This window comes from Hibiscus syriacus, unplaced genomic scaffold (assembly GCF_006381635.1).
Source record: "Hibiscus syriacus cultivar Baekdansim isolate YM2019G1 unplaced genomic scaffold, ASM638163v2 tig00009009_pilon, whole genome shotgun sequence".
In the NCBI taxonomy this organism is placed as follows: domain Eukaryota; kingdom Viridiplantae; phylum Streptophyta; class Magnoliopsida; order Malvales; family Malvaceae; genus Hibiscus; species Hibiscus syriacus.
The window spans coordinates 1,732,656-1,854,551 of NW_024062181.1; the positions used below are offsets into that span (position 1 = coordinate 1,732,656).

Consider the following 121,896-nt stretch of genomic DNA (forward strand, 5'->3'; position numbering starts at 1 on the left):
AAGTTCAGAAAACCATTCATATATATATATATATATATATATTTATATATTAAAAGTAGAATTCAACAATATCTAGTAATAAAATAGGTTTCAGACTCAGATATAAAAACAAAATACAACCTACATGCCCCCTAATCACATGCACCGTACTCCGCAAGCAACGCATGTGGAACTCCTTTACTGATATCGATAGTTTCACTGGTTCGATATTTTTAACCTAAAATGGTGAATAAAAGAGTGAGCTTTGGGAAGCTCAGTAATACAGAACTACCAATTGATGCTGAATGACATGCAAAAAAATAGGAAAGCATAAAAATTCCTTATCGATTCAGACGTCTACAGGTTTTCAAGATGATATGTGGTTCCACTGATATTTCTTCGAGTAAAAGACATGAAGATTTCAGTTCAGAGGAAACATTCAAAGGACCAAGTTCAGGAGATCAGAATAGGATGTCTAGTGTGTTCCAACAAAAATAGAGTAAAATATATAGATCCTTTAAAAGCATTAGTAGTTTAAAACATATTTTAAAACCATAGTAATACCATCCAACCGAACACCTTTATGCAATTTTCCACATAACTACATCCATAAGGACTTACCCTAAGCACACAACAAAGAAGCCACCAAAAGGGAGTACCTTGGGGCCTGCGGGCCTACCCAAGGGTCTTCTTAGGTCGTAAGGAATTACCAGCTCGATCAGTTTGAATCTATATAAGGAATTACCAGTTTGACCGAATTGAACCTGCATACTCCAGCCTACCCATACAGTCCCCAGTAGAAATCATATTTAGCAGTACCCTATAATATCAAAATCATGATCCAATAGTATATTGTAAAAATGATCATGTAGTTATTTAAATCGCATGAATGCCCTCTACCCATACACCATATGCAGTCTCATGATTTACCCAAGGGAGTGCCTTGGGGCTTTAGAGCCTACCCAAGAAAATTTATCGGGGCCTCGGACCCTACCCAAGGGTCACCTTAGGTCCGTAAGGAATTAACATCTCGATCGGTCTGAACCTATATAAGGAATTACCAGTTTGACTGAGCTGAACCTCCATACTCCAGCCTACCTATATAATGTCCCAATAAAGCCATTCAAGTAGTAACCAGTAGATCCCATGATCCATAAATCAGAAACGATTATAATTTCCAGTGAAAATAAGTAATCAGAGAACACATATCATGTAGCCATAGTTTATTTAAAAGTAAATCAAGACATCAGTAAATCCGTAATTTTAGAAAATCACGCTTTAAAACAGGTAAAACATTTACATGTCACATAAGGAGCACACTAGAGGATCCAATTATTCTTCGGAGGTACCTGGTAATCAAGAAGGTATTCAGAATCTTTTGCATTAGAGTTACTTAAGATTTCAAGTATGACATGAGTGATTCAATTATTCAAACAAACATGGGTATTTCAGACATTTTGATTCTTGGAGAATTCTAAGTAATTTAACTCAATAAGGGTAGTGCGATGATTTGTGGTATTTAAGATTATATATTAAATTATCATGATTTTGAGTCCAATTGAACTACAGATCCCAACACTGCGATACTTGTCAATCATTCAGACTGTGATACTTCACTATTATTCACTTCTTAAATACTGAATGCACTAGTTGAACTGCTCAATATCAGGATCATCATTGATCAGTTCTTGAGGAGACGAATAAGTATTCCGTTGGTATTTATTCCATTTCTATATTGTAATAGTATCCAAAATGTCTGACGACTTGGGGTCGTGCTCCATAACCTCTAGGGACAGTACATCATTTAGGTTCATCGGTGTTCCCATAGTCTATCCGAAGATATTCACTTAATCCAAGTCATAAAGGTATTTAGGTAATCTCGGTATTCGAGGTTATTTTAGTCATTTTGGGGTCCAGACACATTAGTTATTTCAAAACTTGAGGATAATCCATCATTTAAATACTTCAGTGACGTGTCGCACTTCCAGTAATCCAGTCTTCAAATGATCATTCAAAAACAAGGAGATCGCCGTGTTAAGAATTCCAAATGTAGAAGTTTATTTTTGGGGTTTTTTAAATAGATCGGGAATTTAGTCGGTGATTCCAAGGTTCAAGTGGATAAAAATATGAGTTCTCAAGTCGTCTCTATTATTGTAGCCATCCATATTCCTTTTACACTTTAAAGGTATTATCGTCATACCATTTAATTATGTTAGTTGCAATACTTCTGATAAATTAGGCTTCAAGTGTTTATTCAAGAATCAGAATTTATAGGTCTTGTGCTTTTTCTGAGGTTAAAAACTGATTATAAGATATTTTCCAAAATAAATTAGGAATTAACAAGTACGTCATTAATTTTTTTTAGGTTAAAATACAAATTATTGGGGTGATTCCTCAATCAGGGTCAATACATACCATTTTTTACAACTTAAGGGTATTTTCGTAATTTTTTATGCATGTATATCCGACATTTAACCTTTAACGAAAATAATAAAAGTTTAAGGATCTTGAATTTAGTTGATTTACTGATTAATCATTGAACTTGAATTTATTTCTTATCTATCTTATAATTCCTAACCTGAGTCATTCGAGTCTTATACAATTTACTACCTTCTTATCGTAATCATATCGATTTACCTCAATCAACGGTATCCATATGATCAATCGAACTCATTCATTTATTTACCAACTGTAACATCCTCAATACCAGGTTAGTGACTAAATTGGAAAGTTTCAGATTTTTGTGATTAAAATAGAATTAATGAATAATATAAAGATTTACATGTAAATGATTGTGTAGGATTGAATTGAAAGGAAGAAGGAATGGAAGGGCAAAAGAGTCATTTGCAAGGAAAATTAATTAAAGAAAGGATAAGGATATATATGAGTACAAGTGGGTTGAAAAGGAGAGAACACCAAAGGCTTCCAGAGTTTTCTTCTTCTTCTTTCTTCTTTATGCGTGTGAAACAAAACAAAGGTAAGATTTCTGATTAGTTAGTTTCTTGTTAAATTTAAGATTTGGTTTTTGATTATTAGATGATAACTAAGCTTAAGGAAAGCTTAAGTTATCTTAACATCAAATGATAATGAAGTTATAAGAGATTAACGGAAATGAGTTTTTATATGAAATTATGGAAAAGAGTTGATAAGTTGAATTTGAAGTTAAATTTGACTTGTCATCATGTTAATTAAGATATACAAAGTGTTAAAAGTGGAATTAAAACATGTTGCAAAATTTATGTAATTCTTGAATTACATATGAAGAATACGATTTTGAGGTTTAAGATGAAATAAATGAGTATAGATTGGTTTAAGTATGTGTACTAGAGTTAAGAATGAAAAAGAGGACGAAACATGAAGGATTTAAGCCAAAATGGATGAGTTTTCGGGTTCAAAAAGAGAATTCTGGGCAGAGTGCATCGATGCACATTCAATGTGCATCGATGCATCAAGGTTAAAACCCAGAAATTGTTGAAGGTGTACCGATGCATAAGTAGTGCATCGATGCACTTCTTAATATTAGAAACATCGAATGTAATTAGTGCATCGATGCATAAGGCTTGCATCGATGCATCCCATTAATAATAAAACATTGAATGCATTTTATGCACCGATGCACAAGTAGTGCATCGATGCATACCTTCATTAAAAGATGAAATTGGCTTTTCTCTTAGTCTAAGGAGGGAACCGTTAGAATATATTAGTTATAATACTGATATAGATCCATGTGTGATTATGTAGATATTAAATGTAAGCTTGTTCCGGAATGATCAAAGGATTAGAATCGAATCAAAACAAGGCTAAGGTGAGTGCATTTTATAGTTAAAGTGTATAGAGATAAGACTTGTGATAAGTCTATCTCTGATAGTTGAATTCATGATTTTATACTCATGTACATACATACATATATTATTGTTATCGTGATTTCATGCATAATTTATTATGCTTTAATATGTTACTGAGTGACTGAATGTCATTACCAGAGAATCAATCAAGGTATGTGAATAATGGAAATGATTATATGTGTTACATGAAAAGTGATGAAAGAGATGAAATGAGAAATGTATTCATGTTTAAGCCCATGTTATATGATATGAGAGCTATAGGTGTAATCGGCATGCCAAGAGTCGAGGGTATTGTAGTCCTTCGGTACGTATCCAGTGGTCCTACGGGACGTATATAGTGGTCATTCGGGACATAATAGTCCTTCGGGATGAATACTGAACAAATGTTCGGTGCCCCATGAGGGAATTTATACGAGCTGTGGTGACAGCATTAGTGCACAACCTCAATGTACTCACGTACCTCCGTTCTCAATAATATACATGGGCAACTGAAAGATAAGTTAAAGTGAAAGTGAGACAAGAAGGTAAGTTTCATATATGCATGACATGATTACATATGAAATATATACATGCATATTGAAATGTCATGATCAAATGGTAAAAATGCATATTCATGAATCTATTGTTACATGTTCATTTATTACCTCACTAAGTCTATGACTTAGCGTGTAAGTGATTTACACGTAGGTACCAAGAAACAAGAAGAGCAGTAATAGAAGTGGCAACAACAACATCACTACTAAAAGATCAGATCAGAAGTAATCGACAAAGTAGGTATTTTGTTGTGTATAGAGTGTTGGCATGTAATAAGTCGTTAATTACAAGCACTCTGATCGAGTTTGTATTTTGTGGTCCCTTTTATGTAAATTAACGTACTTTGTTTTAAACAAAGTTTTAAATTTCCCTGTTTTTCATTAAGAGTCAAAATTTGAAAAGTTAAATGTGACACCTCTGACTTGTATTTGGGTCGTATACGGGTTGGGGTGTTATATTTAATGGTATCAGAGCTACGGTTTAGTCGATTCTCGGCATAAACCGGAGTCTAGAGTGTCTTATAAGGTATACATGCCAACAAAATAATGAAAACTTCTGATCTGATGGAATAGTAAGTATGCTGTTTTGCTAATAGAACTATATGGTTGTATTTTTATAGATGTCCGGACAAGGTAGTTCTAGGAATGAAGAGGGAGATGATAGACCCGCTGAAAGCAGTAATTCACCTGTCCTGGCCAGACAGAGTGAAGAACAGACACTCTCTAGAGTGCCTGTGAATGATCAAGATGTATTCTTTAGAACGTTAGACGCGATATTGACGCGTTTCCAACCTCCTGTTACTTCAACTCCGAAAATGAATGTTGCGAAAGAGTTGAAGGGATTAGGAGCTCCAGAGTTTAGAGGGGAAGCCGAGGAAGGTTCTGTTACTGCGGACCTTTGGCTCAATGACGTGAAAGTTATGCTTGAGGGACTTCATTGTTCCGATGTTGAGAAGCTAGATGGAGTGATTTCCTTGTTGAGAGGACAAGCAAGGATATGGTGGACCAACGTTACATTGAGGATGTCTAGCGATCAAGTAACTTGGTCATTGTTTTTAGAAGAATTCAAGTATAAGTACATAGGAGATCAATTTGTTCGACAGATGAAACAAGAGTTCATGAATCTGAAACAATGAAATCACACTGTATATGAGTACGAGTGTGAATTCAACAAGTTAAGCCGTTTTGCTGTCGAGATTATTTCTACAGAGAAGAATGCTTGTGAGTGGTTTGTAGAGGGATTACATCCTCAGTTGAAAGAAATGTTGATTGTATTAAATCTATCATCATTTCAAGAGGTGGTAAACCGTACTAAAGCTCTGGAAAGAGCTCAAAATGAGAGGTTTGGAGATCCCAGAGCTCAGACATCGAAAAGAACGGGTGCAACAACGAGTGCTACATCATCAAAAAGGGGCAGAGATGCTGGTTCTCGATCCCAAGTTAGATTAGAGTCAGTGGCATCCTCCGCTAGAGGATCAAATCAGATGAGAGGTAGACAAACTCAGTCAGTGGGGTCCAGAGCTGGGAGATTTAATTAGAGTCAAGTCAGACAATGCCCTCATTGTGGAAAGAATCATTCAGGGATATGCTGGATGATTTCTGGAGTCTGCTTTAGATGTGGGGAGACTGGACATTTTGTTTGGGATTGTACCAGGGTAGCCAGTGAATCTACATAGCCAGAGAGGTCTATCTCTGCAGGCCAGAGAGGAAGAGGTAGAGGCAGAGGAAGAAGCCAGTCAGAGTCATCTGCTCAACAAGAGATACGTTCCACTGCTCGAGTATATAATCTCAAGACCAATAAGGATCGTGATAACCCAGAGATTATAACAAGTACCTTTCTGTTGTTTGATAAACATGTTATGGTATTGATTGATCCGGGGTATACATATTCATACATTACTAGTACGTTAGTGAGAGAATTGAACATTCTTTTGGAAACTATTAGCAATGAAGTAATAGTGACGAATCCATTAGGACACAGTGCTCGAGTAAATATGGTGAGTCGAGGGTGTCCCATACGAATTCAGGGAATTGAATTCCCTGCTAATCTGATGGAATTACCTTTCGACGAATTCGAAGTGATACTAGGAATTGATTGGTTATATCGTTATTACATGAATGTCGATTGTAGACTGAAAAGAGTAACGTTGAGAAGTTTTGAAGGAGTAGAAGTCATTGTATTTAGTGAAAGATGGAATCCATTGGCGAATGTGATCTCAGTGATGACTGTAAAGAAGTTACTACTACAAGGATGTCAAAGGTTTATTGCTAATGTGCTGGATGTAAGAGCCAAAGACAAAGGGATTGAAGAAATTCCTATAGTGAGAGAGTTCTCTGATGTATTTCCTGCAGAGTTGCCAGGTTTACCTCCGGACAGAGAGGTAGAATTCTAGATTGAGATAATGCCGGTAACAGTGCCCATTGCAATGGCACCATACAGAATGGCTCCAAAAGAGTTGCAAGAATTAAAGATTCAATTACAAGAGTTACTGTACAAAGGGTTTATTAGACCAAGTGTATCACCTTGGGGAGCTCCAGTTTTATTTGTTAAGAAGAAAGATGGATCAATGCGTCTTTGTATCGACTACAAACAACTCAATAAAGTGACCATCAAGAACAAGTATCCCCTTCCCCGAATTGACGATTTATTTGATCAATTAAAGGGAGCTTCAGTGTTTTCAAAAAATGATCTACGTTCGGGTTATCATCAATTAAAGATTCAAGAGAAAGACATTTCGAAAATGGCATTTAGAACAAGATATGGTCACTATGAGTTTATTGTGATGCCGTTTGGAGTTACAAATGCACCAGCTGCTTTCATGGATCTAATGAACAGAATATTCTAACCTTATTTGGATCAGTTTGCAGTGGTGTTTATTGATGATATTTTAATATATTCAAAGTCATAAGAAGAGCATAGTTCAAACTTACAGATTGTTTTACAGATTTTACGAGACAAGAGGCTTTATGCTAAATTCTCTAAATGTGAATTCTGGTTGAATGAAGTGGCATTCCTTGGACATGTAATTTCTGCAGAAGGAGTTTGAGTGGATCCCCAAAAGATTAAAGCTATTCTGGAGTGGGAAGTTCCAAAGAATGTATCGGAAGTTAGAAGTTTTTTGGGGTTAGCTGGTTATTATCGAAGGTTCGTTAAAATCTTTTCAATAATAGCTTTACCTCTAACTAAATTATTGAGAAAGGAAGTAAAATTTTCTTGGACCTACGATTACCAAGAGAGTTTTGAAAAGTTAAAGAAGATTTTGACAGAAGCTCCAGTGTTGGTCCAACTCGAGTCTAACAATAACTTTATAATGTACAGTGATGCATCTCATAATGGCTTGGGATACGTGTTGATGCAAGAAGGCAAAGTGGTGGCCTATGCTTCGAGACAATTAAAGCCGCATGAGAAGAATTATCCTACACACGATCTGGAGATGGCTGCAGTAGTGTTCGCTCTTAAGATCTGGCGTCACTACTTGTATGGTGAAAAGTGCTATTTGTATACGGATCACAAGAGCTTAAAATACTTGACGACTCAGAAAAAGTTGAATTTGAGACAAATAAGATGGGTGGAATTTCTCAAGGATTATGATGTTGTGATTGATTTCCATCCCGGAAAGGCAAATGTGGAAGCTGATGCTTTGAGTCGAAAGACGTTTGCAGCTTTGCGAGCTCTTGATGCTAGATTATTGTTAAGTGGAGATGGTGCAATATGTGCAGAACTGACTATCAAGCCATCATGGCTAGATCGAATTAAAGTATTGCAAACTAAAGATGAAAAGTGTTCAAAGAAGTTGCAACAGATAAAGAATGGAGAGTGTATGGATTATGAGATCAAGTCTGATGAGAACTTGTATTATAGAGAGAGATTAGTAATTCCGGATGATGATGAATTAAAGAATGATTTGTTAACGGAAGCTCATTGTAGTCCATTGACAATGCATCCGGGAGGGAACAAAATGTATATGGATCTCAAGAGTCAATATTGGTGGCCGGGAATGAAGAAAGACATTAAGGAATTTGTATCAAAGTGTTTGACTTGTCAACAAGTTAAAGCTGATCATCAGGTTCCGTCGGGACTATTACAACCAATTTCAATTCCTCAGTGGAAATGGGAGAATGTAACGATGGATTTTGTGACGGGGTTGCCTTTAACTCTGAACAAAAGAGATTCAATATGGGTGATTGTAGATAGGTTGACTAAGTCAGCTCATTTTATTCCGATACGAGCTGATTTCTCTATGGATAAGTATGCTGAGTTGTATATCAAGGAGATTATACGGTTGCATAGTGTACCTATTTCCATAGTTTCTGATCGGGATCCTAGATTCACATCACGGTTTTGGAAGTCATTACATAGAGCATTGGGCACACGACTGAACTTTAGCACAGCGTTCCATCCTCAGACAGATGGTCAGTCTGAACGAACTATCCAAATCTTAGAGGATATGTTAAGAGCTTGTGTTATCGAATTCAAAGGATCGTGGGAAACATACCTGCCACTTGCTGAATTTGCATACAACAATAGTTATCAATCAAGCATCAAAATGGCTCCCTATGAAGCTTTATATGGGAGAAGATATCGTACACCCTTGAATTGGTATGAAATTAAGGATCGAGAAGTTATTGGTCCTGAGTTGATTCAGGATACGGAAGAGAAAGTTCAAGTAATTCAGAATAATCTGAAAGCTACAGCTGATAGACAGAAATGGTATGCTGATTTAAAAAGGAAAGAGATTGAATTTCAAGTTGGAGATAAAGTGTTCTTGAAAGTGTCTCCGTGGAAGAAAGTATTGAGGTTTGGACGTAAAGGAAAATTGAGTCCTCGGTTCATTGGACCCTATGAGATCGTTAAGAGAGTGGGACTAGTAGCATATCAGTTAGCTTTGCCACCTGAAATGGAGAAAATTCACAATGTCTTTCATGTCTTAATGCTTAGGAAGTATCGATCTGATCCATCCCATATTGTGACTACTGAAGAGATTGAGGTTCAACCATATTTGACTTATGAAGAAGAACTTGTTCAAATTTTAGCTCACGAGGTCAAGCAACTAAGGAACAAGACTATTCCATTGGTTAAAGTCTTGTGGAGAAATCACAAAGTAGAAGAAGCAACATGGGAACGTGAAGAGGACATGAGAATTAAGTACCCCTACCTCTTTGCATAATGAAAATTCGAGGATGAATTTTCTTAAGGGGGAGAGTTGTAACATCCACAATACCGGGTTAGTGACTAAATTGGAAAGTTTCAGATTTTTGTGATTAAATTAGAATGAATGAATAGTATAAAGATTTATATGTAAATGATTGTGTAGGATTGAATTGAAAGGAAGAAGGAATGGAAGGGCAAAAGAGTCATTTACAAGGAAAATTAATTAAAGAAAGGATAAGGATATATATGAGTACAAGTGGGTTGAAAAGGAGAGAACACCAAAGGCTTCCAGAGTTCTCTTCTTCTTCTTTCTTCCTTATGCGTGTGAACCAAAACAAAGGTAAGATTTCTGATTAGTTAGTTTCTTGTTAAATTTAAGATTTGGTTTTTGATTATTAGATGATAACTAAGCTTAAGGAAAGCTTAAGTTATCTTAACATCAAAGGATAATGAAGTTATAAGAGATTAAAGGAAATGAGTTTTTATATGAAATTATGGAAAAGAGTTGATAAGTTGAATTTGAAGTTAAATTTGACTTGTCATCATGTTAATTAAGATATACGAAGTGTTAAAAGTGGAATTAAAACATGTTGCAAAATTTATGTAATTCTTGAATTACATATGAAGAATACAATTTTGAGGTTTAAGATGAAATAAATGAGTATAGATTGGTTTAAGTATGTGTACTAGAGTTAAGAATGAAAAAGGGGACGAAACATGAAGGATTTAAGCCAAAATGGATGAGTTTTCGGGTTCAAAAAGAGAATTATGGGCAGAGTGCATCGATGCACATTGAACGTGCATCGATGCATCAAGGTTAAAACCCATAAATTATTGAAGGTGTATCGATGCATAAGTAGTGCATCGATGCAATTCTTAATATTAGAAACATCGAATGCAATTAGTGCATCGATGCATAAGGCATGCATCGATGCATCCCATTAATAATAAAACATCGAATGTATTTTATGCACCGATGCACAAGTAGTGCATCGATGCATACCTTCATTAAAAGATGAAATTGGCTTTTCTCTTAGTCTAAGGAGGGAACCATTAGAATATATTAGTTATAATACTGATATAGATCCATGTGTGATTATGTAGATATTAAACGTAGGCTTGTTCCGGAATGATCAAAGGATTAGAATCGAAACAAAACAAGGCTAAGGTGAGTGCATTTTATAGTTAAAGTGTATAGAGATAAGACTTGTGATAAGTCTATCTCTGATAGTTGAATTCATGATTTTATACTCATGTACATACATACATATATTATTGTTAACGTGATTTCATGCATAATTTATTATGATTTAATATGTTACTGAGTGACTGAATGTCATTACCAGAGAATCAATCAAGGTATGTGAATAATGGAAATGATTATATGTGTTACACGAAAAGTGATGAAAGAGATGAAATGAGAAATGTATTCATGTTTAAGCCCATGTTATATGATATGAGAGCTATAAGTGTAATTGGCATGCCAAGAGTCGAGGGTATTGTAGTCCTTCGGGACGTATCCAGTGGTCCTACGAGACGTATACAGTGGTCCTTCCGGACATAATAGTCCTTCGGGATGAATACTGAATAAATGTTCGGTGCCCCATGAGGGAATTTATACGAGCTGTGGTGACATCATTAGTGCACAACCTCAATGTACTCACGTACCTCTGTTCTCAATAATATACATGGGCAACTGAAAGATAAGTTAAAGTGAAAGTGAGACAAGAAGGTAAGTTTCATATATGTATGACATGATTACATATGAAATATAGACATGCATATTGAAATGTCATGATCAAATGGTAAAAATGCATATTCATGAATCTATTGTTACATGTTCATTTATTACCTCACTAAGTCTATGACTTAGCGTGTAAGTGATTTACACGTAAGTACCAAGAAACAAGAAGAACAGTAATAGAAGTGGCAACAACAACATCACTACTAAAAGATCAGATCAGAAGTAATCGACAAAGTAGGTATTTTGTTGTGTATAGAGTGTTGTCATGTAATAAGTCGTTAATTACGAGCACTCTGATCGAGTTTGTATTTTGTGGTCCCTTTTATGTAAATTACCGTACTTTGTTTTAAACAAAGTTTTAAATTTCCCTGTTTTTCTTTAAGAGTCAAAATTTGAAAAGTTAAATATGACACGTCTGACTCGTATTTGGGTCGTATACGGGTTGGGGTGTTACACCAACTATCAATGTGTACCATACATCATACGAAAGGTATTAGAGTATTACCTTGATTTACGAGCCATATTGATCGACCAATTAAAATCCATTTGATCATCCTTAAACTTTAATTCCACGTCCCATAATGTCTCAGATACATAGCAAACAAATTTACGTCAGAAGCAAAACTTAATCGAAAAACCAAATTGAATCCGAACATAAAACATTGAAAATGCCTTATCGAGTTCGAATTTGGCAAAACGTACTTCGGATTCGAACTCAGGACGTCAAAAAATATAAAATATAACTTTTCAAAAAATTTGACTTTTTGGTCAAAGTCAACAGTCAAGTCAACATGTCAAAGTCAACGGGTTGACTCATACGAGTTGACTCGGACGAGTTGATTTGGTTCGGGTTGACTCGGTTCGGGTAAAACAGACCCGTTTCAGATCAGGTTGAGTCGGTTCGGTCCACCTGTACCGTTTCTAGAAGAAACCAGAGCTGGGGGACGAGTCCCATGTACACTGCCGGTATGTGGCGGCGCGTGCAGTGACGACAAGGGTCAGGGGCGGTAGCTGAGCATTCCACAAGCAGCCAATCATCTCTGACAACACCAATCAACCCAAGAATCAATCACAAACCACAACAAATAACCAAATCCATAATATCAGGACTTACCCACGGCGGACGAACGAAGGAGCATCAACAGACGACCACCTTAGTTGGGTTTTGGTCAGAATGACCTTGAGAACTCGATGGGAAGGGCGATGAAGCAAATAGTCGACCAAATCAGTTGAAAATCATGAAAACAGGGATGTCGATGAGGATTCTGGTGAAACTTCAAACGGTTCTCCAATGTAACCTGCGGGGTCTCACGATGAGCTCTCAACAGGGTTTTGGTCGCGACAGTTAGGAGCTCTCAACAGGGTTTTGGTCGCGACGGCTAGGCGCTCCCAACGGTACAAGCGGTGATGGCCACGACCAACGGTGACTGGTGACCAAAGTTTGATTAACGATGAAAGCTTTAAAGGGTTTTGGTTTCTTTTATTTGAAGAACACCGGGGAGGAATTCATTCTAGCTAGATAACTTAATAGATATTTTTTTTAATAACTTAGGCACCACAGTGACCTAGCCTAGATGGTAGGTTGATGGCCTCATATATCTTAGGTCACTGGTTCAAGCCTCCTAAACTTTCTAGATATTCGAATTTAGCCAAAAAATTTAGAATTATCCAATTTGATCCCTTAGTTTCATTAAATTTGGGGTGTTACAGATCCCATAGAACAATTTCCATGAGACAACAAGATTCCATATAACCAGGATACTTCAAAGCAAGCTTCAATCTTCAAGTCGTGTCTCCCAGTGATTTGATGCTGCGCTCTGAGTCGATGTTACATTGATCCAAATGTTGAGCTATCTTTCACATCTGATGACGTTCTTTATCTTCTCTTGAATTCCTTGCTATGATTTTTGAATTAGAGTCTTCTTTCATGGTCTTCGTGTTTTCGTCAAGAGTTCTAACATTTAATTTATAGGATATCATCTCGATCTTGGTTATAACTAATATCGGTTTAAGATTTCCGCTAGAATCTTCATTTTCTTGTGTTAATATTGGCTTCTTGATTTTATGCATGTTGAAAATAAAAAACGACGACAACGGTGGACTTTCTGGTAAAACATGTTGAAAATTGTGCTTCTTTGACAAGGATAGATGATGTGTCAAAAATCTAGGCCATTGGATCTATGGCTCATCAATGGTCCACAATGGCTTCACAAGGATAAAAAAGATATCATCATAAAGTACCTAAAAAGTAACACCACAACTAATATGTTGTCTCATTTAAAAACCAAAGCAAAACAATTGCTCCCATTTCCCACAATAACCGGCAGCTGGATGTAGATATTTTTTTTTGAAAAATGGGTACTTTGTATTAATATGATACAAGGTACACCACCCCATGGAACTCATTAAAAAACCTCCCTAAACCTATGGGAGGAAAAAGAGTGAACCATAAGGTGGAAAGAACAGGACTAACACACATATAAACACATATGGAAGAGCAGCATACACATAGCCACAAGACTCCCCTGCAGAAAAAACACTAAAACAGAACTCAAGAATTGCAACTATATAATAGACCAACCTCGAACTTACAGCTAAATAGAGAACAACATGGGAACTACACTGGCCATAAAAGATCAACCAAATCTCCAATCTGTAATACCCGCAGCTCCAGAACTAACAACCAGCTCCAAGATCTTGGAATCAGGAGAACTAACACCAGCAAAACTCCATCCAAACAACCGTACCACAAAAAACTCCGAAAAACCAAAAAAATTCACCACAACATACCATATCAACTAAAGAAAAAACACAAACCAAAAAATCAACGAACATCATCATCTACCACCCAACAAGTCTCCACTATATAGCCCTAGACTCACTCCAGCTCAGACAAAAACTACACAAATTCACACTTAAACTACCTAAGACACTCCTCGAAGAAGACAACACTGTTGCACTCCTCGACACATTTCGAACTACCAAAGCTCCTATAGAACCCCAGTTTCGGGACTACCAAACATAATACCAAGTTGCTTATCTAAATACACTGCCTCCTGCGCTTCCACAAAAGCTTCAGCCCACCTTTGCTTTAATACAGAATTTGAAATAGAAGTACCTGATAATTCAGAGAACAATAGATCCGACTTATTCAAATTGAATTTCTTTAGTGCTCGATCTCTTCTTCTTCTCTCGGTTTTAGATAGGACTTTACCCTGAATATTTAACATAGATCCGAATTTCTTCATCTTCATATTAAAACTAAAGGACCGTTGCGGCACGACCGACGTCTCCTCAAAGTCACGCCCAGCATGCACAAAATTTGAATTCAGCTTATTAAATGAATTTCCTTTTGCACTAGCACATGCAAGAATTGGACCCACTTTTAATTCATCCTCCTCCCCCCCTGGACAAACATTATTATACTCAACTAAGGTATCAACCTTAGTGCCTATCCCACGTGGAAACCCACAATCTGGTGAACCATCACCATCCCCTACAACCATCCCACTAACCTTCTTCCTTGAAGCATCTACTAAAAAGGACTTAGCAATATTAAAACCATCACGCACTACACCATCAAACTCCACTCTCTGAAGCCCCACGTGATTCGATGAATTTGGAGTTTGAAAACTATCGTGCTCTCTACCAACTTCGAAACCACAACCTCTCATGGTCGGATCAACGACATGATCCTTGAAACAATCTCCAAGACTTTCTTTATTGCACGCTTCAGAAAGAATGCCACCACTCGAAATGGGAATCCCATTCTTGCCGACTGAGCTTCCCGACGCAGCAGATTCCACCGCCAGATCAACGGACCGATTAGCCGATGGAACACCCTCGTTAGCAGTCCCAAACTCTAGAACTTTAATAGAGACTACACGACCTTCCATGAAAATGGAGACATTCTCAGAAAAGGAACTTTCGGACTGAACTTCCACCAATACCTTGGCAACAGAAAGCTTTGAAGGAAACCTTGCTACACCGTCATCACCAACCCTAACATGAACACCTGCAGTAGAACTAAAATGAATCCCAGCCTGCTGACCAACAAACTTCTGAATTGGAAACCCACCTGCTACCGTCACACCTCCCTCCTCCTCTTTAAACGACCTAGCTTCCCTTAATACTGGCTTCCAAACCTTATTAAACCTTCTTACACCATCAACCTTCTTGCAAAGTCTTACAGGAGTATTGTCGTGGAAAACTCTGATTTTGAAACCATCCAAAACCCTACCATCAGCTCTTTTCACCGCCAAGCTCGCTTCATCTCTATTACTGAACCTAACGAACGCAAAAATAGAGTCCGCAAATTTTCTTTTCAAACTCTTATACGCAATGAACACATCCAAAACAACACCATAGACCTGGAACACTTCCTTGAGAGAAGAAACGTGAATCCTCTTACTAACATAATTAACAAAAATCGTGAAGCCCGAGTCTCTCAAGGTTTGGGAGCACATCACACTCACTCACCTAGAAATCTATATGCATATATTTGTAACCATGCGGGCAACTTTTGGACCTAGAAAAAAACTATGTAATTGACTTATCTAATGAAATGAATTATTTTATTTGGGTTTTTTTTATTAAAAAAATAAAATTGGGCTATTTATTCTAACATGCAAACTATATAGTATATACTAAAACTATGTATACTAATTATTTAATATCTAATATAATATGCAATACTATTTATAATATGCAATTATTTAATATGAAACTATATGATATGCAATGCAACTACTATTTAATATGTACTATCACATGCAAATTATTATTTAATATGCAATCACCTAACAAAAATTATATACTATATGCAGGGCCGACCCAATACATGTGCCAGATGGGCGACGGCCCATGGCAGCATGTAGGGGCGACGACCCAGGGCACATGTAGGGGCATCAGTTTTACTGTTAGGATGTGGGTGGAAAGTGTACTACCAGGGCCGACCTAATACCAGGGCAGTATTTTGAGAGGCATCAGTTTTAGGTTTCCTGATTTTTCATTTCGAATCCGTACGGTTCATATTGCCAGGGTTACCGCTGCAGTGGATCTTTTCGTTTTCTTTGTTGAATTTGTCGATTCCTAGGGTTTTCTTTTGTTTGGTTTAGATCAGAGTTCTTCGTTGTTTATTTTTTTCGCAAATATGTTTTGGCGTATGGCCGGATTGTCCACTGCATCTCCTGTGAGTTTTGCGTCTTCATTCGATTTTCTTTCTGATCTTCGATCTGTGCTAATGCCATTATTGATAATTTGAAGTATGGGGTTTCTTGCTGGTAAAATTTCTGTTTGGATGCTGGTAATTGGTAAATTGCAAGAAACATGATAAGTTCTTGAAATATTGTGTTCCAATGTCTGGAATTGGTTAAAAATATTTGTAGTCGTTACTCGTCATTATTAGAATAGAATAGTGGTCCAATATAAAGTATGGGTTTTCTTCTCGTGGGATTTTTCAACTTTGTTAATTGTTCTATTAAAATAAAGTTTTGTTTTATTTCGAACCAGCGGACGGTTTTTCAAATGTGAAATTCGACATTTGTTCTTGATCACCAATGTGTTCTTCTGACTGCGTCCGGTAGATGGAAATCTTGTGTTTTTGTTTCCTCTGGTTATTCATTAGTTTTCTTGAGATTTGCAAAGAGACAAAAATAGTTGGACCCTTTTTTTTTCTTTCAAGGTCTGATTCTGGGGACAAATTTTCTTAGGTTCGCATTGTCATGTTAGCTGCAACAGAAAATAATTTTAACTTTATGCTTTCTCTAGAAGCATATCTGCATATGATGACATTCATGCAATAATCATTTATCTGTTATGTTTTTGGCATTGCTGATATTTTCTCCCGGATGTGAAAGAAATGATATTTAAGGGTCAAGGCTATGGTTGCCGTTAGTTTTTAGTTTACAGTTGACTTGCGTCCACTATTTTCTGCCCATTTATTAGACGTTGTTTCTTTTCTCCTCTCTATCTCTCTCTTTCTCTCTCTCTCTCTCTTTTTAATTACAATTTTCATTTTTATGATCAATGCAGGTTGAGACAATTTTAGATAAGGAAAATTTTACACTGCAGGAGCTGCTTGATGAGGATGAAATCATTTAGGAATACAAAGCTCTTAAAGCGCGACTTATAAACTTGTACAACTTCTAGCCTCCCATTTTGCTTTCTTTCTTCTTTCATCTCAGAGCATGTTAAATTGCTTTGTACCATGCTGTTTCAATAAGACAATATATATGCTCTGGCGTGCTCATGTATTATTTTTTTACTTCAATCACCATGCAGGGTTTTGTTCTAAGCGAGAAATCGGATCAATGATTGATCATAGGTCATACATTTAAGTATTAAAAGCCATAGGCAAAGAATACATGTAGAAGCATAATGTACACTGTGGTTAATTTTGTAGAAAGCTGATGAAGCTAAACTGGAAAAGAATCTGTTAAAGATTGGTAGAGAACTTATATATACTCCTTGAAGTGGATGTTTCTTGGTTTCGATCATTGATACCCCTTGAAGGAGTATATATATATGCCACTTTTAGGTAGCCCAATAGAGGCTTTTGCTTCAAAAAATGCACAATCGTTTTAGGTGATATTTGTAGCCTTGTAAGTTTTAGTTTGTATTAGTATTGATATTGTTTGACTATAATTTCTATTACATTTTTGTTTTAAAAAAAATATTTATGTTTTGTCTATTATACGGTACAAGTATAGGGGCATAAAATTATTATCTCGCCCAGGGCATTAAAACTCATTGGACCGGCCCTGACTATATGATATATGATATGTGATTATCTAATATGCATACTATACTATATACATACTATATATTATACACATGCCCACTATATTATAATATATAATATGAAAAAAAACAACGTGTCACCATCCAAATAAAATAGGTGACGACAAATAGTGTTCTCTAAGGCGAAGTTGGAGATGGTAAGAAATATTAAGAGACTGTTCTCTGCGTTCTACGGGATTATAAAACCATTGAAATTAAAGGTTATTGTATTTATTTTTAATTTGTGATAATATGAATATTTTGTTTGTGCTAAGCAGGGCCGGCCCAATACATGTGCCAGATGGGCGACGACCCAGGGCAGCATGTAGGGGCGACGGCCCAGGGCACATGTAGGGGCATCAGTTTTACTGTTAGGATGTGGGTGGAAAGTGTACTACCAGGGCCGGCCTAATACCAGGGCAGCATTTTGAGGGGCATCAGTTTTAGGTTTCCTGATTTTTCATTTCGAATCCGTACGGTTCATATTGCCAGGGTTACCGCTGTAGTGGATCTTTTCGTTTTCTTTGTTGAATTCGTCGATTCCTAGGGTTTTCTTTTGTTTGGTTCAGATCAGAGTTCTTCGTTGTTTATTTTTTTCGCAAATATGTTTTGGCGTATGGCCGGATTATCCACTGCATCTCCTGTGAGTTTTGCGTCTTCATTCGATTTTCTTTCTGATCTTCGATCTGTGCTAATGCCATTATTGATAATTTGAAGTATGGGGTTTCTTGCTGGTAAAATTTCTGTTTGGATGCTGGTAATTGGTAAATTGCAAGAAACATGATAAGTTCTTGAAATATTGTGTTCCAATGTCTGGAATTGGTTAAAAATATTTGTAGTCGTTACTCGTCATTGTTAGAATAGAATAGTGGTCCAATATAAAGTATGGGTTTTCTTCTCGTGGGATTTTTCAACTTTGTTAATTGTTCTATTAAAATAAAGTTTTGTTTTATTTCGAACCAGTGGACGGTTTTTCAAATGTGAAATTCGGCATTTGTTCTTGATCACCAATGTGTTCTTCTGACTGCGTCCGGTAGATGGAAATCTTGTGTTTTTGTTTCCTCTGGTTATTCATTAGTTTTCTTGAGATTTGCAAAGAGACAAAAATAGTTGGACCCTTTTTTTTTCTTTCAAGGTCAGATTCTGGGGACAGATTTTCTTAGGTTCGCATTGTCATGTTAGCTGCAACAGAAAATAATTTTAACTTTATGCTTTCTCTAGAAGCATATCTGCATATGATGACATTCATGCAATAATCATTTATCTGTTATGTTTTTGGCATTGCTGATATTTTCTCCCGGATGTGAAAGAAATGATATTTAAGGGTCAAGGCTATGGTTGCCGTTAGTTTTTAGTTTACAGTTGACGTGCGTCCACTATTTTCTGCCCATTTATTAGACGTTGTTTCTTTTCTCCTCTCTCTCTCTCTCTTTCTCTCTCTCTCTCTCTCTCTCTCTTTTTAATTATAATTTTCATTTTTATGATCAATGCAGGTTGAGACAATTTTAGATAAGGAAACTTTTACACAGGAGCTGCTTGATGAGGATGAAATCATTTAGGAATACAAAGCTCTTAATGCGCGACTTATAAACTTGTACAGCTTCTAGCCTCCCATTTTGCTTTCTTTCTTCTTTCATCTCATAGCATGTTAAATTGCTTTGTACCATGCTGATTCAATAAGACAATATATATGCTCTGGCGTGCTCATGTATTATTTTTTTTTACTTCAATCACCATGCAGGGTTTTGTTCTAAGCGAGAAATCGGATCAATGATTGATCATAGGTCATACATTTAAGTATTAAAAGCCATAGGCAAAGAATACATGTAGAAGCATAATGTACACTGTGGTTAATTTTGTAGAAAGCTGATGAAGCTAAACTGGAAAAGAATCTGTTAAAGATTGGTAGAGAACTTATATATACTCCTTGAAGTGTATGTTTCTTGGTTTCGATCATTGATACCCCTTGAAGGAGTATATATATATGCCACTTTTAGGTAGCCCAATAGAGCCTTTTGCTTCAAAAAATGCACGATCGTTTTAGGTGATATTTGTAGCCTTGTAAGTTTTAGTTTGTATTAGTATTGATATTGTTTGACTATAATTTCTATTACATTTTTGTTTTAAAAAAAATTATGTTTTGTCTATTATACGGTACAAGTATAGGGGCATAAAATTATTATCTCGCCCAGGGCATTAAAACTCATTGGACCGGCCCTGGTGCTAAGTCTTCAGTGGTATCCTGCATTTCGATGAATAGACCCTTAAACCATCGTAGTGCTATTCTTCAACTTGAGACTCAAGTCTTTCATACCCTTCAAAAAAAAAAGGGGGGGGAGAAAAGGACTCAAGTCTTTCCTTTTGAGCTGTCTACTGTGGTTGGACCACAATAATTCTACACATTTCTCACTCAAATTATGGGTATGATTTTTTTTTTCAAATATACAATCTGTGAGTGGACTAGAAAACTTCACGACTTGTAAGGATTGTTTTGATATTATAAATGAAACAAATTAAATTAGTAAATTATTTTGAGTTAATCAATTAATGAATCAAATATTATTAATAAATGTTGAAAGTCAAACATGATTTTTGACTTTATGCGTTGGCAAAACATTTACCAAGAAATTAAGGAGCAATGGAAAACATAATAAAGTAATTATGTGTTGGCAACTTACAAATGCATGCTTCAGGCTTAAGGTGGTGTCATAACGTCTCTCCGGGGATCCGTTAGACTTAAAAATTTGTTTTCGGGGAAAGGTGATGAAATATAATTTTGAAAACACACCGATTTTGGAGTCGCTGTCAACCTTTAAGTTAGGTAGGTTGGAAACCTTAAATGACAAGAAATGGTATGCGTTTTACCGAAGATTCGTTTTTAAGAGTTCGGGAGTCGATTACGTGTGGGGAAGGGTGAGCACCCCCACAACGCCCAAATTTTGGTACCTAAACGATTATATGTTGTTTAAATATTGGGAATTACAAACTCGAAAATATATTTAAACTAAGATCCTTTTATTCATTTGACTTTATTCAAAAAATGTCAATTTTCGGATAATTAATGCCCTTTTGTGTGAACAATATTCGGGAAAGCACTTCCTTTACAATTAGGAGACTTTCCCATAGATTCCTCTCACAAAAGACATCATTTCACGTTTTTTTTCACAAAAATAAAATAAATTAAAATAAAAGAAAATAAAAGTGAAAAGAGGTGAACACTATTCGAAGTAAATAACGTAAGGCGAAGAAAAACTATCAAACACAAAAACTCTTGTACGAAAAATCTTCGAAAAGATACATTCCCTTGTAGTTGAGAGATGTCTTCGTAGATTTCCCTCACAATAACATTTTCCCATTTACATATTTTAGAAACAAAAATGGAATATAACAATAAGGTGGAAGCAATAATACAAATGTACACAAAAAATAAGGTACTAAAATAAAAACAGCTGAATATTACATACCAAAATATAATTACAAAAAAAAATAAAAAAAAAATAAATATTTGATAATTACAAGGACTAGAATGAGAATAACAGTAACTTTAAGGATCTAATAATAAAAAACAAACCAGAGTCAAGATTAAAAAATTAAACAATATAAGTACTATAAATGAAAATAACCCATAAATAATATTAAGGACTAAACAAAATAACCAGAAACCTAAAGGATCAAACAATAATTAAACCAACTGTCAAACAGTGACTAAAATAGAATATTTGCAAAGGCCATGACCAAATTCAAACATCCACAAAAATACACAATACACAAAATTAGTGACTAAAATGAAATAATTACGAATATTGCAACCAAAATCAAATATTAACAATAATAAAAATGTAACACCCTAACCCGTACCCGATCCGGATACGAGTTCGAGATGTCACATTGACATTTCAAAACCTTTATTTTCACAAAATAAAGAACATTTGGACTTATATTAAGAAAATACGATCATATAATGTGGAATTATGCTTTATTATAACAATTTGGAAAAAATACATTTTCATGAATAGTACTATACGGTATAAACAATACCGTGAACAATACCATGAACAGTACCATGAACAGTGAAAAATTTCGAATATAAATTTGTATCGATGCACTGCTACAGTAACTTTCGTAAAATGTATATAAAACTCGTAAAAATTTAAGCGTTCATTAATATACATTTACCATTTACATTTATACATTTAAAACATTATAAAAGTCGATCATAGCATATATACTAAATGACTTTATTTACATGCCAACACCTATATCATATAAACATACATACTGTGTAAGGTTCTTCTGATCTGATCTTTGAGCAGAGATATGTTGTTACTTTGAACTTAGCTTTGATCCTCCTGCTTCTCAGTACCTACGTGTAAATCACTTACACGCTAAGTCATAAACTTAGTGAGGCATAAACATAATAATAATGCATTTACTATAAATATGAACATATAATCAAATCATTCAATCATGTCACAAGTATTTCAGTGTAAACAATAATAATACACTTACCTTTAATAACCATTTATAAGCCCATGTACATTACTGAGAACTTAAGGTATGTGAGTACATTGAGGTTGTGCACTATTATGTTGTCACCACAGCTCGTATAAATGTCTCGTAGGACCTATCCAGAGGTCATAAAGAACCTCGGCAACTATCCAGAGGTCATAAAGAACCTCGACAACTATCCATAGGTCCCGAAGAACCTAGGTAAACTGTCCATATGTTCCTTAGAACATAGGTAAACCCTCAACTCTTGGCATGCCAACTATACCCCTAGCTCTCATATCACATAACATGGGCATTATTATTTATAACAGTTCACATATTCACATCACTTATTCATATCATTTCTCTTATAAACACATATATCTTCTTTTCTATCACGTATCACATGTACGTGTCATCACATAGATCGTATCATTCTCATGCAACTTGTATATCATTCTTGTCATATAACCCATATCACATAGGTTCATATCATATAACATGTATTATTTACCATGAGTTCATGTAAACACTTATGTCATATATTATTCACATATGTTTATGTATTCATATATTGCATATTCATGTAAGCATATAGATCATGTCACATATACTAACATATGTCCATTTTCATGTATTCATGCACACATAAGAATCACATCAATCATATAACATTTTAGGAGTCACTTCTTACCATAGTAACTCCATCATTGGCTCATCGCAAGCCAATGTTCGTTCAATAACATAAGTACAATTTAAATTGCACTCACCTTAGCCTTGCTTTGATTCAATCCTAATTCTTCGATTGTTCCGGAACGAGATTACGTTCTATATCTACATAAACATAATTTTTGAAACAATTATCAAAAGCCCAAACTTTATAACTTGATATTAATAACTCAGGCTAATTTAATAAACCAAATTTCAGCTTTTCATTTAGGAGTGTACCGATGCACTATGGGTGCATCGGTACCCAAAATAACTTTGAAATATTAATGCATCGATGCACCCCTTAATGCATCGATGCACCTTCAAAATTTGTCTTAGTGCATCGGTACATACTCATAGTGCATCGGTACATACTCATAGTGCATCGGTACATACTCATAGTGTATCGATGCACCTGCCCAGAATAGGATATTTTATCCAAAAATCATCAACACTTCACCCGAATTTTGATGTATAAAATCCTTATTATACTACTAAATTCATCTATAACAACCTTAACCAATTCCTATCATTCCAACACTGTATAATCTTCCATATTTCATCCAAATTCTTAAAACCAATAATCTTACTAAATTTTCCATGTTATCCAAACTTAATTCTAACACTTCTAACTTCTTATTCTCATAGATGACAAGTCAAATTTTGTTTCAAATTCAACTTATCAACTATTTTTCAGAAATTCATTTAAAAACCCATTTTCTTTGATCTCTTCTATACCTTTCATCTTGTTGTTTTAGAACAAATTAAGCTTTCCTTAAGCTTAATTATCATCTAATGATCATAACCCAACTTAAATTTCAGCTAATAATCAACCATTAAGAAATCTTACCTTTTCTCTTGAAGCTTTCACGTGAGGAAGAAGAAGAAGATGAAGATGAAGAAGAGAGATGAGATTTCTGGAGAAATCTCTCAAACTTATCCATATATATAATTATTTTATTCATTTTAACTCCAATGACCATTTTTCCCTTTATCTCCTTTAATAATTACTAATAACTTTCATGAAATATTTCCACATAAATCATTAAACTATTCAACTATTTTATTTTAATCACCAAATTCTGAAATTTTACAATTTAGTCACTAACCCGGTATTGAGGATGTTACAAAAAAATATGCATGAACGTGACTAAAGTACAATTAATAAAACGTAAGTGATCGAAATAAAAGAAACTAAAATTCATTAAATGGCTTAACAATGATATTACAAAATACAGGGGACCTAAACTGTAATTTGCCCCTAGAAGTATGAGAAACACGGGTAAGGTTAACAAAATACAGGGGACCTAAACTGCAATTTACCCCAAAATACTCACCCCTTCACCCTCTACCCAAACCTCAAGCTAGTTTAGCCTAAAAACGACCCAAACACCCTAGATCTAGGATGTACCTCACGGAAAAGACGAAACTCCGGCGACCTTTTGGACTTCCCGATGGTTTCTCCAATCAGGTAAGGGCTCCTCTCTCTCTATTGACTTAGGGGTTCTCGATTTCTTTTTCTTTTTGTTGTTTTCTTTTTTTTTCCTTTACATCCGAATCTTGTTTTTTTTCTCTCAACCCCCTGATATATCTTCTGTTTTTTTCTCTATGGAAAACTCTCTCTATTTTTTTCTCCCTTCACTTAATCAGTTCGCTCTTCTCTGAAACTTTCCTCTTTTATCCTTGCATGTGATTTTTTTTGACTGATGGATGGCTTTTGTTGACTTGTCGAGATTGCTACCGAGGAGATCTCATTCGGAAGATATGTTTGGATTTGTTTTTTATTTTTTATGGGGTTGCTTTTAATGTTGATGTAGATTACTGCCATTTGATGTGTTTGATGACTTGTTGTCATTGTGAATGATGGATTGGCTTGATCAGAAGTTCGGCGCTGGCTCAGTGCCTTGGCGGCGGCTCAGGCGCCGGTGGGAGCTGGAAAACCAAGAGGCGGCGACGGCTTGAAGTTTTCCTGAAACCTTAATGTGTTTAGGGTTGTTGATGAATCGGGTAAAGAAAAACGAAAGAACACAAGAATTTTAACGAGGTTCAGCAATGTGCTTACGTCCTCGGTGCCTAGGCGGCGCTAGAAGTTTATTCAATGTCTCATAGGTTTATGTTACATCTCTATTTATAATAAATAAACTCTGGTACATATTTACAAAAATAATCCCGTACCGTATATTTATGAGCCATACCTAACAAGGGTTTTAGGTCGGGTTTGATCCACTTTTGGGACAGATCGGGTTAGCTGATATGGTTGTATGGATTGGGCTCTGGGCCTTGGGTGTATTGGGCTTGCTTGGGTGAGGGCCTGATGTTGTAGTTGGATGGGGCTTCAAGGCTTGCATAAAATGTAATAGGTGTAATAATAATAATAATAATGATAATAATAATAATAATAATAATAATAATAATAATAATAATAATAATATTTTTTTAGATCCGGACAAAAACAAGTGTTTACATGTGGCATCAAAGAAATTTCTACAACAAAGAAGAGAAGTTTAAAACGACAAGGAAAATTGCATGGATGTGAAAATGTCTATTTGGAAATTGAAGACAATTTTACATCAAAGAATAACAGTAGCCAAGACGGTTTAATAAGGCTATATATATGTGTATGTGAGTAGTGAGATAAAGAAAAAAAACCGAGAGTTAGAAAGTGAAACTTAACAAAGCTTTGAATATCGGGATTGTGTTTGTAAACTAGCCGCAGCTAGTGTTCGTATCATATTTGTATTTTGGTTTGTATTAATAATAGCGTGCGAGTTAAAAAATTACCGAAAGCCCATTCACGCTTCCAACAATAAAAATATAAAATAAATATCATTTCAACTCAAATGGATTGTGTTTGTAAACTAGCCACAGCTAGTGTTCGTATCGTATTTGTATTTTGGTTCGTATTAATAATAGCGTGTGAGTTATAAAATTACCGAAAGCCCATTCACGCTTCCAACAATAAAAATATAAAATAAATATCATTTAAACTCAAATGTCTTGCAAGTCACACTCCAATGAATGAAAAATGAGAGATTTTTCAAATATTTCACAATTTTTACCTAGTTGAACCAGCGTCTCAAGAGGAAAATGAGAGGGAACTTATCAAGTGATCTCAGTGGTAAAAGGGAACGTTGCTCTACCAAAAGGTTTCGGGTTCAAATAGCTACCTCTGCAAGGAGTGTGTGCGATGTTAATAGATTAAGAAAATTTTAAACATATACTACCATGTAATCACTCTAGATTAAAAAAAAGAGAGAGGAAGACATATAGAAAGAGGGGCTTGAGATTTCTAACAAATTGCAAAGACCTTGGCTTGGACAATTCATCGTTTTATAGTCATGTCCTTTTTACACGACAAAAGATATTTAACTCAAAGTCTCAATTCGTGTTTTTATCAAAGAATATTCAGCCGCCGTGATCGTCGTTCTAACTCAAAATACTAGCATATTTGCCGTTTAAAATACAATACATGTTTGTTTTTATTTGGAACCGACATGCTTTTCAAGGCAACCTATTGGTAACAGACTGAGGTTGTCTTGTCCCTTCAGTGTTTACTCTTAATTTGGACTTCAATTGTTTCTTTACTTATTTGATCTTTAAAGAAAAATTACCATAAAAGTATTAGGTAAACTTTAAATTCATATTTGATTTGATTAATAAATATAATATATACAACACCAATTATATTATAATGTTTATCAAAAAGGAAAAAAACTAATGTCTAGTGACATATAAAGAAACTGATATCTAAGAAAAAAAAATACATAAACAATGTATTGTTTGTCTTTGGCCTTGGTCACTTGTTTCTTTGTCTGGGAGATTATGACAGTCTTTTACTTGTAAAAGGGTTGAAGTCTTCAGTTGTGACAAAGTATGAAATTACTTGTTGGAAAGGGTGGCCATTCGTTTGAATTAATCCCTTTCCAATGTCGCGTAATAGAAGGAATCGAGAGCAGCCGTGAAGAGTAAGTAATAGGCCTGTAAACGAACTGAACAGAGTATGCTCATGTTAGTTCATTTAACTTTAACCGAACAAATGAACGAACACGAACATAAACGAATAAATTTTTTTTGTTCGTGTTTGTTCGTTAAGGAATGTAGCTTGTTCGTGTTCGTTCATGTTTGTTCATTTAAATGATGAACGAACACAAATGAACGAACATAAACGAACGAATGTAAATGAACATAAATGAATACAAATGTAAATGAACACAATAAATGAATATAAACGAACGTAAACGAACATAAATGAACAAAACAAACGAACATAAACCACAACAATAATCACATAAAATTCATTAATATAAGTTGCAACTTCATAGTTAATTTGTATTTAATTGTTATGAGATTTTTTTATTTGTATTTATAATTAATTGAATTTTAAAATATTAATGGGTATCAGATTAAAATTTATTGGGCCTTAATACTTTAAATAGGTCTAGAGAGATTGAGCCAAACATAAATGAACAAACATAAACGAACGAAAGTAAACAAACATAAATGAACAAACATAAACGAACATATTATCGAACGTTCACGAACATAAATGAACGAATGAGCCATCTGTTCGTGTTCATTCATTTAATTAAAACACAAAATCTTGTTTATGTTCGTTCGTTTAATAAATAAACGAAGATAAACGAACTTTCCACCGAACAGTTCACAAACGGTTTGCTGAACGTTCGGTTCGTTTACAGGCCTAATAAGTAACAAATGATACTGATTGATGAATATGTCTAATTCCAAATGATACTGATTGATGAATATGTCTAATTCCAATCAAAATTAAATTCTCAATGGGATGTATGGACCGCTGATGTACTGGAGACCAAGTCTTCCATTTTTGGCCTTTTCTTTTCGTGTACAGGTAATTGTGCGTATTTCTTATTCAAATTGTGAGTCGAAGGATATCGTGTCTAATTATTTACAATCAAAGTATATAAAGAGCATCGACCTAACAATAGAGAAGCATTAAAACTCAGTTGTTTCTCTCTTCATGATTTGTATTTTACCCACGCCCAACCTTATGGCAAAAACTCCCTTCCTCATCCCTCTTATGTTTCTCCTGTTATTTGCAACCTTCAGGGCTACTCTGTCGGCCAACATCACCATTGATGAATTCGCCCTTTTAGCCTTAAAATCCCATATAACTCATGATCCGCACAACCTCCTAGCAACCAGCTGGTCCACTTCTGTATCTGTTTGCAATTGGATTGGTGTCACTTGTGGATCCAGACACCACAGAGTCATTGCTCTGAATTTGTCAAGTATGGATCTCACGGGCACCATTCCATCTCAATTGGCAAATTTATCTTTCCTTGGCTGGCTCGACATTCATAACAATAGTTTCCATGGCTCTTTACCTACCGAGTTAACTAATTTGCATCGGCTGAAATATTTGAACTTTGGTAACAACAGCTTCACTGGTGTTTTCCCATCTACTTTGGGCAATTTGTCAAAATTAGAAAGGCTGGTCTTGTATAGAAACGATTTCAAAGGGCAGATTCCTATAACAATTGGAAATCTATCAAACTTGGAATGGTTATATCTGGATTATAATTCTTTTTCAGGTTCCATTTCTTTCTCGATCTTGAATATATTTTCATTAGTTAAAAGATTTATATAACTAATAATTTCACTGCAGGCCATCTAGAGTCGGAAATATTTGATAACATGTCTAAATTGCAAGTATTAAGCTTGGCTGAGAATCAAATTTCTGGTAGCATTCCTAATAGTTTATTCAAGTGCAAAGAGTTGATGTTTTTATCTTTATGGAACAACTCTTTTGAAGGAAGTATACCTATAGAAATCGGAAATTTGACTATGCTCCAATCTTTGTATCTTGGTTACAATAACCTCAAAGGTAAACATTTCCTCATTCGTATTTCGTTCGCTTTTATTTCGTATTGTTCAGCTGTGTTCTCCTCAAGTTTGCTCATTAATAAATTTTGACGGAATTAATTATATGTTTCAGGTGATATTCCATCGACTGTTGGAAGTTTGACTTCTCTAGTATTCATAGATATTTCTTATAACAAATTAGCAGGTATAATATCACATTTTTAGTTTATTTTGTTGAAAATATAACATTGTTGCAAAAAAAAAACACCAGCATTGATTAAAAATAGTTTGAAAGAGATTAGAATTAAGTTCAATTGTGTTGTGACTTAAACTACAACCTTACAAGTAAATATTAATAAATTTTGACGGAATCAAATCATATGTTTCAGGTGAAATTCTATCTGTTATTGGAAACCTTACTTCTCTTAAGCATATTGACCTTTCTAATAAAACCTTAAAAAGGTATATTAAATTTTGACGAATTTAAGCATCATGTTCATGTGTAATCATGTTCATGTGGAATCAAAGAAGCGGGAATAGGCTCAAAAGTGGTTAACTAAGGGGAAAATGCATGGGTAGGCTATTTAGTGGGGGAACGAAATGGTTAATCCTAAGGTGCCCAAATCATTTTTAAGCATCATGTTCATGTGTAATCTCGATAGTATTTAACATGCAGGTTCTAGAATACCAATGCCAAATTTGACACTCTCAATCAAACAAAATGAGAGCGAAAATGATATGCTCGTAAAGGCTCAAATCTCACCAAATTGTTTCATGCATTGAGCTAATCACATTTCAACCAACGAAGTCATGGAATATCACAAAAACACTAACTTATCACAATTCATGCTATTCTCTATTAAGAACATCCTAACCTAAACAATTATGTGTTCCCAAACAAGCATAGCATTCCAAAAATTTTCAACAAGGCAAAGACAATCAATGAAATTTCCGAAAAATCCAACCAACACATACTAGCATCGAAACATAAAGATAAGCAAAGGGAAATTCAATCCTACACTCTACTCCCCCTCACTTAAAGCGTTTTACCTCAAAACGAAAAATTAAAGTGCAAGAGAAAGAATAGAGTACTCCCTGGATTTAATGTCGACCACGACCACGTCCTCGGTCGCGATGAGAGGCGCTAGGACATAGGTAGGATAGGATCTCTGTGATGTTCGTCTCGATGGAGTGGAGGCGATCGTGGACTGCACTATAAGTTCCGAATTTAGAACTGTTCAAATGGAAATTTTGCAATTCTTCGTCGTTTAAGTTTGAATAAAAATATTCAGTTCCTGGAAAATAAAAATATAAATTAAATTAAACATGCTTGACCGAATAAAAATAAAAATGAAAAAAGTAAAAATATAATGGAATTGAAAAATTCTCATAAAGATTTCTTCAGATTTTTCCCAAATTAAAAATCTTGTAAAAAAATGTCATTCAAAACATATTTTTTTTACCAAAAATTGATTTCTTCAAACGATTTCTCGATGATTTTGACATAATTTTTTGTGCTTGCAAAAGGGAAAGTAATTCTTTAGTTCTTAAGATCAAATCTGAATAAACAACTAAAATATTTTTCAACTCCCTGATGTCGTCTTTTTTATCATCCGATTTCCTATATAAATCATCAACAAAGTTGGATTCATCATCAAAAAGTTTAATAACGCCAGCAAAATTGATACTATGCACGTTATTCGGATATCTCATTGCTTTATAAACATTAAATTTTAAGATCTCACCGTTGATCTCCATAGTAAGAATACCGCTTCGAATGTCAATTTTTGCATTTGTCGTGCTCATAAAGGGACGACCGAGGAGGATTTCAGAACCAATGTTTCTACGATCATTTTCCATATCAATCACATAAAAATCAGCAGGGAAAATTAAATCTTCTACCTCTATTAGAACATTCTCTATGAGTCATTCATGATAAATAATTGATTTATCGGCTAGCTGAAGTGTAACTCTCGTTTCCTTCAAAGGCTTGGTGGAAATTAAATTATAGATGGAGAGAGGCATTACATTGATAGAGGCACCTAGATCGCACATAGCTCGCTTGATTTTAACCTCACCAATTTTACAAGGTATTGAAAACATACCTTGGTCTTTATACTTCGATGGAAGCGGTCGTTGGAAAACTGCTGAGACATTCACACCCAAATCCACCTTCTCGTTTCCGGTAAGTCGCCTTTTATTAGTGTAGAGATCCTTCAAGAACCGGGCATACTTTGGAACCTTCCGGATAACCTCAAGGAGAGGTATGTTAACTTCTACCTTCCGAAGTACGTCTAATATTTCCTTTTCCTCATCTTTTTTTATCATTTTTAACTAACCTCGATGGAAAATGCGGTGGCACGTCATAGGGGGATGGCGTCGGGTCGTCTATTTGCTCTTCATCATTCTCTTTCTGGGACCCTGCATCATCAGCTTCTTCTTCCCTCCGGGAGTTCGAATCTTCTTCTTTCTTCCGGGATCTTGCGCTTACCTCCTTTGGGTCTGGTTATTCAACAATTGTACCACTTCGGAGGGTGATTACGCTAACATTCTCTATTGGATTCGGTTCAGTTTCTGATGGTAGTCTCCTTTGTGACTCTAATCTCCCCACGGCTTGAGTCAATTGGCTTATCTGTTTGTTCATCTCTTGGAAGTGGGCTTCAGTTCGAGTTTGGAATTTTTCCTGGGATAGTGCTAACCTCTCGACAATCAACTATAGTGATGTCTTTGCAGCTGTTGTTATGGTGGAGGTGGTCTCGCTTGATAGCCTTGCTTTGGTCTTGAGTTCTGAGCATAGCTGAAATTCGGATGATCCATCCATCCTGGGTTGTATGTATTGTCGTAGGGATTATAAGCTCTTTAGGGAGGTCCCAGAAAGTTTCTGACTGCATTGGCTTGAGCTGATGTGTCATCTTGAATCAGTGGACAACCGTCTGTTGGATGATCAGGTAATGCACATATTCCACATAATCGGTTTTGTCCTGTCTTTCCTGCAATAAGAGAGTTTACGGCTTCAGTTAACTTGTATATTTTATTTTCCAAGGAAAATGAACTTATCTCATGAACCCTTCGAGAAGGTTCATTATTTGTGCAAAATTGTTGGGAATTTGCAGCCATTGTGGATATTAAGTCCCTAGCTTCGGTAGGAGTCATATTCACCAAGGCTCCACCGCTGGCAGCATCGATCATCTTCATTTCCAGGGGAGATAATCATTCATAAAAGTATTGAATGAGTGTTTGTTCGGTTAACCCATGTTGTTGACAACTAGAACATAACTTCTTAAACCGCTCCCAATAGTCGTAAAGTGACTCTCTATAAAGTTGTTGATTCCGAGTATTCTCCTTCGTAATTCACTTACTTTGACGCAGGGAAAAACCTGTCAAGAAAAAGACGAGTCATTTGAGCCCATGTAGTTACAGAATTAGGAGGAAGACAAAATAACCACTCTTTAGCCAAATCGGCTAAGGAAAAAGGAAAAGCTCGAAGTTTTATTTGGTCATCGGTTACTCCCTGTGGTCTCATGCTGGAGCAAACCATATGAAATTCCTTGAGATGTTTGTGTGGATCCTCGTTCGGCAATCCACGGAATGTAGGGAGGAGATGAATAAGGCCAGTTTTCAACTGGTACGGAGTTTCACCTTGGGGAAAATCAATGCTCAAAGGCACTTGCTCAGTAGGTGCCGCGGCTAACTCCCGGATAGTAGGATCGACCATCGGATTTATATTACTTGAATTTGATTCTTCTTCTGGATTTGTTTGTTGTCTTATTCTTTCCCGAAGCGTCTGTGCGTAGAGTCTCCTAGCTTTGGCTTCAATCTCCGGGTCGTACTCCACTAATGCTCCCGGATTAGACCTGGTCATAAATCAAAAGCAAACAAAAATTAGTAACTTTGGCAAAGTCCTCGGCAACGGCGCCAATTTGACAACTGTCGTTTCGATGTCAAAATAATTTCCTTCTTCTCGGATAATAAATAAGGGAAAATTCGTAGCGTAGAGAAGTAGGGTCAAATCCACAAGGACTTGGAAAATTCTTAATTTATGTCTGATTTATTTATGCCAAGCGCGAAATAGTAAGAATGGGGGGAATTTTGGTAAAAAGATAATAAAAGTGATTAGATAAATAAAAGTAAATAAAGGAAAAATAAGAAGATGAAGATTGTGAATAAATATGGTAAAAGTAGCCTCAAGCTTCGCTTTTACTCAATTTCCTTTAGATCGTCGAATAAGATTTTCTCTTCGGGATTAACGTCGGTTACTTTATCTAAAAGGGCTATCCCCGTGACTCTATCTTGTATACCGAATACCCAAGGCAATCTTTGATTCCGGCTTCGGTAATTGATTCTAACAACATCAATTGTCGTAGATCAATTACCGTTTAAGTTCGTAGCGACCGACTCAGATTGTGGCTTCAATAACCGTCAATTCCGATCTCAACTCCCTCTTGGCGAAGCCATCTCGCCAAGTGTGTTCCTAAGAAGTCGAATTGCTTTCTATAAGCCGAATCTTCCTCCCACACATTTAATCGCAACAACCTCTTGACCAAAGCCAATCTTTGATTTTGAAAATTGTTTTGATTTTGAAAAATAAGTGCCGAAATTGAGAGACATATTCCGAAGATATTAAGGGTCTGTTTCAATTCTCTCGTTGGAATTGATTCATCGCGACAGCTCTCGACTTATGAAAAGTTTAGCTAAGCATGACAAAAGTCATACTTAGCATTTTGAAAACAAAGCTTGAAAAATAAAAGAAAAGTGTAAAGAACTTGAAAAGTAAAAAGAAAAGCATTTATAAAAACTAGAGAGAAAAGAGAGTTGTAATCTGAATGATGAGTTTAGGCTTACCCTAAGTGGGTATTTATAGTCTCTCAAAGCTTAAAGGATAAACAAAGAAAATAAATAAAATAATCCTAAAAGATAATTGTTTTTAATTTAAATTCAAACTTAAACTAGTCTCCTAATGCAACTCTGCTCGTCAATCTTCCAGAAGGCGTGCGGATGAAGTCTTCTAGAAACCGCCGCTGACTGGACCTTCTAGAAACTGCCACGTCAGACCGCGTCGTGCCCAGAGTCGTGCCCATGTCTCCAACCGTGACCAAATAATAAAAAAAAGTGCATAATTCGCCCGTTTTATCACTAATTCTGGAAAGTAAGGACATGCACGAAAATAGGCATAACACAACCAAATCAGCAGCAATAACTCCACAAAATCGAAGAAATAACGAACAAAGATTAACGATTCTGAACACTCATCACGTGTTGTGTTTGTAAACTAGCTACAGCTAGTGTTCGTATCGTATTTGTTTGGTTCGTATTAATAATAGCATGTCAATTATAAAATTACCTAAAGTTCATTCACGCTTCCAACAATAAAAATATAAAATAAATATCATTTCAACTCAAATGTCTTGCAAGTCACACTCTAATGAATGAAAAAGGAGAGATTTTTCAAGTACTTCACAATGTTTACCTAGTTGAACCCATTGTCTCAAGAGGAAAATGAGAGAAAATTTATCAACTGACTTCAATGGTAAAAGGAAACGTTGCTCTACCTAAAGGTCTCGGGTTCAAATAGCTACCTCTACAAGGAGTGTATGCGATGTTAATAGTTTAAGAAAATTTTAAATAAATACTACCATGTAATTACTCTAAATTAAAAAAAAAAGAGGAAGACAGATAGAAAGAGGGGCTTGAGATTTCTAACAAATTGCAAAGACCTTGACTTGGACAATTCATCGTTTTATAGTAATGTCCATTTTTACACGACAAAAGATATTTAACTCAAAGTCTCAATTCGTGTTTTTGTCAAAGAATATTCAGCCGCCGTGATCGTCGTTCTAACTTAAAATACTAGCATATTTACCGTTTAAAATACAATACATGTTTGTTTTTATTTGGAACCGACATGCTTTTCAAGGCAACCTATTGGTAACAGACTGAGGTTGTCTTGTCCCTTCAGTGTTTACTCTTAATTTGGACTTCAATTGTTTCTTTACTTATTTGATCTTTAAAGAAAAATTACCATAAAAGTATTAGGTAAACTTTAAATTCATATTTGATTTGATTAATAAATATAATATATACAACACCAATTATATTATAATGTTTATAAAAAAGGAAACACTAATGTCATGTGACATATAAAGAAACTGATATATAAGAAAAAAGATACATAAACAATGTATTGTTTGTCTTTGGCCTTGGTCACATTTCTCTTTCTCTGGGAGATTATGACAGTCTTTTACTTGTAAAAGGGTTGAAGTCTTCAGTTGTGACAAAGTATGAAATTACTTGTTGGAAAGGGTGGCCATTCGTTTGAATTAATCCCTTTCCAATGTCGCGTAATAGAAGGAATCGAGAGCAGCCGTGAAGAGTAAGTAATAGGCCTGTAAACGAACTGAACAGAGTATGCTCATGTTCGTTCATTTAACTTTAACCGAACAAATGAACGAACACGAACATAAACGAACAAAATTTTTTTGTTCGTTAAGGAATGTAGCTTGTTCGTGTTCGTTCATGTTTGTTCATTTAAATGATGAACGAACACAAATGAACGAATATAAACGAACGGATGTAAACGAACATAAATGAACACAATAAATGAACACAAATGTAAATGAACACAATAAATGAACATAAACGAACGTAAACGAACATAAATGAACAAAACAAACGAACATAAACCACAACAACAATAATCACATAAAATTCATTAATATAAGTTGCAACTTCATAGTTAATTTGTATTTAATTGTTATGAGATTTTCTTATTTGTATTTATAATTAATTGAATTTTAAAATATTAATGGGTATCAGATTAAAATTTATTGGGCCTTAATACTTTAAATAGGTCTAGAGAGATTGAGCTAAATATAAATAAACAAACATAAACGAACATATTATCGAACGTTCACGAACATGAAATAACGAATGAGCTATCTGTTCGTGTTCATTCATTTAATTAAACGAACACAAAATCTTGTTCATGTTCGTTGGTTTAATAAATAAACGAACATAAACGAACTTTCCACCGAACGGTTCACAAACGGTTTGCTGAACGTTCGGTTTGTTTACAGGCCTAATAAGTAACAAATGATACTGATTGATGAATATGTCTAATTCCAAATGATACTGATTGATGAATATGTCTAATTCCAATCAAAATTAGATTCTCAATGGGATGTATGGACCGCTGATGTACTGGAGACCAAGTCTTCCATTTTTGGCCTTTTCTTTTCGTGTACAGGTAATTGTGCGTATTTCTTATTCAAATTGTGAGTCGAAGGATATCGTGTCTAATTATTTAGAATCAAAGTATATAAAGAGCATCGACCTAACAATAGAGAAGCATTAAAACTCAGTTGTTTCTCTCTTCATGATTTGCATTTTACCCACACCCAACCTTATGGCAAAAACTCCCTTCCTCATCCCTCTTATGTTTCTCCTGTTATTTGCAACCTTCAGGGCTACTCTGTCGGCCAACATCACCATTGATGAATTCGCCCTTTTAGCCTTAAAATCCCATATAACTCATGATCCGCACAACCTCCTAGCAACCAGCTGGTCCACTTCTGTATCTGTTTGCAATTGGATTGGTGTCACTTGTGGATCCAGACACCACAGAGTCATTGCTCTGAATTTGTCAAGTATGGATCTCACGGGCACCATTCCATCTCAATTGGCAAATTTATCTTTCCTTGGCTGGCTCGACATTCATAACAATAGTTTCCATGGCTCTTTACCTACCGAGTTAACTAATTTGCATCGGCTGAAATATTTGAACTTTGGTAGCAACAGCTTCACTGGTGTTATCCCATCTACTTTGGGCAATTTGTCAAAATTAGAAAGGCTGGTCTTGCATAGCAACGATTTCAAAGGGCAGATTCCTATAACAATTGGAAATCTATCAAACTTGGAACAGTTATATCTGGATTATAATTCTTTTTCAGGTTCCATTTCTTTCTCGATCTTGAATATATTTTCATTAGTTAAAAGTTGTTTTATAACTAACAATCTCACTGCAGGCTATCTAGAGTCGAAAATATTCGATAGCCTTTCTAATTTGCAAGAATTAAGGTTGGATGGTAATCAGATTTCTGGTAGCATTCCCAGCAGTTTATACAAGTGCAAAGAGTTGAGGTATATATCATTGTGGAACAACTCTATGGAAGGAAGTATACCTATAGAAATCGGAAATTTGACGATGCTCCAATCTTTGTATCTTGGTTACAACAACTTCAAAGGTAAACAATTGTTTTTAATATTAAAGCTCTATTATAGAAATTGAGGGTCTGCTAGAAAAATATTAATAAATTTTGACGGAATTTAATCATATGTTTCAGGTGAAATTCCATCTGTTATTGGAAACCTTACTTCTCTTAAGCATATTGGCCTTTCTCATAACAACTTCTCAGGTAAAGATATGCTTAAATTGTAATTTAAACTATTTAGAGCTTTTATAAATGGTAAAATTATGATTTTGACGAATTTATTATATATTTCAGGTGAAATTTCATCGAATATTAAGAATCTTATTTCTCTTGAGTATATTGACCTTTCTAATAACACCTTAACAGGTATAATATCACATTTCTATTTTTTTTCCTCTTATACAATTCATTATTTTGCTCAATATTAATAATTTTTTTTCCTTTCTAATAAGGAAATGGCTTCTCATTACAAATCTTTTGTACGTTTCAGGTGAAATTCCATCGATTGTTGGAAATCTTACTTCTCTCGAAAGGATTTACCTTTCTAAAAACAACTTAAAAGGTACCATATCGTATTTCTTCTCTTTTCTTGTACAAGTTCTATTATTAGTCATGTAAACATTTTTCAACAAATTGGGTTTAGATGATTTGAAATAATAGATTAAAGGTTGGATTGATACAATTTTTTATGTGGGAATTTTATCATAGTTTTAAGTGTTTTCTTTTCATTATGCTGGAAAATTGAAGTTTGGTTATTTATTCCGCAGGTTCTATTCCCTACTCAATCTTCAACATTTCCTCGTTGCAAGAGATTTCACTGGGATACAACAATCTCTTTGGTTATTTCTCTTCCGATATGTTTGATTATCTTCCTCGATTACATTATCTTAATTTGGAATATTGTCAACTTTCTGGAAGAGTTCCAATGAGTTTATTCAAAAACAAAGAGTTAAACTTTTTGTTTTTGGATAGTAATAATTTGGAGGGAATTGTGCCAGTAGAAATCTCAAATTTGACTTCACTCAAGTATGTCTCTATCGAAGATAACTACTTATCAGGTAAGCTAAATAACTCATCTTGCTTTAATGATGTACTTAAGACATAGATGAGTTACTAACCATTGAACATTTTTTAATAATAAATATTGTTGTAATTTGTTTTAACTTTTATATTTAGTTTCTTCACCATAATAATATTTTTAGTAACTTTATTTATATGTTCCAGGAAAAATTCCATCAGTTATTGGAAACTTGACTTTTCTCGAGGAATTTGAACTTTCTGATAATAACTTAACAGGTATAATATTATTTTCCATTTTTCTTTACTTAGTTACATGTTAGTGTAACCCCCTAGACCCGGCCTATGCGTTTCGACTAAGTCTAGTGGATCACATTATAATTATTAAAGACATTTTTCGCAACCGTTATTCCATCAATATAAAATCACATTATAAAAACATGAAATTATAAACAATTTATACTATCAAAATCCAACTTGTAAATATAGTACAAATAAATAATAATTTAATTTAAAACATGTCTTCAAATTCAAAATCACAATGAACCGAGCAGTAGTAGCAAAAGTGTTATCATTATAAAATCCGATATTTTAAAATAAGGTCCATGTCACCAAAATAAAGTAAACTTGCCAGATAAAAACATTACAATCTGATTTACTTCAAGAGATATGTTGATCCTCCAAGTGCTCGAACCAAGGTATCTACCCAACAGTATCTGAAAGGGAAAACATTTTCAAAAGGTGAGCTAGGCTCAGTGTGTCCCAACATTTCCATAAAATCACAATAGGTACAAATCATATTCCAGTAATCTCACAAATTCGTAAAAGAGTTTAACTTTTTGAAAATCATAGTTTAAACCCTTTTCTGGTACACCATCAGTAGTTCCCAAAATTATTTCCATATAGCTTAATTTATGCACATAGCAAAAAGAAAGCCGACTTAAGGATAGGCTCTGAAGCTTGTATCCTTAAGCTCAAGTCAATAAGTCCATATAGCTTACCCTAAGCACACAGCAAAGGAAAGCCGACCTAATGAAACATCTTGGGGCCCTCAAGAGTCACATTAGGCCCAGTTAGCTTGATCAGAGCTATTCCATCGTATTTCAATTCCAAAATTCAATTGCACCGTGACATAAACTCCATAAATCCAAAAAAACATGGTAATCATATACCATTTCAAAACAAAAATTAGATAGCAGCCATATTCCATAAATTGTCACATTAAATTGGTGCATCCATAAAACAATAGCCAATGAATTCGGTGTACCACGTATTAAAACCAATAAAACAGTTCAATAACAAGTAGGGAACACACCTCGACAATAGATTCAAATAACAAATCTACTGATTGCTGGTTTCACCACGCTCTGCTACAGTTTTCGAACGGGTAAATACTGGAACACGTGGTTTAACTGATCTAGAAGAGCTGGGTCGAGCTGTCGAACGATCCGGAGAGTCTCTTGTACCTTCAAACAATAATATTTATCAGTCTCAAATCCTATTTAATTGTTCAAAGCTAAACTTCTTAAGTATATACGCATTTTTAGGGTTTGACTATCAATTTGAGGTATTTCGAGTTTGAATTTGGCCAAACGGATTACGGAATCGGAATCAGGGCGTCGAAAAACATAAAGTATGACTTTTCGAAAATTCAAATTCTTGGTCAAAGTCAAAGTCAACCACTTTGACCGTAGATTTGGAGACCTTCGGATTCGAATTTGACAAAACGGACCACGGAAACGGATTCGGCACGTCGAAAACTATCAGGATAGGTATACTCAGAAAAGATTAACGGTCGTTTAATGCTCGGTCAAAGCCATTTTAAGTTTTGGTCAAAGAAAGTCAATGGTCAACGGTCAACGGTCAACGGTCAACGGTCGGGTCGGGTCGGGTCAACGGTCGGGTCGGGTCGGGTCAACGGTCGGGTCGGGTCGGGTCAACGGTCGAGTCGGGTCAGACCGGTCAAACCGATTCAGACCGGTCAAACCGGTTCGAACCGGTTGAAACCGGTCAAACCGGTCAGAACCGGTTGAAAACCGGTTAAACCGGTTTCCAGCAGCCACTCGCCCTGCGGCGGCGCGTGTGGCGCGTGAGGCGTCCTCCGGGGCCCTAAAAATCCCGGAAAAATTTCTAAAAATTATTTTGAGCGATTTCAAGATACTTACAACGATCGGTTCAAATTTTTGAACGGCGGAGAGCTCGATTTCAAATCGGCCGAATCTTTGACTGCACCACCTCCTCACGCGCCGCCGTCTACGGCGGACAAGGTTGACACCGGTGAACTCGGAACGGCACAAGGAACACGATGGTGCGGGAGGTGTCGTAAACGGAGCAACGATCAGCGGTGAATTTAAGATTTCCTCGGCGATAGAGCTAACAAAACCGTCGCTACTTTGACTGGAAATTCCGACGTTTGGCCGCGTTTCGCTTCAATTAATTTGAAGGGTTTGTTCCTCGCTCGATGATGAACACAACGGTGGTTTCAAAACAACGATCGGAATTCGGACGGCGTCGGAATCGGCTTTGAAGTAGAGTGCGGGAGGAGGAATTTAACAATTGTTTTCTGTTTTGAAAACAGAAAACCATTCATACGCTTAAATGAAATTTTCTGCCGACACTAAAAGGAGTAATGCAGGGCTTGGTCCCTGAATTTCCTTTAACTTCTAAAATGGCCTACAATTTTGAAAACTTTCGATTTAATCCTCAAATTTTGCCAAATTACTTAATTAAATTTTTTTTTCTCTAAATTTTATTCCGGGTTGTTACAATTCTCCCCCTCTACAAGAAATTTCGTCCTCGAAATTTACCTTATGAGAATAGTTGAGGAAACTGAGCCTCCATTGACTCCAATGTCTCCCAAGTAGCTTCTGAGGGGCCTCGATTACTCCACTGAACTTTGACCATTGGAATTCGCCTATTCCGAAGAACTCTTTCATCTCTTTCTAAAATCTGAATGGGCTCCTCCTCATATGACAAATCAGGTCTTAGCTCTACTTCTTCAACCTGAATAATGTGACCTGGATCTGGACGGTATCTCCTCAACATTGATACATGAAAAACATCATGAATACGACTTAACTCAGAAGGCAACTCAAGCTGATATGCTACAGGTCCTACCCTCTTCAAGATACGAAATGGTCCAATAAATCTTGGACTTAATTTACCCTTACGCCCGAATCTCAATACTTTCTTCCAGGGTGAAACTTTCAAAAAGACCCGATCTCCCACTTCAAACTGTATATCCTTCCTTCTTTGATCTGCATAAGATTTCTGCCTATCAAATGCCTCTTTCAGACGGTCACGGATTAATCTGACTGTGTCCTCCATCTCTCGCACTAACTCAGGTCCCAACGTTTTCCTATCACGCAACTCAGTCCAACAGATCGGAGTGCGACATTTACGCCCATAGAGTGCTTCATAGGGTGCCATACGAATACTGGTCTGATAACTGTTATTGTAAGCAAATTCAGCCAACGGCAAAAAGTTCTCCCAACTACCATGAAAATCGATTACGCAACCCCGCAACATATCCTCCAGAATCTGAATTACTCTCTCAGATTGACCATCAGTTTGTGGATGAAAGGATGTACTATAATCCAATCTTGTTCCCAAAGCCGTATGTAACGCCTTCCAAAATCTCGAAGTAAATCTCGGATCTCGATCAGAAATAATAGACAATGGAATACCATGCAATCTGACAATCTCTGAAATATACAATCTTGCCAGCTTATCCAAAGTATAATTTACTCGCACAGGAATGAAGTGAGCTGACTTTGTAAGTCTGTCAACAATCACCCAAACTGAATTTTTTTTCAAAGGAGTCATAGGCAAGCCAGTAACAAAATCCATAGTAATACGCTCCCATTTCCATTCAGGAATCTTGATAGGCTGTAACAAACCTGATGGATGTTGATGTTCTGCCTTAACTTGCTGACAAGTCAAACACCTAGCCACAAAGTCAGATATGTCTTTCTTCATACCAGTCCAATAATACCTCTCTCTCAAATTCCGGTACATCTTATCTCCTCCGGGGTGCATAGCATATGGACTACTGTGAGCCTCAGTAAGGATAGTCTGCCTCAATTCAGCGTCATCAGGCACACAATATCTACCTTTAAAGCATAAAACTTCATCCTGATCAATTGCGTAATCTGTGTTTGTCCCCTGCTCTACTTGCTCAAAGATGGAAAGCAAGGAGCTATCAAGGGGCTGCTTAGCTTTGATCTCATCAACCAAGGTCGGCTTAACTTGCAATTCTGCTAACAAAGTGCCATCGTCATATAAATTCATCTTGGCCATTAAAGACCTCAACTCCGATACCGTCTTTCGACTCAAAGCATCTGCTACAATGTTAGCTTTACCAGGGTGGTAATCAATCACGCAATCATAATCCTTTAGAAGCTCTAACCAGCGACGCTGTCTTAAATTAAGTTCCTTCTGGGTCAGAAGATACTTTAAGCTCTTATGATCTGTGAAAATGTAACACTTCTCTCCATAAAGATAGTGTCTCCATATCTTCAAGGCAAAAATTACTGCTGCCAACTCTAAATCGTGAGTAGGATAATTACACTCGTGCGGTCGCAGCTGACGGGATGCATAAGCCACCACCTTACTTTCCTGCATTAAAACACAACCAAGTCCTGAATGTGAAGCATCACTATACACTGTAAAATCCTTCCCGGACTGTGGTTGAATCAACACCGGTGCTTGAGTCAAAACCGCCTTTAATTTCTCAAAGCTCTCCTGTTGTGCCTCACCCCAGTCAAACGACACATTCTTCCTTAACAACTTTGTCAAAGGAGAAGCAATGATCGAAAAGCCCTCAACAAAACGTCGATAATAACCAGCCAAGCCCAAGAAACTGCGGATTTCAGATACGTTCTTAGGTCGTTTCCAATTCATAATAGCCTCTATCTTGCTGGGATCAACCTGAACACCTCGCGCAGAAATAATATGCCCCAGAAATGACACTTCTTGAAGCCAAAACTCACACTTGCTTAGTTTGGCATATAGACGATGCTCTCTCAAAGTCCGCAGAACGATCTTCAAATGCTCGTCATGCTCTGCCTCCGTATGAGAATAGATCAGAATATCGTCAATGAAGACCACCACAAATTGATCCAAATATGGTCGGAACACCCGATTCATCAAATCCATAAAAGCTGCAGGAGCGTTCGTCAAACCAAAAGGCATCACTAAAAATTCATAATGACCATATCTAGTGCGAATGGCCGTTTTTGCAACATCAGATCCTTTAACTTTCAATTGTTAATACCCCGAACGAAGATCAATCTTAGAGAATACAGTAGCTCCTCGCAATTGATCAAATAAGTCATCTATCCTGGGTAATGGGTATTTATTCTTGACCGTCATCTTGTTCAATTTCCGATAGTCAATACATAATCTTAGCGACCCATCCTTCTTTTTCACGAATAGAACTGGAGCTCCCCATGGTGAAGTACTATGTCGGATAAATCCTCGATCGAATAATTCTTGCAATTGGACTTTCAACTCCTTAAGTTCCTTTGGAGCCATACGATAAGGTGCCATAGAAATAGGTGAAGATCCTGGATAAGTCTCAATCTCGAACTCTACCTCTCTATCAGGAGGTAACCCAGGCAACTCCTCCGGAAAAACATCAGGAAACTCGCTAACTGTACGAATCTCCTCGATCGTGGACAATGCACCTTTGGTGTTCAAAATACAAGCAATGAAGGTCTCATATCCCTTTCGGATCATACGATCAATTTCCATCGCTGAAACTATATTGGAGAGATAGCCACGCCGTTCCCCAATTAACACAACAGTCCGACCATCTGAAGTCTTCAGAGTAGCCCGCTTGTATTCGCAATCCAGCTTTACCTTGTGTTTATTCAACCAATCCATTCCAAGAATTAGATCAAACTCCTCTAGAGGAAGCTCCATAAGATCAGCGAGAAAAATTTCTCCCTGAACCTCGAGAGGGCAACGCCGAAATACTTTATTCACTAATACTGCTTGTCCTACTGGACTCGTAACTGTAACAGTATTTTCAGTGTTCTCTATCGGAATCTGAAGGTTTCGAGATACTGAGCTCGATACATAGGAGTGAGTGGAGCCATTGTCCAGTAATGCAAAGTATGGGATAGAATAAATAGTAAATGTACCTGCAATAACCTCAGGCTCATCTCTGTCATCACGACGTCTAGTTGCATAAACCAAAGCTGGCTGTCTAGCCTCAGAAGCTGTTGGCCCTCTATTTTGCTGAGGTCGGGCTCTACTGTCTGTCCTGGACGCTGATCCTCGAGTCTTTCCTTGACTACGATCTCTAATTGGGGTCTGTACTGTAGTCTGCGAACGCACAGGAGTTTGGGTAGTGGTCTGCTCAAACGAAACTAACTGAGGACAATCCCTCCGATAATGACCACTAGATCCACACTGATAGCAAAGACCCATCTTCTTACGACACTCTCCTGAGTGTTGTTTACCACAATACTCACAAAGGGGCCCATTATAATACGACGAGGAACCGCCTTGACTGACAGCTAAAGGTGAGGATGCTGCAGGCCTGAAACGTGTATTGCTTCTCTGAGGAGCTGAAGTACGAGTCCTCTTTCCGGACTGTGCTGATGACTCCATCGGGCCTGAAAATTTCTTAGATCGATCTTGATCAACACGCTCTCTACCAGAAGCTAAAAACTCCACCTCTTCCGCATCTTTGGCTCTGCCCACCAGCATATCAAATATCTCATCCTGATGGGTTACAACTTGCCTACGCAGCTCGTATCTGAGTCCAAGGGCAAATTTACGACATCGATCTCTCTCCGTAGGTACCATACTGAATCCATACTTCAGCAATTTCAGGAACTCGATCTCATATTCAGAAACAGTCATGTCTCCCTGAACCAGGTCTTGAAACTGTTGTCGTCTCTGAGCTAAGTAGCGCTCTCCCAGAAAACGGCTCCGAAAGCGATCCTTAAAGAAATTCCAGGTCAAACGATCGGTAGGAACACTACTGGTCACTGACTCCCACCAAGTGTAGGCATTGCCATCTAACATCGCCACAGCACCCTGATATCTCTTAATTGAGTCCAAACCCAACTGATCCATGCGTCTCTCTGTATCCTGGAGCCAATCCTCAGCTTCAGTAGGAGCTCCACCTATCTGTCCCCCAAAAGTTCTAACTCCATTGGCAATCAAAGTCTGCGAAATAGGAACCTCAGATACAACACCAGTAGCTCTGACTGCTCCATGTATTAACTGCAGAAATTGTCTACCAAAATTCTCATCCAAAGTAACTCCGGTAGACTCTAACTCAATATCGGTCGCTCCTATTATCGATGTAGTCATGCCAATACCAGCGGCAGGAGGCAGATCCGTTGGGGTCGTAGGAGCATGATCACCTATCGGAGGTGGGGGATCTACCCGTATCTCATCGATCGGATCTGCGAATCTAGCCACTCGACCTCGTCCACGGCTAGTTCGACGACTACGTCTAGCACTCATTTTGATGGATCTCAAGTTTACTACAGAAGATAAAACTTAGGGTTAGATAAGCACTTGGAGTCTCAAACATAGTTAAAATCTTAATAACTTTGTGACATGGCCTTAGTAACTCGTTTTGTAAAATATTTCAAAACCGTATTTTCAATGTGGACTCATACACAGTCCGAGGGTTAAAAACCAAAAGCTCTGATACCAATAAATGTAACCCCCTAGACCCGGCCTATGCGTTTCGACTAAGTCTAGTGGATCACATTATAATTATTAAAGACATTTTTCGCAACCGTTATTCCATCAATATAAAATCACATTATAAAAACATGAAATTATAAACAATTTATACTATCAAAATCCAACTTGTAAATATAGTACAAATAAATAATAATTTAATTTAAAACATGTCTTCAAATTCAAAATCACAATGAACTGAGCAGTAGTAGCAAAAGTGTTATCATTATAAAATCCGATATTTTAAAATAAGGTCCATGTCACCAAAATAAAGTAAACTTGCCAGATAAAAACATTACAATCTGATTTACTTCAAGAGATATGTTGATCCTCCAAGTGCTCGAACCAAGGTATCTACCCAACAGTATCTGAAAGGGAAAACATTTTCAAAAGGTGAGCTAGGCTCAGTGTGTCCCAACATTTCCATAAAATCACAATAGGTACAAATCATATTCCAGTAATCTCACAAATTCGTAAAAGAGTTTAACTTTTTGAAAATCATAGTTTAAACCCTTTTCTGGTACACCATCAGTAGTTCCCAAAATTATTTCCATATAGCTTAATTTATGCACATAGCAAAAAGAAAGCCGACTTAAGGATAGGCTCTGAAGCTTGTATCCTTAAGCCCAAGTCAATAAGTCCATATAGCTTACCCTAAGCACACAGCAAAGGAAAGCCGACCTAATGAAACATCTTGGGGCCCTCAAGAGTCACATTAGGCCCAGTTAGCTTGATCAGAGCTATTCCATCGTATTTCAATTCCAAAATTCAATTGCACCGTGACATAAACTCCATAAATCCAAAAAAAACATGGTAATCATATACCATTTCAAAACAAAAATTAGATAGCAGCCATATTCCATAAATTGTCACATTAAATTGGTGCATCCATAAAACAATAGCCAATGAATTCGGTGTACCACGTATTAAAACCAATAAAACAGTTCAATAACAAGTAGGGAACACACCTCGACAATAGATTCAAATAACAAATCTACTGATTTCTGGTTTCACCACGCTCTGCTACAGTTTTCGAACGGGTAAATACTGGAACACGTGGTTTAACTGATCTAGAATAGCTGGGTCGAGCTGTCGAACGATCCGGAGAGTCTCTTGTACCTTCAAACAATAATATTTATCAGTCTCAAATCCTATTTAATTGTTCAAAGCTAAACTTCTTAAGTATATACGCATTTTTAGGGTTTGACTATCAATTTGAGGTATTTCGAGTCTGAATTTGGCCAAACGGATTACGGAATCGGAATCAGGGCGTCGAAAAACATAAAGTATGACTTTTCGAAAATTCAAATTCTTGGTCAAAGTCAAAGTCAACCACTTTGACCGTAGATTTGGAGACCTTCGGATTCGAATTTGACAAAACGGACCACGGAAACGGATTCGGCACGTCGAAAACTATCAGGATAGGTATACTCGGAAAAGATTAACGGTCGTTTAATGCTCGGTCAAAGCCATTTTAAGTTTTGGTCAAAGAAAGTCAATGGTCAACGGTCAACGGTCAACGGTCAACGGTCGGGTCGGGTCGGGTCAACGGTCGGGTCGGGTCGGGTCAACGGTCGGGTCGGGTCGGGTCAACGGTCGGGTCGGGTCGGACCGGTCAAACCGGTTCGAACCGGTTGAAACCGGTCAAACCGGTCAGAACCGGTTGAAAACCGGTTAAACCGGTTTCCAGCAGCCACTCGCCCTGCGGCGGCGCGTGTGGCGCGTGAGGCGTCCTCCGGGGCCCTAAAAATCCCGGAAAAATTTCTAAAAATTATTTTGAGCGATTTCAAGATACTTACAACGATCGGTTCAAATTTTTGAACGGCGGAGAGCTCGATTTCAAATCGGCCGAATCTTTGACTGCACCACCTCCTCACGCGCCGCCGTCTACGGCGGACAAGGTTGACACCGGTGAACTCGGAACGTCACAAGGAACACGATGGTGCGGGAGGTGTCGTAAACGGAGCAACGATCAGCGGTGAATTTAAGATTTCCTCGGCGATAGAGCTAACAAAACCGTCGCTACTTTGACTGGAAATTCCCGACGTTTGGCCGCGTTTCGCTTCAATTAATTTGAAGGGTTTGTTCCTCGCTCGATGATGAACACAACGGTGGTTTCAAAACAACGATCGGAATTCGGACGGCGTCGGAATCGGCTTTGAAGTAGAGTGCGGGAGGAGGAATTTAACAATTGTTTTCTGTTTTGAAAACAGAAAACCATTCATACGCTTAAATGAAATTTTCTGCCGACACTAAAAGGAGTAATGCAGGGCTTGGTCCCTGAATTTCCTTTAACTTCTAAAATGGCCTACAATTTTGAAAACTTTCGATTTAATCCTCAAATTTTGCCAAATTACTTAATTAAATTTTTTTTTTCTCTAAATTTTATTCCGGGTTGTTACAGTTAGTATTAGTAAGCTTTACTTAGTTACATCTTCCTTCAATAGAGTTTTTAATCAAAATATTTTATTTTTAAATTACAAACATTATTTATTTGTTTAAAAGATGATCCAAACTCCTAATTTTAACTATGTTCCAAATTTTCTGCAAGGCCAAATTCCTCCCTCATTATGCAATCTGAGTTCCCTCAAGGTTCTCTTCTTATACAAGAATAGTTTGGATGGAGAAATTCCTGATAGCATTGGAAACATGAGTTCTCTTTCACACATTGACCTAGAGAAGAATAATTTTCATGGTAAAATACCAGAAAAATTTGGTAAGAGTTGCACCTTACACAGTTTTCGAATGAGCAACAACCAAATAGAAGGGTCACTGCCACGATCTTTGGGTAATTGCAAAGAGTTGAAGCTTCTCGACGTTGGAAACAACTATTTGAATGACACATTCCCAAATTGGTTAGGAAATTTGGATCAACTGCAAGTGCTTATCTTGAGATCGAACAGATTCTATGGTGAAGTGGTTAGCTCAGGAGTTACAGTTTCCTTCACTCGTTTACGTCTCATTGATATTTCTCATAACAATTTCAGTGGCTATTTACCTATGAAATATTTTGAAAATTTGCATGCCATTAAAGAAGGGAATGGAAAAAAAGATAAACCAGAGTACATGACAGATGGATCAGCATTGGGAGTGTGGAATTATGCCATCAACATATCTTTTATAATAAAAGGGTTGAAAACAGAGTTTGAGGAATTGCTAACTATATGGACAGTTATTGATTTTTCCAGCAATCAGTTCTACGGAGAAATTCCTAAAGCACTTGGAGAGCTTCACTCACTTATTGTCTTGAATCTCTCTCATAATTGTTTAACAGGTCATATTCCATCATCATTAGGTGATATATCAGAGCTTGAATCATTAGATCTCTCATCAAACAAGCTCCATGGAAGAATTCCAACAGAGTTGAAAAATCTTGGGTTCTTAGCAGTGTTGAACCTTTCTCAGAATAATCTTGTGGGGCTCATTCCTCAAGGCAAACAATTCGATACATTCACAAATGATTCCTACATAGGAAACCTGGGTTTATGTGGATTTCCATTATCAAAAAGTTGTGATAATGAAAAGGGAACTCCAGCCAAGTTTGATAGAGATGATGATGATGGAATGAGCTGGAAATTTTCAATATTGATGGGGTATGGATGTGGGTTGGTGCTGGGACTGAGTACGGGATACATTGTATTCGCAACTGGAAGACCACGGTGGTTCATTAGGACCTACGAGAGAGTTCGACAAAGATTTGCAAAAAGGGTAAAAAAGAGAAGTCGTTGACCGATTTTTGTTGCAAAACAAGCAGTGGACTGGACAGAGCAGAAAACTTCAAGGCATGGTGGTTGGAAGCAGTGACCGATCCAGAAATTCGAAGATATTTTTTTTTGAAAAAGAAATTGAGTATACAAATTTCTTTTGTTTTTCTCTCTTTTCCTTAATACATTAAACTAGTATTTACAATTTTCCAAAATAATGACATGCACTTGCTTCCTAAGGACTTAATCCATCTGCCCCTGGTTCAGGTCCGTCTCGATAGCTGTCTTATATATAATTTCCATATCCTTTAGTAGTGGACTTACCCAAATCACTTTTGTCACCAGTATATTCGGCTAGTGTGAAAAACGTATAGTAATTTCCCTACTATGTTACGATACTCGTGTTCATCTTTAAGTGGACAGACTGCATCCTCTCACAAATCAGATGCTGTTTCTTATAAACTAAGGAATGAAACAAAGATGGATTTCTACAATTATAAAATTGAATAAGAAACTACTCATCCACAGAGCTGACATGAACACCTCAACTAATTCATACATAAGCATGCATGATATTTTGAATACGGATATTAGAGTGAATCTAATTGTATGTTTCAGGTGAAATTCCATCGGATATCGGAAATCTTATTTTTGTTGAGGTGATTAACCTTTCTTCAAACAACTTAAAAGGTATTGTGCAATTCTTTCTTTTGCTCGATAGAAAGCCATAACAGAAAATTTTGAAAAAAAACGGCTTAATTTGAAAATCAAACCTACCAATAAAGAATTCAATAAGGATTGTTCCATTAACAGCACCTTTAGATCATATTTTTTGCTCGGCAATTTGATATTATTTAATATCTTAAACGTCTAAAACCAGATTATGTGTCTCGTTAAAAGCCTTTCTAATCCTAGTTGAAGGAAAAGAGTACACACAACCTGGAATAAGACTAGATACAAAGGACCATCGCAACCAAAATACAAAATACACGTCTTCCATTCAAACCACAACCATGTTCATATTTGGAGCTATCATAAGCAGTAAAAAATGAATGACATTTTCATATTTAAAAAGAAAAAAAAGAAACAAAGGATGACGTGATTAATCATATAAACATTTTCTTTAACAAATTGGCTGTAGATGATATAAAATCATTGGTTAAAGGTTGGATTGATACAAATCTTCTAGATTTGATCATAGCTTAAGACTCGTTTTTTCTTTTAGTATGCCTCAAAATTGAAGTTTGGTTATTTTTTGCGCAGGTCCTATTCCAATGAGTTTATTCAAATGTAAAAAGTTAGAACAGTTGTATTTGAATTATAATCATTTGGAGGGGATTGTACCATTAGAAATCTCAAATTTGACTTCACTCAAGCTTTTATTCATCCAAGAAAACAATTTATCATGTAAGCTTAATAACTCATCGTGCTTCAATATAGAGGAGTTTCATGTCAAAAAATATAGAGAGAGCGAGAGGAATTATTTGTTTTGTAATACCCAAAATTCGATTAGTGACCGAAATGAAAATTTAATGATCAAAGTATAAATTTAAAAAAGTTTAGAGATTAAAATAATATTTTTCTAAAAAAGATTTTTATCTCATAAATGAATAATTTACTCTCAAGAATTTAATTTTGGTGTTACGCGGACTTTTGGAACAGAATGACTAGGTAAGAGAGTTTTTTCCTATAGTATGAAAAGACTCTTGATTTGGAGTTGGGTAGAATTTGTTTTGATTGAATGAATAACCAAACAAAACAATTCAAATGTTACCACCTAGCTTGTTTATTTATTACATAGTGGATTTTATTTTTACAATTGATTTCAAGTTTGATTTTTAGTGCTAATTAAGAATAGTAAAAATGTATATTAAAAATAAAATCTGGATTAAAATAAAAAATAATTCAAATTGTGTAGTAAAATGTTCAAATTCAATTTTCATAATAACAAGATTTCAATTTTTAATACTTGACTTTAAACAATAGTGAGATCTTAAGTCGATTTAAAAAAGAAAAGAAAATGAAGTGATTAATCATTTAAACATTTTTTTAACAAATTGGGTGTAGATGATATGAACTTAAGAGTAAAGTACACAAATGGTCCCTCGATTATAGGGTGTTTCTCTGTTGAGTCCCTCGACTATTAAAAGTTACAAAATGGTCCCCTAACTATAGCGTGTTGCTTTGTTGAGTCCTTCGACTATTAAAAGTTACAAAATGGTTGTCTGACTATTTATATGTTTCAAACTCGTCCTTTTTCGTTAAAAATTGATGACAATCTGAGCTGGATGTTACTTGTTGATTGAGATATAATAATCGTTTGAGATTTTGTGATCAAATTTTATCATATCAAAGTCAGCAGGTTAACATCCTGCTCAAACTGATGTCAATTTTTTAATAGAGAATGATGAGTTTAGAATATATGAATAGTCAAGTGACCATTTTGTAACTTTTAATTGTTAGGGGACTCAACAAAGCAATACCCTATAGTTAAGGGATCATTTTGTAATTTTTAATAATCGGGGGACTCAACAAAACAATACCCTATAATTAGGGGACCATTTGTGTGTTTTACCAATGAAATTATTGGTTAAAGGTTGGATTAATACAATTCTTCTACATTGGTTGAAGGCTCTCTTTTTGATTATGCAAAAAAAAATATAAGTTTGGTTATTTATTGCGCAGGTCCTATTCCTTCCTTAATCTTCAACATTTCCTCTTTGCAACATATTTCAGTGGGATTCAATAATTTCTTTGGTTCTCTCTCCTCCAATATGTTTGATTATCATCCCCAATTACTTCGTCTTGATTTGGGAGGATGTCAACTTTCTGGAAAAATTCTAAAGAGCTTATTTAAATGCAGAGAATTACAATATATATTTTTGGATTATAATTATTTGGAGGGAACTGTGCCATTAGAAATCTCAAATTTGACTTCACTCAAGGTTTTCACCATTGGAGAAAACAACTTCTCAGGTAAGTTTAATGACTCATCATGCTTTAATAATGTACTTAAATATAGAGTTATTTACCATTGAATTTTATTTTGTTTATATTGTTGTAATTTATTTTAACCTTAAAATACAAATGTAAAATTATCATATTACTATACTCAAGACATAACATAAATATGTCATCAAAATATTTTGATGAATTATTATTTTTATATGTCTTAGGTACAATTCCACCGATGATCATATATATGATTTCTTTGGATGTCCTTGATCTTTCAAATAACATCTTGACAGGTATAATATAACTTTCTTTCCTCTCTTTGTTATTATTTTATTATATATTTATTAATTAGTTGTACAATTTTTTGTCATTTGATGTGTCCTTTTGTATTTGAACATAAATAATCTAAATATTAAATTCTAATAAATTAATTCTAAAATTATATAAACTCAAAATTTCTTTTTTTTCCAATTCAAAATAAATTAAACTAAATTTTCTTGATTTTTATAATTGTGAGTTTTAAATATTATTAAGGTATGGTACATCAAAAGAAATTAACAAAATCCTTTTCAAAATCAACTATATTTATTGTTTTATATACCCTAGCAAAAATGGTATAAATAGATGGTATTTGCTTTATATGGCCAACTATTGGAGAGTGAACCGTTTTCTCATTGTCGTCTTGATGAGTGTTCTAAATTGATGAAATTTTCTTGTTAATTATTTCGTGTTGTGGATTTATTACTATTGATTTGACTGTTTTGTGCTTATTTTCTTGCAGGATCTTATTTTTCAGAATTAGTAGTAAGAAAGGTGCATTCTGCATTTTTTTATTATTTGGTCACAAATGGAGACATGGGCACGACTCTGGGCATGACACGGTCTGACGTGGTAGTTTCCAGAAGGTCCAGTCAGTAGCAGTTTTCTAGAAGATCTAGTCAGCACCTTCTGGAAGGTAGACGGACAGAGATATCTTAGGAGATTTATTTTTAAAATTTTAAAGTTTGAATTTGAAAAACATTTGGAATTTTCTTTAGGATTATTTTTCTTTTAATTTCTATGTTTGTCTCTAGGATTTTAGAAGCTATAAATACCCCCTTGGGGTAAGGCTCAGAACACACTTGTTTTTTAGATTCAGTAACTTTCGGTGATTTCGTTTTTTATAAAAGTTTTGTTTTTCTTCTTTTCGTTTTCATTTTTATTTTTATTTTCAAGTTTTATTTTTAAATATGCTAAGATGACTTCTGTCATGCTTAGCAAATTTCTCATAAGCTGAAAGGCTAAGCGATGACTTAATTCAATATGTGAGAATTGAAAAAGCACTTAACATCTTCAGGATGTCACTCTCAGTTTTCTAGAAACTTGGATAGATGATCGACCTATCCTATAAAATCAAAACACTTTCATTTCAAAAAAGTCGACGTTGGTCTAGATGTTGTTCTGATTTAAAGTTGGGATGAAAGATCGGTGAATAGCATATCCGACTTTCTGTAAACACACTTTGCGATGGTCCGCTAAGGGAAACTGAGATCGGGTTAGATTCTCAGCGAGACAACATAATCTGATACGGGCTTTTCCTAAACTAAAATTGTTTTGTGCTAACAATAATTGTCATAGTTGGTTCAATTAAAACCTAGATTTCCAAAGATTGACCTTGCGAAAATCGGTTACTAAAGTGAAAAGTAAGTTACAAGGGTTGGTCCTTGTAGACTGTAATCGGCATAAATCTTGAAGTGAAAATATGTTTTTCATGATCATAAACGAATTGAGTCAAAGCGAGGCTTGAGGCTACTTTTTACCATAAGTATTTTCAATTTTATATTTTCAATCTTCTTAATTTTCATCTTTAATTACTTTTTCTTATTCAATCTTTTTCCATCAAAACCCCCATTTTATTTTATTTTACTGCACATTGCATGGATCATAGCCAATTCAAACTCAAATTTGGGAATTTTCTAAGTCCCTATGGATCGGCCCTTACTTCTCTTCACTACGCTTTTCCCTTTCATATTTGAGAAGAAGGAATTTATTTTGACAGCAAAACGAATCATGTCAAATTGGCACAGTTGTCGGGGACTTCACCAAAATTACTAATTTTTGTTTTCTTTTGGTTTTTATGACCAGGACAAACTCGGGTGAATTAGTAGATTTTGACCCAAAAATCGAAGCCAGAGCTCGAAGAATTCACGCACAGGTGCTTCGAGAAAGAAGGAGACAACAACAAGTGGATCAACAATAATCAGATCCAGAATCAAGTTCAAAATCAAATTCAGAATCAAGTTCAGGCGAATCCATTAACACATAACCAAATCTGATGGTTGATCCCACTATCAGAGAGTTAGCCGCAACTCCTGCTAAACAAAAACCTTTGTGCATCGATTTTCCCCAAGGCGAAACTATATAACAGTTAAAAACTGGCCTAATTCATCTCATCCCTACCTTCCGTGGATTACCAAACGAGAATCCACATAAATATCTCACGAAATTTTACATGGTCTGCTCAAGTATGAACCCACAGAGAGTATCTGAGGACCAAATCAAACCTAGAGATTTTCCTTTTTCCTTAGCCGATTCAGCTAAGGAATGGTTATTTTATTTACCCCTAAATTCTATTAACACATTGGCTTAAATGACTCGCCTTTTTCTTGATAGGTTTTTCCATGCGGCGAAAGCAAGTGAGTTACGAAGAAAAATACTTGGAATCAAACAACAAGAGAGAGAATCACTCTATGACTATTGGGAGAGATTTAAAAAGTTATGTGCTAGCTGCCCACAACATGGGTTAACTGAGCAAACCCTCCTTCAATGTTTTTACGAAGTATTAACTCCATTGGAAATGAAAAATGATCGATGCTGCCAACGGGATCTTTGGTGAACATGACTCCTACTGAGACTAGGAATTTAATTTCCACGATGGCCGTAAATTCTCAATAGTTCCGCCTAACTAATGAACCTCCTCGAAGGTTTCATGAGATAAGTTCATATTCCTTAGAAAGTAAGATAAATAAATTAACTGATGTAGTAAATTCTCTTGTTGCAAGAAAGATTGGAACCAACAGATTATGTGGAATATGTGCATTACATGATCATTCAACAGACGATTGTCCACTGATTCAAGATGACACATTTCCTCAAGTTAATGCAGTAGGAAACTTTACAGGACCTTCCCAAAGGGCTTATAATCCCTACGACAATACTTACAACCCAGGATGTAAGGATCATCCAAATTTTAGTTACGTACAAAACCCAAGGCCTAATCAAGACTATCAGTCAATGCCACCTCCACCACCTCATCAGTCATAGAAGTCATCATTAGAATCAATCGTCAAGAGGTTGGCTCTTTCCCAGGAAAAGTTCCAGATTCGTGCTGAAGCCCATTTCTAAGAGATAGACAAGCAAATAAGCCAACTGGCACAGACCGTGGGATGCTTGGAATCACAGGGTAAGCTTCTGTCTCAAACCGAGGTAAACCCAAGGGAAAATTCCAGTATCATCACTCTTCGGAGTGGTACAGTTGTTGCACAATCGGTTCCAGAAGATGAAGCAATATAAAAGGAAAAGAAGGTCGTTGATCAGGGTCCCAAAAGGAGAAGGAAGAATTACAAGCAGATCCAACACCATCTCCCTATGTTGTGCCACCACCTTTTCCATCAAGGTTAGTAAAAAGGGATAAACAAGCTGAGGAAAAGAAAATATTAGATATATTTCAGAAGGTGAAAATCAATATACCTCTCATTGAGGTTATCTGAAAGGTTCCAAGATATGTCCAGTTTTTGAAGGACCTTTGCACTACAAAAAGAAAACTTATCGGGAATGAGAAGGTAAATCTGGGAGAACATGTCTCAGCCGTGTTCCAACAAAAGATGCTGCCAAAACTGAAAGACCAAGGTATGTTCGAAATACCTTGTAAAATTGGTAAAGTTGGGATAAAGTGAGCCATGTGTGATCTTGGCGCCTCTATTAATGTGATGCCTCTTTATGTTTGTAATATGATTACTAATAAGCCTTTGAAGGATACAAAAATATCAATTCAGCTTGCCGACAGATCTGTTATCTACCCAGAAGGACTCTTAGAAAATGTGTTGGTAAAGGTAAATGACTTAATATTTCCCACTGATTCTTATGTCATTGACATGGAAAATGATCGCACCGATACTTCTTCCGATATTCTCCTTGGTTGTCCCTTTCTGAGCACGTCACATACAAAGATTGACGTAAGAAGTAGTATTTTAACCATGGAGTTTGACAGTGAGATTGTTAAGTTTGATGTCTACAAAGCAATGCACATCCAAATAAAGTTGCTAGTATTAATTTTATTGATATTATTGAACCTGCCGTTGATGAATATATGAAATTTAACTTTGTTGATGATTTATGCAGGGGTTTAGAAGACTACAATGAGGAAGTCAGGGAGTTGGAAAATTTATTTTCTATTCATCTTGATTTATGTTTGATTCCTTCATAGTCTAAAATTCTGCCTTCGTTTTACAAGGACCTGAAATAGAACATAAGCAATTACCAGAACACTTAAAGAATGTATTTTTATGAGAAAATTCTACTTCACCGGTTATTATTTCAGAAGCTAAAAAAAGATCTGAAGAAAAACCTATGAGAATGCCAAATTCTACAAGGAGAAAATAAAAGAATTATACGATCGTAAAATTTCTCATAAGGAAGTTATTAGTTGGAAAAAGCGTATGAAGTAGATGGAGTATTTCTCTTAGAACTTGTAGTCTGAACCAGGTTGTCAAGCTAACGACGTTAAACAAAAGCGCTTTATGGGAGGCAACCCATTTCAATTCCAATTCTTTAATTTATGTTTATTTCTTATTTTTATCATTTTCATTTAGTAATTTATTTCCTCTAATTTTTCTATTTCTTTTAATTTAGGTACTCGATGTTTTAAATCAAGTTTAAAGGAGGATGTGGGAATTTTATTAGAACAGTGCAAAAATCATACCCTTAGAGCAGTAAAGATCATTCAACATTAAACACGAGAAGTTCTCTATTTCTTCTCTTGTACTCTAATTTTACGTTTTGGGACAAAATGCCTTAAGTGAGGGCGGAGTCTAAGTTGAATTTTCCTTTGCTTATCATTATGCTTTGATGCTAGTATGCCTTGGTTGAATTTGTGAAAATTGCCATTGAAATTCTCTATCTTGTTGAATGTTTTTGGTATCCCATGCTTGTTTGGGAACACATAATTGTTTGAGTTAAGATATTCATGTTAGTGAATGACATGAGTTTTCATCAGGTTAGATTTCTTGTGATAATCCATTATTTTGTTAGTTGAAATGTGCTTAGCTCAATGCATGAAAACACTTTGGTGAGATTTGAGCCTTTAAGAGCCATATCATTTTGCTCTCATTTTTGTTGGATTGAGTGTGTCAAATTTGACATCAATATTCTAGAACCTGTATTTAAATACAATCGAGATTACACACGAACATGATGCTTAAAAATGATTTGGGCATCTTAGGATTAACTACTCCGTTTTACCCACTAAATTGCCTACCCCTACATTTTCCCTAGTTAACCACTCTTGAGCCTATTCCCATTCTTTGTTTTCACCACATTTATAAACCCGAGCCTTTTTATTTTATACATCTTTTCTATCCTTTTAAGGACAAGTGAACAATTTATTCGGTGTATGATCATGCTCCAAAAAAAAGAGGAAATCATGTGCAAAAGAAAAAAAAGGAAGCAAGAAAAAAGAAACAAAAGTTAAAAAAACATCATTTCAAAAAAGAAAAAACATAAAATATAGAGAAAAAAACAAAGAAAAAGACAACAAAAAAAGTCAAATTAAGTTCGAAAGAAAAATGTTGTTTGATGGTTTGTCTATTATTATCTTGCTGTATTTAGTCGATTGATGGTGTTGAACTTGTTATTTGTTAGTTCCTTATCTTGAATCTTAGCCACATTATTAGTATATTTCCCCACCTTTACATAAGCCCCGTTACAACCAATAAAAGACCCTTTGATTTATGCATCTTTTTCTTATTAATAGTGGAGATTTGATTTACTTGCAGGTCTATGGTAATACCGTGTTGGTTCTGACGTTAAGCGTTTCTATACCCCAAACACATTGAGTGATTTGTGTGAATCCTGGTAAGTTATTGAGTTAGGTTGCATTGAGATTGATGAATAAATGGATGTCACAATTATATTTACCTTGTTCCAATTAGTGTTGTTCAATTGATTGATCTCTTATCTTGGATGATTATTGTGGTCTCTACCTACATTGCTTTTTTGGATGTGAAACTTGGAAAAGAAAGGTAAATGGAGTTTTTGACTTATTTGATTAAAGCATACTTGAGGACAAACATGAGATAAGTGAGAAGGAATTTGATGAGTGTTCTAAATTGATGATATTTTCTTGTTAATTATTCCGTGTTGAGGATTTATTACTGCTGATTTGGTTGTTTTGAGCTTATTTTTGTGTATGATCTTATTTTCCAGAATTAGCAATAAGAAGGGCACATTCTGCATTTTTATTATTATTTGGTCATGCCTGGAGACATGGGCATGACTCTGGGCATGACACGGTCTGACGTGACAGTTTCTAGAATGTCCAGTCAGCAGCAGTTTTCTAGAAGATCTAGGTAGCACCTTCTGGAAGGTGGAAAAGTATATATATCTTAAGAGATTTATTTTTAAAATTTTAAAGTTTGAATTTGAAAAACATTTGGAATTAATTTAGGATTTTTTTAATTTCTATGTTTATATCTAGGGTTTTAGAAGCTATAGATACCCCCTTGGGGTAAGGCTTAGAACACACTTGTTTTTTAGATTCAATAACTTTCGGTGATTTCGGTTTTTGTAAAAGTTATGTTCTTCTTCTTTTGTTTTCATTTTTATTTTTTATTTTCAAGTTTTATTTTTCAATATGCTAAGTATGACTTCTGTCATGCTTAGCTAATTTTCTCATAAGCCGAAAGGCTAAGCAATAACTCAATTCAATATGTGAGAATTGAAAAGACTTAACATCTTCAAGATGTCACTCTCAGTTTTATGGAAACTTGGATAGGTAATCGACTTATCCTATAAAATCAAAACACTTTCATTTCAAAGAGTCGACGTTGGTCTGGATGTTGTTCTGATTTAAAGTTGGGAGAAAAGATCGGCGAATAGCATATCAGACTTCCTGTGAACACACTTAGCGGTTGTCCACTAAGGAAAACTGAGATCGAGTTCGATTCTCAGCGAGATAACATAATCCAAGTCGGGCTTTTCCTAAACTAAAATTGTTGTTTTGCTAACGATGATTGTCGTAGTTGGTTCAATTAAAACCTAGATTTCCAAAGATTGACCAAAGTGAAAAGCAAGTTACAAGGGTTGGGCCTTGTAGATTGTAACATGTGTGAATCCTGAAGTGAAAATATGTTTTCGATGATTAGAAATGAATTGAGTCAAAACGAGGCTTGAGGCTGTTTTTTACCATAAGTATTTTCGATTTTATATTTTTAATCTTCTTAATTTTCATCTTTAATCACTTTTTCTTATTCAATATTTTTCCATCAAAACCCCCCATTTTATTTTATTTTACTGCACATTGCCTGGATTATAGCCAATTCAAACTCAAATTTGGGAATTTTCTAAGTCCCTGTGGATCGATCCTTACTTCTCTTCACTATGCTTTTCCCTTTTATATTTGAGAAGAAGAAATTTATTTTGATAGTAAAACGACACTTATCACGTCTTTTTTGTTGGTGAAAGATAGTAATTAAGTAGTATTTGAGTTATTCTCATTCATAAAAAAGGCATGATTTTGTGAAGTAAATTATGCAATCATTTCTATTGGCTATTCGCATCATGCATATTTTACATCACAAACATCATTTATTTGTTTTAAATATTATTCAAAATTCTAATTCTAACTCTATTCCATATTTTCTGCAAGGCCAAGTTCCTTCCTCACTATGCAATTCGAGTTCCCTTATGGTTCTCTCTTTATAGAACAATGGTTTGGATGGAAAAATTTCAGAATGCATTGGAAACTTGAGTTCTTTGATTTTACACTTTGACCTACGGATGAATAATTTTCATGGTAAAATACCTGAAAATTTTGTTAAAGGTTACAGACTACAAACTTTTCTAATCAGCAACAACCAAGTAGAAGGGTCACTACCATGATCTTTGGGTAACTGTAAGGACTTGAAGCTTTTAGATGTCAGAAACAATTATTTAAATGTCACTTTCCCAAACTTGTTACTAAATTTGGATCAGCTACAAGTGCTTAACTTGAGATCAAATAGATTCTATGGTAAGGTGGATAGCTCTGATGTTACAGTTTCCTTCCCGCATTTGTGTGTCCTTGATGTTTCTCGTATTAACTTCGGTGACTATTTACCTATGAATTTTTTTGAAATTTTGCATGCCATTAGAGAAGGGAATGGAAAGAAATATAAACCAGAGTACATGAAATATGTAGTAGCAGCTGATGAAATAGTGTATAATGTGCGAGGTTTATCTTTTACAACAAAAGGATTGGGAACATAGTTTGAGGAACTATTAACCATATGGAAAACTATTGATTTCTCCTATAACCAATTGATGGGACAAATTCCAAAAACACTTGGTAAGCTCCACTCACTTATTGTCCTAAACCTTTCTCATATATGTTTAACAGGTCCTATACCATTATCATTAGGTAATTTGTCAGAAGTTGAATCATTAGATCTCTCATCAAACAAGTTCCATGGAAGAATTCCAACAGAGCTAAACAATCTTGGATTCTTGGAGGTGTTAAGCCTTTCTCAAGAGGGACTCATTCCTAAAGGCAAAAAAATGGATACTTTCACTAATGATTCCTATATAGAAAACTTGGGTTTATGTGGATTGCCATTATCAAAAAGATGTGATAATGATGAGGGAACTCCAGCCAAATTTGATAGAGATGATGATGATGATGGATTGAATTCGAAATTTTCAATATTGGTGATGTATGGATGTGGGGTAGTGTTGGGACTGAGTATGGTATACATTGTTGGACAAAAGCGTTAAATATGAGAATAATATAGAGAATAAAATAATGATAAATAATATTTAAATATCATTATTCATAATTAATGATAAACAATGAGTTTACTTTCTTAGCATTGTTAGAATTATAACAATCAGAGACCATAATCACACCTGAGAAGATAAAACAAACTAGATTAAACTTCTTAATAAATAAATAAAAATAACTTGAAAGAAAAATACACTTTTCTTGATTGTTCTTTTGATCGAAAAAAGTTGAGTCATGTCGCTACACAATTTCCTTAAGATAGATTTTCGACCACTCATTTGGTGCTCTAGATCGTTGGTCGTCTGTCTCCCAGGATACAACAACTAGATGATAATATACAATAGAACAATTGTAGAGATCACAAACTATCATTTCCTTCGACTATTACCGGAAAACTAAGGAGAGAAAATATTTTTCAAGAAAGTAGAAGTTCTTGAATTATGATATCTTGAAAAACTTATGAAACGTATTCTGAAATTGTGTTTAACCTAACATGTTAACTGAGTATTTACAAGGGATTTTCAAGAGAGATTTACTCAAACTAAATATCTTTTAATATTCAAATTTAAACAGATAATAATATCTTTTAATTTGAAATATTCAAAAGATAAAGTCACCTTTTACTATTCAAACTTAAATATATATTATTTTAATTTAAAATATTATAAATGATATAATTATATTTAATATTCAAAGTTAAATAGGTAACAAATACCTTTTAATTTGACATATTCAAAGAATAATTATCTTACTAATATTCAAATTAAAAAGATCTTTAATTTATAATATTCAAAAGGAACATGAATTTAATTTAAATATTAAATCCATCAATGAAATTCACTCTTTTCCAACAATCCTCCACATGAATGAAATTGATGATTTTATCAAAACCATTTTGACTCGGTGTGGTGATAGCCTCTATGATCAATAGTTACAAAGGATAGGTAGGTTTCCTCCTTTGAACCTTCCCTTGTGACAGTATGTTTACTTTACTGGCTAACCAGTAGACATGATGTCCTTGAACTATTTTGTCGTTTGTGTAAACGATGACATACTTCACAGAACTACCTCATTGGCAAGAATTTAGTACTCATTGGTATGTCCTGAAAGCCATGGACATCGGCTGATTCTGCAAGAGTTTGAAAGAACTATGCACAATAGTGTTCTTGAAGCGGCCCCACTTCACTCTCACATAGGTGACTTATGTTGCTCGGCTCACCGAAGCACACAATGGTCATTAAAAGTTTTGCTTAGTTTGTACCACTTTAATCAATGTTTACATCATAGAAATGGACTTGGGGTAAGAAACCCCTACAGTGACCGTACACGGTTTATGCAATTAAGTTGTCCCTTTAAACCTAGATCTTGGGATCTGCAGTCAACATGGTAGGGTTTTCCTTCACATAAATCCTTTAAATTTCATGGGCTTTAGTCACATTCCTTTAGATGTTTTCTCAACTTGATCTCTATTTAACCCTTTGGTTAGTGGATCCACGATGTTATCTTTTGATCTTACAAAATCAAAAAAGATAACTCTATTTGAGATCAGTTGTATATGGTATAATGTCGACGACACATATGTCTCGACTTACTATTATACTTGATATTCTATGCTAGTCATAGTATGTGCATACAGTTGGCACATTATTTAGCCATTCAGAAGTAACCTCTAAGAAATTCTAAATCCATTTAACTTATTCTCTAGACTTATCTAGAGCTACAAACTCAGATTCCATTGTGGATCTGATTATAACTATTTTCTTGAGGATTTCCATGACATGGTTTCTCCTCCTGATGTGAAACATATTCACTTGTGTCATTGATATCTTAAATATCAATATCCAACTAGCAGCATTCTATCCTTCTAATATAATATGATAGTAAAAGAAAATACAATCCATTGTTTAGGACCTATTTTCATTTGTTTTGGTAATGGAGTCATTACCTTCTCAAGACACCCCCACATTTTCAAATGCTGGTATGAAACAAGTTTTTGACTTTTTCATAACTTGTATGGTGTCTTATCATTTTTTCTTTCCTGTAGACCTTATTTAAAAGGTAATTAGTTGACATAATAACTTCTCCTTTCCCCCACATGTTTTGTGACAACCCAGAATTTTCTAGCATAGCATTCATTATTTCCTTTAAGGTTCAATTCTTTCGCTTTACTACTCCACTTATTTTAGGAGATAATGGTGATGTCACTTCATGATAATATCATGTTTTTCATAATCACTTCTTACTATCTTAATCTTTTAAGTTGGCTTTCAACTTCATATTTATAGAAAATAAAATTCTTTATAACTTCACTTTTGCTCTTTTAGAAAATACACATAGCAATACTTTTGCTATCATCAATGGAGGTAAGAAAATATTTATTCTTCCTCGTCTGTGCCATTATTACAAATTTTAAGAACTTGACCACTAAAACTTTCATAGTTTCAGCATCTTTCATTTCATATTTATGGTGTAAATGTCATCCATAATTATTTTATTTTGGATATTATAAACTTTATATTGTGTATCCGATAATACATTCATGATGTATTTTCAGTATAGGAAGTCAAAATACTCCTAAACTTTAATATAAATGAATATGGTAACAACGTTTAACTCATCATCTTTAATAATAGGAGAATCATTTGCTATTTGGCCAAATTCACCATGACCAAATAAAATAACATCTTATGTTATCACATCTTGAAATTCTACCCACGGAATTTTACAAGTTTCTCGTTGTGGCTCATGACCACTGACAATCATGATTTCGTTTAACACACAAAATTAGAATTAATAATAATTTGAACAATAAACCAAAAATAAATTCTGGTTTATTCTACCAATAAAATTTAGTTAGAAACTAAATGAGTAACAAACTTGTTTCTTTCAAATGATTTCTATTATAAATAGTAATCAAATAATTATGTTAGATGACAAAATTAAAATCTCAATTGATTTCAAATACGAAATAAAAGATTCTAATAAACAGAAAGTTAATTCTCGTTTATTTTCGATTTTATTATCGTACATAATCAATGTTATGAAATACAATCAGTAACCAATGTTACTTTGACAACAATTTATGTTAAACATATTTGTCCACATTGAGATTTTAAGAAAACCCGTTAAAACAACAGGATAAATCCCGAAACAAATGTATTTGATATCTCATTTTCACCACGATATCTGAACCATTTCAGATTAAAAGAAAGGTAGAAGAAAGAGTTCCAAATCATCTCAGATTTAAAGGGAAATATTAAAATTCCACCTACCGATTGACTTCATCGTTGTCAATGAAAAACTTGAACTATCAAAATTCAATGTGAGCCCCCACAAAGACCTTGCCAAGATTTTGAAATCCAATTATTTGAATTCCTACCCATAAATTGGTGTAACCATGTCCCACATAAAAAAAGGCAAAATCTTTACAAAATATTTTAGAATTCATAATTCAGAATTGAAGGAAACTTATCATTTGCGTAAATTCCTCTTGATTTTTGCTCAATATTTGTTTTGCCGATTTTTTAGCACTTCCTTTGTACACAACAATGATTAAACTCAAAAGGATCTATATCATCTCGGAAAAATAAAAAAACAATATGTCTTCAGATTGTTGGACAAAAGTGTTAAATCCGAGAATAATATAGAGAATAAAATAATTATAAATAATATTTAAATATCATTATACATAATTAATGATAAAGAATGAGTTTTCTTATCTTAGGATTGTAAGAATTATAACAATCCGAGACAATAATCACGCCTGAGAAGATAAAACAAACCAGATTAAACTTCTTAATAAATAAATAAAAATAACTTTAAAGAAAAAAATACACTTTTCTTGATTGATCTTTTGATCGGAAATAGTTGAGGTTCGTCGCTACACAATTTCCTTAAGACATATTTTTCGGCCACTCCTTTGGTGCTCGAGATCGTTGGTCGTCTGTATCTCAGGATACAACAACTAGATGATCATCTACAGTAACACAATTGTAGATATCACAAACTATCCTTGCCTTTGACTATCTCCGGAAAACTAAGGAGAGAAAATATTTTTCAAGAAAGGATAAGTTCTTGAATTCTGATATCTTGAAAAACTTATGAAACTTGATCTTAAATTGTGTTTAACCTAACATGTTAACTCAGTATTTATAGGGGATTTTCAAGAGAGATTTACTCCAACTAAATATCTTTTGATATTCAAATTTAAACAAATAATAATATCTTTTAATTTGAAATATTCAAAAGATAAAGTCACCTTTTACTATTCAAACTTAAATATATATTATCTTAATTTGAAATATTCTAAAGGATATAATAATCTTTAATATTCAAAGTTAAATAGGTAACAAATATCTTTTAATTTTACATATTCAAAGAATAATTATCTCACTAATATTCAAATTAAAAATATATTTTAATTTGTAATATTCAAAAGGAACATGAATTTAATTTAAATATTAAATCTATCAATGAAATTTACTCTTTTCCAACATACATCGTATTCACAACTGGAAAACCATAGTGGTTCGTTAGGATCTACGCGAGAGTTGAACAAAGATTTGCAAAATGGTAGAGAAGCGATCTCTTCGACATATTTTTGTTGCAAAAACAAGTGGTGGACAAAGCAGAAGATTTCATTGCACGATGGTTGGCAGGTCCTTCTCGATAGTTGTTTTATGCAAAATTTGTCTTCAATAATTTCCAAATAATTTGCACTTCTCCAGAAGTAGACAAACATTGTTTTACTGTCAAATAAAATTCATTCTTCTCAAAATAAATAAGGAAAGACCGTAGTAAAGAGAAGTGAGGGTTGGTCCACAGGACTTAGAAAATTCCTAAATTCGAGTTTGAGTTGGCTATGATCCAGGCAATCTGTAGTGAAATAAAATAAGTGGGATTTTGGTGGAACAAGGATTAAATAAGAAAAGTAATAAGGACTGAAAATAAAGAAGATTGAAAAGCGTAAAGTTGAAAATAACAATAGTAAAAAGCTGTAACCCCCCAGACCGATGCGGGTAGCCCGATCCGATCCGGGAAGTCACATTAGGGCCACCGGAGCGACCCACTGTAAAAATAGAGGAAAATTAAAAAACTTTTTATCAGAACATGTAAACTTATAAAATCAGTTTTCACTATTTAAAAATAAAACAGATTTCCAAACTCGTATATAAATCAAAATACAATTACATGCCCCTAATCACATGTACCATACTCTGCAACAACGCCGGACGAACTCCTTACTGAAGTCAATAGATGCACTGGTACAATTCTTTTAACCTGAAAAGGTGAGTAATAGAGTGAGCTTTGGAAAGCTCAGTAATACAGAACTACCAGATGATGCTGATGAACGTGCAGATACAGATAAATATATATTTCCTTATTGTTTCCGAACATTTACAGATTTTTATGCTGAGCAGAGATCCTACTGATATTTCAGGTGGTAACGGACAATGAGCGTTCAGTTCAGAGAAATATTTTGGATGACTGAGTTTAGGAGATCAGAATAGGTTTTCTAGTGTGTTCCCAAAAACCATGTAACTTTTCAGATCTTTTTAAAACATATATATATATACCCCCATCCGTCACGAACAAAATGTGTAGGTTTCCCAGAACCATACAACCCCGTCACGTCCAGTAAGGCCCTGAGCACACAGCCGAGGAACCGGTAAGTAAGGCCCTGAGCACACAGCCCAGGAACCTCCAAGTAATCTTCCTCCAACAATACCCCCCAATAAAACATGTTCCGTCCGTAAACGAATATATCAAAAATCAAAACATAATTCAAGTCAAGTATCATATCAGAATCCAGGTCATGTATCAGATCAGAATCCATGTCAATATCATATCAGAATCCACGTCAGGTATCATAACAGAATTCAAATTTGAAATCAGATAAAATATTCATGTAATTAGGGAACACACCAGAGTTTACAGGTATTATTTAGAGGTACTATATCAGGCAGAGAAACACAGTTCTTCAGTATGTCGATAGAATGTTGGAATTTAGAATCACTATTGGAAGAGTTCATTAACTGACAGAATCATCAGTTATTCAGAATGTGAATTATCAAGATATTATCTTATTCGGACAGTTTTCAGAAGCTGTACGTAATCAGAAGGGTATTCAGAATCCTTTACATCCATGTCAATTGATCGGATAATCGAATAACTTGAGAACGAAGATTCAGAACCTTAACAATCTATGTCGACTGATCAATTCATTTTCCTTCTAGGGTATTTACTCTTTAATACCACAAATTCTTGTCCGTAGACCATTTTCGGAATCATCGCTGAATAAATCTTCCAATGTCTTTATTTCATTTCTACGCTTCCACAATATCATAAAATGATGACGTACTTGATTAATTTGTTAATAACCCATTGTAATTGTACACTACGTAAACTTATCAGAGTTTCCAGACTTATCCAAATCACTTATTAAATCCTCAGTCATTGAGGTTACCTAGTTCATTTAGCAGTCATGTCCATTCCAGTTACTTCAGGATTTTCCAGAGTAATTCAAACGTTCCTGAATTTCAGATACATGTTGTACTTCCATTCCATTCAATTTGGTCTTCGTGGTTGATTTGTCGAACAAACATCAAATTCTTAGTACTGAATACGATCTAGAGCTGAGCTGAATACTTCCAAAATTTATCATCGAGCCAAACTTGAGAAGACGAACACATGTTCCAGTAATATCTATGTCATTCAGGTATTGACATAGCTTTAGGGTTGATCTATTCACTTAAATTGGTTTCCATTACCTTTAAAGGTAGTCCAATACTTATGCTTACTTGGATTCCTTAATTAATCCAAGACATTTACTTAATTTAGGTCATAAGGGTATTTTGGTAATTTTGATGTTCAGTTTTATTCCATTCATTTCAGAGCTCGAGGATATTCAATCATTCCTGAGCTTGGTGATATTCTTGAGTCATTTATATTACAGGGGTATTTTGGTCATTTTACAGATTCAGCGTATTTCAATCCTTTCATTCCGTCTGATCTTACTATTAAATTCAATCTTATCATTTATTTCAGTCCTTTCGAACACTTATGACAGCATAATACCCTCGATAAATTACTCTTCAAGTATTTACTCATTATTCGAATATTTTCGGGTCAAGTGTCTTCTCAGATTTTACAAACGAAAAATCAGGAATTTTCCTGAACTAAATCAGGATCTTAACAATCAAATCCGTACTTAATCGAGTTAAGTACGAATCCTCAAAGTATTTTCTCATTCAGCGTTAACTCAGACTATTCTACCTCTTAAGGGCATTTCCATAATTTCTTAACCAAATAATTTCGATATTAGCTCTTAACGAAAATAATATAATTTAGAGATCCTATGATTAATTGCTTTCTTGAACACTCTCTGATCTTGAAACGGTTCTCTTAACAGACTTCTAGTATCCTTCACAAACTCTTCTAACACTCTCTGATCTTGAAACGGTTCTCTTAACAGACTTCTAGTATCCTTCACAAACTCTCCTAGGATTAAAACCTGTTATCCATAATTTCCAAATAAAACTAACATTTTTATGCACATCAATATTTTTATCAGATCAATATGTCTGTAAAATCCTCTTACCTAACTTCCATATTCAAATCTTGTCTTTTTATAACATAAGGGTATTTTCGTAATTTTTACCCTACCGGAGTATTCTCATAATTTCTCATCCAAGTACCTTTAACATTTAACCTTTGATGAAATAAATTATACGATACATATACAGGGCTGATTTCTTTATCACCAATCACAAACTTGTAATTTAATCTAACAATTCCTCAATCTCTTATATTAGTCATTCGATCCGTAATCAGTTACAGAATTTCTACCACATTCATATCGAGTGTATAATTTATTTAACTCCACCAAAGTGACCAACATTATCTTATTCATGCATTTACCAATATCAACATGTTCCATAAAGCATAAAGAGGTAGTAAAGTATTACCTCGATTTTCGTGCAATACTGATCGACCATTAAAATTCCATTCGAACGCCTTTGATCTTCAATTCAACTTCCAATAATTCCTCAGATATATATCAACATAAATTATATCAGAAACGGAGCTTAATTGTGATAAACGGATCGAATTGGATGATAAATCAGTGAAAAACAGCTTACCGGGTTCGAATTTGGCAAAACGGACTACGGATTCGGATTCAGGACGTCGAAAGCATAAAATATGACTTTTCGGAAATTTGGAATTTTCGGTCAAAATCAAAGTCAACGGGTTTGACCGGCAATTTCGAGGCCTTCGGGTTCGAATTTTGAAAAACGGACAGCGGAATCGGATTTGGAACGTCGAAAAATGTCAGGATAGGTATACTCGGTCGAAGTCAAAGGTCGTTTAATGCCCGATCAAAGCCGGTCAAAGTTTTGGTCAATAGTGGTCAACGCCGGTCAACGGGTCAACGATCAACGGGTCAACGGGTCGGGTCAACGGATCGGGTCGGGTCAACGAGTCGGGTAAACGGGTCGGGTCGGGTTATGACCGGTCAAACCGGTCAACTATGCACCAAAACCGGTCAAACCGGTCATTTTTTCCTTCCCCACGCGCAGTGGCGGCGCGTGGGGCGCGTGAACAGTGATAAAATCCCGGAAAAATTTCTAAAAATTATTTTGAGCGATTTCGAGATACTTACAAAGCTCGGTTCACAATTTTGAACGACAGAGAGCTCGATTTCAACAAATCGGAAACTTTGACCGCTTCACCTCCTCACGCGCCGCCGTCGACGGAGACCAAGGATGACACCGCCGAACTCGGTACGATGCAATGAACACGATGGTGCGGGAGGTGTCGTAAACGGATGACCCGATCGTCGTGAATCGATGAAAAACTAACTAAAATTGAGTTATTACCGACGATACTTCCGACTGAAATTAACGACGAACGACGATGATTCACGACGAAAGGTTTGAGGGGTTTTGTTCCTCGGTTGACAACGAACACGATGGTGGTTTCGGCTCGTCGTTTGGAGGTCGGACGGCGAGTAGATCGGAGTTCAAAGTTGGTTGACCGGGAGAGGAAAACTGGGAAATAAACTGGAAACTGGGCACGTCAATGGATTTATAATTCATCCCATAATAAAAATGGGTAAACAATGAGTTTAGTCACTGAACTTCCTACACTTCTTAAAATGGTCTGCCAACTTTGAAATTTTACAATTTAATTCCCAATTTCTTCCAAAAATACCAATTAAATCCACCAATTTATATTTTCTTAATTTTAGCCCCTAAATTGGGGTGTTACAATTCTCCCCTCCTTAAAAAGAATTTCGTCCTCAAAATTCATTCATGTCACATAATTGCATAAATGACACTTGTTGAAAACATTTTTGATATTTCGATATAACAAATTAAGTTAAATGAATTTTAAGATTTTACAAATGATTTTACAAATGTATATTCGATTCAATTAAACGAATATCAAATTATTACTCCAAGTTTTTCAAGGTCAATTTTAAACCTTACTAAAAGTGTAAAATTGTGATTTGTACTTAAACTATTTTTGAAACATTTTTCACAAAGTATTTTGAACCAAAATCAAGCCTTAAATCAATTTTTTTAAAGGCATGCACCGATGCATCAATACCATGCATCGATGCATCAATGAATAAATTGAAACATCGAATGCATTCAATGCACCGATGCACTCTCCATGCATCGATGCACTCTGATTTAATTAAAACATCGAATGCATTTGATGCATCGATGCACAAGCCATGCATCGATGCACCAGGCTATTTTTCAAACATCGAATGCATTTCATGCATCGATGCACACTTGGTGCACCGATGCATCAAGTGTTCCAACGGTCAAAATATTTAAATTTTACACTGATGCACCGATGCATCCTTCATCATGCATCGATGCATGAGACGCTCCACCCAGAAAAATTAATTGTTTTCACACTTAAACGGCTCTATTATCTCCACTAACTATCACCAACGTTCAGATTTGATTCAAGGAGTATTTAAACAAGTTTAGAAGCCATTGATCAAAAACAAGAAACAACAAAGCAACTAGAATCAAGAGAGAATCAAAGAGAAAGCATCAAACCTCAAGTTTGAGCATTTCAAGCCTATTTTTCATTCAATATTCATTTTGCTTTCAAGAACACTTCTGTACTCAATTGTATTCATCTTTGAGTGTTCTTTTCTTTGTTCTAGAATTGTGCAAACATCTTACCTTATGAGGTTTTCTTGTAAGTTTGCAAATTTGTATTGTTCTCTTTGGGAGAGAGTTTTCTCAAGAATTTGGGGTATAATTCTTGAGGGTTTGTAAGGTTACTCTTTGGCCTCAAAAGAAAGACAAATTAGTGAATTTGTGGGAAATCCTTAGTGTGGATAGCTAAGGTAGTGGAAGTAGACTTTGATTGAGAAAGTCGAACCACTCTAAATCGCTGTGCAAATCTTTTCAATTTTCTGCAAAAGCTTCCACCAAAATTTTAATTGCCAATTCACCCCCCTCTTGGCCGATTCCATCAATCGATTAACTCAACAATTGGTATCAGAGCCTCACTCATTTGAAGGTTTAATCGCCTCTTGAGTCGATTCGGGAAGAGTTACATCGATTACAAAGTCATCAATGGCCTCCACTTCAAATTACGACTCCGGTCTCGATTCGATGCCCGTCAACAAGCCTCCTTTCTTCAATGGAGCTAACTACGCCTATTGGAAGAATAGAATGATGTACTTCATTCAAGCAAGTGACATGGGAGCATGGAATGTTGTAGAAGAAGGATACATCAAGCCTCTCACTCATCCAAGATTGTGGAGTGAAGGAGATACAAGAATGTTCCAGCTCAACTCCAAAGCCATCCATATTATTTTTTGTGCTCTTGGACCAGATGAATACGGGAGAGTTTCATCGTGTACAACCGCCAAAGAAATATGGAACAAGCTTCAAGTCACACATGAAGGTACCGATGAGGTAAAAAAATCAAAAATTAGTATTCTAACGCATAGCTATGAAAATTTCAGGATGAAATCAAATGAAGACATCAAAGCTATGACGGATAGATTTTCAACGATTGTCAATGGTCTCAAATCATATGGAGAGATCATCTCAAATGAAAAGCTTGTGAGGAAGTTAGTTTACTCCCTCCCAAAATCATGGCAATCAAAGAAGACGGCAATAATCGAGTCTAAGGACCTATCGTCCTTAACTCTTGAAGAACTTATCGGTTCACTTCTTACTCATGAGATGATGCTTGAAGATGAGGTGGACCTTGATAAAGTTGAAGAGACACCAAAGGAGAAGGAGAAGAAGAAAAACATTGGAGTTGCTCTCAAATCCACAAAAGATGAGAGTGATTCTAATGATGATGACGATGACGAGGAAATGGCATTGTTTGCCAAACGGTTCAGAAAAATGATGAGACCTTACCGAGGAAGAAAGTTCAAACGAAACGAAGGCCTCAAAAATGAACCAAAAGAGAAGGACCCAATCATTTGCTATGAATGCAAAAAGCCGGGGCATGTCAAATATGATTGCCCACAATTGAAGAAAAAGGGTCAATCAAAGAATAAGCACAAGGCTCACGTGGCTACATGGAGCGATGAAGAAAGTTCCGATGAAGAGGAACAAGAAGTAGCAAACTTGTGCTTGATGGCATTCGGGGAAGATTCTAAGGTAACCTCTAACTCATCCGATTTTGATGATTTATCTTATGATGAGTTATTTGAGGAATACAATGGGTTGGCTTCGGATTATGAGAAATTGTTTTTAAAATATAAAAATGATGTTTCAAAATTGAAAAATGAAAACAAACTCATATCCAAAACCAACAACGATCTTGAAAGTAAAATCAAAGATTTGCAAATCAAACTAGAAGAGTTTGAAAAGAAAAATTTAGATTTGCAAAATTTACTTTCAAAGGTCAATGATGATCATCAAAAGAAAATTGATGATCTTAAAACTTCTTTTGATAAAGTTGGAACAAAGCATTTTGAAAAAAGAGAAAATTCAAAATCCAACTTTGTTAGAAAAAGTTTTAGAAACTACAATCATAGAGGTCCCCAAAGAACATCAAATGGAAAGATCGTTAGAAGTATGTGGGTTCCTAAAGAACTCATTACTACTAAAGATAAAGATATCCTACACAAATGGATACCTAAGGGGACTAGGATTTTGGAGACTAATGAATATGGACCCAAAAGAATTTGAGTACCAAAAATCAAAAATTAATCTATGTTTGTAGGGAAAAGAGCATTGCTACAAGGCACGGGAAACAAATTCAAACTCATGGTACCTTGATAGTGGATGCTCGAGACACATGACCGGAGACAAAAGCCGGTTCATTGAGCTTAACGCCAAAGATGGAGGAGAAGTGACTTTTGGAGATAATTCAAAAGGTCATATTGAAGGTATTGGTACTATAGGTAATACCTCTTCCATACAAATTAAAAATGTTTTATATGTGAATGGATTAAAGCATAATCTTTTGAGTATTAGTCAATTATGTGATAAAGGATTCAATGTCATGTTTGAAATTAATGGTTGTAAAGTCATTGACATTGCATCTAATCGGATTATGCTTGTTGGTCATAGAATAGGAAACATTTACATGGTGCATTTAGATTCTATTGATATGACTAATTTATGCCTAGTTGCTAAGGATGAGCATGATAGTTGGTTATGGCATAGGAGACTAGGTCATGCTAGTATGAGTGTTTTGCAACGGTTAATTCAAGGAGACTTAGTAAGAGGGTTGCCTAAGCTTAAATTTGATAATGATAAAATCTGTGATGCATGTGCTAAAGGTAAACAAAAACGAGTTTCTTTTAAATCTATTAATGATGTATCAACTAGTAGAGTTTTACAATTGATCCATTTAGATCTTTTTGGGCCAACTAGAATTACTAGCTTGGGAGGAAAACAATATGCATTTGTCTTGGTAGATGACTATTCTAGATATACTTGGGTTCTATTCTTAAGTACTAAAGATGAAGCATTAGAACATTTCATCACATTTTCAAAAATAATCCAAAATGAAAAAGGTTACTCTATCACTAGTGTTAGAAGTGATCATGGAACTGAATTTGAAAATCTTGGATTTATTGAGTTTTGTAATTCTAATGGTATTAGCCACAATTTTTCAGCACCTAGAACCCCTCAACAAAATGGAGTTGTTGAGAGGAAAAATCGAACTTTAGAAGAAATGGCTAGAACCATGCTTTGTGAAAATAATTTGCCAAAATATTTTTGGGCGGAAGCCACAAATACCGCTTGTTATGTTGTAAATCGAGTAATGATTAGGCCAATTTTAAAGAAAACTCCATATGAAATTCTCAAAAATAAAAAGCCTAATATTAGCTATTTTCATCCTTTTGGATGTAAATGTTTTGTTTTAAACAACGGTAAAGAAAACCTTGGCAAATTTGATGCTAAAAGTGATGAAGGAATTTTTCTGGGTTATTCCTTAAATTCTAAAGCTTATCGTGTATTTAATAAAAGAACTTTAGTTGTAGAAGAGTCTATACATGTTGTTTTCGATGATAATCCCCTTCCGAGGAAGGATTCTTCTGTTAATGATGATGTAGGTATTGTACAAGCAAATGACATTAGACATGACGTTGGAGAACCATCATCAAAGGAAAAAACGAAAGATGAGGAAACTCATGATCCTCTTGAGAATCCAACCATTGAAGAAAGGGAAGTATCTTTTCCAAGAGAGTACAACTATGTCAAGGATGGTGATATTATAGGTGATCCATCAAAAGGGGTAACTACTCAATCTTCTCTCAGAAATATTTGTAATTATGTTGCATTTATTTCATGCATAGAGCCTAAGAACATCAAAGAAGCATTAAAAGATGAACATTGGATTATGGCTATGCAAGAAGAATTAAATCAATTTGAGAGAAGTAAAGTATGGACATTAGTTGAAAGGCCTAGTAATAAATCTACTGTAGGTACTAGATGGGTTTTTAGAAATAAACTTGATGAAAGTGGTAATATAGTGAGGAACAAGGCTAGACTTGTTGCTCAAGGCTATACTCAAGAAGAAGGCATAGACTATGATGAAACATACGCTCCCGTAGCTAGGATGGAAGCAATTAGAATGTTATTGGCATTTGCATGTTTCAATGAATTTAAATTATATCAAATGGATGTTAAAAGTGCATTTTTAAATGGTTTTATAAAAGAAGAAGTGTATGTGGAACAACCTCCAGGTTTTGAAGATTCAAATTTTCCGGATCATGTTTTGAAATTGACAAAAGCTCTTTATGGTTTAAAACAAGCTCCTAGAGCTTGGTATGAAAGATTGTCAAATTTTCTAATTGAAAAGGGTTTTTCAAAAGGAAAGGTTGACACTACATTGTTTTTAAAGCATAAAGGTAAAGATTTATTAGTAGTTCAAATTTATGTTGATGATATAATATTTGGTTCTACTAATGATGTTCTTTGCCAAGAATTTTCTAAGCTAATGCAAAGTGAGTTCGAGATGAGCATGATGGGGGAGCTCTCATATTTTTTGGGACTCCAAATCAAGCAAAGAAAAGATGGCATCTTCATCAATCAAGCTAAGTACGTCAAAGATATGCTCAAGAAGTTTGGACTGGAAAATGGGAAACCTCATAACACTCCAATGAGCTCTTCAATAAAGCTTGACTTAGATGAAGGAGGTAAATGTGTAGATGTTAAATTATATAGGTCAATGATTGGCTCTTTGCTTTATCTAACTGCAAGTAGACCGGACATTATGTTTAGTGTTTGCTTATGTGCTAGATTTCAATCATGTCCTAAAGAATCACATTTACTAGCTGTTAAAAGAATCTTTAGATACCTTAAGGACACTCCTAGTATAGGACTTTGGTATCCTAGAGACTCTAGTTTTAGCTTGCATGCCTTCTCCGATGCGGATTATGGAGGATGTAAATTAGATAGGAAAAGCACCTCCGGTACTTGTCAATTCCTTGGAAATTTGCTGATTTCTTGGTTTTCAAAGAAACAAAATTGTGTTGCATTATCTACCACTGAAGCAGAATACATTTCAGCCGGTAGTTGTTGTGCACAAGTTTTATGGATGAAACAACAACTTTTTGACTATGAAATTGAAGTAAGTACCATTCCTATCAAGTGTGACAATACTAGTGCTATTTGTCTCACTAAAAATCCCATCCAACACTCTAGAACTAAACACATTGAAATTAGACATCACTTCATTAGAGACCATGTCACTAAGGAAGATGTAGTTCTAGAATTTGTTGATACTTTGCACCAATTAGCGGACATTTTTACAAAACCCTTAGATAAGGAAAGATTTTGGACACTTAGGAGAGAATTAGGTTTAACTGACCTATCTTCACTTAGTGTTTAAAATATTTTAGCACTTTTTAATACTATTGAAAAATGCTTATAAAAATAATGTTTGATTGCATTCTTGCTATTAGTTAGGGGGAGTTTGTGATTCTTAGTTAAAATTAATTTTATGTTCAAATAAAGTTTGAAGATTAATTTGATTAATTGAACATAATTAATTTATGATATATGAGTTGCCATTACCATTAGAGCCAAATTATTTAGCATTTTAAGTGTTTAAAACGGATTTTTGACATTTCTGTGCTTTATGCACCGATGCATTTAACAATGCATCGATGCATCCCTTTGAAGGTGCATCGATGCATCCACATGATGCACCGATGCATGCCTTGAATGTGCATCGATGCATGAGGCCATGCACCGATGCATCCGTCGGGTTTTAGGTTAAAATGCTTCATCTTCTTCATTTTTCTAAAACCCCATAACATCTCTCATCCGGCCGTTCGACCCCTCTCTCTCTCAAATCTCTATTTTTGCTCAAAATCTTCGGGAAAACATCAGATTCTTCAAGATTTTCATCCTACAAACCTGTTACGATCATTAAATCGCACAAAACATCTCCACATTCTCCACAATCCAAATTTTTCAAAGTATTTTTACAAAAACTCTATTTTATCAATTTTTTAACTTAGGACTAGTTTAGATTAGTTCTAGTTTAAAATAATTATCGGGCATTGGTTATATGATGATTCTAAACTAATTTCTACAACGAATTTCTTCAAAAACGCATAATTTTTCAAAATTGTTTTGAAATTTCGAATTTAAAAAAAAAAATATTTCGAAAATTTCTGATACTTTTGATTCAATTATGTTAGTTTCATGAAAACTATGCGTATTATGATATTAATTTTAAATAGTTTTCAAAACTTTGCCCAATAGGACCTTGTTAGAGAACCTTGAATTATTGAGGACTCATTTGAGTTTTGGGATTAATTGTTGTGCATACATGTGTTTTAAAAATTGCAGGTGATATTCCTATCCGAATTTTCCTTACCATGACTAATCCTAAACGCCCTAGGACATATTCTAGTCGGTCTCACCAAAACCGTCCTCCCGTTCCTCAACATCCTAATCCCGTTCCTCCCCAACCTAATCCTAATCCTCATACTCCTACTGGCTTATTGAGTGTTTGTTTCAATATGCCAGAGCGTCGTAGAAACGATCTGTATAATAGATACATTGAGTCTTTTCAATCTTATAGGATTCGGGAAGAACGTATTCCCTCGCTTCAAGCCATGAATAAAATTGAATTTGAATACCTCCCGACTCTTAAAAGGTGGAAGTTTGATAAACTCTTTTCTCTTCAACCCATCGTTTTTCATCAACTCGTCCGCATTTTTTATTCAAATGCGGTATGTATTCAAAATGAAACCCAATGTGGAACCATCGGTATTAGGTCCTACCTTTTAGGACAGTACATTGTTGTTGATTCCGCAACTATTGCTTCTAAATTCGGGTTAGATGATGATGGTGTTTTTGACGAAAAAGAACATGTGACCTATCCCTATTTGCCCAACGCTAGTGTCAGTACCCTTCGAACCCATCACGATCGTTTTCTTCATTTCATTATTTCTTGGTGGTTTCATCCTTCTGCCGGTAGGTACTCCACTCTACGTGCTAGGGATTTGTGGTGGATGTATTGTATTCAAAATAAAAACAAAATAAATCTTCCACAGGTCATTTTCAGTCAACTAGTAGACATCGTCAATATTGTTCCTTCCAAGCATGTTGAAACTTTACCTTACGGTTGTCTACTTAGTAATCTGTTTATCAAACTTGGCTTAAACGTTTCTCTCGACACTCCTATCCCTCTACAAAATCAAATCAACCTCACATCATTAAAGAAAGCAGATTGGATTCAAGATGAGCGTACCGGTCTTTGGTCTTTTCATCCCGGGAAGCAAACTCCGGGAGCTAGTTCTTCACGAGCAGCTCCTAGCTCTTCTCATGTTCCTCCACCGGCACAAGACGCGGATGATGATCTGGAACTTCAGCAGCTTATGCGAGACATTGATGAGGAAGTTCCTGACGATGCTCCTCCAGCTCCGGAACCCGCTCAGCAAGAAGATCAAACTCCTCCTTATTTCCGATCTTTTCTAGAGTCGTTTGATCTGTGTTTTGCCTCCATTGAGTCTACCATTACTGAGTTTCAGAGGGAGATGCGTGATCGTATGGATGCTCTGACTCTTGAAGTACGAGCTCATTATCCTCCTCCTCCCAATCCTCCGATGGAGTAAACTTCTTGCCATGCTTTCTTGTTCTTAAAACTTGGATTTGAATTTTGTGGTTTGATTGGTACTTTGAACTTGATTAGTTGTTGGATGTTTATATTTGTTTAGGATATTTGGTTGTTTGAATGTTTGAACTTATATATATATATTTGGTTTGACATTATATATTTTTGCATCATTAGAAATTTATGACCAATTATGCCATTTCACATCTTATTATGAATATTGTTTATGAAAACTAATGGCTAATCTCTCTTTTGATTGTGATCTTAGCAGCTTATTATTAATAAATCAATTGGCTAATATTTTTCAAAATTCTTGTTTAAAACGTTTTTATAGAGTCTTTTTGATTTAACAAAAAGGGGGAGAAAATTTAAGATGTGCTAGATGTGCTATAGTAAGGGGGAGTAAGGTTTTCAAAATCGATTTCAAAAATAATTCCTTAAACAAATCTTAAAATTACTCAAATGTTTTGTTATATCAAAAAGGGGGAGATTGTTGAAAACATTTTTGATATTTCGATATAACAAATTAAGTTAAATGAATTTTAAGATTTTACAAATGATTTTACAAATGTATATTCGATTCAATTAAACGAATATCAAATTATTACTCCAAGTTTTTCAAGGTCAATTTTAAACCTTACTAAAAGTGTAAAATTGTGATTTGTACTTAAACTATTTTTGAAACATTTTTCACAAAGTATTTTGAACCAAAATCAAGCCTTAAATCAATTTTTTTAAAGGCATGCACCGATGCATCAATACCATGCATCGATGCATCAATGAATAAATTGAAACATCGAATGCATTCAATGCACCGATGCACTCTCCATGCATCGATGCACTCTGATTTAATTAAAACATCGAATGCATTTGATGCATCGATGCACAAGCCATGCATCGATGCACCAGGCTATTTTTCAAACATCGAATGCATTTCATGCATCGATGCACACTTGGTGCACCGATGCATCAAGTGTTCCAACGGTCAAAATATTTAAATTTTACACTGATGCACCGATGCATCCTTCATCATGCATCGATGCATCCTTCATCATGCATCGATGCATGAGACGCTCCACCCAGAAAAATTAATTGTTTTCACACTTAAACGGCTCTATTATCTCCACTAACTATCACCAACGTTCAGATTTGATTCAAGGAGTATTTAAACAAGTTTAGAAGCCATTGATAAAAAACAAGAAACAACAAAGCAACTAGAATCAAGAGAGAATCAAAGAGAAAGCATCAAACCTCAAGTTTGAGCATTTCAAGCCTATTTTTCATTCAATATTCATTTTGCTTTCAAGAACACTTCTGTACTCAATTGTATTCATCTTTGAGTGTTCTTTTCTTTGTTCTAGAATTGTGCAAACATCTTACCTTGTGAGGTTTTCTTGTAAGTTTGCAAATTTGTATTGTTCTCTTTGGGAGAGAGTTTTCTCAAGAATTTGGGGTATAATTCTTGAGGGTTTGTAAGGTTACTCTTTGGCCTCAAAAGAAAGACAAATTAGTGAATTTGTGGGAAATCCTTAGTGTGGATAGCTAAGGTAGTGGAAGTAGACTTTGATTGAGAAAGTCGAACCACTCTAAATCGCTGTGCAAATCTTTTCAATTTTCTGCAAAAGCTTCCACCAAAATTTTAATTGCCAATTCACCCCCCTCTTGGCCGATTCCATCAATCGATTAACTCAACAACACTTCCATCAGTTTTTTTTTATATTTTTCATGTATACATTCTCATCAGAACTCTCTCATTTCAAGTAAATAATCAAAACAACTTTATCCTTGCGCAATCAATTCAGCTTTAGTTAAGAGAATAGACTCATGCATATCCAATTTCATTTCCGGAGTCGAGTCAGAATTTCTCAGATAAATAACTCTCACATGGCTCGTAAGGTAATTTAAAGCGTTTAGACAAATGTTACTGGCATTCCTTTTTGTACAAGTATAACCTTAACGGATAGAACTTCGGTTTACTCGTTACAGATAGGGACTCAACCCTGTAGTTCCAGCTCAGAGAGGTACGATTGTAGTCTAGGGGCATGTACTTATCAGACATATTTTGACTTTCGACCGGCCGGTCTAACTTGAAAATTTTTGACTCAAACCATAGCTCTGATACCACTAAATGTAACCCCCCAGACCGATGCGGGTAGCCCGATCCGATCCGGGAAGTCACATTAGGGCCACCGGAGCGACCCACTGTAAAAATAGCGGAAAATTAAAAAACTTTTTATCAGAACATGTAAACTTATAAAATCAGTTTTCACTATTTAAAAATAAAACAGATTTCCAAACTCGTATATATAAATCAAAATACAATTACATTCCCCCTAATCACATGTACCATACTCTGCAACAACGCCGGACGAACTCCCTTACTGAAGTCAATAGATGCACTGGTACAATTCTTTTAACCTGAAAAGGTGAGTAATAGAGTGAGCTTTGGAAAGCTCAGTAATACAGAACTACCAGATGATGCTGATGAACGTGCAGACACAGATAATTATATATTTCCTTATTATTTCCGAACATTTACAGATTTTTATGCTGAGCAGAGATCCTACTGATATTTCAGGTGGTAACGGACAATGAGCGTTCAGTTCAGAGAAATATTTTGGATGACTGAGTTTAGGAGATCAGAATAGGTTTTCTAGTGTGTTCCCAAAAACCATGTAACTTTTCAGATCTTTTTAAAACATATATATATACCCCCATCCGTCACGAACAAAATGTGTAGGTTCCCCAGAACCATACAACCCCGTCACATCCAGTAAGGCCCTGAGCACACAGCCGAGGAACCGGTAAGTAAGGCCCTGAGCACACAGCCCAGGAACCTCCAAGTAATCTTCCTCCAACAATACCCCCCAATAAAACATGTTCCGTCCGTAAACGAATATATCAAAAATCAAAACATAATTCAAGTCAAGTATCATATCAGAATCCAGGTCATGTATCAGATCAGAATCCATGTCAATATCAGATCAGAATCCAGGTCAGGTATCATAACAGAATTCAAATTTGAAATCAGATAAAATATTCATGTAATTAGGGAACACACCAGAGTTTACATGTATTATTTAGAGGTACTGTATCAGGCAGAGAAACACAGTTCTTCAGTGTGTCGATAGAATGTTGGAATTTAGAATCACTATTGGAAGAGTTCATTAACTGACAGAATCATCAGTTATTCAGAATGTGAATTATCAAGATATTATCTTATTCGGACAGTTTTCAGAAGTTGTACGTAATCAGAAGGGTATTCAGAATCCTTTACATCCATGTCAATTGATCGGATAATCGAACAACTTGAGAACGAAGATTCAGAACCTTAACAATCTATGTCGACTGATCAATTCATTTTCCTTCTAGGGTATTTACTCTTTAATACCACATATTCTTGTCCGTAGACCATTTTCGGAATCATCGCTGAATAAATCTTCCAATGTCTTTATTTCATTTCCACGCTTCCACAATATCATAAAATGATGACGTACTTGATTAATTTGTTCATAACCCATTGTAATTGTACACTACGTAAACTTATCAGAGTTTCCAGACTTATCCAAATCACTTATTAAATCCTCAGTCATTGAGGTTACCTAGTTCATTTAGCAGTCATGTCCATTCCAGTTACTTCAGGATTTTCCAGAGTAATTCAAACGTTCCTGAATTTCAGATACATGTTGTACTTCCATTCCATTCAATTTGGTCTTCGTGGTTGATTTGTCGAACAAACATCCAATTCTTAGTACTGAATACGATCTAGAGCTGAGCTGAATACTTCCAAAATTTATCATCGAGCCAAACTTGAGAAGACGAACACATGTTCCAATAATATCTATGTCATTCAGGTATTGACATAGCTTTAGGGTTGATCTATTCACTTAAATTGGTTTCCATTACCTTTAAAGGTAGTCCAATACTTATGCTTACTTGGATTCCTTAATTAATCCAAGACATTTACTTAATTTAGGTCATAAGGGTATTTTGGTAATTTTGATGTTCAGTTTTATTCCATTCATTTCAGAGCTCGAGGATATTCAATCATTCCTGAGCTTGGTGATATTCTTGAGTCATTTATATTACAGGGGTATTTTGGTCATTTTACAGATTCAGCGTATTTCAATCCTTTCATTCCGTCCGATCTTACTATTAAATTCAATCTTATCATTTATTTTAGTCCTTTCGAACACTTATGACAGCATAATACCCCCGATAAATTACTCTTCAAGTATTTACTCATTATTCGAATATTTTCGGGTCAAGTGTCTTCTCAGATTTTACAAACGAAAAATCAGGAATTTTCCTGAACTAAGTCAGGATCTTAACAATCAAATCCGTACTTAATCGAGTTAAGTAAGAATCCTCAAAGTATTTTCTCATTCAGCGTTAACTCAGACTATTCTACCTCTTAAGGGCATTTCCATAATTTCTTAACCAAATAATTTCGATATTAGCTCTTAACGAAAATAATATAATTTAGAGATCCTATGATTAATTGCTTTCTTGAACACTCTCTGATCTTGAAACGGTTCTCTTAACAGACTTCTAGTATCCTTCACAAACTCTTCTAGCACTCTCTGATCTTGAAACGGTTCTCTTAACAGACTTCTAGTATCCTTCACAAACTCTCCTAGGATTAAAACCTGTTATCCATAATTTCCAAATAAAACTAACATTTATTATGCACATCAATATTTTTATCAGATCAATATGTCTGTAAAATCCTCTTACCTAACTTCCATATTCAAATCTTGTCTTTTTATAACATAAGGGTATTTTCGTAATTTTTACCCTACCGGAGTATTCTCATAATTTCTCATCCAAGTACCTTTAACATTTAACCTTTGATGAAATAAATTATAAGTTGCAGATACAGGGCTGATTTCTTTATCACCAATCACAAACTTGTAATTTAATCTAACAATTCCTCAATCTCTTATATTAGTCATTCGATCCGTAATCAGTTACAGAATTTCTACCACATTCATATCGAGTGTATAATTTATTTAACTCCACCAAAGTGACCAATATTATCTTATTCATCCATTTACCAATATCAACATGTTCCATAAAGCATAAAGAGGTAGTAAAGTATTACCTCGATTTTCATGCAATACTGATCGACCATAAAAATTCCATTCGAACGCCTTTGATCTTCAATTCAACTTCCAATAATTCCTCAGATACATATCAACATAAATTATATCAGAAACGGACTTAATTGTGATAAACGGATCGAATTGGGTGATAAATCAGTGAAAAACAGCTTACCGGGTTCGAATTTGGCGAAACGGACTTCGGATTCGGATTCAGGACGTCGAAAGCATAAAATATGACTTTTCGGAAATTTGGAATTTTCGGTCAAAATCAAAGTCAACTGGTTTGACCGACAATTTCGAGGCCTTCGGGTTCGAATTTTGAAAAACGGACAGCGGAATCGGATTTGGAACGTCGAAAAATGTCAGGATAGGTATACTCGATCGAAGTCAAAGGTCGTTTAATGCCCGATCAAAGCAGGTCAAAGTTTTGGTCAATAGTGGTCAACGCCGGTCAACGGGTCAACGATCAACGGGTCGGGTCAACGGGTCGGGTCGGGTTAACGGGTCAGGTCAACGGGTCGGGTCGGGTCGGGTTATGACCGGTCAAACCGGTCAACTATGCACCAAAACCGGTCAAACCGGTCATTTTTTCCTTCCCCACGCGCAGTGGCGGCGCGTGGGGGCGCGTGAACAGTGATAAAATCCCGGAAAAATTTCTAAAAAATATTTTGAGCGATTTCGAGATACTTACAAAGCTCGGTTCACAATTTTGAACGACGGAGAGCTCAATTTCAACAAATCGGAAACTTTGACCGCTTCACCTCCTCACGCGCCGCCGTCGACGGAGACCAAGGATGACACCGCCGAACTCGGAACGATGCAATGAACACGATGGTGCGGGAGGTGTCGTAAACGGATGACCCGATCGTCGTGAATCGATGAAAAACTAACTAAAACTGAGTTATTACCGACGATACTTCCGACTGAAATTAACGACGAACGACGATGATTCACGACGAAAGGTTTGAGGGGTTTTGTTCCTCGGTTGACAACGAACACGATGGTGGTTTCGGCTCGTCGTTTGGAGGTCGGACGGCGAGTAGATCGGAGTTCAAAGTTGGTTGACCGGGAGAGGAAAACTGGGAAATAAACTGGAAACTGGGCACGGCAATGGATTTATAATTCATCCCATAATAAAAATGGGTAAACAATGAGTTTAGTCACTGAACTTCCTACACTTCTTAAAATGGTCTGTCAACTTTGAAATTTTACAATTTAATCCCCAATTTCTTCCAAAAATACCAAATAAATCCACCAATTTATATTTTCTTAATTTTAGCCCCTAAATTGGGGTGTTATAATTCTCCCCTCCTTAAAAAGAATTTCGTCCTCGAAATTCATTCATGTCACATAATTGCATAAATGACACTTCCATCAGTTTTTTTTATATCTTTCATGTATACATTCTCATCAGAACTCTCTCATTTCAAGTAAATAATCAAAACAACTTTATCCTTGTGGAATCAATTCAACTTTAGTTACGAGAATAGACTCATTCATATCCAATTTAATTTCCGGAGTCGAGTCAGAATTTCTCAGATAAATAACTCTCACATGGCTCGTAAGGTAATTTAAAGCGTTTAGACAAATGTTACTGGCATTCCTTTTTGTACAACTATAACCTTAACAGATAGAACTTCGGTTTACTCGTTACAGATAGGGACTCAACCCTGTAGTTCCAGCTCAGAGAGGTACGATTGTAGTCTAGGGGCATGTACTTATCAGACATATTTTGACTTTCGACCGGCCGGTCTAACTTGAAAATTTTTGACTCAAACCATAGCTCTGATACCACTAAATGTAACCCCCCAGACCGATGCGGGTAGCCCGATCCGATCCGGGAAGTCACATTAGGGCCACCGGAGCGACCCACTGTAAAAATAGTGGAAAATTAAAAAACTTTTTATCAGAACATGTAAACTTATAAAATCAGTTTTCACTATTTAAAAATAAAACAGATTTCCAAACTCGTATATAAATCAAAATACAATTACATTCCCCCTAATCACATGTACCATACTCTGCAACAACGCCGGACGAACTCCCTTACTGAAGTCAATAGATGCACTGGTACAATTCTTTTAACCTGAAAAGGTGAGTAATAGAGTGAGCTTTGGAAAGCTCAGTAATACAGAACTACCAGATGATGCTGATGAACGTGCATATACAGATAAATAATATATATTTCCTTATTGTTTCCGAACATTTACAGATTTTTATGCTGAGCAGAGATCCTACTGATATTTCAGGTGGTAACGGACAATGACCGTTCAGTTCAGAGAAATATTTTGGATGATTGAGTTTAGGAGATCAGAATAGGTTTTCTAGTGTGTTCCCAAAAACCATGTAACTTTTCAGATCTTTTTAAAACATATATATATACCCCCATCCGTCACGAACAAAATGTGTAGGTTCCCCAGAACCATACAACCCCGTCACGTCCAGTAAGGCCCTGAGCACACAGCCGAAGAACCGGTAAGTAAGGCCCTGAGCACACAGCCGAGGAACCGGTAAGTAAGGCCCTGAGCACACAGCCGAGGAACCTCCAAGTAATCTTCCTCCAACAATACCCCCCCAATAAAACATGTTCCGTCCGTAAACGGATATATCAAAAATCAAAACATAATTCAAGTCAAGTATCATATCAGAATCCAGGTCATGTATCAGATCAGAATCCATGTCAATATCATATCAGAATCCAGGTCAGGTATCATAACAGAATTCAAATTTGAAATCAGATAAAATATTCATGTAATTAGGGAACACACCAGAGTTTACAGGTATTATTTAGAGGTACTGTATCAGGCAGAGAAACACAGTTCTTCAGTATGTCGATAGAATGTTGGAATTTAGAATCACTATTGGAAGAGTTCATTAACTTACAGAATCATCAGTTATTCAGAATGTGAATTATCAAGATATTATCTTATTCGGACAGTTTTCAGAAGCTGTACGTAATCAGAAGGGTATTCAGAATCCTTTACATCCATGTCAATTGATCGGATAATCGAACAACTTGAGAACGAAGATTCAGAACCTTAACAATCTATGTCAACTGATCAATTCATTTTCCTTCTAGGGTATTTACTCTTTAATACCACAAATTCTTGTCCGTAGACCATTTTCAGAATCATCGCTGAATAAATCTTCCAATGTCTTTATTTCATTTCCACGCTTCCACAATATCATAAAATGATGACGTACTTGATTAATTTGTTAATAACCCATTGTAATTGTACACTACGTAAACTTATCAGAGTTTCCAGGCTTATCCAAATCACTTATTAAATCCTCAGTCATTGAGGTTACCTAGTTCATTTAGCAGTCATGTCCATTCCAGTTACTTCAGGATTTTCCAGAGTAATTCAAACGTTCCTGAATTTCAGATACATGTTGTACTTCCATTCCATTCAATTTGGTCTTCGTGGTTGATTTGTCGAACAAACATCCAATTCTTAGTACTGAATACGATCTAGAGCTGAGCTGAATACTTCCAAAATTTATCATCGAGCCAAACTTGAGAAGACGAACACATGTTCCAGTAATATCTATGTCATTCAGGTATTGACATAGCTTTAGGGTTGATCTATTCACTTAAATTGGTTTCCATTACCTTTAAAGGTAGTCCAATACTTATGCTTACTTGGATTCCTTAATTAATCCAAGACATTTACTTAATTTAGGTCATAAGGGTATTTTGGTAATTTTGATGTTCAGTTTTATTCCATTCATTTCAGAGCTCGAGGATATTCAATCATTCCTGAGCTTGGTGATATTCTTGAGTCATTTATATTACAGGGGTATTTTGGCCATTTTACAGATTCAACGTATTTCAATCCTTTCATTCCGTCCGATCTTACTATTAAATTCAATCTTATCATTTATTTCAGTCCTTTCGAACACTTATGACAGCATAATACCCCCGATAAATTACTCTTCAAGTATTTACTCATTATTCGAATATTTTCGGGTCAAGTGTCTTCTCAGATTTTACAAACGAAAAATTAGGAATTTTCCAGAACTAAGTCAGGATCTTAACAATCAAATCCGTACTTAATCGAGTTAAGTACGAATCCTCAAAGTATTTTCTCATTCAGCGTTAACTCAGACTATTCTACCTCTTAAGGGCATTTCCATAATTTCTTAACCAAATAATTTCGATATTAGCTCTTAACAAAAATAATATAATTTAGAGATCCTATGATTAATTGCTTTCTTGAACACTCTCTGATCTTGAAACGATTCTCTTAACAGACTTCTAGTATCCTTCACAAACTCTTCTAACACTCTCTGATCTTGAAACGGTTCTCTTAACAGACTTCTAGTATCCTTCACAAACTCTCCTAGGATTAAAACCGGTTATCCATAATTTCCAAATAAAACTAACATTTCTTATGCACATCAATATTTTTATCAGATCAATATGTCTGTAAAATCCTCTTACCTAACTTCCATATTCAAATCTTGTCTTTTTATAACATAAGGGTATTTTCGTAATTTTTACCCTACCGGAGTATTCTCATAATTTCTCATCCAAGTACCTTTAACATTTAACCTTTGATGAAATAAATTATAAGTTGCAGATACAGGGCTGATTTCTTTATCACCAATCACAAACTTGTAATTTAATCTAACAATTCCTCAATCTCTTATATTAGTCATTCGATCCGTAATCAGTTACAGAATTTCTACCACATTCATATCGAGTGTATAATTTATTTAACTCCACCAAAGTGACCAATATTATCTTATTCATGCATTTACCAATATCAACATGTTCCATAAAGCATAAAGAGGTAGTAAAGTATTACCTCGATTTTCGTGCAATACTGATCGACCATAAAAATTCCATTCGAACGCCTTTGATCTTCAATTCAACTTCCAATAATTCCTCAGATACATATCAACATAAATTATATCAGAAACTAAGCTTAATTGTGATAAACGGATCGAATTGGGTGATAAATCAGTGAAAAACAGCTTACCGGGTTCGGATTTGGCGAAACGGACTTCGGATTCGGATTCAGGACGTCGAAAGCATAAAATATGACTTTTCGTAAATTTGGAATTTCGGTCAAAATCAAAGTCAACGGGTTTAACCGGAAATTTCGAGGCCTTCGGGTTCGAATTTCGAAAAACGGACAGCGGAATCGGATTTGGAACGTCGAAAAATGTCAGGATAGGTATACTCGGTCGAAGTCAAAGGTCGTTTAATGCCCGGTCAAAGCCGGTCAAAGTTTTGGTCAATAGTCGTCAACGCCGGTCAACGGGTCAACGGTCAACGGGTCAACGGGTCGGGTCAACGGGTCGGGTCGGGTCAACGGGTCGGGTAAACGGGTCGGGTCGGGTCGGGTTATGACCGATCAAACCGGTCAACTATGCACCAAAACCGGTCAAACCGGTTATTTTTTCCTTCCCCATGCGCAGTGGCGGCGCGTGGGGGCGCATGAACAGTGATAAAATCCCGGAAAATTTTCTAAAAATTATTTTGAGCGATTTCGAGATACTTACAAAGCTCGGTTCACAATTTTGAACGACGGAGAGCTCGATTTCAACAAATCGGAAACTTTGACCGCTTCACCTCCTCACGCGCCGCCGTCGACGGAGACCAAGGATGACACCGCCGAACTCGGAACGATGCAACGAACACGATGGTGCGGGAGGTGTCATAAACGGATGACCCGATCGTCGTGAATCGATGAAAAACCAACTAAAATTGAGTTATTACCGACGATACATCCGACTGAAATTAACGACGAACGGCGATGATTCACGACGAAAGGTTTGAGGGGTTTTGTTCCTCGGTTGACAACGAACACGATGGTGGTTTCGGCTCGTCGTTTGGAGGTCGGACGGCGAGTAGATCGGAGTTCAAAGTTGGTTGACCGGGAGAGGAAAACTGGGAAATAAACTGGAAACTGGGCTCGGCAATGGATTTATAATTCATCCCATAATAAAAATGGGTAAACAATGAGTTTAGTCACTGAAGTTCCTACACTTCTTAAAATGGTCTGCCAACTTTGAAATTTTACAATTTAATCCCCAATTTCTTCCAAAAATACCAATTAAATCCACCAATTTATATTTTCTTAATTTTAGCCCCTAAATTGGGGTGTTACAAAAGCAGCTTCAAGTCTCTCTTTGACTCAATTCATTTCTGATCATCTAAATGAGTTTTACTTCGGGGTTCACGCCGATTACAGTCTACAAGGCCCAACCCTTGTAACTTACTTTTACTTGGTAACCGATTTCCCAAGGCCAATCTTTAGAAATCCAACTTTTAATTGAACCAACTACGACTATTGTCTTTAGCACAAAACGGTTTTAAGTTTTATAACACAAATCTTATTTAAATTTTTTTCGAGCTGAGTGAAATTGTTTGAGTTTCTGTTTGAATTTAATTATAAATATTTAAAATATTATGATACTATTTGATTCCTCCTAATTAAAAAATAATAACATATCACCATTTAAAAAACAATATATAATTGTAATTTTCATTTGAATATGACTTGTTTTCCACGGCAATAACTTGATGAGAGAGTGTTTTTTCCATGGTATGCGAAGACTCTTGACGTGGACTTGGGTATGCGAAGACTCTTGACGTGGACTTGGGTATGCGAAGACTTCTGACGCGGACTTGGGTATGCGAAGACTCCTGACGCGGACTTGGGTATGCGAAGACTCTTGACGTGTTTCCCCCCCAACTTGTTTGTTCAGTAAAATCGATTTCAATTTCGATTATTTGATTATAAAATCAATTTCAATTTTGATTGTTTGTTCAGTACAATCGTGAAAAATGGGTGAAACAGGCTGGCTTTGATTTGTGTGAATGTGACAAAGTTACCAAATATAATTAATATTTAAGTTGAATTTTATTATAATTATAATGGTCGAATATTATTTGATAATTAAGTTTATTTAATAAGTAAATATTTCAGACAATAATTCTTATGGAATAGAGTCCTTAAAAATAATAAGAGAATTATTTTTGAGAGATAATCATTTTGTACTCTCTGCATATTTTGGGGTTTATGTTACAAATAGGAGTTTTATAGGGATATTAAGTGAGTGATTTTGGATACTTTGGGTTTTGGTATAGATATCAAATTTTAAGATACATGTGATATTATGTATTTGTACGCTTCATGATTTCTACGTCTATAATGAGTTAATGTTCTTCTTGTTCGTTAAAGTAGACAGTCAAATCACGTTAACTATCGTTTCTTACATATATATTATTTTATGTTGATATCGTTTTGTACATGTTTCTACATACATGTAACTATGAAAAATGTCATAGTTGATGTTTATTGATCTAATATATTTTATTTTTATAGTTTACAAAGCTAATAAACTAAATTAATTTAAACATTTAATATTATTTTTTTTTGGTATCCCAAAGGTATCCCCTGGCTTCCGCCAGAGACTAATCCCCGAGGTACTGTCGGGCACAATTGTGGGGACCTCTCCCAAGAAAGTTTGCTGCATCCACAAGGGTTCGAACTTGAGACCTCTTGCTTAAGCGACCAGAGCCCCTTCCACTCAGGTCAACCTTCGTTGGTAACATTTAATATTATGATGATTGATTTATAATATATTTTATATTTAAATTATTTATTTATTTTTGCATATTCTCCCAACTAAACCTTTCATTTCAAATATTAAAAAAATAACAACATATCACCATTTAAAAAACAATATGTACTTGTAATTTTCATTTGAATATAACTTGCTTTCCACGGTATGCGAAGACTCTTGACGCGGACTTGGGTAGAATTTGTTTTTATTGATTAAGCAAACAAAACAATTTAAATGTTATGCCGTAGCATGTTTATTTAGTAAAATTGGCAAACAAACCACAAAAGGTAATAAAACTATTGAAAGACAATAGATAAACCGTAAATCAAAATCGAGCGATGTGAAAATGCTATCCACAAACGTAAATAATATATCCAAATTCAATTTGATGGTCCAAAGTAGGGAAGATAATTATGATAACAAATAAACGTTATCTTGATCAGTTGTAATTATGTCAAATCAAATCCTGAAAAAAAAAGAAAAAGAAAAAAGAAAACAACGGCCAAACAACCGAAAAATGCCATAGAGGCAGAGAAAAACATGTCATAAAGGTAGAAGAATATGTGCCAAAAAAGCATAATTATTCAGAATAAAAAAAAGAAATTAAAAACAAAGATACGCTATAATAAAACAAAGGAAAAATAATGAATACCGACGGTCGACAATCAGTACCAAGACTGGTGTCGTCGCCGATCACAAAGATGAGGAAGAAAAGAGACTAACGACGGCTGACGGCTAAGGAAAAAGATACAAGAAGAGAAAATATGTTTCAAGTTAGATTATTTATGATTAAATTCAATTTATAATTTGAATTGAGATTTTCTTAGAATTAATTGAAAATAATAAAAGTATATATTAAAAAAATCATAAACTATTCGAATTGTATATTAAAGTATTTAAATTTAATTCTTGTAATAATTTAAATATTCAAATTACTCAAATAATACGTTGAGAGCAAGGTTTGCAGTGCAAGGTTTGAATAATTAGAATAACAAAATATAAATTAAAATGGTAAGTTACATACAACATGAAGTAGAAAACGATAGAGAGAAAGAAGTCATTGAATCGTGAAATATGGGTCCAGACATGAAGTCTTAAAAGAAGTATATCAGTTCTACTCTTCAACTCGAGACTAAGTCTTGCATTTTAGGCCTTCCATTATGTGCCTTGTATTGTGGTTTGTGCCTTCTTATCCAAATTATGACTCAAAAGGATACCCTGCCTAAATCCATCTTATTTAAAGGCACTGAACTGAAGCATTAAATCCAGTTGTTTCTCTCTTCATGATTTGCATTATACCCACACCCAACCTTATGGCAAAAACTCCCTTCCTCCCTCCTCTTATGTTTCTGCTTCTATTTGCAACCTTTAGTGTTACTTTCTCTGCCAACATCACCACCGATCAATCTGCCCTTTTTGCCTTAAAATACCATATCACTCATGATCCCCACAACTTCCTAGCAAACAACTGGTCCACTTCTACCTCTGTTTGCAATTGGATTGGTGTCACTTGTGGATCCAGACACCACAGAGTCACTGCTCTGGATTTGTCAAGTATAGATCTCACAGGCACCATCCCATCTCAGTTGGGAAATTTATCTTTCCTTGCCTCCCTCAGCATTCGTAACAATAGTTTTCATGGCTCTTTACCTATTGAGTTAACTAATTTACATCGGCTGAAATATTTGAACTTTGGTAACAACAGCTTCAGTGGAGAAATCCCATCATGGTTTGGTTCCTTCGCTAAACTTCAAAGCTTGTTTTTGTACATGAACAACTTCACTGGTATTATCCCGTCCACTCTTGGCAATTTGTCAAAACTGAAAAGGTTGAGCTTGTTTACCAACAACCTCAAAGGGCAAATCCCCATGACTCTGGGAAACCTTTCAAACTTGAAAGGGTTATCTCTGGCTTATAATTCTCTTTCAGGTCCATACTTTTCTCAATCATGACTTTATTTTCACTAGTAAAAAGTTTATTTTATAACTAACGTTGTCATTGCAGGCCATCTACTCTCACTTGAACAATTCCAATTTTTTGTTATCAAATTTTTATATACACTTGAACCATCAACCAATTATTTAATATCAAATTAGGGCAGACTAAATGAATAAGTCATAACCTACATATTGAAATAAGTTGTATCGTTAGTATTCTCTAAATCAAATACTTTGGAACTATTTTTATATTTCTGTTGTTTTTAAAATTTTTAGTCTCTTAATATAGTAATACTTTTGGCTATGAAAAAATAAATTAGTTTCACATTTCAGACTTCTAACTACTTGGAAATATATTTTCTCTAGAAATTATTGATTTTTCGAATAACAACTTGACATGTATAATATAACTTTCCTTCCTCTTTTTGTTGTTATTTTGTTATATATTTATTAATTAGTTATAAGTATTTTTGTCATTTGACGTGTCCTTTTGTATTCAAACATAAATCATTTAAATATTAAACTCAAATAAATCCATTCTAAAATGATTTAAATTTAAAATATCTTATTTTTTCGTCAAATTATTTTAACAAATTTAATTTTACATTTCAGGTATAATTCCATCTGTTATCGGAAATCTTTCAAACTTGGAAATGGTATATCTGGATTATAATTCTCTTTCAGGTCCCATTCTTTTCTCAAGCATGACTTTATTTTCACTAGTAAAAAGATTATTTTATAACTAACGTTGTCATTGAAGGCCATCTACTCTCACTTGAACAATTCCAATTTTTTTCTTCATTTTTTGTTGTCTAATTTTTATATACAATTGAACGATCAACCAATTATTTAATATCAAATTAGGGCAGACTAAATGAATAAGTCATAACCTACACATTGAAATAAGTTGTATAGTTAGTCTTCTCTGAATCAAATACCTTAGAACTATTTTTATATTTCTGTAGTTTCTAAAATTTTTAGTCTCTTAATATAGTAATACTTTTGGTTATGAAAAAATAAATTAGTTTCACATTTCATACTTCTAACTACTTGAATATGATACTTAAAAAACTCTATGTAATATTGTCATGTTTAGTGCTTGATTTATTTATTTTTTGGATGCAGTTTTCTTGAATTGATGAAAATAATAAACGCATTCATGTCTTGTAATTGGATGTGGAGATCACTAAACCAATTGTACATATTTCTTAAGTCATATTATTTAATATGAGACAAATAGAGTATACAAGTTCTAGTTCAAAATTACCTAAATTCTAAAAATATAAACATAAACATACTCAATCACACTACTATAGACATAATATACTTATTTCGTCAAATTATTTTGACAAATTTAAGTTTACATTTCAGGTACAATTCCATCGGTTATCGGAAATATAATTTCTCTAGAAATCATTGATTTTTCAAATAACAACTTGACAGGTATAATATAACTTTTCTTCCTCTTTGTGTTGTTATTTTTTTTATATTTATTAATTAGTTATAAGTATTTTTGTCATTTGACGTGTCCTTTTGTATTCAAACATAAATCATTTAAATATTAAATTCAAATAAATCCATTCTAAAATGATTTAAATTTAAAATATCTTATTATTTTAACAAATTTAATTTTACATTTCAAGTATAATTCCATCGGTTATCGGAAACCTTTCAAACTTGGAAAGGTTATATCTATGAAAAAATAAATTAGTTAGATTATTTATGATCAAATTCAATTTATAATTTGAATTGAGATTTTCTTAGAACTAATTGAAAATAATAAAAGTATATATTAAAAAATTCATAAACTATTCGAATTGCATATTAAAGTATTTAAATTTAATTCTTTTAATAATTTAAATATTCAAATTACTCAAATAATACGTTGAGAAGCAAGATTTGCAGTACATGGTTTGAATAATTTGCAAAACAAAATAAAAATTAAAATGGTAAGTTACATACGACATGAATCAGAAAACGAGAGAGTTAAAAATCATTCAATAGTGAAATATGGGTCCAGACATGAAGTCTTGCATTTTAGGCATATTAATTCTTATCCAAATAGTAAGGCGGTGGCCGCCCCCACCACCGTCCTTGCTTGCTGCTTCTCGCCCTTCTACGAACGCTTTTCTTAAGTTTTCAAAAGCCAACACAGCGATGTAGAGTCCTTCTTTATGTCCTATGAATAAAGGTTTGGTCGGTCTACTCTGGTGTTTTTGGGATATAGGGTCGTTGGCTTTAGTCCCCATTTTGCTACTCGATGGATTGGGTGTTCCAATTTAGCTTGGTGAGATTGTTTCATTCTTTACATACTGCGATTTTTTCCTGTTCCTATTGTTTGTTGTTTCGTGCTTGAGGTTTGGTTTAAGTATGCAATTAGATTCAAGGTGTTGAGATTCTGTGTGAGTTTTTTAGTCGATTTCTGGAGTCAGTTTGCGATAGCTAAAACTGCATGCAAGGTGTTTGTGTTAAAGCCATAGTGATTTAGTCTTTTGCTCGTTTGATATATTTCAGTATGAGGGAGAGCGTTACTTGTCTTCCTTCGGAATCTGGTTCTTTGTATGTGGAGAATCTACCAAACACTTTTCTTTGGAAAGGTTTTTGGCAGATTGTGGGATGCTTTGGTGAGGTTCTGTGAGTGTTCCTTCTCAAGAAGAGGAGTCGAGTTGGCTCTACTTTTGGATTCGTTAATGATGTTGGTCCTGCAAGTGAAGTTTTCAAGGATTTAGAGTTTCCAAGGATTTAGAGTTTACAGAACTGCTTGAGTTTGGTGCGTGTCTGTAAGGGGTTGTGGAGGTTTTAGTTTTTGTTCTTGAGATATTGTTCGTGGTGTTCTCAAAGTTGTTGCCAAGTGTTTTCTGGTGGTTTTCTTCCTTTCACCGTTTACTGCCTGGGTGTTTGTGGTTGTTTAGGGGCTGCGCTTTGGTGGATGGTGTCTGTCCTGTGCTTTGGTGGTCTGCTGCGTGTGAATTGTTCACTGTGTTAGTTTTCCGTGTGTTCTTCAGCAGTTCAGTATGTTATGGATCTTTGTGGGGGTCGTTTCTTTCAATCCATGAAGAAACAAGAAATTGAGTTCATTTTGATGAAGCCAGATTGCTTCTGGATGTGTAGTGTGCTTCGGTGGTACCGGAGTATTGTTCTGTTATCATTAATTGTTGGGCTTTCCCTTCAAATTCCTTATGGTGGTTCATGAAGAAGAAAGAATTTTCATCGATGGCACTTTGGCCGGTGGTGGTGTGGTGAATTCTGCAGTTGACGGTGTTGAGAGTTTTCCTAGGTTGAAGGTGGTTTTCGTTTGCAGTTGCTGGTTTCGAGATCCCCGCATGTTGATACTTTTGGTGGAAATAAGGTGGTTGTCGGGTGATTGGTAGCTCTTTTCGATGCTTCAGGGTTTTTTTATTGGTTTAGGGTGAGCATGGTATGGGTGTTAGAGTGGAGCAGGGAGTGGTGAGTAAGTGGGAGCATGGGTGGTTTTGTGTGGTTGTAGTGCTAGCATGGGTGGTGTTCCCACTTCTTACAAAAAGCAACGTGTTTTATAATGGTTTGTACCAAGTATAGTATGTTGGGTTTGTCCTGGTGTTTTAGTAGTGCCATTAGGTTCATACCATTGGCATTGCTGTTTGTGTTTGGTACTCAGTGTGTTCTCTATGTATATTGTCGGCTTGACTGTGTTAGTTATTATATGTTGGATTTGGGCTTGTGGTAGGGGGTTCGGTTTGAACCATGTAATTGTGTTATGTGTTTTTTATCATGACCACCTTAAGGTTCACTCTTTTTCCTCCATTTAGGATTAGGGAGGTTTTTTAATGAGGTCCTTGAGGTGGTGTACTTTGTTATCCTTCTTAATACAAAGTACCCTCTTTCAAAAAAAAAAAAAAAATTCTTATCCAAATTATGACTCAAAGGATACCCTGCCTAAATCCATGTTATTTAAAGACAATGAACTAACAATAGAGAAGCATTATACCCACACCCAACCTTATGGCAAAAACTCCCTTCCTCCCTCCTCTTTGTATCTTGGTCACAACTTCAGAGGTAAAAAATTCCTCATTTGCATCCCGTTCTCTTTTATTTTCATTAGATAAAAGTTGTTTTATAATTAACAATCTCACTGCAGGCCATCTAGAGTCGAGAATATTTGATAACATGTCTAAATTGCAAGCATTAAGCTTGGCTGGGAATCAAATTTCTGGTAGCATTCCTAATAGTTTATTCAAGTGCAAAGAGTTGAGGTATATATCATTGTGGAACAATTCTATGGAAGGAAGTATACCTATAGAAATCGGAAATTTGACTATGCTCCAATCTTTGTATCTTGGTCGGAACAACTTCAGAGGTAAACAATTCCTCATTTGCATCCCGTTCTCCTTTATTTCATTAGCTGTGTTACGTCTAACTTTAGGAAACCAGTTAGAGATGTTGAACTTTGCCTTAAATTGACGTCAAACCTAATGGCAAAAATGACAACCTCAGTGGTAAATAATTTTTGTTTTTATTTCATTAAAAATCTCAATTAAAATCACAAATTATTTAAATTATATGATAAAATATTCAAATTCAATTTTCGTAATGACTCTGACTTTAGTTCTTGATGCATGACTTTAAACGATAATCATCTACCTATTATTTGATGTTAACCCAATTTAAAGAAGAAGAAAAAGATGAATTGATTAATTATAGAAACATTTTCTTTAAAAAATTGGGTGTAGATTATAGGCAATAATTGGTTAAAGGTTGGACTGATTATTTAATTTTATATTTCAGGTACAATTCCATCGGTTATCGGAAATATAATTTCTCTAGAAATTATTCAATTTTCGAATAACAACTTGACAGGTATAATATAACTTTCCTTCGTCTTTTTGTTGTTATTTTGTTATATATTTATTAATTAGTTATAAGAATTTTTGTCATTTGACGTGTCCTTTTGTATTCAAACATAAATCATTTAAATATTAAACTCAGATAAATCCATTCTAAAATGATTTAAATTTAAAATGTTAAGTTATGATACATCAAAAGAAATGACCAAATCCTTTTCAATATCAATTTTTTTATTTCGTTGGAAAATTTTCTGTCTAAAATTTGGTAATTTGTTGCATGTAATGTGATATCCAAGTGATTTTTTTAAAAATATATTTACTGATTTTCTAGAAAAAATGATATTTGTTTTACATACCTAACTGTTGGAAACTGTACCGATTTGCAATTGTCATCTTTTTGTTTAACGAGAAGAATATTTAAAATCATTTTAAAAACAGTTATATATTTTACTACAATTCAGGCTCCATAAATGGTATTGTAAGAAAAGGCCTGATGTTGTTAAGTAAATTAACAAACATTTTTTTATTTGTTTCAAAGATTATTCAAACTTCTGATTCAAACTCTATTTCATATTTTCTGCAAGGCCAAATTCCTTCCTCATTATGCAATTCGAGTTCCCTTACGGCTCTCTCTTTAGATGATAATGGTTTGGATGGAACAATTCCGGAGTGCATTGGAAATATAATTTCTCTAGAGATTATTAGTTTTTCGAATAACAACTTGACAGGTATAATATAACTTTCCTTCCTCTTTTTGTTGTTATTTTGTTATATATTTATTAATTAGTTATAAGAATTTTTGTCATTTGACGTGTCCTTGGTTTTTCCAAAATTTGGTAATTTGTTGATTGTCATGTGATATCCAAGTGAATGATATTTGTTTTACGTACCTAATTGTTGGAAACTGTACTGATTTGCAATTGTCATCTTTTTGTTTAACGAGAAGAATATTTAAAATCATTTTAAAAACAATTATATATTTTACTACAATTCAGGCTCCATAAATGATATTGGTTTCATGTAAGAAAAGGCCTAATGTTGTTAAGTAAATTAACAAACATTTTTTTATTTGTTTCAAAGATTATTCAAACTTCTGATTCAAACTCTATTTCATATTTTCTGCAAGGCCAAATTCCTTCCTCATTATGCAATTTGAGTTCCCTTATGCTTCTCTATTTATCGAACAATAGTTTGGATGGAACAATTCCGGAATGCATTGGAAACTTGAGTTCTTCTCTTTCACACCTTAACCTACGGATGAATAATTTTCATGGTAAAATACCTGAAAATTTTGCTGAAGGTTGCAGCTTTATAAGTTTTCTAATCAGCAACAACCAAGTCGAAGGGTCACTACCACGATCTTTGGGTAATTGTAAAGATTTGAAGCTTCTTGATGTTGGGAACAACTATTTAAATGCCACTTTCCCAAATTGGTTAGGAAATTTGAATCAGTTACAAGTGCTTGACTTGAGATCGAACAGATTCTATGGTAAGGTGGATAGCTCTGATGTTACCTTCACTCGTTTGCGTGTCATTGATCTTTCTCGTAATAACTTCAGTGGCTACCTACCTGTAAATTTTTTTGAAAATTTGCATGCCATTAGAGAAGTGAATGAAAAGAAAGTTAAACCAGAGTACATGATAGAAGAAGTAGCTAGTGGAACAATATATATTGAACTAGGCTTATCTTTTACAACAAAAGGGTTGGAAACAGAGTTTGAGAAACTATTAACCATATGGACAGCTATTGACTTCTCCAGCAACCAATTCTCCGGAGAAATTCCTAAAACAATTGGAGAGCTTCATTCACTAATTGCCCTAAATCTCTCTCATAATTGTTTAACAGGTCCTATCCCATCATCATTAGGTGATTTGTCAGAACTTGAATCATTAGATCTCTCATCAAACAAGCTCCACGGAAGAATTCCAACAGAGTTTACAAATCTTGGATTCCTTGAGGTGTTAAACCTTTCTCATAATAATCTCGTAGGACCCATTCCTCATGGCAAACAATTGGATACTTTCAGTAATGATTCCTACATAGGAAACTTGGGTTTATGTGGATTGCCATTATCAAAGAGCTGTGATAATGATGAGGGAACTCCAGCCAAATTTGATAGAGATGATGATGAAGATGGATTGAATTGGAAATTTCTATACTGATGGGTATGGATGTGGGTTGGTGTTGGGATTGAGCATGGGATACATTGTATTCACAACTGGAAGACCATGGTGGTTCATTAAGATCTACGTGAGAGTTCAACAAAGATTTGCAGAAAAGGTAAAAATAGAACTCTTTGACGGATTTTTATTACAGATCGAGCAGTGGACAGAGTAGAAAATTTCATTGCATGGTGGTAGGCAGGCCCTTATCTATAGTTGTTTTATATATAGTTTGTCTTCAATAATTTCCAAATAATTAACCCCAAAACTATAAGTATGGTTTCATGTATTGACCCTCTTTTGTTGTCTCTTTTCTTTTATATTGTACTTGAATTAATCCCTGCATTTTGTGGAGTTTTAAGAAATTTTAGATTAAATTTTTTGTTTATTTTTAATTTGTGATGATAGTAAGATAATATAATTATATTTTATTAATAAAATTATAATAATTATTTATAATCTAACTTGAATTTTATATTGATTCATTCATTAGTTAAAATATTGAAATAATTTTATTCTAAACTTCATCCGGTTTTTCATATCAGTCTTCTGAAACGAAAAATTGGAAATAAGATTGTTGCTTCGAGAGACCCACCTGAACTCACTGCTGATGGGCAGCTTCGGGTTTATCTTGCAATCGTTTTGGATAAACGAGTCATTAAACGAAACAATAGGGCAGTGACTCAATTACTTATTCAATGGTCAAATCTGGGAGTTGAGAATGCAACCTGGGAAGATTTCACAGTCCTTCGATCCCAATTTCCAGACTTAGATCCTTGGGGACAAGCATCTGCTGCAGATGGGGGTATTGTCATGACCCATGAGGCGAATTTAGGGATTGCTGAAGAAGAAAAGGGGAATACGGGGAAATTAGGGATTGGAAATGGGAAATTAAATGAAGAGAAGATGGATAAGGATATTTCATTACCTGCTGGACTTGGAACCTGAGCGTGGGCTGATAAGAGATAAGGAAGGAGTGCTTAGTGGACCTGAGAAGGAAAACGAGCCCAGCAACCTGCATCAACAGTAGAAGACAAATCAGCTAAAGGAATCTAGTTTGTTGAAAAATAATGTACAGCTGGCAATCTGTTATGACTATTCCTATAAAAATCAGTTGTAATGAGCATCAAATCTATGAATGAAAATCTTGAGAATTCTGTTTTCTTCAATCTATCTTCTCTATTTTCTTAGTCCTTTCTTAATTTCTTGAGCAGACCATTACATATACTTGATCTTTGATATTGTTTTTCCAGAATTGTGAGGAATCATGCTTTTACGATAAAACCTCATAGTAAGAAACCAAGCCCCAAAATGGATTTTGATAGGTACAACGAGGACCGATGGACAATGCATACAGAGCCCGTTCCTGTTTTTTCTCTCCAATAGCAACATTTAGTGCAGATAAAAGAAGACCTATCAAAAGAGATATATGTAATTTTGTTCCCAAAAAAATGCATCCATTAACAGAGATGGATGGATGGATATACAGATACCTGTTGGGAAAGAGATCTAGTCATTCAGCAAGCAATCTTCATGAATTGCTCTTCAATCTCGAAAACTGCACTCTCCCATTGAACTTGAAGGTTGTTTTGTGATATCGAATTCCAGGCTATTGTTCCCTCATCTATCAATCTCTTTGCCTATTTATTTGATGTCTATGAGCAGGCAACAATGTTTTTCAATTACCAAAAAGAATACAAAAATTCAACAACACTAGATATAGATCCCAAGAAAAAATGACACTGATGTATATTTTCCCAATATTCACAATCAAGAGATATCACGACCAGTACCATCACATTCCTCACTATACCAACCCAACAAGAATAAAATGATCACGAACAATAATGTCTGAACGCTGAAGCATTGTAAGTTACCTGTGATGAGAACATCCGGATTCCGGAGTAGACGGAAACCAATTATTTTTTAATTTGTATTATTCATTAATATAAGAAAACAAATGTCATATTGTCATCGACTCATTTTATTTTAAATATTTATTTATCTAAGTATTCTAATGTCTGTACTCAGTACGTGGCCCGCCTATTTTTAATTTTAAAACTTTCAGGTTTTTTTTTTCTTTTTTGATAAATTCAGTTTAAAACTTTTTTTTTGCATGGATTCAAATAGTGGCCATATAGTGGAATAACGGTTGCTATATCCCCCTCACTAGAGATGTTTTGTATATAATTATGGCACGCAATCATAGGCCTTGGATAAATCCAATTTCAAGATAACCCCCTGACACCCTACCGTCATATCCCATAGAATGGATAATTTCGTTTGCAATTAGAATTCCATCAAAGATTTGTCGACCCTTTATGAAGGCACATTGACTCTCACCAATTATGGTCCATCACCAATCATAAAAAAGCATTGAGAGTAATTTTGCAATGATCTTGTAAATTGACCCAACAAGGCTAATTGGTCTAAATTCAGAAATAACTGTTGGATCACACTTCTTCAAAATTAAAGCTACACTAGAGGAGTTAATTGATGGAGCTAACTTGCCTTCTTCGAAGAAAACAGATAACGTCTTACATAATTTTCCCTTCGACTTCCTCCCAGTAAAACTTATATAATTTCAAGTTAAATCCATGAGGTTCAAGGACCTTCGGATCCCCACAACTCTAAATTGCTTCTTTGATCTCATACTCCGAAAAGGGTTCTTCTAATCTTTTCGAATCTTCACTGGCAAATTTTTGAAATTTAAATTAAATTTCCCTCTCTAGATTCTATCTAGGTATCAGGTCCAGGTGTCTTTTCACTTTTTCACGTCTTCTTTGATTCCAATTTAAACAATTTTCTATAATCAGGAATGGACCGAAGGGGTCACAACCCCTAGAAATTTTAAATTCCCTATATTTTAGTTTTTTCTTTGTATTTTCTATTGATTGTCTATTTTTTCATATTCTAAAATTTTTAATATAACTTCTTAAGTTCGCACCCTGACCTGAATTCCTACGTCCGTCCATGTCTATAACCATATACGATATATATATCATGCCAAGTTAAGGGACTCGACTCAAACTTGAACACTATTCCACCAATTACTAAAACTTTTGAGTTATTCGAGTTCTATTTTATAACTAAACTAGTATTTAATTTTTTTTCCAAGTCGAGTTAAGTTTTTTCGAGTCAAGTCCAATCGAAAATTTCAAATTTTCAAATCGAATCAAGTTTTTATTCTCTAGGGGTGGGGAAGAGTCCTCCCGTCTTCAAGGAAGCTTCATCCCTGGTTACGCGAATACTTATATGTCAAGATCAATTCTAATAAATGGTTGATGTGAGATTTTAAGAGTTTGTGTCACGGCACTATCTACTTAGTTGATGCGTTATTAACCAAGATTTGTGGTAGAACTTTGCAGTATTAATTTGCAAAACAATATGTAATTGAAACAGAAAGATACAACATCAAGTGGAAAATAAAAGAGATGAAAACAACCATTGAATTAATTATCACAATCGTGAAAAATGGGTCCAGACATGTGGTCCTAAGTGATGCCTTGAGACGTATGATTTGGGGTACAGTCCATGGTGAAACAGGCTGCCTTTGATTTGTGTGAATGTGACAAAGTTTGAAATTACTCGTAAATAACAAATGATGAATATGTTAGATTCCAATGTTCAATCAAAATAAGATTCTGGGTTGGCTCAAGTGGTAAATAACTTAGTATCGCTTAAGTATGAATGAGTTATTGTGTATGTAAAAAATCTCCGCTAGGAGACTTACCCACTAAAGCCAGCTGTGCGATCCAAGTCGGTCCGAATTAATCAAGGCAAAACCTTAAGTACCAAATGGAACAACAAAATAAGATTCTCAATTGATGTACTGAGACTAAGTCTTTCATATTTGGTTTTCCTTTTGTGCCCAATAATTTTGCGTATGTCTTACTCCAATTGTGACAGTTTGTTGATTGATGGATATGTTTGATTCCAATGCTCAACAAAATAACAATCTACATTAAATACTATTCTCGATTTCATTTTATGAATAAAAGTCTTTTTGGTTAACTATGTTCTAAAAGTCTTCTAAGTCTTTGTTTCCATCCATTCCCTAATTTCCTCGAAGTCCACTGAAACTAGACTGAAACAATCGATCCTTTTCAACAATCACATTTGCACGAATTATTTTTTGATTCAAATTATAATCAATATTTAAGTTGGATTTTATTATAATTATAGTGGTTGAAGATTATTTGATAATTAAGTTTATTTAGTAAGTAAATATTTATTTTAGGCAATAATTCCTATATAATAGAATCCTTTAAAATGATGAGAGAATTTTTTGAGAGATATAATCATCTTGTACTCTCTACATATTTTGGGGTTTATGTTACAAAGAGGAGTTTTATAGGGATATTAAGCGAGTGATTTTGGATACTTTGAGTTTTGGATAGATATCAAATTTTAATATACATGTGATATCATGTATTTGTACGCTTCATGATTTCTACGTCTATGATGGTTTAATGTTCTTATTGTTCGTAAAAGTAGACAAAGTCAAACCACATTAAATCTCGTTTCTTGCATATATCTTATTTTACATTGATATCGTTTTACGCATGTTCCTACATGCATGCAACTATAGAAAATGTCATAGTTGATGTTTATCGATCTAATATATTTTAGTTTTATTTTACAGAGTTAATAAACTAAATTAATTTAAGATCATCATGATAACAAATAAGCGTCATCTTGATCAGTTGTGATGATATCAAATCTAACCCTGAAAAGAAAAGAAAAGAAAACAACGGTCAAACAACCGAAAACATGCCATAGAAACAGAGGAAAACATGCCATAAAGGCAGGAGAACTACCTAAAAGGCAAAATTATTAAGAATAAAAAAACATAAATTAAAAAAAGATACGCTATAATAAAGCAAAAGAAAAATAATGAATACCGACGGTCGACAACCAGTACCAAGACTGGTGTTGCCGCCGGTTACAAAGATGAAGAAGAAAAGAGACTAATGACGGCTGACGGCTAAGGAAAAAGATAGAAAAGAGAAAATCGGTTTCAAGTTAGATTATTTATGATCAAATTCAATTTATAATTTGAATTGAGATTTTCTTAGAACTAATTGAAAATAATAAAAGTATATATTAAAAAAATCATAAATTATTCGAGTTGCATATTAAAGTATTTAAATTTAATTCTTGTAATAATTTAAATATTCAAATTACTCAAATAATACGATGAGAAGCAAGGTTTGCAGTACATGGTTTGAATAATTGGAATAACAAAATTAAAATTAAAATGGTAAGTTACATACGACATGAAGTAGAAAACGATAGAGAGAAAAAAAGTCATTGAATCGTGAAATATGGGTCCAGACATGAAGTCTTAAAACAAGTATATCAGTTCTACTCTTCAACTCGAGACTAAGTCTTGCATTTTAAGCCTTCCATTATGTGTCGTGTATTGTGGTTGGTGCCTTCTTATCCAAATTATGACTCAAAGGATACCCTCCCTAAATCCATCCTATTTAAAGACACTCAACTGAAGCATTAAACCCAGTTGTTTCTCTCTTCATGATTTGCATTATACCCACACCCAACCTTATGGCAAAAACTCCCTTCCTCCCTCCTCTTATGTTTCTGCTTTTATTGCAACCTTTAGTGCTACTTTCTCTGCCAACATCACCACTGATCAATCTGCCCTTTTAGCCTTAAAATCCCATATCACTCACGATCCCCACAACTTCCTAGCAACCAACTGGTCCACTTCTACCTCTGTTTGCAATTGGATTGGTGTCACCTGTGGATCCAGACACCACAGAGTCACAGCTCTGAACTTGTCAAGTATGGATCTCACAGGCACCATCCCATCTCAGTTGGGAAATTTATCTTTCCTTGCCTACCTCTACATTCATAACAATAGTTTTCATGGCTCTTTACCTATTGAGTTAACTAATTTGCATCGGCTGAAATATTTGAACTTTGGTAACAACAGCTTCAGTGGAGAAATCCCATCATGGTTTGGTTCCTTCGCTAAACTTCAAGGCTTGTTCTTGTACAGGAACAACTTCACTGGTGTTATCCCATCCACTCTTGGCAATTTGTCAAAACTTGAAATGTTGAGCTTGTACAGCAACAGTCTCCAAGGTCCCATACTTTTCTCAATCATGTCTTTATTTTCACTTGTAAAAAGTTTATTTTATAACTAACGTTGTCATATTTAATATATTCTCATTGCAGGTCATCTATCATCAGGAATGTTTGACAACCTTTCTAAATTACAAGGACTCGATTTACATGAAAATCAAATTTCTGGCAGGATTCCAAAGAGTTTATTCAAATGCAAAGAGTTGACGTTTTTATCATTGTTTTCCAACTCTTTGCAGGGAAGTATACCTTCAGAAATTGGGAATTTGACTATGCTCGACATTCTGTATCTTAATCAGAACAACCTCAAAGGTAAATAATTTCACATTGCAGTCCATCTACTCTCACTTAACAATTCCAATTTTTTGTTATCTTATTTTTACAGACAGTTGAACCATCAACCAATTATTTAATGTCAAATTAGGGTAGACTAAAGGAATAAGTCCTAACCTACATATTGAAATAAGTTGTATCGTTAGTCTTCTTTGAATCAAATACCTTGGAACTATTTTTAAATTTCTGTAGTTTTTTAAATTTTTAATCTCTTAATATAGTAATACTTTTGGCTATGAAAAAATAAATTAGTTTCACATTTCATACTTCTAACTACTTGAATATGATACTTAAAAAATTGTATGTAATATTATCATGTTTAGTGCTTGATTTAATTTTTGGATGTTTCAGTTATTTTTTTGGACCTGATACTTCCAACTATTTGGAGCTTTCATAAGTACTAAAACAATTTAATTTTTTTTTAATTTTTTAAAACGGAAAAGAAATGCAAAATATATGCCTATAGCACTCCAACAAAAATATAAGGATCTTCTATAAAATTATTAATAATTTTTGACAGATTTAATTATATATTTTAGATAAAATTTCACCAGAGAATGAAAATTTGAATTCTCTCGCGTACATAAATTTTTCTAATAACGATTTCTTGGGTAAAGATGTGTTTGGATTAAATATTTTCAACTATTTGCAGCTTTCTTAAGCAGTGAAAAAAATTTGAATAAAATTTTCAAGTTTAAGAAAATAAAAAGGGAAAGAAATGGAGAACAAATGCCTCTGGTGCTCAACATAGAAATTAGGGGTTTGTTAGAAAATTTATTAATAAATTTTGATCGGTTTACTTATATGTTTGAAGTGAAATTCCATTAGTTATTACAAACTTACTTATCTTGAGAATATTAGTCTTTCTTTTAACAACTTTAAAAATATAATATCATATTTTTTTTAAATTTTATATCTTTCTCGATCTTGAATATATTTTCATTAGATAAAAGATTTATATAACTAACAATTTCACTGCAGGCCATCTAGAGTCAGAAATATTTGATAACATGTCTAAATTGCAAGTATTAAGCTTGAATGGGAATCAAATTTCTGGTAGCATTCCCAGTAGTTTATACAAGTGCAAAGAGTTGAGGTATTTATCACTGTGGAACAATTCTATGGAAGGAAGTATACCTATAGAAATCGGAAATTTGACTATGCTCCAATCTTTGTTTCTTGGTTACAATAACTTCAAAGGTAAAAAATTCCTTGTTTGCATCCCTTTCTCTTTATTTTCGTTAGATAAAAGTTGTTTTATAATTAACAATCTCACTGCAAGTCATCTGGAGTAGGGAATATTTGATAACATGTCTAATTTGCAATAATTAAGCTTGGCTGAGAATCAAATTTCTGGTAACATTCCTAATAGTTTTTCAATTTATAATTTGAATTGAGATTTCCTAGAACTAATTTAGAATAATAAAAGTATAGATTAAAAATAAAATTTTGATTAAAATCATAAACTATTTAATTATTAAAAAATCTCAATTAAAATAAAATATTATTTAAATTATATAATAAAATATTCAAATTCAACCTATTATTTGATGTTAACTTTAGTTCTTGATGCATGACTTTAAACGATAATCATCAACCTATTATTTGATGTTAACCCAATTTAATGAAGAAGAAAAAGATGAATTGATTAATTATAGAAACATTTTCTTTAAAGAATTGGGTGTAGATTATAGGCAATAATTGGTTAAAGGTTGGACTGATTATTTAATTTTACATTTCAGGTACAATTCCATCGGTTATCAAAAATATAATTTCTCTAGAAATGATTGATTTTTCGGTTAACAACTTCACGGGTATAATATAATTTTCCTTCCTCTTTTTATTGTTATTTTGTTATATATTTATTAATTAGTTATAAGAATTGTTTTCATTTGACGTGTCCTTTTGTATTCAAACATAAATCATTTAAGTATTAAACTCAAATAAATCCATTCTAAAATGATTTAAATTTAAAATATCTTATTTTTTTCAACTCGAAATGAACTAAACTAAATGTCCATGGTTTTTCTAATTGTAAGTTTTAAATATTGTTAAGTTATGATAAATCAAAAGAAATTATCAAAATCCTTTTCAATATCAACTTTTTTTTTATTTCGTTAGAAAATTTTCTGTCCAAAATTGGTAATTTGTTGCATGTCATATGATATCCAAATGAAATTTTCAAAAATATATTTGTTGATTCTCTAGAAAAAATGATATTTGTTTTACATACCTAACTGTTGGAAAATGTACCGATTTGCAATTGTCATGTTTTTGTTTAATTAGAAGAATATTTAAAATCATTTTAAAAACAATTATATATTTTAGTACAATTCAGGCTCTATAAATGGTATTAGTTTCATGTAAGAAAAGGCCTGATGTTGTTAATTAAATTAACAAACATTTATTTATTTGTTTCAAAGATTATTCAAACTTCTGATTCAAACTCTATTTCATATTTTCTGCAAGGCCAAATTCCTTCCTCATTATGCAATTTGAGTTCCCTTATGGCTCTCGATTTATCGAACAATAGGTTGGATGGAACAATTCAGGAATGTGTTGGAAACTTGAGTTCTTCCCTTTTTTACCTTGACCTACGGATGAATAATTTTCATGGTAAAATACCTGAAAATTTTGCTGAAGGTTGCAGCTTAAAAAATTTTCTAATCAGCAACAACCAAGTCGAAGGGTCACTACCACGATCTTTGGGTAATTGTAAAGATTTAAAGCTTCTTGATGTTGGGAACAACTATTTAAATGACACTTTCCCAAATTGGTTAGGAATTTTGGATCAGTTACAAGTGCTTGACTTGAGATCGAACAGATTCTATGGTAAGGTGGATAGCTCTGATGTTACCTTCACTCGTTTGCGTGTCATTGATCTCTCTCGTAATAACTTCAGTGGCTACCTACCTGTAAATTTTTTTAAAAATTTGCATGCCATTAGAGAAGAGAATGAAAAGAAAGCTAAACCAGAGTACATGGAAGATGTAATACCTGGTGGAACAATAAATATTGCGCCAGGTTTATTTTTTACAACAAAAGGATTGGAAACAGAGTTTGAGAAACTATTAACCATATGGACAGCTATTGACTTCTCCAGCAACCAATTCTCCGGAGAAATTCCTAAAACAATTGGAGAGCTTCATTCACTAATTGCCCTAAATCTCTCTCATAATTGTTTAACAGGTCCTATCCCATCATCATTAGGTGATTTGTCAGAACTTGAATCATTAGATCTCTCATCAAACAAGCTCCACGGAAGAATTCCAACAGAGTTTACAAATCTTGGATTCCTTGAGGTGTTAAACCTTTCTCATAATAATCTCGTAGGACCCATTCCTCATGGCAAACAATTGGATACTTTCAGTAATGATTCCTACATAGGAAACTTGGGTTTATGTGGATTGCCATTATCAAAGAGCTGTGATAATGATGAGGGAACTCCAGCCAAATTTGATAGAGATGATGATGAAGATGGATTGAATTGGAAATTTTCTATACTGATGGGGTATGGATGTGGGTTGGTGTTGGGATTGAGCATGGGATACATTGTATTCACAACTGGAAGACCATGGTGGTTCATTAAGATCTACGTGAGAGTTCAACAAAGATTTGCAGAAAAGGTAAAAAATAGAACTCTTTGACGGATTTTTATTACAGATCGAGCAGTGGACAGAGTAGAAAATTTCATTGCATGGTGGTAGGCAGGCCCTTATCTATAGTTGTTTTATATATAGTTTGTCTTCAATAATTTCCAAATAATTAACCCCAAAACTATAAGTATGGTTTCATGTATTGACCCTCTTTTGTTGTCTCTTTTCTTTTATATTGTACTTGAATTAATCCCTGCATTTTGTGGAGTTTTAAGAAATTTTAGATTAATTTTTTTTGTTTATTTTTAATTTGTGATGATAGTAAGATAATATAATTATATTTTATTAATAAAATTATAATAATTATTTATAATCTAACTTGAATTTTATATTGATTCATTCATTAGTTAAAATATTGAAATAATTTTATTCTAAACTTCATCCGGTTTTTCATATCAGTCTTCTGAAACGAAAAATTGGAAATAAGATTGTTGCTTCGAGAGACCCACCTGAACTCACTGCTGATGGGCAGCTTCGGGTTTATCTTGCAATCGTTTTGGATAAATGAGTCATTAAACGAAACAATAGGGCAGTGACTCAATTACTTATTCAATGGTCAAATCTGGGAGTTGAGAATGCAACCTGGGAAGATTTCACGGTCCTTCGATCCCAATTTCCAGACTTCGATCCTTGGGGACAAGCATCTGCTGCAGATGGGGGTATTGTCATGACCCATGAGGCGAATTTAGGGATTGCTGAAGAAGAAAAGGGGAATACGGGGAAATTAGGGATTGGAAATGGGAAATTAGATGAAGAGAAGATGGATAAGGATATTTCATTGTTAGGAAAATAAACCGAGTACAAGTAATTTCCCTATAACCAGATTAGTGAGAATGCGAAATAAAAGCGGAAAAATAATACCCGAAAATTGATAACGGAGTTCAGCCAATTGTGCTTACGTCTCCGGGCTGCTGCAGATCTTTTACTAAGAGAGAAAATTTACAGGTGTTTACAAAACACTCACTACTCACAAGAAAGCTCTCTAGTATAGGAAGAAAGAAATGTTTTGGGATGATTTTGAAGCTAAATGGGTAAGGGTATTTATAGTAGAAACTTAGGGACTAATCTTTGAAAATACCCTAAAGTGCAATGACTAAAGTGAATTTACCCATTCCTATTTTCAACAAACATCTACCAAAATTTTACCAAACTTTGAAAAACATTTTTCAAAGAAACATTTACCAAACTTTGAAAAAAAAACATTTTCCAAAGTTGGTTGCCAAACTTTGAAACTTTTAACAATCTCCCACTTGAAGACTGATTTTAATATGTCTTCACACCTCGATCAATGCAGCAGCATGTCTGGTCTTGTTATTCTAGCATGCCAACTGAAGTTGAACACAACTTCAGTTTGTCCGTAGTCACCGTCTTTGTCAACATGTCTGCCGGATTTTGAGCTCCACTAATCTTTTCAAGTTTCAAAATCCCATCTTCCAGAAGAGACCGGATAAAATGATATCTCAATTGTATGTGCTTTGTCCTGGAATGAAAAGACGGATTCTTTGCTAGATGGATAGCACTTTGACTGTCGCAATACAAGATATTGTTTTCTTGTTTCTTGCCTAACTCTTCCAAGAAACTTTGGAGCCAAACCATCTCCTTGCTGGCTTCCGTAACAGCGACATATTCTGCTTCAGTTGTGGAGAGAGCAACTATCTTCTGTAGTTGAGAAACCCAACTCACTGCAGTGCCTCCTAGAGTATAGACATACCCTGTAGTGCTCCTTCTGATGTCGACATTTCCGGCTAAGTCAGCATCTACATAGCCTGTCAGTATCATATCTCCACCTTTGAAACAAAGTGCTTTGTTTGTGGTACCCCGAAGATATCTGAGGATCCATTTGACTGCTTCCCAGTGTACCTTGCCCGGATTATTCATGTACCTGCTAACAGCTCCCACTGCATGAGCAATATCTGGTCTGGTACAAACCATGGCATACATCAGACTTCCAATTGCTGAGGCATACGGCACCTTCACCATGTGTGCACGTTCTTCCTCCGTCTTTGGTGATTGGTCTTTGGAGAGTCTGAAATGAACACCTAAAGGTGTACTTACTGGTTTAGCATCTTGCATGTTGAACCTGGAGAGTACTTTGTTGATGTACTCAGCCTGTGATAACATCAAAGTCCCCGACTTTGTGTCTCTCTTGATCCTCATCCCAAGAATCTGCTTTGCAGCGCCCAGATCCTTCATAGCAAACTGCTTCGACAATTTTTGCTTCAAGTGTATAATCTCTTGCATGTCTGAGCCTGCAACGAGCATGTCATCAACGTACAATAATAAAATAATGAAGTTGTTGTCGAACCTCTTGATGTAGCAACAATGATCTGCTTGGCATCTGATAAAACCACTGCTACTCATGAAGCTATCGAACTTCTTGTACCACTGTCTAGGAGCTTGTTTTAAACCATACAAGCTCTTCTTCAACCTGCATACCAGGTTTTTCTTGTCTGCCTCTATGAAGCCTTCTGGCTGCCTCATATAGATTTCTTCCTCCAAATCACCATGAAGGAAAGCTGTCTTTACATCTAACTGCTCAAGATGTAAATTCTCTGCAGCTACAATTTTCAACACCAGTCGGATTGTAGACAATTTTACGACTGGAGAGAAAATTTCATTGTAGTCAATACCTTCTTTTTGCTGAAAGCCTTTGACAACCAATCTTGCTTGTAGCGTTTGCTCCCTCGTGCTCTTCTTTGATCCTGTAAATCCACTTGTTGTGGAGCGCTTTCTTGCCTGGTGGTAATTCAGCTAATTCCCATGTCTGATTTGACATAAGCGAGTCCATCTCATCTTTCATGGAAGACTCCCACTTGACTGAATCCCCACTTGCATTGCTTCATCATAGCACTCTGGTTCACCATTGTCAGTCAGCAACAAGTAGTGTAAAGAAGGAGAATACCGTTGGGTTGGTTTAGGAATTCTGGAGGAGCGTCTCAGTTCTGGTGTGCCTGGTTCTTCTTGAACTGCTTCAGGATTGATCTGAACATCATTTCCAGAAATCTCCTCGAACTCAGCAAATTCCTTTGTTTCAGCTTCGGTATTACTTGATTCTGCGGTTGATCTATCTTTGTACATCACATTTTCATTGAAAATGACGTCTCTGCTTCTGATGATCTTCCGATTTTCATAGTCCCAAAACCGGTAACCGAACTCATCACCGCCATAACCAACAAAGGCACATTTGTTGGACTTAGCATCAAGCTTACTTCTTTCAGCAGAGTCTAAGTGTACATAAGAAATACAACCAAACACTCTTAAGTGTGAAAGGTTTATTTCTTTCTTGCTCCAAACTTCCTCTGGTATTCTGCCATCCAAAGGAACTGAGGGCCCACGGTTGATCAAGTAAGCTGCAGTGTTGATTGCTTCAGCCCATAGAAATTTGGGCAAGCCGGCATGTATCCTCATACTTCTGGCACGTTCATTCAGAGTTCTGTTCATGCGCTCTGCTACACCATTATGTTGCGGTGTCTTGGGAACTGTTGTCTCCATCTTGATCCCATTGTTTGCACAGAAATCTCTGAATCTACTGTCTTTGTACTCTCCTCCATTGTCAGACCTCAACCGCTTGACTTTCAAACCAGTCTCATTTTCCACCATGGCCTTCCATTTTCTGAAGATATCGAAGACTTCTGATTTCTTCTTCAGAAAATAAACCCACACCTTCCTTGTTGAATCATCGATGAAGGTGACATAATATAGTGAGCCTGCAAGAGATGGAACTGGGGATGGTCCCCATACATCAGTATGAACCAATTCTAACCTTTCTGCCTTGGGTGTCTTGCCAATCTTTGCAAAACTGACTTTCTTTTGTTTGCCAAAGATGCAATCCTCACATAGTCCGACATCTACATTTTTTAGATCTGGCAGCTTCCCTTTTGATAAAAGTGTCTTCATCCCTTTCTCGCTCATATGGCCAAGCCTTTGGTGCCATAGGTTTGATTTTCCATCAGCATCTGCTACTGCAATGATATTCTCTAAATTTGAGGTTACATAGAGAGTACCAGTCTTCTTACCACGAGCAATGACGAGTGCTCCTTTGGTAATCTTCCATTCACAGCCTGAAAAGGTTGTGCTATATCCTTCTCCATCAAGCTGTCCAACAGAAATCAGATTTCTTTTGAGGCCAGGAATATGTCTCACTCCTGTCAGCTTCCAGGTGGTCTGGTTTGGCAGCTTTAGTCGGATGTCTCCTTTTCCGACGATCTTTAAGGTTTCATCATCAGCTAGATGAACCTTCCCAAAATCACCACTGACATAGTTCTCCATGATTTCTCGGCATGGGGTGGAGTGGAAAGATGCCCCTGAATCCAAGATCCATGATTCAATCGGACTGTTGACGCTTAAAATCATGGCATCACCTGTCTCCTCCGTCATGTTGGCAGATTCCTGTGCGCCGGTATTTTTCTTCGGTGCTCGGCAATCTCTTTTGAAGTGACCCTTTTTGCCGCAATTATAACAGGTAAAATCTTATTTCCTGTTCTTGATTTGCCCCTTCTAGATTTTGATCTGCCACGATTTGAATTTCTTTCTGAAGTTCTCCCTCTAGACTCCGTGTGTAAGGCTGAGGAGGTTGATGCTTCACCCGATTCTCTTCGTCGAATTTCTTCACTCAATACCAGATCCCGAACATCGTCGAATTTTAATTTGCTGTTTCCCGACGAACTGCTGACTGCTGTAACAGTAGCATTCCAACTGTCTGGTAGAGATGATAAGAGAATTAAAGCTCGAACTTCATCATCGAACTCAATTTCCACTGAACTCAACTGGGTTGTGATTGTGTTGAGTTCATTTAGGTGTTGTGCCACCGATGCCCCTTCCGCCATCCGCAAATTGAATAATCGCCTCATCAAATGAACTTTGTTTGAGGCCGATGGCTTCTCGTACATACTGGAGAGAGCCGCCATAAGACCCGCCGTGGTCTTTTCCTTTGCTATGTTGAAAGCAACATTTCGGGACAACGTCAGTCGGATGACTCCGAGGGCTTGTCGGTCGAGAAGAGCCCAGTCTTCATTCTTCATGCCCTCTGGTTGCTTTCCTGAGAGAGGTTGATAAAGATTTTTCTGGTACAGAAAATCTTCAATCTGCATCTTCCAAAAGCCAAAGTCCGCACCATCGAACTTTTCAATTTTCACCTTCCCTTCGTCTGCAGCCATCGCTTCCACTCGAATCTGGCTTCGTTTGGATCGTTTCTGACAATTCTTGCGAATCACCGTGTATTAGAACACCACCGTCGACAAACTCGTATCGCCGACCGAATTTCACTATTCACGAAATTCACTATTCACGTGAATAGTAATGAATAGTAACCTCGCAGAAAATTTGACAAAATTCACAACCAAAAGCTCTGATACCAGTTGTTAGGAAAATAAACCGAGTACAAGTAATTTCCCTATAACCAGATTAGTGAGAATGCGAAATAAAAGCGGAAAAATAATACCCGAAAATTGATAACGGAGTTCAGCCAATTGTGCTTACGTCTCCGGGCTGCTGCAGATCTTTTACTAAGAGAGAAAATTTACAGGTGTTTACAAAACACTCACTACTCACAAGAAAGCTCTCTAGTATAGGAAGAAAGAAATGTTTTGGGATGATTTTGAAGCTAAATGGGTAAGGGTATTTATAGTAGAAACTTAGGGACTAATCTTTGAAAATACCCTAAAGTGCAATGACTAAAGTGAATTTACCCATTCCTATTTTCAACAAACATCTACCAAAATTTTACCAAACTTTGAAAAACATTTTTCAAAGAAACATTTACCAAACTTTGAAAAAAAAAACATTTTCCAAAGTTGGTTGCCAAACTTTGAAACTTTTAACATTCATTACCTGCTGGACTTGGAACCTGAGCGTGGGCTGATAAGAGATAAGGAAGGAGTGCTTAGTTGACCTGAGAAGGAAAACGAGCCCAGCAACCTGCATCAACAGTAGAAGACAAATCAGCTAAAGGAATCTAGTTTGTTGAAAAATAATGTACAGCTGGCAATCTGTTATGACTATTCCTATAAAAATCAGTTGTAATGAGCATCAAATCTATGAATGAAAATCTTGAGAATTCTGTTTTCTTCAGTCTATCTTCTCTATTTTCTTAGTCCTTTCTTAATTTCTTGAGCAGACCATTACATATACTTGATCTTTGATATTGTTTTCCAGAATTGTGAGGAATCATGCTTTTACGATAAAACCTCATAGTAAGAAACCAAGCCCCAAAATGGATTTTGATAGGTACAACGAGGACCGATGGACAATGCATACAGAGCCCGTTCCTGTTTTTTCTCTCCAATAGCAACATTTAGTGCAGATAAAAGAAGACCTATCAAAAGAGATATATGTAATTTTGTTCCCAAAAAATGCATCCATTAACAGAGATGGATGGATGGATATACAGATACCTGTTGGGAAAGAGATCTAGTCATTCAGCAAGCAATCTTCATGAATTGCTCTTCAATCTCGAAAACTGCACTCTCCCATTGAACTTGAAGGTTGTTTTGTGATATCGAATTCCAGGCTATTGTTCCCTCATCTATCAATCTCTTTGCCATATTTATTTGATGTCTATGAGCAGGCAACAATGTTTTTCAATTACCAAAAAAGAATACAAAAATTCAACAACACTAGATATAGATCCCAAGAAAAAATGACACTGATGTATATTTTCCCAATATTCACAATCAAGAGATATGACGACCAGTACCATCACATTCCTCACTATACCAACCCAACAAGAATAAAATGATCACGAACAATAATGTCTGAACGCTGAAGCATTGTAAGTTACCTATGATGAGAACATCCGGAGTAGACGGAAGCCTGATCTGCAAAGCCTGAAATTTCTTCTATGCACACAACTGAGAGAGCAGCACAGAAGTCGATGAAAATTAAAACAAAACCAAGTATATTTTAATTTGTATTATTCATTAATATAAGAAAACAAATGTCATATTGTCATCGACTCAATTTTATTTTAAATATTTATTTATCTAAGTATTCTAATGTCTGTACTCAGTACGTGGCCCGCCTATTTTTAATTTTAAAACTCAGGTTTGGTTTTTTTTCTTTTTTGATAAATTCAGTTTAAAACCTTTTTTTTTTTGCATGGATTCAAATAGCGGCCATATAGCGGAATAACGGTTTCTATATAGCGGTCGAGGTGATGCTCGAAACCGTTATAGCGGAAAATAGTGGTTTGCAATGAAATCACACCAATAGCGGTGGCTCGCGGTCGGAATTTAACGGGTAACGGTCAATAGCAACAACAGTGGACCGCTATTCCCGTTATTATTTTGTTAGAAATAAAAAAACCAACAAGAGAACGTTTTAGACTTAACTTTTAGTACTGACCGAAACAGAAATAAATTGAAAGTTGGAAACATGACGAGTAGTTTACCCTTTATTTATTAACATAAATAATTATCTCTTAACTCACAATATAAGGATGGATCGGGAACACAGTAAATCACCTAATAAGTCATCTTTTACAGGACGGACTACAAGCAAACTATTAGCATTCAACAATTATAGTTTATAAACGCAGAAAGAAGAAAATATAAAACACTACAAGCAATGAAGCAAATGATAACTTTGCTCGTTGAAGTGAGCATGCGTCAGCCACTGAGATTTTATAACATCTCATCTAATTAGATGATGATAGAAGAAACATGTCCTGCTATAACATCTTATCTAAGCAGTACTGATTACTAATTTTTTTATATAAAAAGTGTGTCATTAGAGTACCACTTCTGCTGAGAGAAAATGGAAAAAGAGTGCATCATAAGAACTATTATCCAGCCACAATGTAAAAGGTGCAAAGTAATGAGTAGGGTTCATTGCCCGAACGAAGAACATAAGAAAACACACTGAAAGTTTTGACACAAAAGGCTAATTTATCAATCATGTTCCCAAGACTGGATAATGTGGATCCTCTGTCTGTTAGGAGTTTCACAATAACAACTGCATCATTCTCCAAATGAAAATTACTGAACTGCAACTCCAACACAGGAAAAAGAAAGGGGTTGATAAATATGGTTAAGAAACAACAAAAGAGAGAATGATGTCGAGATATTACCTGTTACCTTGTACCATCCTTTCTTTTCTGAACTAGAACCACCCGCCTATGAACTCTATCTTCAACTCCGAAGGCGGCTTTAATGCTTTGATTACATCATCTTCCTTTATATCTCCATCCAAATTTATTCTAACATTGCTGAGACTCTTCTTGTTCGAAAGGTTGGCTCTGATAGCCTCATCTGCATCGATCGCATTTCCTACCAGTTTCACACGAACATCTCCACAAAGGTGGTTCAACTCTTCAAAATCTCCGAGACTGAATTCCTTTGCATCATTCTGATCAACTCTAACAATGACATTGGTTAATTCCCTCAGAGAAGTTAAGCAGCCAATCCCTTTTGGATAGAAAGTTATACTACAGCAATACCAGGTATAAAGATACCTCAATCTCATCAATTTCCCGATTCCGTCTGGTAACTTCGTAAGACTACTACATCCAGTTAGATCCAAAGATTGCAAATCATACAAGTCACACAATGTTTCTGGTAGTATCTTCAATTCTTTGCTGCCAGCTAAGCTAAGGAACTTCAGATTTATTAATTCATAAATTTCCTCGGGAAATTTACGAAGTACATTACCTTCTCCACATGGTCCAAAACAATTATGCCATCCGCTAGACAAGCTCAAATCCAATAACCTGAGATGTTTGGATTGTTTACATAAGTTAGATAATGCTCTACTGGTTATCAAACACCCTTGACTAACAGCAACAAGAGTCCGCAATTTCTCTGCACCGCTAATGTCCACAGGGAAACCAACTCCCTGGGCTATCATCACCATCAAATGACGAATGCTAATAAGAGGAAAATCTGACGGCAGAGGAGGACAAGATGAATCTAGAATCAATGGCGGATCACAAGATGAAGCTAGAATTGAAGTTCCAGAATCAGAAAGAGTTTTCATCTGCTTTGGAGCTGGAGCTGGAGCTGGAGCTGAATCTGGAATCACACGTTTTATAGATTTGAACTCCTTAGACGTCCTAGCAGAAGTTAAGTCCAACATCATATGTTCAACAGATCTGATCTCCATCATTAGTTCAGATTGGAATAGAAACCGAAGAAAGTCGTGTACGATATTATGCATCTTCCATGTATGGATGCCACCATTCCTGCAAAAATCTTGTAAAAATGAATGAACTACTAAGCATTTAAAGTACGCTTCACCTTTTAGCTCCCTTTCTGAATCATCGGATGAGTTTAGATAACCGTGTGCCATCCAGTGTTGGACTAAAAGAGTTCTCGACATTTCAAAGTTTTTGGGAAAGATAACACAATACAGTAAGCATTGCCTTATTAACCAAGGTAGATCACAATAAGATAGCCATAGTATTTTAAAAATATACTTGGGTATCATAGGAGATTCCCATATATAGTTTTCCAGAACACTGTTCCACTCTCTTTTTTCAATTTTATGCTGCAAGACACCTCCCAAAACCTTTGCAGCAAATGGTGATCCTTAGCATTTCTTCGCAATTTCCAATCTTATATCTTCTACATATTCATGACTATCTTCATTCTGTCCATTGAAGGCAACTTCACGAAGTATCATCCAACACAATTCATCAGGCAACTCTTTCAGATGAAATATATAAGATGATTTTGTTTCTACTGCAAATTTGTGTTCACAAGTAGTAATTACAATCCTACTCTCTGGCATGCCATGTTGAAAAACAGATTTAAGTACTCCCCAGTCATCATAATCATATCTCCCCACGCCATCTAAAACGAGAAGGGTTTTCTTGTCGACAATCTTTCGATAAATTCTATCTAAAATACCTTGCAATGGAAATAATGTTAGAATGCACAAGAAGTCATGTTTCAAGCCCTCAAGAGCTTGAATGATTGCTCTACCAATTTTGCCTAAGTCGAAATCGTCTGAAACGTTCACCAAAATTATGTTGTCGAAGCTTGCCACGACCTGCTCATCTTCACAAATGCATTGAGCAAGAGATGATTTCCCCATTCCGTCCATGCCAACAATAGAGATGGTTTTGATTTTGTCGCTCCTCTCTTTACTACTTTCGCCCAAAATTACATCCATTATATCTTTCTTTACCTGGTCTATACCAAGTAACTTCGACACTTCCAGGTCCAGCAAAATAGATTCTGGTCCAGGAGAAAGCTTAGATATCAAATGCATCAACTCTACTTCCAACTTAGAAATGGATGATTCAAAAGGATCATTATCCAAATCTATAATGTCCGGATCAGAAGGATCAGTTTTTTCTTTACTAACCTTAGTTTCAACTGCTTCTACCAGTAATCTACTTCGCATCAATTGATTGTTAAAGTCGCTAAACATGTCTTCTATATCGTATAATAGATCATCAAGTACATACCCGTCAATCTCAAGCCTCGACAGCTGAACGGACAATGGCCAATCCTTTAATGCATTCATCTTGGACCGAATAGCTTCCAGACGAAGTACAAGCGAGTCCATCTCACCCTGAAACTCTGTCACATCTACAAAGTCGCGTAAACTTTCGTCGGCTTTGATTGCACGTACCTGCTCCAGTATTGCAGAAACAAGTTCTTCGGCCATCCTAAGAGAAACAAACAGCGAGAGAAGCGATTAGTTAAGCAAGGAAATCAATTTTGAGAAAAGGGTCTCAGAGTTGAGGATTCAGACTCAGAAGAACTTACTGCAAATTAAGTAGGGTTGCTTGTGATCTTGAGTATTCAACTGAAGTTTCTTTTCTTCCCTGATTTTAGAGTTAACTGAGAATTTCAGTTTCTAAACCGTCGCATACTTGTAACCCGGGAAAAAAACTGTCCCGTATATCTATCTATATCTATAATTGTATTTTATATAACAATAATAATAAGTATAAACTATTCCAATGACCACCCAACTATTCCATCTTT

General features: G+C 35.1%; 4 protein-coding genes across 5 annotated transcripts; all 4 read left to right on the forward strand.

Moving 5' to 3' along the window:
• Positions 1 to 28,222: 28,222 nt before the first annotated feature.
• On the forward strand, positions 28,223 to 29,295 carry LOC120202790 (receptor-like protein 12). Its single transcript, XM_039203160.1, has 3 exons — positions 28,223 to 28,799; positions 28,874 to 29,092; positions 29,204 to 29,295. The coding sequence occupies exons 1-3, from the start codon at positions 28,226 to 28,228 to the stop codon at positions 29,293 to 29,295; spliced, it is 885 nt and encodes a 294-aa protein (XP_039059091.1). The 5' UTR covers positions 28,223 to 28,225.
• A 7,141-nt stretch (positions 29,296 to 36,436) lies between these two features.
• On the forward strand, positions 36,437 to 66,368 carry LOC120202976 (receptor-like protein 9DC3). Its single transcript, XM_039203346.1, has 6 exons — positions 36,437 to 37,016; positions 37,092 to 37,310; positions 38,045 to 38,335; positions 38,502 to 38,573; positions 48,556 to 49,762; positions 66,326 to 66,368. Exons 1-5 carry the CDS (start codon positions 36,443 to 36,445, stop codon positions 49,731 to 49,733), a joined length of 2,334 nt encoding a protein of 777 aa, XP_039059277.1. The 5' UTR covers positions 36,437 to 36,442; the 3' UTR covers positions 49,734 to 49,762; positions 66,326 to 66,368.
• On the forward strand, positions 50,984 to 100,868 carry LOC120202791 (receptor-like protein 9DC3). Its single transcript, XM_039203161.1, has 3 exons — positions 50,984 to 51,115; positions 52,394 to 52,684; positions 99,832 to 100,868. The coding sequence occupies exons 2-3, from the start codon at positions 52,483 to 52,485 to the stop codon at positions 100,866 to 100,868; spliced, it is 1,239 nt and encodes a 412-aa protein (XP_039059092.1). The 5' UTR covers positions 50,984 to 51,115; positions 52,394 to 52,482.
• Positions 100,869 to 106,259: 5,391 nt separating this feature from the next.
• LOC120202977 (receptor-like protein 9DC3) lies at positions 106,260 to 111,151 on the forward strand. 2 transcript variants are annotated; one of them, XM_039203348.1, is made up of 6 exons: positions 106,260 to 106,673; positions 106,891 to 106,976; positions 107,070 to 107,288; positions 108,291 to 108,509; positions 109,052 to 109,123; positions 109,779 to 111,151. In XM_039203348.1, the coding sequence occupies exons 2-6, from the start codon at positions 106,946 to 106,948 to the stop codon at positions 110,954 to 110,956; spliced, it is 1,719 nt and encodes a 572-aa protein (XP_039059279.1). In that variant the 5' UTR covers positions 106,260 to 106,673; positions 106,891 to 106,945; the 3' UTR covers positions 110,957 to 111,151. The 2 variants fall into 2 exon arrangements, with proteins under 2 accessions (XP_039059279.1, XP_039059278.1); XM_039203347.1 differs by having other exon boundaries at positions 106,262 to 106,976; positions 109,779 to 111,143.
• The last annotated feature ends 10,745 nt before the right edge of the window (positions 111,152 to 121,896 follow it).

Excerpts from the sequence above, each read along its gene's own strand:
- LOC120202977 (XM_039203347.1), top strand. The coding sequence starts at position 106,676 with ATGGATCTCACAGGCACCATCCCATCTCAGTTGGGAAATTTATCTTTC. Across the intron at positions 106,977-107,069 it reads GTACAGCAACAGTCTCCAAG|GTCATCTATCATCAGGAATG; the intron begins GTCCCATACTTT and ends TTCTCATTGCAG. Across the intron at positions 109,124-109,778 it reads TTCGGTTAACAACTTCACGG|GCCAAATTCCTTCCTCATTA; the intron begins GTATAATATAAT and ends ATTTTCTGCAAG.
- LOC120202790 (XM_039203160.1), top strand. The coding sequence starts at position 28,226 with ATGATTTGTATTTTACCCACGCCCAACCTTATGGCAAAAACTCCCTTC. Across the intron at positions 28,800-28,873 it reads GGATTATAATTCTTTTTCAG|GCCATCTAGAGTCGGAAATA; the intron begins GTTCCATTTCTT and ends ATTTCACTGCAG. Across the intron at positions 29,093-29,203 it reads TGGTTACAATAACCTCAAAG|GTGATATTCCATCGACTGTT; the intron begins GTAAACATTTCC and ends TATATGTTTCAG.
- LOC120202791 (XM_039203161.1), top strand. The coding sequence starts at position 52,483 with ATGTTTGATTATCATCCCCAATTACTTCGTCTTGATTTGGGAGGATGT. Across the intron at positions 52,685-99,831 it reads TGGAGAAAACAACTTCTCAG|GCCAAATTCCTTCCTCATTA; the intron begins GTAAGTTTAATG and ends ATTTTCTGCAAG.
- LOC120202976 (XM_039203346.1), top strand. The coding sequence starts at position 36,443 with ATGATTTGCATTTTACCCACACCCAACCTTATGGCAAAAACTCCCTTC. Across the intron at positions 37,017-37,091 it reads GGATTATAATTCTTTTTCAG|GCTATCTAGAGTCGAAAATA; the intron begins GTTCCATTTCTT and ends ATCTCACTGCAG. Across the intron at positions 38,574-48,555 it reads TTCTGATAATAACTTAACAG|GCCAAATTCCTCCCTCATTA; the intron begins GTATAATATTAT and ends ATTTTCTGCAAG.